The 104,161-nt window shown below is 35.6% G+C and overlaps 1 protein-coding gene and 1 long non-coding RNA gene across 8 annotated transcripts; one reads left to right on the top strand and one right to left on the bottom strand.

Annotated features, from left to right (window-relative positions):
- Positions 1-19,567: 19,567 nt before the first annotated feature.
- On the top strand, positions 19,568-51,797 carry ptprc (protein tyrosine phosphatase receptor type C). Of its 7 annotated transcripts, XM_066691781.1 has the most exons (38): positions 19,568-19,648; positions 19,744-19,856; positions 27,637-27,657; positions 28,318-28,389; positions 29,290-29,361; positions 30,544-30,675; positions 30,880-31,014; positions 31,415-31,597; positions 32,382-32,405; positions 32,909-32,968; positions 36,418-36,663; positions 37,017-37,133; positions 37,564-37,587; positions 38,233-38,367; positions 38,503-38,616; positions 39,960-39,989; positions 40,400-40,429; positions 40,676-40,792; positions 41,361-41,572; positions 42,197-42,257; positions 43,338-43,446; positions 44,004-44,038; positions 44,132-44,241; positions 44,579-44,669; positions 44,769-44,845; positions 45,138-45,174; positions 45,537-45,634; positions 46,105-46,230; positions 46,513-46,670; positions 47,082-47,217; positions 47,395-47,544; positions 47,867-47,957; positions 48,364-48,497; positions 48,626-48,760; positions 48,849-48,971; positions 49,477-49,643; positions 49,789-49,924; positions 50,520-51,797. In XM_066691781.1, the coding sequence occupies exons 2-38, from the start codon at positions 19,784-19,786 to the stop codon at positions 50,874-50,876; spliced, it is 4,128 nt and encodes a 1,375-aa protein (XP_066547878.1). In that variant the 5' UTR covers positions 19,568-19,648; positions 19,744-19,783; the 3' UTR covers positions 50,877-51,797. The 7 variants fall into 7 exon arrangements, with proteins under 7 accessions (XP_066547878.1, XP_066547879.1, XP_066547880.1 ...); XM_066691782.1 differs by lacking the exon at positions 28,318-28,389; XM_066691783.1 differs by lacking the exon at positions 30,544-30,675.
- A 5,567-nt stretch (positions 51,798-57,364) lies between these two features.
- LOC136714618 (uncharacterized) lies at positions 57,365-89,313 on the bottom strand. The gene is made up of 6 exons (XR_010805037.1): positions 89,140-89,313; positions 86,123-86,289; positions 76,314-76,455; positions 68,938-69,025; positions 65,600-65,732; positions 57,365-60,857 (listed from the first exon to the last, which is right to left on the bottom strand). It is a non-coding gene; the product is annotated as an uncharacterized LOC136714618 (long non-coding RNA).
- Positions 89,314-104,161: the final 14,848 nt, after the last annotated feature.

Below are 104,161 nucleotides of genomic sequence, written 5' to 3'. Positions count from 1 at the left end.
ATGCCAGAGCTACATCAATTCACCCTGTCTCAGATCTGCTTATGTGAGTTTACTGTTGGACTGAGAATAACCTCTTTTAGGTCAGGACTGATTTGAGAAGCAAGTGCGTCGACACTAGTGATGTAGGAGGTATGAATGTGAGGCATGTGAAAATAAAGATCTTTTTTGGGTTTGTTTGTTGCACAGTTTCCTGCTCGGGTATCACACATTATAGATGGACTCATGACTCTAACAAACTTAGCATGGAAATAATGATTCAACCACAGTAAAAGCAGATGCAGGTATGATATATCCTTTTCAAACAGAGTAAGTTCCAGACTGATGAACTCCAAATGATGAGAGACATGCCAAAACTATTAAATAAGTTACCAAAGACCAAATAACACTTCAACATTTAATAATTTTGACCAACAGGCTAGCAGGTGCAATGAAAGTGTTATAAATGTATCTGAACTGCCATTCACAGCTTCACGGTCAGATGTTTGTACTGTCTACATAACAGCCACACTTTTTGTTTTAAAACACTTTGAAACATGGAATTTATGTACATTTAATGATTTCTGACACCCTGTTGTATTATTATTGAAATTTCACTTTGTTATTAAAAGCAGCCTGTCTTTGAGCAGAGATGAGTGATGCACACGGCTTGCTAATAATAATAAGCAATCATAGGTGCAAATGAAGTGCAAATGATGTGAGTACTGCTTGCTAAAATAAACGGATGCATTTATAGATGATAAACAAACAAAACACCTGTTCTCTGTAAAACTACGTCTGTTTCTCCACTTTGGTCTGACTCGGAACAGTTTGATTTCAGACCAGACAGTGGGTCAAATGCGTTTAATTGCAAAATGACTTTCAATGAAAATGTGAATTTGCAAATGTATGTTATACCTTCATGAACAAAATAACATACAAATGCAAATTTGTGACTTATATCAAATATTTTTCTAAACCTCCATTTTAAATATATTAATTGATTTGATTGATCTACAGAAACATTAGCATATTTGATAGTGTTTGGATAGATTGGATTTTAAGCAATGTAACATACAAGGTGCATAGATTATACAGTAGCAGCGAAAACAAAGTAACCATGTAGTTGAAGGTTAACCATGAAGGTTAAGATCGTGAGCTACAGGGTTTAATTAAGTTGAACGCATTGCGATTGGCAGGGGTGTGATTTGCAGGTCGATGTATGGGGGCTACACAAAGGTATAAAATTTAGCAAATGATTGCCTTACTTATACTATCATTATAAATTCCCACTTCAGAGTGATAGAAATTAGATTAAATCCAGCTGTGTTTTCATTGTGGTATTTCCTGAATTAGAAACAGCAGACAAAACATGTTGGTTCAGGGATGTTGACAATATACTACACAAGACATTTCATATTGTACCTAAAGGAAGTCCAGGCATTAAAAATACTTTTTTCACCCTTTAATACTAATATTGAACTAACTTCATACTTAAAATGCTAAATGATGAAAGGAACAAATAATTAAAAAAATATATCTTTAAAATTATATATATATATATATAATAGCCATATAAAATGTGTTTGTTTTAATGAGATCAATTAAAGAAATACTTGCTTGCAGAAGTGTGTGTGTGTGTGTGTGTGTGTATATTTTATATTTATATACAGAAAGAGAGAGAGAGAGATTACATTTTATTTTTGTTTCAGTGTGTATAAAATTAATCTCCCTTCCCTGCGCTTGCTATTGAAACTTCCTCAATTGTGCTATGAAAAGCAGGGGGAAATTAAGATGCAATATTTCATTCCTGACATTTAATCCATAGAAATAAATGCCCTTGGAGACCTATTATTTCTTAAAAAAATATAATTTATGTACTATCCATCGCAAGAGGTCCATTGTACCTATGGTGAGTTTTATTTTTTAATCCTTTGCTATATTTCATACAAATACCATTCTTCCAGGAGTATTTCCTATAATGTCATGCTCCACGTGATTTATTCGACTAAAATATCTACTATGTAAGATGACCATAAATTTACTAATCAGCAGCCCCAAAATAACCACATCCATCACATTCAATTATACATCTATATACGATTCACTCTTTAAATTTAAGGCCCCTTTTAATATTGTGGGACTAGAAGTGCCCAATGAATATAGGTTCACAACAGTATTGCCAGTGACCAATCAGACAAAGTAAAATGCTTCTTATTTTTGCATTAATTCCATTACAGGGGCTGCTATAACTTTATTATATTCTCTAGAATAGCTGCCGAGTTCATAATTTGGACAATAAGAGTGTCTGTTCACTAAAAGCACTTTCTTGGAAAGAAATACTCTCAAAATGTACAACAGGGGGTCCCTGCTATATGCCACCTGCACTTGTGGTTAACTTCTGTAGATTTACTTTATTCTTGATTTAAAGGATACATATTTTAAACATAAGGACAGTAGTGAGTAATATGAAGCTCATTTGGAAATTGTGTAAAATAAATACAACACGACACGTAATCACTATACAGATATTATGACGCCAGTCTTAATGCAATTCAACATTTTTGATAATGTAGAAGAAAACAAAGCAGAATAAACTGACATTTAATGGATTTGATGGCAGGTGTCAAATGTATATATAGAAGGGAAAAAATAAACCCATCTGTTGTATGAAATCAAATAGACATTGGAAAATTAATCTCACAGTATTAATGATATAAATAATATAAAACAATTGCAGTATCTGTGAAATATATTGTGTAAAATATGAAAACATTGTGGTAATATTCAATTAAAAACATTGATTACATGTTTCCCAAGCACTAAATATATGTGACAAAGAACATATGGTCTATAAGATACTTTGCAAACTTTTCTGACAAAACCCTAGTCTTTTTGCAGAGAACCGCATATTGTTAATTATCTTATGGCAATTTGTCTGTATTAAGTTCAATAAAAACATCCAACCCCATGTATTCTGTATATTGTAAGCTTGCCATGTTTCCATTCTGCAAAGCCAAATTCTCCCAAAACCTACATGAGCATTTCTTCAGCCTGTCCAGATGAGTTTCACAATGCTCTTGTTTGGTATCAGACTCCTGCTGTCTGAGAGGCTGTAATGCTTTACAGGTTTCCTGCAAATCAAACTGTTACCAGATGTCAAATCGCCAAGATTTTACCTTCTTAACCACTGTATGAGATGCTTTCGGTATGAGATTGATTTTATGAAGAGCAAGAGACCGCAGAAATTCAATTTAAAATAAGTTCCCTTACAAAGCATGATAAACTAGTATACCCTTTACACAGCGTTCCCACAGTCTCCTCTGGAGTACACTCCAGCTGGAACTGCAGAATAACCACAGCTCGCCTTAGAAAAGAGAGCCAAGTAAAACAGAAAAGTGAGGGGATAACGGGGTCCTCGGTCAAACTTCACAGGAGAATTCGCTGCAAAAGCTGCAGCCCGACCTTTTTTCCTTCAAAACGGCACATGATTAAGGACTAAACGGACAAACTGAGGTGGCAATTCCAGGTCCTGACTGACAGAGACAACCCTCACATCCGCACAATAATGAAACCGCTCAAGGGGGCCCTTCTACAAAGATATAATCCATTAAACAATCAACCACATCCCTAAATATGAACCAATAAAATTTGTTTGTTTGTTGTTAATTACTTTTTCTAAGCAATGAAAGTACAGACCTTCATCTTGGTAGTTGTGTGGGGAAATGACAGGTTACATGAGGTGAAATTGTTGCTTGCTACTCCCTTCTTGTAGAGCCAACTACACATTTATTGGGACCACAGATGGATTTTCTAATGTGGAACGCTTGGATTACTGGATTTTTTTTTTATAAACGTCCATATGCTTATAAACCTCCACCTACTTATATATATATATATATATAATACATGTGTGTGCGCGTTTGTTTTCCGTAATTAAGGTTGTTGGTAGGTTATACAGATCGGTCTTGCAAACAGCTGTGAGACAGTCAAGGTAGCACAGCTCAAGCAGGTTCACAGCGGTGGATTCGGCACATTCTCGCAGGCATCTTGACGATAAGAGCTGAAATCTGTCCGTGACACATTGGCAACTGACAGGTTTTAATGCAAGAATGAAATCTTATTTAAAACGGCACAGCCTGGCAGGAGTGACACAACAAAGCAACGTGACCCCTTAATCTAACCGAAAATTTATTATTTACTCTTATAAATGACAAGTGCGATGGAGAATTCTGTGTCAGCAACATGGAGTGGTATCTGACCTCTTCGTAGATTGATTCTAGGATACAATACCGTCCTGTTTTTGGGAAAAAAGACACAGAATATTCTGAACAAAAACATCGACACTGTATTGGGGGAATTTACTTTCATTACTTTCTTTATATTTTCTAGGCTTAACTTTCATACAGTTGCTGGGAAAGACAAAATTCATATTTTACACTTTTCTGAATACCTACCAGGGCTAAAATTAAACCAGATCTGTTGTGATGTATTTGCACATTTACACTCTTCTCCTCTGCAGAAGCACACCTGTCGTATTTAACCTTACCTTCCAATTTACACCTTGATCACAACATTTTCCATGTCTCCGTCACCTCGCGTTTGTGTTCAGTTTCTAAAAAATGTTCTTTTAAATAAACACAGTGCTGGTATAGCAACCTATCCCGTACTCTTCACCTCCATTTAATTACTTTTGTGTTCAATAGCGTGTGTCACCATTTCAAATCATTCCTTTAAAAGTACCAAAAAGTTTAGAAATGTGTTGAAGTGTCATACGCTTGTTTAATTGCTCTATTATGTTTACAAGGTCTATTGTCTCATCACTTGGGGGGGTTACACATATTCTATCCTTATTATCATTTGCACTAATTGTGTTTAACTTTCCATGGTATATAATTTTACAAACAAGTTTATTAAATTAAGTATAAGGATTTAGTTTTTAATATGAAAATAAAAGCAATATTCTGCTCTTGAAGTGTATTTGATAGGCTATGACTGTATCAAATGCTTCACGTTTGTTTTATAAATCATTACAATAGCTATAAAGTACCACATTCATCTCTAAAGTCAAAGGGTTACTGATTTATTATTCTAAATGAATTTAATAGCAACTTAAATTCTACAGGGGGTTCCTGTGAACCTTTAAATATGGGACAAGGCTAGTTTTGGTACTCCTTGTGGTTTTAACCTCCCTTTCTGCCCATTAAACCTGGAACTAGGTTTATCTTGCATTTTTAGCAGCCTCAAAAGACAAATACACCGCGGCGTAAGATTTTCAGCACTAGAATTGTCAAAGTTTATTAAGTGAATAAAACATTTGCGAGAAATATTGTTGAATGTTCTGTGAAGAGGAGACCAACAACAGAAAAAATGAAGACATTTGTGCATTGCCTTTTTTTCTTCTTCCCATAGCTTCTCTCTCTCTATCATGTCTATATGTATTCTCCAGTGACTAGTGCTTGGCTTTAATGACATGGCACAGAAAACTCTTAAAGTATCTTTCAGTAAACATAAATTCAATTTTTATGTAATTTTTACCTCTTGGACTGTTGTTTTGATCAGCCTACAAAAAGCACGATTTAAACACGGTCACGATGTACCTTTACAACATGCATTTCCTTATATTTTGAACAGTTTACGATAAGCATCTACTTATTTTTCATGTTCTGACATTTATTTTTTTCTGGCAGACATTGATATTTGTATCATATCTTCTGTGTTAGTTGTAGGCTACTGGTATGCCTTTTCCAGTCGAAATGTTGTGCATTCAAATAATTCACTGGGCATCGCATTGGCTGTCTGTTGTTTATCTGCTTTCTTTCTCTTCCTTCGCTTTTTCCGTTATTTATGGAGCAACGGGGGAATTTTTCACTCTACCCCTTTTTGCTGGGTTTCTGTAGTTTACAGCTATTCTCCAAGGGCAACAAGCTACACGAAAACTGGCTAATGAAATGAACTCGCCCATCTTTTCTGTTTCATCCTTTAAGCCTCTCTATCAACCTCATTCGCTGTGAACAACACAGGCTTTGGACGAAAAGAGTAACATATTTAAAACATAAGCTGTTTATTTACTTAAAACCCCAGATATAGTTATTGCCATGATTGGCGTGACGCTGTTTCTTTAATTGAACTGATTAGCATACCAGAATGATGAAGACATTGCGAAGTAACAGCCCCTCGTTGTTTATCAACCTTAGTTTAGACACTGCAGGAGTACTGTGACCCCCAGGCACGAGTCACTTGATCTCTTTGTATCTCAACCCACACCTGTACAACTAGGTACAAACTGGATCCCACTGGAAATGAGCTGAGCTAGCTCCTCTAGGCTATCCTGAGGTGCATTTACCAATATAATATACAACAAGCACAGAGCACTGCATTATAATGAAGATTCAGGAGCCCAATAAAGATGACAAGCGCAACCAGGACTCGGAGAGACCCCGAGACACTGACCTGTCGTTAAGAAACCGTACCGGCCTCTGTGGGAATAGTCTCCCAGTCAACTGATCACAAATCGAGCCGAAGCGGGCGGTTCTCGAAGCAGGGTGAACGCGGTGTTATGAGAGGTTGCTCATTTGCACGTATAAAAATACATTATTTTGTGTTTCTTTCTGTCTTTTTCTTGTTTTGTTTCTTTGCCTTTGTATATCCGCCGAGACGAGGCATTTGATTTCTGTGAGGAGAAGTTGTTTCTAATTATCCGCAGTCTGCGAGGACTCGGATATGCAACTTGGAAATGTCCTTTCATGTGAAACTTGAAGAAATCTATCATTCACTTTCTTATTTCCTCCTAAAATGCTACTCTTCTCAATAAGTTACAATTCTCTGCTTCTTAGTTGAACCTGAACACATGAGAAAGCTTGCAATATATCACATACAAGAAAGGACACTATGAACGTTATATAAGGCCTTTGCAAAACCATTTTAAACAAAACCCCCAAAAATGTATTAAACCTGCCGATGAGGGGCCCATATTGATCAGCTAGGAAAAAAACTATTCTGATGAAGCATTAGTATGTATCTTTATTTAAACACTTTGATATCGAGGGGGAATTCTGCTTTTGGTCCTACTCACCGATACCTTCAGTATCATATTTTTTGTTTGTTTGTTGTGAAATGAAAAAAGGCTTCTTCAAGTAACTTCCCGAGAGTGATTTCTGATTCTCGCGGACCGGCAGCCCGGACATCTCAGTCTCATAAAGTCGGTGGACAGTTGTGTTTTATTAAACACAGAAGGAGGGGGTTTATTGTTCGCATTGGTGAGCAGTGGTGCAAAGCCAGAAGCTAAGCAATGGGTACACCAAAAGCACTGCTTGTAGCATCGAGGATCATCTCGCAGTCAGCCCGGCCCTATTAATATCCGAGTGTGGCATCGAGCTTCATTCATTATTCATCGCCACGCAGGCAGAGGCCACTTCGAGACCTGATAAATTCTCGCTTAAATGACAATGAGTGACAGAGCCTAGGGTTTTATAGTCTTCCCTTCTCTATAAGTGCAGTGCAGTGGGCAAAGGTCCGGACTGATCCTCCACTAATGACCAGCATGATGTATGTGCAGCTGCAGATCTTCTGACACGCGGTCTACATGGCATCGCTTCCAGCCTGCTAGCAGAAGCAGATCTGAGGCGAACGGAGGATGAATGCTTGACAGGCCTGTGCTGCTAGGGAAGAGGCCCGTGAAATTCATCATTAGCTGGGACACAGAGGGTTAACCCTGGAGGGGAGCTTTGGGGAGGGGAAGGAGGCCGGCGCCGGCCACTGCTTTACCTGCACTCCGCCGTTCAGAGTGAAATTAAAATAGAAGAAAGCAAACGCTGGGCTTGACAGCTCGCTTTGGCCTCTTTTGAGAAAAAAACTAAACAAGAAAACACCAGCTGTTTGTTCATCCTGTTCTTTTAAGATTAATCATTGGTGGGGGTTGCTGCATTTTATCCAGAACTCAGGTTAAAACCGTAAAATATGCTTTTACAAAGCCCTGGGTGTGTAACATGCAATATAAGACAAGTGTAAAATAAATATATTGTTATATTGATGTCAATACAGACGCATCTTCTTAAGAGACATTACAAATAAACAGCACAGTCTATATAATCTATTGTATATATATATGTATACATGTGTGTTTAATTCAATATTGTGCTGTAATCACAGTCTGTGAGTGCTTTAGCAGTTCTGCGACCTATAATCACACACCTCTGTATTTCTCGATCTCTGGTTCTGTGAGTCTAGGCGAGCCTGAGACTGATGGGTGTTTGGACCAAGACGGCTCACTGCAACGATACTGTTGACTCGCGTTCCTCGTGAATCAAGGCCTAGAGTAAGGTCATGCTAAAAATTACACAATGTACAGAGACAGTGCTAATGGACATCAAAGACCTCATGGGCATATTATGGAGACAGAAGCAGATTATATGGTAAGTATCTAAAATTAGGACTGCCTCAGACAATTTCTCTGTTCGGGAGTGAAGGCAGAGCGAAGGATGATGCAGGACAACACAGGGGATAAAGATCAGGCTCGGAAAGTCAACAAATCCCACACACACATACATAATATATATACACAAGGCTTTATGACAAGAGTTTACACAAAACAACAAGAGAGACAAACCCCACAACATGTCCAGGAAAAAACATACAAGCAACATGCAAACAACACAGATAAGAAGTAATTAATCACGCTAAATTCAGAACTCCAGTGAGACTGACATGAAATAACCTTGTTTAAAGTGCTCAGGAATCATTTGAAATTCCTTGTTCCCACCTATCATATTTTACAATTTGAGGTTTATTTGATATACATTTTTTATTTTAATAATTTGAAACGAGCTCAATTTCTCCAGTGATTTACAGTCATTCTTTATAGTGTGTCATATCTTTATAGATTCATCTGATCCTTTCCTGGCATTTCCACGTGTCCCTATTCCAGACAGCGCCTTCCAGTTAAGGAAATGTTTAGTTTCTCTTTGCTAGTGTTCAGCGTACTATACATTAACTCCGATTTAATGACATGTCACAAGCGCTTAATCAAGGGGGCTTTGGAAAACTGTAAAATGGTACCATCCTCATTAGGACATTACAGTTGGCCTCGAATTGTGCTATGGGACATCTACGCTCAAACAGTGCACTTTTATAAAATTTCACTGGACAGCCAGGAAAGGCAATATAGTCGCTTCAAATTACCTTTCTTATTAATCGCTCAATTTGTGTCCAGCCACCACTGGGCTCCTGGTGTCCCGTTCACATGTCCTTGTGCTTAATTGAAGGCAAAAATCCTTGGAATTGCCAACATGAACACTGCATATTGTGGTATTAAAAAAAGGCAACAGTTAAACACACAAACACATAAAGAAACACACATCTGATCTCCCACTCATTCTTTGTCAGGTTGCATTTTGTAGATGGTCAAGGCATTGATAGCAGTAGCAGCTCGAAAGAAAAGGAATAAAGACAAGCTTGCATAATGGTCAAGCTCAGTACGCAAATTAAGCAGCCAGCTAGTGACTGCAGGATATAAGGTATTGGTGGAATTCCCTGTTAGTAATAGGTCAGTGAACTGCCTTCCAGATTTTTAAATGGGCACTCAACTCACATTCGTATGATTTGAGCTATAATATTCGCTACTTCAATGTTATTTTTCATTTTTCAGTCCTTATACAGTTTATGAGTGGTTGTGTTTATCTTTCCAAATGATTGCCTTCAGTTCTCCAAAATACTTTTTCATTTAGATATATGTACACTTCCATTTAATGGTTCTGATTTAACACCGCTAGTATCAAATGTGTCTGTTAAAACACTTGTAAAGCAAAACAGAAAAGGTGAAGCAGTGAAGATACATCATCATTTCATAGCTAGGATGGATTCAAACTAATTGGCATAATGACGTTTGTATGGTATATTACCATTATAATGAAAATGGTTTCTCCATAGTTTTTTTGTATTATCATGTAATCGAATCAAATACAAAATTGTACAGGTTCTCTTTTTTTTGTTAAGAGACGCTGTAGCAGGAGTATATAATATTAACACACCAATTACACCACCATAAAGTGTGTGTGTGTGTTATATGTCTATAGTTACCGATGTCTGTATCCAATGGAATGGAATCTTAATTACAAATTACTATTGGGAGGGAATGAAGACTAGCCATTTTGTATTTGTTCAGCTACGGTGCCGCCTTATTGCATAGCCTCAGCATTAGACTTAACAAAAGCTCCAATGTGCGTCTACGATTCGTATGACCGCGACTTCAATACAAGACATCACAGGCCCTGCTCCCCGCGTTTCCCTTAATAGCCTGTTCCAAACGAGGAAATAATTAAAATTCTGCATTGCAAGATATGACATTCTGTCCTTTTCCCTGCGTGGAATGAAGATTTCTGCATCCTGGGGTGTGTGTCTTAGCAACACTTCTGCTGCAGAGCCTTTAACACCCTTTGAAGGGTCTGCACATCACATCTACCACATAACAGGCTACTGGCTTTTATAATAATAATAATAATAATAATAATAATAATAATAATAATAATAATAATAATAATAATAATAATAATAATAATACAAATACTGGGAATTTGGTCCAACCTGTTAAAGTTCAGACTCTAAAAGGACAGTTTTAATTCTGGTTAAATATATCATCATCATCATATATCATAATTCAAAGTTTATTACAAAGTTACCTCCATTACCATCTGTACAACAAATACCTTGCAATACATGAACAGTGCTTAATGTGGATCTAGATGAATATATAGAAGTTTATAATCTGCCCAAATAGTGTATAATTGGAAAACATACACTAAAGAGTCTGAGAAAATAACTATTAAGTTCAAATATATGGAAAAACATATTTGCAACAAAATGGTGACTAAAATGTTTTTTCCAGCGTTGCAAATCCCATTTGTTTCTCAGATCAGTTCTCAAAATCTATGAGGAAATGCTTCCAAAATATTGAGACATTAATACAATCCATGTTGATACTTCTCTAATCATAGCACACACACAATACACACGCCACATTGTATATCAATATAGCTCTACAGTTGTCTGCTTTTAACTGGGAGTGTGCTCTTAACACATTATTGAACATGCATGTTTCTAAATACTATATTATCAAGAACTGTATTGTTCTGCGCACCACACTCTTAGGGGCTGCATTCAAAAAGAAAACAGCAAGAGAATTCAGACCAACAATATTTTATTAGTTCTTAATAGAAAGGATTGTTACATTTCAGCTTTGATCAGAGATGGACTCCCCTTTTACGAATATAATACTAGAACAGCATTCAATTTTCAAGCCCATGTGATTGACTTTCTTCAGGTCACACAGACTTGGTCATGTGCTTCAGATCACCGTTCTTCTGCAAAGTCTGCTTCTTTTATGTTTCTGTTCATGTTTCCACTTTAGGAGACTCTTCTTCCATGGAGGTGTGCCATAGACGGCCTCCACACAGATAACCCTCATGGTGGGACTGGAATTGTTTCATCCACATCCCCAGTTGTTGCTCTTGGGGTTGGTAAAGCCACCTGAAACTTCCTAAGGATCGACGCCAGAGTCACAACTGGTATGCTCATCTTTTGATTGTTTTTCTAGATGTCACCCACTGGCTTCAGTTCCACACGTTTTAGGAAACTACCAGACCCGACCAACACATGTTGCAGGATTGCATTTATAGTCTTCATTTTCATCTGTATTTAGAAATATATGTATTTGATAGATGTCATATATTTATATCATCAAGGGTGCAGATAAAAACAGGGCAACTATAGGTATATACATATGTACACACACATACAGATAAACAGTGTGATTCATCATTAATAAACCATGAAACAGTGGGAGCATGATGAACACAGGTCAATAGCACGCGCCTAGCAGTTCACTCTGCTCTCTGCTCGGGATTTCATTATGGCTACATGCTATGATTATTACTTGTAGCTAGTTTCAGAAATGTATGCGTAATAACATTGTTGTGCTTTTTCTTTTATGAGACGTAGGGTAATAGTGCATTCCATTAAATGTATAAGTGTATAAAAATCATAATTTATTATTGAATAATACTTTTATTATAGAACCCAGATATGTTTATGTACTGCAGGTGGATCCCTATAATACTACTCCTCTATAATACAACCCAGATTATGCACGTCTGGCAGATAATTAAATAAAACATGAGCAAAGTGTCTTCAAACATTAAATTACAGTCGTGCTATTTTCTTTGTTACACCTACACACCATTTATATGTAATAGCACAGCCATCTCTCAGAAACTGCTGCTGTTTCATCTCACTCTGCAGACATAAACAAAGCCTGAAGAAACACACATACACACACACACACACACACACACACACACACACACACACAGACACACACACACACAGACGGACAGACACTCAAACCCCTGAAACAACAAAATCAATCACTGCAACGTCCAGCTGCTGTCAGAGGCATCCATTTTAGAATCTGAGTAGAAATATGCTGCCATCTTGTGGTCAAATACAGGATTTGCTTTAAGTAGAAAGAAAGAAAAGAAATATAGGTTATATTCATAAACTAAGCACAAGCAAATAAAAAATGTCAGGTATTTCACTGCAAACTCTCATGGTGTCCTGTATTAAATAAAATCCCTCACAGACTCAATTTCAAATTTCATTATTTCAAATGTTTTGTTTCCTGTTTGGTGTAGATTATGACATACTAATGTTACGAGAGGAGGAGAAACAGACGGTAGCCCTTGATACTGAGTAAACATGGTTTCAACACTCTTTAATTCTGCTTTTCTTCTACCAAAATGAATCACTTGTTTGGAGACAATGGCATTGACAGCACCATTTTATTTCAACAGAAATTATGGTTATTCTATTGAGTTACACTTACCTTGAACTCAAAGTCAAACCTCTGACCTGCAAATTGCAAACTACAAATTCTACGTCTATCCAATTTTCATTTATTTGTGCCTTTTACAACAGATTAATAGGGTAAAAGGGTTCTGTGACGAGCTTGTCAACTGCGATTTGTGGATAGTGCCACATTTTGATTGGTCTAAGCCCTTGCATCAGAAACACCAAACCTCAGTTGTCTCTTGATAGTGATCTCAGACGTGTACGTGTGTTCATGTGGAACCCCCAAGCATGTATGAACACACATGGAAATGGGCTGTATCAAAAGGGCCCCCTGGGGAAAAAAAATACATATGTGCATTACAAAAAGCCTTTTAAAAAGGAAACAGAAACTCATGACCTTCCTTTTTTTGTTAAGCTGTTACTACATTTATTTATACATTAATCCTTAAACTAGAATCATACAATCATACATTATATATATTTTTTACATAAAGCCATTGTATGGAACAAAGTAACACCAAATGCCGTAGATACCGATTCCCTATAGTTTTTTTAGGGTTAAGTGCTTGCCTCGATTAATTACAATTCGATGGGATGAATGGCCTTCTCCTCGGCTACCTTTTTCTTATTTTCTGTGACTTTGGAGTCATTAGAATTGTGCACAACGTCAAATGATTTCACAGACGTAAAGTGAAGGTCATATGCCACATCAAAGTCTAGTTTCAGCAAGGGCTTTCAGTTAACGGGTTGTGTGTTTTCTTCAGTAACTTCCTGTATTGGGAAGAGAAAAATAAATGCTCTACTTGCGACATTATCATGACCCTAACTGACGGGTGAGTCAGGTAGACTGGGCATCAGGACACTGGCATGGACAGAGTTTAAATATAGACCACTTCTAAGAGGAAGTATCACACATGTAGTTAAACAGTAGAGGGATGAGTTGCCTGTGAGCTTTAGGTCTGCAAGGTGTCATACCACCTCTTGCCACCTCCTTAAATGGTCCTTATGTTCGACTTCAAATGCTCAATTCCCCTCCGAAGATGTCGGCCGTTCTTAGACCAGGGATTTATGCAGCAGGATGAGCCAAACTAGCACAGTCTTAACTTGTGATGTCATACGGAAGTCATACATGCTTTTTTTTTCTATACCACTTCTCTGACGGTGATAAAATTAACACACCACTGCATCCATGCCTTGTCTGTGGCGAGATCTCTGCAGTTGGATCTAACATTGTGAGCATACAAATGTTGTCAGGATGTTGCAAATACATAAACAAATACATACATCAATAAATAAATAAAAATAAATAACAGCCTAAAACAGTTTAACAGGTCACCATGGGCCTCAATTTCTGATTTTCCTGTATGGACCAGACTTAATATTCGTATTTGAAGGAACAGCTACATATAAGAATTCAAGCCCTCCCTGTTATGATTTGCTGTTGGTTTAATTTGTCGTTAATAGTTTGAAAAAGTTTGCACGACCTTTTAACACATACGTGACTGAGAAAGAACAGTTTTATTCAATTTGATGCAGCTTTGAAAAGCAGGGATGCTGGAAACAATGTCTAATTTCTCTGTATTTCCATTCTAAATATTTTAGTCCTCAGCTCCCTTTACAAAAGTTCACAGCATTGCACGTTTGTAGAGGAAGGATCGTCTCAAGCTCACAGCTCCACCTTCTCCCATAGCAGGAAGTACAAAAAATATGATGACTTAAAAATAGATCATTTATATAAGATAGTGAGCAGAACTAAGAATGAAAAACAATATGCTAAACCAATTTAGTAATTAAAAATCCATTCTGAAATGTAATTTGCACGTGCAAAAACAAAATTAAAAAACAAAACAACACCTTGACAACAATACTGATGAATGCTTAAAAAATTATAATTTGTTGCAGTTGTATTTTGTTAATTATGCAGATGTTCAAGGATATGGTCTTAGCAAGTGCATTCCAAAAAGTCTCACTTACGTACTTACCAAATTTGGTTGAAATTCATGACTTTATACATAAACAAGATACTTTGTAATAAGTCAACAAAAAACAAACAACTCATGCTTGTACTTCACTGTTAAAACAATTTGTATTTTGCTGGACATACGAATTACGAGTGATTTTCATCTCAGCTTCTGTAAATGTTCAGCAAAATTTATTTCAGTCTGGTATTTTTAAGTTAGAGACAATTTGAAACTGATAATAGACGACAGCTGATCTTCACAAATCGTAACATTTGGATTTGGTAATAAATACGATAATTTACAAAAAACGAACAGCAGAAAACACAAACAAATCAACGTATACATGTACACACATTTTAAATGCAGATGTTTTTTATATGTTGAAAATACATTTATTTAAATCCTGAAATACTGTTTATAGATAGAATTGTTTTATTATTTAATCACAGCTGCTATCATATATGCCTGTCAATTGTTCTTTGTTGTCACAAATGTAAATTGAAACAAAGTGAAATACTCAAAGACAGGGACGGGAGTGTTGTGGGATTGTTTGATGAATATTTAATCTAAAACTATATTTTTGGTTACAAAAATGCTTCTTCTATGTTCTAAGGTCTGTGGCATTGATAGGCTTGACACTCTGAGCTGTAATGCTACTGTGTGTGCTGCTGTAACATGTAAAAACAGTATGATGGCCTTTTGCACCACAATACATTTCTCAGCATGTTTATTTTTATACATTGAACAAAAGGCCTTAACTCTAGATGAAGCCTGACTGTAAACCCCATCACAATCTGTGAGAGGAAGAGTACAATGTTCTCTCCAATATTACTGTTTCAACTGGTGTCTAACATTTCATTTTGTTAAGTGTGTTGAATTGTAAATTAGATTTATCCCGACTACGGTTATTAGTATGAACTGTCCACTTGCATGTATATTTTTACAAGCTTCTACAGAATTCTCGAAAGGATGGTGGTTCTTTTATATTCAGGCATGTTATATAAAGAACCAGTGCTGTTCTTTAGCATTTTGTTTTTCAGGAGTAAAAAACTTACAAATCCCAGTATATTAATACATTATTATATTACCACTGAACCATGTTTAGGTGATACAAAGACTGCAAAGGCTAAGACAATCAAGAAGTGCATGAACTTACAAAATCATATTAATGTTCTTCTCATTTCCTGTTCTTTCATCACAAGCTTTTTTTTGTTGTTGGTTTTCAGTAGAAAGTCATGTTAAATGCACCCAGTGGCCATGTACATAAATGTATACATATACCATTGTACTTTCCCAGCTAAACAAGGGAGATAACTTATTATCTTTAACTGTCACCAAATGTAGCAGAAAATTAGTGTAACATGTTTGTTTTGCACTTCTTTATAAAAAACAATCATTTTGCTGCACTTTGGTTTTCTGATGCTTGCAAATATCAGAGATGTTGAGTGTGGCTTTAAGTGTTAACCTTAGAGAGCTTTGGTTAGCATCTCGTACAGCTATACATGTACAATTTATTAAATAGATGGTCTTAATCAATGTGCAGGAAATGCACAAGCAGAATATGACTAAGGAGATGACCAACATCATCATAATATGAATGAACTTTGATTTTTTCCATGCCTTATCTTTCATGGGCGAGTGATTCTCGAAACTGCACATGATATAACAAGGCACTAGAGCTGCCTGGGCTTTAGTAAAAACACAGACCAACTTCCTCTGACAGGATGACGCCAATAACACAACTGGCAAGGAAGTGGTGATTCGCTGCAGTCTTAACACGAAGGCAGTGGCATACGAACAGGGAAAAACAGAAATGTCATCAGCCTGAAGACAGAGATACAAAAAGAGCTGTGGATGGCCTACACAGTTCTTGGGGGGGTTTGCATTCTGCTCTTGCAACATTTAACAGGTTTTAAACATGTAAATTACTGTTCTGAGTGAGGATTCAGTATTAGTCTCTTTGTTTACAACGTAGTGAAATAATTGTCCTGTACTCCTGATATCCTCCCAGCCCTCCTGGGTATTGACTGAATTTGGCAATACTAGGAGAAAGATGTGCTAAAGTAGTAATCCATTATATTTGGCAGACTCCACTCAGATAACTCAAACTGATCCATCTGAGATGCTCTCAATTTATAAACTTGAGCAGGTGCAAGCTCCTCCCCAATCTGCTGTCCATAGATTCGCTTCAGGTGGGCGTTAACTGAATAATAGGTGACAACAGTGTTTGTTGCAGGGCGGCCATCTTGAAATGAATGTGGGTGTGGAGTTTAGGAGGAGAAACAAAGAGAGTAACCCTAAATGTCAAAAGACACATGTTGTCTGCATACGATTGGCAGTAAATACAATTCCAGTTATGTTGAATGAGCCTACAGGTACAGCTGTGGTAATGGCCTCTGTTCTTGCTCCTACAACCTCACCTGTGAAAGGTTGAGTGTTGTGTTTGTATGATGTTTTTTATCCAGACTTACGTTACTCAGCTGAACCTGTCAACTTGATCAGGTTAACATGAGGATAAGCAAGTGCAAAAACACAAAAAACTAACAAAATACATTAGATTTAACTTACTAAAGTATGAATATGATAATATTATAGTAGTTTTTTACCAGTAAATAGTAGTGAAAATGCATTCTACTCAAGTGTATATGGGCTTAACAGTTTGTCAATAGTTTGGTGAACATGGAAACTACCACTTCACTGATTTATATCTTATCAAACCATGAAATATCAAGCCTCTCCACACAAAACAGTGTGCTTTGTAAGTTCTTCTGTATTCCAGAAATATAATAAGAGAAACTGTGTAACATGTATCTAATCCTTGGGACTGAAATTATATTGCATAGGTTTACACTGGAATAATTTATAATATAAAATTAGTATTAATGTAGTTATATTAACAGAACAAGTATTGAAACTCACAATTTAATTCAATTATGTTAATTTGTCCAAATACTTTTGAGCCCCTAAAACTGGGGGGACCGCATATAAAAATGGGTGTAATTCCTGCACCGTTCACCCAATTTGGATGTAACTACCCTCACATTAAAGATGAAAGTCTACACTTAAAGCACAACTTGATTGTTTCCTTTCAAATCCATTGTGGTGGTGTACAGAGCCAAAATGATGACAATTGTGTCACTGTCCAAATATTTATGGACCTAACTGTATAATAATAACAACAATCAGGAGATGACAACTCTAGTGCAGCCACATTGTTTTTCATAGGTTTTACAGTTACAAAAATACTTTTAGTCGTGAAAATGTAATTGGATTACACCTTTATTCTTCTGCACAATACAGCCATATTTGGAAAGACTGGACTCTCTATTGTTGCTGATAGTCTAATGTATCAACCATAAAAAGTTAAAATGCATCTTGAATCCTCTATGGTTTCAGCAGCAGAGAGGAATTTAGCTGCACACTGGGAATGCAGGAGCTCATATCGTAACCATGCTTGTATAACCAAACAAACACCTCTAGCCTTGATTGCTTTGATTTCAATCAACTGCATCGGCCCATTGTCTCGCATTGTTACACTTGCACAGGCTATGATTTTCTCGTGTATAACTAGGGGCACAGGATGTGGTTTCTTCAACCTATGAGTTATTTGATGGTCAATGCATCATGTCTTCAAAAACATTTATAACTTTATACAATTATAACTCAATGCAAAGTTAAATTAAATTACAATAATATACAGTTCATGTTGAGAAGCGGTGTGTTTAACGCATAAAACAATGCTTTTACTCATCACAGATTGTACAGTATGGTTTTAGCCAATAGAAGATGGTGTTGCAGACAACCACTTATGTTCTTATGAACTCTGTGATCTTCCTCACAGAGGTCGCGAGAGCTGACCAATGCTGCTGTAACTATTTCAGTAGCTATTTATGGTTGACTTTTTCTCCTCCAGTATTATGGTATAGTGTAAAGGTACCCAAATAATTATAATGATTAAGATCAAGATACTTCCCTTCTGAATTCTACTTAACCGACTTCAATCCTTTCATCTCCACAACCACACACTCACCCACCCCAGTCTTTTCTGAGAAGAGGGACCACAATTTTAGAGAGCTCCCTCAGTCAACACCATCTCAAATACTTTTTATGTTAAAATGGAGCTTAGAAAACGTACAACGGAAGAGTGAGATGCATGTTTACATGACAGGTCACATCATATAAGAACAAGACAGTAAATAACCTTTTATCGGGTACAGCAGTATCAGCTAAAACTGTTTCTCGTACATGAATTCAAAGCAAACGCACAAACTTTTCCTGCACAGTGTCCTGGTTTTTAATTGGCTCAGCAACACAAGAGTGAATCACGGTTGCTATAAATTAGTATAATTTGGCACTAAATTTAAATTGAAATACTGAAAATGCATGGTTTATGTAAATAACAAAAATATATAGTGGGTAAATTCAATCTTCATTCTTATCAGGGAATACCAAACCACATACTGTACTGAGGAAAACACATTGGGAGGCACCATGTGGGAATTTGGAGCTGGGTTTGTGCTTCAGAATGACAGTGAGGTCTCCAATAATGAACAGCCAGAACTTACATTTGTATACTTTAAAAAAGAGGAATAAAGAAAGATGCATGTTTTTGAAGTTTTGGGTTTATTCAAAACAGAATTAAACTGTTGACTATTACTGTTCTAAACTTCATGAGAAGGTCTCACTATGTTGCAGTAGAAAATGTATGCAAAACCAGACTTCCTGTAAAGAAATGTCCGAGGCATATTCAAAATGTAGGTAAGTCTCTCTGTCTGACATCATTCTCTCTAGCATGACAAGAAGCAAGTGGTTAGGGTTTGGGTAACACATAGAGGAAACTGCACGGACTGATAAGCAGGCAAGAAAACGTATGTGAAACTTTGCTACAGTTCATCCAATTCAAGAGAAGAAAATATATAAAAGAAACCTGTTTTTAATTGATTTTTATACCGGTTTTCAATAGGACGTATGGTGTTTCTGAAGGGCTTTCCAAATCTCTGGAAATGACAAGTCATATTGGACTAAAGCTCCTGGCAATATGTGCTGGGTTGCTGTTCTCCGTCATCTCATGTCAAGGTACGTGATCGATCAGGTTTCTGGCCGTTACGAGAAGTGAAAGATGAAAATGTCTTCGATTTATTTTCTGAACTTTCTTTGCATCAACTGTTTGTGATCAAAATAGGCCCACTTCAATTTGAATAGTCTTTTAACAGTAGTTCTTAGTAGTGATATCAATGATTTTGTTTTCTTTCATGTTCTGAAAATGGGTTGATGTGTCTTCCGCAAAACCTTCTTCAGATTTTTACACTAGTAAACTGGCAAAATCCAATTGTTATAGCACCTCAGCTTAGTTACTTGTAATGTTAAAATGATAAAGACTCATTAAGAAATTCTGGAGTAGAGAAATTATCAGCTGAAGTAGTTCACAAACGTTTCTATATATAATGTGATCATTTAGAAAACAATATTAGACATGCTTTTCGTGATAATTTTACTTATGTTCTGTGCTGTGTATATTACATTTTATTCTTTTGAATCAGTGACTTGTCTTACGTTTGCCACTCCCTACATATTTTGCTTGTAGTTCCTCTTCTGCTTTAACATGGTACTTTGCGTAGTTTAAGGGGTTACAGACGAGCAACATTCATCTTCATTAAATGTATTTATTTGTTAATTTATTTGCATGTGTTTTTGTATTTACTTATTTTGCTGTAGGGGAGATATATTCGACATTGTAGTTCAGTAAGGAAAACAAATACACTTTCCCATTAAGAAAAATGGAATACAAAACCCCAAAATGTACTGCATGATGTACGGCATTTTAAAAAGCATTTTCTAACACTGTTGCATATCTATACAGCTTTGTATTATATTATATACCAGTTGAGCAAAAATGTGGTTCATTCATGTGTGGCAAAATCAGGGTGTGTCCTTTCAGTAATACTTTCACTGCTTATAAACCTTCAGTCAAATATAAATTAGGTACTATAGAGCATTTATTACAGGTTCACTTTCCAAATAGATCCTTTTGTGAACAGGGATACAAATTTAGGTTTATTTTTGTTGTTGTCGTTACTTCCTAAAGCACTGCTTTATGTTAAGGAAGAGAACACTTTCTATTTTAAAACACAATCTGTTCTACATGTTGATTTTCATTGATTTGTCTGGAGGGGCTGTCAAACATATACACAACCCCTGTCTTAACTCTGTCCAATCAACAGGATTATGCTTTACGTTTGTATGTAGGCCGAATCTGTGTTCAAACCCTAAAATGATAGAATTGTTAAATAAACCTAGTGTGAAGGAAAATATGTATTACAGTAAATGAATCAACAAATAACGTGAATGCTTTCCACCATTACTGTACACCAATTCTTAAAATGTATCTTTGGTTTGCTTTTATAAAATGTCACATAATGTAAGGCTAGGAAAACAGTATTCACTTCTTTGTGCTTGTGTTAAATAAATGTGGTATTTAAACCAAGAGATCTCTGGTAGCATAAACTACAGAGAGTAGTTTAAACCAAAATAAACCATATAATAATTAATGCAAAGACAAAATATTATTTTCTTTAAATATAAGACATTTCCCCCCAAAAAATAACCACAACTTTTTAACATATACAGCTGTTAATAGAAAGCTGTGTTGGTGACTCATCCAGTGGCCTTTGCAACCATTTTAATTTCAAGATTAATGTATCTTGCCAGTGTAATATTATATTCCCAGTATATTTTAAGTTTGTTTAATGTTTTTATTATAAGAATTAAGAAAAAAGCCTTATCTGATTTCATTAATCTGGAAAAAAATACATTTGAGGATTTGTTAGGCTATCCAAGAACTGATCTTTCTAGTAATGCCATTTTTTATTTTGTTTAAATAAACATATCTTTAACAATAGGGTCTATCTGCATATTTTTTTTAATGTGTATTCATTGAACACATGATGGATCTTTTCATTGTATTGTTTTATTTATTTTTCCATAATTTTAATTTGCAAGTTGGTAAGTGTCACATTGGGCATCCCAGAATTTAGGGATAAAAATATATTATTATTATTATTAATTCCTTACCAGACACCCTTATCCAGGGTGACATACAAAATATCAGTGCAATAATACAGTACAGTTCAAAGCATAATGCAATTGACAAATTCCAATTTACACAAGTGTATAGGAAATATACAGTAAACAATATAAGTCCAACATCCTAGATTGTTTAAGCTAATATATAATATATGAAACTATAATATATTTTAAATACAAATTGCATGAACCACTACGCTATTTAAAAGTCAAAACATTATATACAGTTTTCCCTATAACCCCCAAAGCCCTCATATAAAGAGACATCTTCTGTGCTTCCATGCATAGTTGGTGAGTTCAATTTCTACAGGGAAGAAACTGCTGAAAACGATCTGTAAATACTGTGAATACAAGGTGATCGCATGTATTTGTGTTCAGGACGTTACAGTATGTGACTGGTTTCAGGCAGTATAATCTATTTCTGTTTCATTGTGACAAATAAAGACTACTAATTTCCTCTTACACATTTAATCACTGATAATTAATCTGCATGAAAAAAAAATGTTTATTTAAAAAAATATGTTCCGTATTTGTAAGTAATTTCCAGGAAATTACCAGTGTAATTCTTTGATGTAAAAAAGACACCTTAAAATAATTGCTCTTCACAACAAAATACTTAAAAAAAAACAAAAAACAAAAAAACAACATTACCATTTCCAGTAAGAAAATGTAATTACAATCTGTATACAAGAACTCCTGGCAGTAGCCGAGTAATTAATAGTTATATTTTCTGAGCTGCAAGTTGTTGTTTTTGAGATGTGCTGCAGTGTAGGCTTGCAGGGCCTTGACACACCACTTCCTCGTTCCATTTTGAGTTTGACTCATTTTGTTTCCAGTCAGTAGGCCTTACAGTCTTCAGAAACTGTCAACCAGCAAAGATGCAGAGAAAAAGGAAGCACCAAAATGAAGAAGTTAACCAAAATCATTTGACTACAAATTTTTTAACATTTCACATCCAGCGAAAGTATCAGTAATAGCTTCTGCTGATTATATGAGTATAAGCTTATTCCATTTTGAAATACATATTCTAATGATATACACCCATATATATATACACACATACACTATATATATATATATATACATATACATATACATACACACACAGAGACACTGCTGTGTACATGTATATCTCGTCCTTCCTTATAAGCATTTGTGATGCTCAGCACAACCTATTTTTGAGTGAACAGTGATGTGAGTTTGTTTGAGGGTTTGAATGAGGTTTAAAGCAAGTGTAAAGGATTTGTAGCTTTAAAATTAGATACAGTAACCAGTGCAGACATGTGACTTAATGCACTGAGCTATTGCCAAAGCGACACTACGGTATTAGTATGAGTTTCATTTCTCGACTGCATTGTTCTCAAGAGTTGTGGTACATTTTACATCCTGATGTATTAACAAAAGACATAAAACAAAACAAACAAATACGTAAAGAAATGAACACTGGCATGACTTTCCCCTTTCCTGGCCTGTGTAAAACCCTTGACAGATCCTGGGGCCTCCCCTCCTTACAGTGCTTCTCCCTATTCGTTTCTCATGCAAAGGGGAACCACACTTCTCTCATGAAAACCCTGTCACAGTAAGATGCCGGTGGTTAGTCTGCAGCAAATAGTTTTCCATCCACTGCACTGGATGTACAAAAACGATATCCGGAAAGCGTGGGCACTTTCTCACCTCGTGAGGCAGATTTGAACAATAGGTGATATTTTATAAGACTGCTTCGGCCGGTGAAGTAGTAGTATGGTTTAATTGTTGTGCATATGATTATTTTGTTAATTTAGCCAGTTTCTTTTCTCTGTCAACCAGGTTAACGTATTCTGTAGAGAGATAGAGGCTCTGATTAAATCAAAACTTCATCCCGCCCATTAGTTTGGAAATACTAAATCTGGGACTTTGTTTGATACAGGTGTCTTGCGTCTCTCAATGGAAAGCCACCATGCAGTACTGATTTTTTTAATTGGCAATTTTTCCATTGGTTTAATTGGTTATTAATTAATTTGGTTGTTTTGCTCATCCCTCCTTCACCACCTTTTCACTTTCACAATGGTTTTCTGATTTGGAGGCCTGTGAAATTGCCATCTTACAATCCCGCTTCTGCTCTTGAAAGACACTTTCTCTGGTGGACAGGGAGGCTAATGAAATGTTTATTTCAATGCAAAATATAGGGAGACACTTTATTGTTATGGGAAATTTGTAGATTTACAATATCATGACTGTCACTGTTTTGGACCCACAAAAAGCAAAAATACAATTGACAATTTACATTGTGTTATTTGTTCACAATATATACAATTTTTCACTAACCTCTAAAAGGAATGAAATTGGAGAACAAAAATTTAAGTTTTTACTTTTTTTTCTGACCTCAGTCATTCCCAGTTTGATGTATTCAGCATCCTGCACTTATACAAACATGCTGTGGTCATTTTTTGGGGTCTAGTGAGCATACAATAAGCTGCCATTGTGTAACAAATAGGACAAATGAAACAAATAAATCAATCATACATTTGTATATTAAAATGCTTTAATTTGTTTTTTTTGTTTTTTTATAATTCTTGGCTTTAATAATTTGGGTGGATCTCAAAGCACTGAAAAATGTAATTAATTAATCATTAAGTACAACATCATCCAGCCTAGTTCTTTCCTCATAACCACATCATATACAACTATGCATCACCCCACCCTAGTACTAAATAACTGCTACACAACTAGTGTGGTTCAGAGCTACATTGTTCCTCTACCCTCTGTTGTCAGATTCAGCAGGTCTAGTGCAGGTTTTACAGCAAAAAAAGTCAGGGGGTGGGTTCGCTTAATCATATAGTGCAATGAGCATATAGCTAGCAGCATCACAATATAGCACAGTCTAGATAAAAGACAAAGCCACATCCTGTGACTATTTATTGTTTTAGCAGACATTTTCACAGGAACAGCCAACTAAATTACTCTGGTACCCAATTAATGTCTGCATTACTGCAGTATATTACACAAACACACTCTCAATACTTATTTTTAAATTTCTATGTTTTATTATATATGTATACAACCATTATATATATATATATATATATATATATATATATATATATATATATATACTGATATGATCAGTGTTTTCTATTATTTATTTATTGACTTTAATACTAATAAAGTTATGTATTTTTTACTTTTTGTATTTCAATGTGAAAGTTTTAGATACCTGTAACAACATTACATAGATATCTGTACTGAGCGCCAAGTCATTAAGAGCAAATCTCCTTAGTTGAGTTATTTTAAGAAAGACACAAAACAACTCCACCAACAAGATCTGCTCTAAACAACTCTTTTTTTTTTCACTTCAAGAAGTATGTGACGACACATTACAGGTGCACCATCCTGTAACACCTGAGTGCAGATTGAAGAGTGTCTTTCTTATTGAAAGCCATTCTGAATAGCTGCACAACCCGAGGTGGTTTTGTGGTGAGGGATCACATGTAGTAAAGTGTAATACAGTAGAGCTTACATTAAAACTAATTTTGATTCTCAAGCACCCTCTTATGGCAAGATTAGAAATGACTTCACTATCATTGAGAAGCTTTTGTTTGGTAGAGAACTGCTGCCATTTAATCATGAAAATTTACATTTACAGGTGGAAGAATTAAAATAAAAAATCATAATATTATAATGTTTTTTCCACAGGTATTATGATACTGAACGAAATATTCCCATAGTGAGATATAAGCACGTAATGACTATTGACCAACTAGAAAATTGCAACATTATAAAGTTCCTCTTCAGTCTTCCTCCCAATATTACTCACCTCTGTAGGAACTCTGATTTAGTTTTTACATTCACAGGAATGGAGAAATAACTGCATAGACTCTCAGGTCAAACAAAATGGATTATATTGACAGAAGATCTCAAATAACATACAATCTGGATTCACTGTCCTGTTTTGATAGATTTCAGATTTTGTATTGTCGACAATAGAATTTTCTCTATTTTCAAATCTAACTATAAGATTTGCAAAATGACCAATATTCTGTGTCTAATAATATATAAACATCTTGATTATATCTGGACGGCCTTTGCATGTGTGAAAGTAGTGTGCAGCGTGTCTGTGGAACTGGTGCTGGTAGTAGCGCCGTGTGGATTGTAATAGAGAAGAAAGAGACACAAACAACTGTCGTTTACTGGCAGGACTGAGGTGTTGTCAAAGAATCAAATTAAACCATTAAGTTTACATAGTTTACACAGCCCAGCTTTCAGACTCTTTAATAGGATATATTTATTTTTAATTTGTTTTCTATTTTAGTTTATTAATTTATTAACTCAAAACACATTTTGACATACACAGGGTCAAATGTAATTTGCAACATGGGCTTAAATGTTACTTAAATGGCACTAGTAAGGCACAATAGTATTCTTCATTAATAGTACCTATTTCAATTATTGTCCATTAAATGTATATTTTATAATGAGTTTGCCTTTGAAAGTTTTCCCGCTTTATCGATACTTATTCCCTCTTAGTTTTTATAAATAGAAGCGACAATGAAAATATTGAGAGTTGTCTTTTAATCAGGTAAAGTCAATATCTATGAAGTTAGTGACTTTTGACAAAGGTGTAGTAAAGTCTTTAAAAAAGTTAAAATTGAATAGTGGAGACTGATTTATTATCTTAACGCCACAGTATATTACTTTAGGTTCAGGACAAACCTTTTTTCTTTGAATAACGGACCAGCATGCATATCATCTCATGCTAGTGGGATATTCATTAATTGCTCAAAGAACAACTGTAGTTGATACAATACAATGTGGTTTTCGGGGGAAAGTCATATTCATTTGAGGTTGTGGGGTTGGGGGTGAGGGCAAGATTTCGAAAAGAGGAATTTCTTCTGAAGCTTTGCCTAAGATTACATGACGGATAAGCAAAGTGGATGTCACACCCAGAGTACTACTTTATTTTATGTGAATTGAACCATATCTGAAGTGTTGAAGACGGACCACACCAGTTCGATATTTTGATCATTTGATTAGACACCATCAGCGCATCAAGGATTCATCCCTACGTGTGCCTGCCTTCGAAATAACATTTAAAAGATCGAAATAAACAGATGAACATCAGACGTAAAGCCTACAAAAGTGAAACTAAAGTCAAGTCTTGTTCTAAGTTGGAGCAGTTAGTTCACACTCAGGAAGCTGTGGTTTCGTGCTGAAATAGAACAGCTCGTCTGAGGAGTGAGTTGCCATAGCAGCCAGGTTACACCATTTAAAGACTGCGAGGTTGTAACCACTGTAACAACACCCCTTCCTTAGAGCTGCAGAACATGAAGAAATAAACAGAAGTAGGAGTAACCACAATGGAGCACACGCATGCTAAAAGCTTTTGCAGAATGTCTTTAGGTGCACAGGCCACACAGGAGTAGTTGCACTATATTATATTTGCACTGGAGCTGCTAGGATGGCACTAGTTCATTTGCTCACATTTCTTTCTTTATTTTAGCAAACAGTTGGTTATGCTGGAGTTATTTGAAAAGACCTCTTCCAAGCAGCCAGTGGCACAAGTGTTATAATCTCTGAATTGTTTGTCTTATTGTGTTACTGTTCACACTGCTGCCCAGGCTCCACTGAAGCAACTTATCTTCAGATCATTTAAGCTATGAATAACGTGGTATTGACAATGTTTATAGATACACACTGTAACATTATATCTATTATTATGTACAAATTATTAAATAATATTCAACATGAGACAGAAACTGTTGAATGCACTCTAATTTGTTCATTTTCTTTTTTTCAGAGGTTTTTTCAACCACCAACTGTAAGACTGACTTTTATATTATTATTATTATTATTATTATTATTATTATTATTATTATTATTATGAATACATGTTATTTAATATATTTATGTTTGATTTATTAATAAACATGCCTGTCCTCTTATTGTAAAATTGTGACTATTTCTAAACTACTAATTGTAAAGCTTCCATTGTTGGATTCGATCTTGTGGTTTTGATTTATAGTCACAACATCATCTATTACACTTACAGGTAACTTGTAAACAAAAAAACATTTAGGGAATTTGTGTATAAATGTGTGCATATTTTGTGACTAACCAAGGTAACATAATTTTTGCTTTCTGCAGGTAAGTGCATCATTAATTTTCATAATCACTTCTGATTAATTAAACATCTACATCCACTGACACTCAGTGGTTCTGCTTGTATTAAACCAATCATCTGCACTCGCCACTTCATCTACCTCCAAACCAGAAAGTTCAGATACCACAGGTCATCATTTTGATGATGTCTTACATATATCCCCAAAAGTCAACTATATCTTCCTAAAGGAAACCTGGAATTTTTGGAACTGGAACTGGCTTGAAGGTCTTTAAAGGTCTTAGCCCATGAGTATACTCACTGACATGCACTGGTCCTGTTGGCACAAATCAATTTTTTTTTCTGGTTTTACTTCCACAGCAACCACCCAGACAACCAAACTCCCACTCACCACTACACCTATCTCTGCAATAAATTATTCAAAATCTACAGGTAAACCTCAGAACCATTTAACACTCACTGTGATGATGTCTCACAAATATCCCCAAAAGTCAAACATTTCTCTTCCTCAAAAAGAAAGGAATGTGCTAGTGACTGAGGCACATTGACTGGCTTGAATGATTGAGTGATTAATGAGTCCTAATATAGTACATCTGGCTATAACAAAGTAGCTAAATATTTGCATTAACCAATTAATAAACTATACTTGAGACTAACTGAGAAACCTAGTAAACATACACTGTACATAAACAACATGTTCTGGAGAGAAAGGACAGAATTAAGTATCTTGCCCATCAGACCAGAGATTTAAGATTTATGGATGCCACCATAGCAGAGAACCGTGGAAAAATTCACGGGATAGCCATTCATATGTATCTTTCACTTATTTAGCTCCTATCTAATTACAGAGTCTCTAAATACATACAGCATTAATTTACACTGGGTACTTCAGGATGCCCTTTACACAACACTATTGCATTTCACAGCTGCTTAATGTAGAGATATTCTTATTAGAATTAATTTATGGGCAATGTGTCAGTATGTTGAAGAAAATAACAGTGGTGATAGCATCACATGCATCCAACATCTGGACACTATCAATGGTAGAATTGAATTATCCTGTACTGGCAAATATAATTATATAAAATATCAGTCAATTAACTATATATAACTAGCCCTTTGTGGTCAGGAAAAAAAGCTGATGAATCAGATTGTACTGGTTAACTATTTCAAGATTTGTTTGGTGACATCTGTCAGCTTACTATACAGCAGTGTACAAGGCACATTAGCTTACTTTTATTTCAAAGGTACTTCTTTCCCATCACTTGACTCACTGACATTCACTGGTCGTGCTGGAATAAAACACTCACTTTCCTGCTTTTACTTCCACAGCATCATCCCCCACAGTCAAACCTGCACCCACCACTTCATCTAACTCTGCACAGCCTAATTTGAATTTTACAGGTAAACTTGATGACTATTTAATTGTTCCTGTTCCGATGTTTGTTCTAGCTTTGATATTCAGAAGCCTTTATTTTAATAATGCTTAGTTCATAAAGGTTATCTAGTCTAAGTACAGTACTGAGTGAATATATATTTGCTTTATAGAAAAAACAACACAAAACTGTATACAACACTTGAGAGAACTTGTGCAACCTTGTAGATGTATTTTGTAAAAAACAGACCTTGCAGAGAGGGACTACAGAAAAGGCACTTTCAGGTATAAGATCTCATGGTCAACTATATATAATTTAGGAGCTAGTGCTATTTGTGCTCTGTGTAAAAAACTATTAATTCAGTTCCCAGAATTTAAATGAGGTAATTATAAACAAATGTCTTTGTGGCCTTTTAAAATTCCAGTGAATTCATATAATTTATCCAAGATGAGACAAAGGCCGGATTAAATCAAAACTTTGACCCACCCGCTAATAGAAAACTACAGAACTGTACTCTGTTGCAGCTTAATTTTTACTAAGAAGCCACTTTCTTCTTATCATAAATTAAACCACTGTGATGTACAGGTTTGTAGGTTTGCAGGTTTGTTTTCTATTAGCGGGTGGGTCAAAGTTTTGATTTAATCTGACCCAAAAGTGAGATATGTACCATATAGGCCAGATTTGTATATTGTTGCACATGCACACTTTGACCAGTCTTGGCCATAAATGTTCTTGCAAAGTTGACATTGGCCTCTTAGTAGCCTCTCTGATCAGTCGCTCCCTTGCTTAGCCATCCACTTTGGAGAGACATCCTGATCTAGGCACCTTCCACTTAATCATCTTGACTGTGCTCCAAGGGATAATCAAGGCCTTTGATATTTTTTTTTATACCCATCCCCTCCCTGATCTGTGCTTTTTAACAGCTTTATCCCAGAGTTTTTAAGAAACCTCCTGGGTGCTCATGGTTGAGTCTTTGCTTTGAAATACACTATCCAGCAGAGGGAACCTACAGGAACAGCTGAATTTAACCTGAAATCATGTGAATCCCTACAATTGTTGGTGTGTGATCCGTTACACCTGAGCTAATTGGGATTGCTACTACAAGGGGTGTGGACACTTATCCAACCAAACTATTTCAGTTTTAATTTTAAATACATTTTCTAAACATTTACAAGTGTAAAGTTTACTAATAAATCTGGAATATTTACAGGAGTAAACAGCACCACCCGCAAACCCACAATCACCTTCCCAGGAAGTTCTTACCTCCCAAGCACAGCCTCACCTTCTTCACCGCTCACCTCGACAAAACTAACTCTTACTTCCACAACACAAACCACTGCAGGTTTGGTTATATATGTATCTCTGTATGTATGTATGTATGTATGTATGTATAATTTCCAATTGTACTGATAAGCAGTATTAATGTCACATCCAAAAAGCTTTTATAAGCTTTTACGAACAAACAGTTTCTGTAATGTAAATTTAAACTTGTAAAATAGGTTATTTACGTATTTCAAGTGAACTGATGATTGTGGGATATTTACAGGAGGAAGTACCACCACACCCGCAAGCACCTTCACTGGAGGTTCTGACAACACAAGCACAATCTCACCCTCACCTGTCCCCGCACCAGCAGATAAAACTACTCAGAAAACTACTAACCAAACCCAACCCCCTACAGGTTGGATCACTACTTGAATCATTTTCAGAAGTTTATCAATAACGTTCAAGAATTTCAGAAGATTAAACTTCCTGATACATACTTTATTTACTTAGTCACATCTGATCATTTATCAATATTGTTTAGGCCATAATATGAGTGTGGTTTAATACTAATTAAAAATCTTATATTCAGTATTTTTAATTTACAATGTATTTTGTATTTGAACATGATATAAAACATCAAATCAGGAAATCAATTTAGTGATGCATATATATTCGTTCATGTACTGATGTCCATATATTTGTGCTGAATAATATTTGGCAACTTCAATTAATTAGACCTCAAGCAGTGGATACTGTTTCAGTGATGTAATACAGTACCTGTCTGTGAATTACTGATTTAAAAATATTCCTTTTAGGAAAAACATTTACAAGTGTAAAGTTTACTAATAAATCTGGAATATTTACTGGAGTAAACAGCACCACCCGCAAACCCACAATCACCTTCCCAGGAAGTTCTTACCTCCCAAGCACAGCCTCACCTTCTTCACCGCTCACCTCGACAAAACTAACTCTTACTTCCACAACACAAACCACTGCAGGTTTGGTTATATATGTATCTCTGTATGTATGTATATATGTATGTATGTATGTATGTATTTATTTACTGAATTTTCTACTTTTACCTGTTTACCTGTTTAATTATGACATCATTAAGCACATCATTGCATGCTCCTCTGAAAGGAAGATTCTTAAACCTCTTGGTCAAACAGTAGTTCACACAAGTGACACAGAAACGGAACTGTAAATATTCCAGCAGTCCACTGACCAGAATCATGTGCATGTTCATGTTTTATTGACTGATGTTTAAATACAAGGACATGACAGCAGAGAATAATGAATCTGATGAGTCCAAATAAACCTAGACCCATACCGATATTGTCAATGGTATGGGTCTAGGTTTACTTGGACTCATCAGATTCATTCTTCTCTGCTGTCATGTCCTTGTATTTAAATTAAAAAAACATCAGTAAATAGAACATGAACACATACATGATTCTGATCAGTAAACCACTGGATATTGATGATTGCCTTTTCTGTGTGTGTCACTTGTGTGGGCTGCAGCACCACTCACTGTTTGACTTTTAGCTAGAGGTACAATGAAGGTCTTTCAGATGAACATGCCAAAAAACTGCATCAACAACTCACAACTGAAACAAATTAAAATACATTTTTATTTGTATGTATTACTCAGTGTGTAGAAATGTGTAGATTTAAAATCATGTAGAAAATTACTTTTAAACTATTAAAACCATGCATTTAACCAGGACATGCATTATAAATTACTAATGTCTTTATTTTCATATATCTTTTTTTTTTTTTTAGCATCAACTACTTTACCCCCATGTGGTAAGTCATAATCTTGAGATACAGATTATTAATGGGGTATTTTTAACCTTTATATGCAGTCATAGCTATTAATTATGACACTAATTTCCAGATGGGTCCAGACTGAATACAATTGTACACTTTCCAATTAAAACAATTCTAAACACACTACTTACTGGATGGTTATCTGTATGTTATATGTGCTGCCAACTGTAAGGATTGTTCTATAGAATCATAATAAAACATACTTAATTCATGCATTCATGCATAATTCTCCACACCCCTGAAATCCTACACATTTTCAATTGTTTTAATTTTCAGTGCTTCCTCTATATAAGTAGTCTCCCACTCTGTTACTGGAGAACCCCAGTCCATCATGATTTAGTGAAGATCTCAGATTTTAAACAGAAATATTTGTATAGTGCAGAATATAATGAAAACCAAGTTACTGACTGGTTATTTACAAAACACGAACACGATCAGTAAAAGCTCCCCAATTGTAATATTTGCTTTTATCTACACAGATCCCTTTCAAGGTGTGGTTCTTAGGCTGTATGACAAAAATGGAAAAATTTCTGAAAACAGTAAGTCCAGTATTTTAATATGTTTTTATGTGATTATTTACTATACTATTTATAACAAGAAAGGAACAAAAGGAATGTTTGTAATAAGCATTTAACTCTAAGCCACAACAAAATCAGCAGTCAGGCAAAATAATTCACAAGATTGTCATGATATAACATGAGACTTCCTCCACTCCCCCATGTTGTTGTCCTCCTCTTGCAGCGTAACTATATATATATATATATATATATATATTAATGACTTGGAGAGGATCTGCAAAGAGGAGTGGGACAAAATCCCTCCTGAGATGTGTGCAAAACTACAAGAAACGTCTGACCTCTGTGATTGCCAACAAGGGTTTTGCCACCAAGTACTAAGTTGAAGGGGTCAAATACTTATTTCACTCATTAACATGCAAATCAATGTATAACTTTTTTGAAATGCATTTTTCTGGATTTTTTGTTGTTATTCTGTCTCTCACTGCTAAAATACACCTACCATTAAAATTATAGACTGATCATTTCTTTGTCAGTGGGCAAACGTACAAAATCAGCAGGGGATCAAATACTTTTTTCCCTCACTGTATATATATATTGTATAGACAAATATTGATTTTATTAAAACCATCTGTGCATTTTTTACAATTTCACACTAGCATAATTGACTTGTAGATATATGTGGTTTGTGTGATTATTTTATGTATTGCAACAAACTACCTGTGTTCAGAACAAGCACATCATGGGTTATTTCTTAAATGTTTGTCATAAGAAATGATACATCAATTCATATTTGTGATTGAATGCATTACACACATAATCCTGTTGTTTAGCTCATTAAAACAGGCTATAATTGACCAATATATGACTTTGTGAATGGAAAGTGGTTTCATTACTCAGTTCAAAATAACTGATGTGAAGAACATGCTTTGAAGTAATGTTTTGTTTTTAATTGTAACCCAGATAGCACAGTAGCGTAGGGCTCTTACCCTGTATCCAGCATTGCTATTTCCTTTGCTGTCCTCGTCCTGTAACCCTCAGTGTTTTTACAACCCATTCTTTATCTTGTAGAAATGTATTGCAGAAGAGCACTAACTTAAAACAATCACACGTTTTCAATGCTTTTGCTTCGTTTTCACTCTTCCTGGTGAGGTGGGAATGCGGGAAGCTTGAGAGAGTATTTCTGAAATTAGTACTTTCCAATACACTCAGTTATTTAAAAGGTGACGTCTTATATATTCTCAACAGAACCAAGCCTAATTTGATTTTAATTTGTTTATAAATATTGCATTTAATATTAAATAAGAACATGTGCAGTAGCCTGTGATCCTCACTTGGAAAATAGATATCTCCCAGACCAGTAAATATTACCTGTCCCACACCTGTAAGACAACAGTTAAGATCGTATATTCAAAACACTCAGCCGATGCATTATTAAGAAATAACAAGTACCACTTTTATTCACAATTAGATTAAACATTTAAAAGAATAAACCACAAACATCTGATCTTGCTTCTCAGTGACTGAATTCCTGAAATGCACAGAATACTCTGTACAGCCTTGCTCATAGTTATGAGAAAGTTGCCTTCTGTCCTGTTGCCATTAAGTTGCATTTGTGGCTTCAGTGTCGTCTTAAAAAACAAACAATAGTTTCTGTGGCATCTTCACATACTATGTCTATATGAATTAAACAGCCCCATTGAAGAAAAATACAATGTGAAGAAAATGTGAACACTATTCTGTTTTTCCACTTCTGACAAATTAGTTTGAAATGTACATATATTCGCTACATAATTAATTAACCCATTAGCTATATATTGTAATTTAAATAAATCTTTAACCATTCCTAATTACAGAAAATAAAAATCCTAAAATTGATATTTTAAAAATGTTATTTTGAAAACAACCACAGTCAATGTGTCATACTACATACAACCTAGGTACTGCAGACAATTAAATACCATACCTTTCAGTAAAATTAAACATTTAAACAATAGTACATTTCAATATATTAAAAATAGTAGTGAAAGTAAACTTACTTTCAAGCGGGCTCTTCGGTCTGAAATCTGAAGAGACAACTTTTCTCAATATGGTCTGGCGGTTTCAAATTGGGTTTCAAGCTGGGACAAATTTTGATAATATGAAATATATTTATGATTATTTAAAAATCTGTATAGATTAATTTATTAAAACAAAGTGTACAGATTCCACATCTGTCGGCATTTAGTTGGACATGATCCATCTCAGAACTGCTGCCCAACCATTACCAACGATATGCCAATGTTGGTTATCCTCCACCTCCTGCTGTCCAATTATTATTATACGTCGTCCTTTATTTAAATAACTTTTTGAAATGGTGTAATTTAAGACTATATTAATCACAAATCTTTGCATTGAACCTTTTGCACTTTTTGTTTTTTGTACTCAGGAACAAAAGTGAATGCTTTAGGTGTACAGCCAATCAGATTTTATTGTTGCTTGCTTTATCATATAGTGATTCAGACATGTGGTGTGAATGCACAGCCTAATTCTGAAGTTTTATCAAGTACCTTCCCTCTCTGCTCTATTAACCGTCAGTAGCTACAGTACTTACAGTGTATGAAAAGCAATAATGGGAATTGCTGTGCTGTTGGCTTTTTAACACATATTAGTTATACAGTTATTAGAACAACTAATACTAATAACTAACAATAGTAGTAATAACATCATTAATAATATATATTTATAATTATTACTATATTCTTCTGAATGAATAGTTTTAACTGCAAGCCCTCTGCATCCCAAACAGATGGGGCAACCTACTCTTTCATCATCTCAGTCCAGTATAATACCCCATATAAGTCCCTGTTCATTATTTGAACGATATCCTTTATAACATCTATTTTCAGCAAACAAATGAACAAACCTCTGATTATTAATGAGGTTGTTTGCATTTGGAAGACTATATTATTGATCTTAAAATAAACTCACATCTCAATGGGGAATGGTAACTGTTAAATGCACGAGTGATGTGTCACGTTTTTTCAGTTGTTGTATGTAATTTTCATATTGTTCATAAAGCCTCATAACACTTTATAATTCCTTATAATACTTAAGTACATGTTACATTTGCCATGTTTCCCCCAACCTGTGACATCATTCCCACTATAAGTTGAATGAATATATTATTACATTAACAGTTAGAAGGGTTTTGTATTATCAGGCCGGCATTCCAAATTCTTAGGTATTAGGCAATTAAATATTTATTATTATAAATGTTATAAATTGATTTAATGGACTGATTACATGATTGTGTTTTTATTACAATGATATCTGCTACAAAACATGTACAATTGGTGTTCAGAAGTGTAGCCCTTGCAACTTGTTGCTGTGAAGCTCAGGCATGCCATTAGTACATCTATGAGTTTACATCTTTTGTATGTAATAGCTGTATACTCCTGTCAGAAACTAATTGATTTTGTTTTTTGTTTCAGATATCACGGACAGATTAAAAACATATGTTACAAAAGGAAAAGGAAAGTTATGTCTGTGCCATGCAGATAACAACAGTTCACACAACTTAACAGAATTAAATTGTAATGGTACAAAAGCACCAAGTACTTTTGAAGATAATTGCTCTTGCATATCTGAATGGAATGTGGAAGAATGCAGAAATTATGTTTGTAACATTTCTACAATAAAATGCAACGGCCATCAGATATTTGTGCATGTCAATCCAGGTATGTTATTTGCTCCAATCATTAATATTTATTTTATTTTCCTGACCCATTTATCTAAACCTCATATATAAACTTACTGAATTAAAAAAGTTGCATTTGATAATAGAAAGTAAAGTGTTTTATATATCAAGCCAAACAATTAATAAAAAACAGCTAAGAAATACAAAAATAACAAAAACACTTTGATTCCTCATAACATTGTCTTTATTTTGAACTAGTTTTTGTTTTACAAAGAATGTGTTGTCATTTCCTCAGTGTTCCTATAAATGCCTACATAATACAAGATCAATATGTATCACAGTAGAGCTATTTAAAATGTTTGTTAATGTGTATGTTTTCTTAATTTATTTCAGATCTTACAGAGCTTAAATTTGATCAGATTTCCACAGCTACTTCAATCACTTTTTTGAAGGCAGGTGTAGATGATATATGTAAAGATATGAAAATTAAATACAGCTGTAATGAAGAAGGTAAAAATACTTCATGGCTTTCTTTATAATTCTCTATGCATAAATTATATTTTGTTGATCCCCCCCAATACATTTAGATTTTGTTGATCATATTTATATAATACATAACACATCTTATATGCATTTGGGACATTTTTAGTTTGTATATTTACGAGAACTGTTGTGTACATAGTGGTTAAAATATGCTTATATGGCTTTTCAAGCTATTTAGTGCTGCCCTTATGTCCATATGAAGAAAAATATGTCAATAAGGCTAAAACCAAACTAACTTACTGAATATGTATGACAGAAGCAGAGGCTGCTATTATTTAAAGCAACATACTACAATCCAATCCATAGAGAAAAGGACTAAAGAATAAATAGCGTTATTATTATTATTATTATTATTATTATTATTATTATTATTATTATTATTATTTATGTTTTCCAGGAAACAACACAACAATACCTTGTGGTAAGTATTTAAAATTACAAACTTTGAAGATGTATATGCAGTAACAATCAAATTATGAAAAAATTTAGCTAGAGGTCACATTTATTTTACAATCCTTCTGCTTTATAATATTCTCCAAGGAACAGCTGAAAATACACTATTGCATACTATCATTGCTTCTACTGACAGTAGATCCTTAATTTTGGTTACAATTTTCTGCAGACAACTGGGTCAGAGTTTTTGCCTCTACTCACTATTTATGTAATTCCAAAATCTTTAATAAACTGGACCTTTTAAAATTAAAGTCAACCATATTTTTTGTTTAGTTTTCTGAAGCTTATACTTTGAACATTCCATATACATATTACATAGACTTTATTTTGTACAGTTTGTATGGTTCTATTTGAAGTGCTTTAAAAATCAAGATCTTATTGTATTTTATATAATAGTAATTTTATTCTACTAGTGAAACAGTACTCAATTTGCAGTAATAGATTATTTAAAAACTTCAACCCACATTTCTTTTTGTGTGTAAAAAAAAAAAAAAAAAAAAAAAAAAAATATATATATATATATATATATAGCAGTAATGAAACTAATGAACCTAATTATTTTATTTACATTAACAGATATGTTCACCATACATTTCTATTCCTATTTTGTTAGATACATTGAATAATTCAGTCTCATCTTGCAAACTTTCGAACCTGGACTATTTCACTCGTTATGAGTGTAATGCAGAAGCAACTTACTTCAATGAAACTCAAAATTTTACATTGAAAGGAAACACCACCTGTGGAGGTAAGTGCCTTGACTGAAGTCAAATTCTCTTCAGAGACCTTTTGTACTTTCAACCTCTCACAACTGTGGAAGCTGTATTAAAAAAACTATATGTATAAGTTTTAAATAATGCTGTGCTTTGTTTGTGTTTTTTAGAGGTTAACATAACAGTCAAACCAAAGGATTGCAAGAATGACAGCATTGAACTTGAATGGCAAAGACATGTGAGAAATGAGTGTGCAAAAGTACCCTTTGACTATACATTTATTTGTAAGTATATTGTAGAGTTTTAGCCCTTTTGTTACATGGATTCACCAGCACAAAATGAATAATGAGAGTCAGGTTTCCTGCAACAGGTTTATTTAAGCTTTTTGATGGAGTACATGTAACTGAACACAGCCTCTCTAAATTACTTCTCTACTACTCTGCCCAGCGGGATCCAGAGCCCCCTATCAATCTGCCTGCTTCCTGTGACCATCTCCCCCAATCATGACACCCCCCATGTTCCCGCGTGGGGTTAACATATGTCCCCAGAAACCACAACAATAACTGGCCTTAATAACACATGCAACAATGAACGGGTCCATGAAAATTCATCCCCGAAATTTCCCCCCGGCAACAACTGGTCCCCGCGACAGGTCGTCCCTGTGTCAATTCACCCCTATAACAATTCGTCCAGATGTCAGTTCGCCCCATCATTATATGTTCTCCATTTGAGCCTTTGTAACAATGAGTGCATTCACTTATTGAAGAGCCATAGAACACACATATGTGTATATATTATATAGTAGGCAGGCTATATATATATATATATATATATATATATATATATACAGGCTATACCCCCCCTAAAATTGGCCTAGGCCCTGTATATATATAAATACACAGACACACACAACTATTTTGTATTATTTATTATAATGTATGTTTTTAATTGATACATTAATTTGAGACTATATCCCCAATAATTAAGTTTTATACAATTAGTCATGACAACTGGCTACTTAAAATAGGTTTCATGTTAAATTTGTATATCAGTTTGTGCAGTGGTTAGGGAACAGTGGTGTGAACCCACAATCTGGGTTCAATTCCTGAGCAGTACTTGTTATTTTCTTATGTGTACATTATTATTATTTTTTAAATATATAATTTCCTGAAGTTAAATGGTATCAGAGTAGAACAAACAATTAGAAGACTTTTGAAAATACTGCACTTACATATGGGGTCAGTCCTTCTGACAAATCTGATTTATACATTTGTTATTTTTTCACTGCATATGTGGATGCATCATTATTATAATTATTATTATTATTATTATTATTATTATTGATTTCATGCATTAAGTTTGGCTGAATTCGAATAATGATCCACTCTAACTGGATATTAATGAGTGGATTTGCCTTGCTGTCTGATTTGCTACTAGTTCATGTTCCCTGAACTGTGTTATTGAAACACAATTCTAATTAGGAGAATCTAAAATCCTTATTAATTGCCTTCTAATTGTTATTACTAATCTGATACACTGACATTAATTTTACACTCTCCTATTATAATTTGTCTGAACTCAAAATTAATACAGAAAATAATACACTTTTATTGTATGTCCTTTACAGGTAATAACACAGAAGACAAATCCAAATCTGGTGAATTACTGTACTGTTTAAAAATATATAATAATGTTTTAACAGTAAATGCTATATGCTATATGCTATAAATTGTATCTTATAATAATATTATTATTAGTTGTATATTGTTATTATTTGTTATTGTTATTAACTAATATTTGTGTGTCCACTGCTATGGACTGTATATACCTACACATAACAGCTATTTCAGTAGATTAAATATTTATTAAGTTCTCTATGTTTTTCAAGCAACCTTTAACAGTTTAAAATCTCAACACCAACATATAGATGATACATTAATTGAATTACACAAATGTCAAGAAAAATATAAATGGGTAGTAATAGTAAGTAATAAGCAGTTGTCAGGAACTAGTTGTTTCGAAAGTCTGTTTTTACAAAATTAATAATTTAATTTGTCTTTTGTACAGTTAACATAGCAGGACATATTCCAGAAAAAGGTAGGTTATATTCATTACATTGCACATTTACACAAACTCCCCCATGAACATAAATCAAGGATTAGCTACCCATCAGTTAAATATACAAAATCAGTATTATGGGCTTTTTATATTAATTTATTTTGACATAAAAACAGATCAAGAATGGCCTGGTTAGGTTTACTGCTACTCACTTAATATATGATAAATGGAACATTTAACTTAATATGATTTATATCTATATGATGCATATATGTATATTTCTAGGTGTCATAATGATGTCGACCCTTTCAGCATTTAAAAATTACTCTTGTTATGTGACTGCCTTCTACAAAAAAGTGAATATAAATAATTCGATAACTACGGCACAAACTAAAGCAGGGGGTAAGTATTATACCAACAAATATATATTTAAACCCTGCAATACTGTTTACAAAATAATATGACCGACAGCATCCAATGAGTAACAGAGCTGAAGTGCTGGATGATGGATCAGCAGACTCCTGGGGGGGGGTGAAAAAAGTATCTTGGCAAGTTCAATCCTATTAAGAAAAATATATATTTTTACCATTTAGTGAACGAAGCCCACAGAGTACTCACCTTTCCTGATGAGTAAGCAAAATGACAAAATGAGCCGATTGGAGGGTGGGTCCTTTTGTGACCGCCAAGAGGCCTTGCTGCAGCTTTGTAATACCATTCTCAGTACCTATATACCTGCAGGTTGTAGTGTTAATGACAACCAAATGCTAATTCCTAATCCCACAAATACTAAGAAAGAAAATTCACCATTATAGATTATTCTGTTGTAATTAATTGGGCCTGTTAATATTGGCTAAGATTAATTGTTTGTGAAATGTATTCATGTTATTATTCATTATTTTTCTGATAATGTGATCACTGATTTTAATTAATTAATTAATGTATATTTTTTATATTCTCCTTCTTTTTACAGAGCCCGATAAAGTAAAAGGTCTGACTACAAAAGTAGAGTCCCAAAACACGGTTATTATAGACTGCACAAAACTGTCTCAATCGGCGTGGAGGGGCCCATACATTACCTATCATGCAACAGCAGTATTGTATGATCAGAAGCAGACTATGACATCAAATGATTGTAAATTTAAATTCAAGGATCTCAAGTATTTGACAACTTATACTTTTAAGGTAATTTATATTACATAATATTATATAATATTTATCTTAATTTATCTTTAGTTTTGCTATTTTATTTATTTTGCAAATGTAGACCCCATTTTCACAGACATATCAGAGCCAGGCCAGTACTGAGATCTGGCAGAATGGCTCTTAATACCTTGCCTGCTTTGCTGAGCTGAGCATTAAACAAAGTGTAAAACTGCACCCTCACTAAATATCTGATTTAAGATTTAAGATGTTTTGCATTAATTTGCTTCAGTCACGAAAAAAATAAATATGATCAGTTCAGTACTTTACATTCTTTACCACATAACTGCCAGTTGGCTATTTGAAGAACACACATAATTGTCTGACTTTGCAACATCAGTGTCCAAAATACCGTACTTTTACCTTTCAATTGTGTTACTGGTGCAATTGATCCTTTGGCAGTTTTGCTGAGAATTCAACCTAAAAACATTGCAAATACTTTTTAATATAATATAGTATACAATATATAAAATATCTATAAAAATGATTATTACTAGATCAAAGTGAAGATAACTGAAGTATTTCTTTAAATTGATGCTTAGGATTTAGAAGTCTATAACAACACATATAAATTATATTCAAATAACATTCAGATTTTCCATTCAGGTTACAGCTAAAAATGGTTTCTATGAAAGTAAGATTGAATCAAAGGATGAAACAACTGGATGTAAGTGTTTTAAACTCATGACAATCTTGATTTTTATGTATTCCAAATTATACATACATATGATTAAAAACAAAAACATTTCTGAATTAATTAATTAATTAATTGTAAACCTGTATTTTGTAATGTGTATAAGTCCCTGATTATATATATGTATCAGGTATATATATATATATATATATATATATATATATCAAATCAAAACATTGACCCATACAATAGTCTTAAATAAGTCCAATACTTCTTGGGCAAAGTTTTCATTTAGACTATGTTTGGGACATAATACATCTGAGATACCTAATCCCAGCTCAGCAACTGAAAATATATTGATATATTTTTAGATTAAATCTAAGATAATTCACAATTTAATCTAATGAAATACAGTACTGTGCAAAAGTTTTAGCCAGGTGTGAAAAAATGCTGTAAAGTCAGAATGCTTTCAAAAATAGACATGCTAATAGATTATATTTATCAATTAACTAAATGCAAAGTGAGTGAACAGAAGAAACATCTAAATCAAATCCATATTTGGTGTGACCACCCTTTGCCTTCAAAACAGCATCAATTCTTCTAGGTTCACTTGCACAGTCAGGGATTTTGTAGGCATATAGTCAGGTGTCTGATTAGACAATTATAGGTGTTAATGATCATCAATTCAATATGTAGGTTGAAACACAATCATTAACTGAAAGAGAAACAGCTGTGTAGGAGGAATAAAACTGGGAGAGGAACAGCCAAACTCAGCTAACAAGGTGAGGCTGCTGAATAATTGATGCTGTTTTGAAGGCAAAGGGTGGTCACACCAATCATGGATTTGATGTAGATTTTTCTTCTGTTCACTCACTTTACATTTAGTTAATTGATACATATAATCTATTAACGTGTATTTTTGAAAGCAATCTTACTTTACAGCATTTTTTCACACCTGCCTAAAACTTTTGCACAGTACTGTATGTATTGGTCAAAATAAATTGCAATTACATAATTATTTAATATTTAATATATAATTAAACTCATTGAAATTATGTTGAATATTACTGAATATCTTCTCATGCCTTTTCAAATGTGGTTGATGTTTTTCAGATAATGACAAAGCTCTCATTGGGTTCTTGGCATTTCTCATTGTTGTTACATCTGTGGCCCTTCTTTTTGTTTTGTATAAAATATACATACTTCAGAAGAAAAAATCAGAGTAAGTTAAAATTTTCTTGATTTAAGTATGATGTTTTTGAAGCTTGATTCAAAGATAATAAAGTTGTAGTTAAAAGTAATCACATTCTTCTCTTCAAACAATATTATGTAGTAATTAGTTTAAAAAAAATATTGTGAATTTGACTCAATTGTCAATTATATATTTTCAGAGTTTGTTAAACACTGATTCAACCTGTAGAAAACTGTAATGATTCCAGTTGATTGAACTAAGATGGGAAATATCTATTTCTCCATTAGTTGTCTAAAGCTTACATAACTCATAAGAAACAAAGCAGGTGAGTCACAGCTCTATCAGTTTGCAGCTCTATCAAAATATCAGGAGGAGCATTTTCAACTTCCCTTCTACTATACCTGCAGAGAACAACTTTGTCTATGTTTATCGCACTAAAAACTCCAAGGGGATTTTCTTTTGTATTCTGCTGTTTTATCTATCATTTATTGTGTCTGCATTAAACTTAAAATTAAAATTATAGTCTTATAAGCTAATTTTGGATTTACAATGCCAGTTTTAAAGTTCTTATGCTGCCTGTTTTACAGCAATAATGAAGAAAACGTAGAACTTATCAGGAATGGTGAGTGTTTATATTATGTGTTAGTTTGTTTGTCTGTCTCTTTGTTTGGCTGTTGCCATTCTGTCTCATGTGTTGCTTTTCTAACCTCTACAGAAGACGACGCACAGCTCCTCAATGTTGAGCCAATATTTGCAGAACAGTTGTTGGACACCTACAAAAGAAAGGTTGCAGATGAGGGAAGACTTTTCCTGGCAGAATTTCAGGTGAAATCATGAAAAGCTTTGTTGTTGTTGTAAAATTGTTTAAATACGTATATTCTGTTCCTGTGGCTGAGGGGTATCCCTTTATTGCATGGAATATAACTTACGATAAAGTAATATAACTAAATACATGTCAGCGTGATTAAAGAATAGTATAATTGCCCACTACTTTACCTTTGAAAAGCACAACTCACCATTATCTAGCATGAGTAGGGTACTCTGATACTTTAGAAAACAGTAACTCCACACATCTTTTTAAATGTGAATATTGTAGAACAGCACCGTGTAATATTACATATATAGGTGCCTTTGTTGAAGGATGAAAATGTTTTTCTCGTAGAGCATTCCAAGGGTTTTCAGTAAATTCACTGTCAAAGAAGCCAGGAAATCGTGCAACCAGCAGAAGAACCGCTATGTCGATATCCTGCCCTGTAAGTACAATGTCATTAGACTACCATCAAGACAGCAGTGAATATGTACTCTACTAATAATAATAAAAAAGAGAAGGCTAAGATTTACTTCTTCATCAGATGATTACAATCGTGTCCAGCTGTCCCAGATGAATGGAGAAGCTGGATCTGACTATATCAATTCAAGCTTCATTGATGTAAGTTTAGCCTTTAGTTTATTACATTTTATTTCCATATAAGTCTTACAGGCAAAGTCTCTTACTTGCTATGAAAAATGATGAATGGACTCTTAGATTTGGATTGATATTATATTAATCTTTTCTTTCCCAATTGAGAACACCATGATGGACTTATTTATAATGTAGTATAGACATAAGTGTAAAAGTTTAAAGCTAATTTTATAATGAAAACATTTGCAGTTTGTGTTTTTTTGAGACTAAATGATAGGTGATGATTTTGACATTCACTGACAAGAGCTACTTTTGACAGGGTTTTAAAGAACCAAGGAAATACATCGCTGCTCAAGGTTTGCTTAACCAACACCGACACACCCAACCACCTGTCTTTAATACCTTTGTACAATTGCTTAAGACCCATGTACAGTTTGGCAAAATAAAAAACATTGATATTCATAAGCAGAAATGTGAAATTAAATGTAACTATTTTCTACATCTTCGTTTCTAACAAAACTTTTAAAGCTTAAACATGAAATTGATATATATGTATAGTAATATGTAAATAATCTATACACACACATACACACACACATACACATTTATGACGTTAAACTAATTTATCACTTAATAAAAAATACATTATTTAAAGGTCATATGGATCTTGATTTGCATAGTTTTTTTTTTATTTGTTATTGTCATATTGTCCTTTTAGGTCCAAAGGAAGAGACAGTCCATGACTTCTGGAGAATGATCTGGGAGCAGAAATCCTCTATTATCGTGATGGTGACCCGCTGTGAGGAAGGAAATCGGGTAAACAGAGGAAGTCAATGACTTGTTCCTGTGTACTGTAAACCAGTACGAGTCCTGTCTGTGGATTAGATCAGACCTCAGCCATTTCGCTTGCCTGCTGTGCTATATTTGTGTTGTGTTTGGGTGTAATAAATAATTATATCTTTATTTATCTTTTCAAGCTCAGGACAGCTCAAAATACTTACAAAGAATATAAAGATTTACAACAAAATGCAATATAATAATGATAATAATAATAGTAATAAAATCAGTAAATTTAGCTCAAGAAAATGAAAATAAAAATTATTTAAATTAAGAACTCAGACTGGCATATCAACAAAATTGCCATACACGAATATTTTAACTTAAAGTGTAATGGCTCCAAAACAACATACAAAATGCTCATAAAATTAAGATTACATAATAACAATTAAATGTCATAAACTAAATTGTGAAAATTAACTGATTGAATGTAATGTGCTTCCTTTCAGAACAAGTGTGCTCAGTATTGGCCAACAATGGACAGGGAAGCGGAAATCTTTGAAGAATTTGTTGTGAAAATCAATGATGAAAACCAGTGCCCGCATTACATTATCCGAAACCTCAGAGTTTCTAATGTGAGTTTCATTTATTAACAAACAGTGTGAAACAGCAATACATTTAATTAATTTAATAACAGTGCCACTGTTCTTGAATGTCATATCAGCTCATCCCCCCTTTCAAATTTCCAAGAACATCTTTTGAAAACCAAACTCCAGCTGCTTTAGCTACGGTGTTAAATCTGTAACAGTTTCACACGCAAGTGGTTCGTGGTTTTGGTGTAGCGTGAAAATCCGTAAAAACTAGAAGTCGTTATTTCCTGGGTGAAAATAAATGTGTGCCTTCTGGTCTATTTACAGAGAAGGGAGAAGTCCTCAGAGAGGGATGTGACTCACATACAGTTCACCAGCTGGCCCGACCATGGAGTCCCTGGCGACCCGCACCTCCTGCTGAAGCTGCGCAGTCGAGTCAACGCATTCAACAACTTCTTCAGTGGCCCCATAGTGGTGCACTGCAGGTACAGTGTTAATGTGCATATGCTAGAGCAGTGGTTTTCAAACCGGTCCAACTGAGGTCTTAATTGCTTAATTGAATCCTTAATTGACCTGAGAAAGCAAAATACCATTAAATTAACGTTGGAACAAAAACCAGCAGGGCAGGAGGTACTCCAGGACCGGTTTGAAAACCCCTGCGCTAGAGCAACTTAGACAAAAATAGCCATCGCGTATGTTTTTGGACACAGCGGTACAAGCAACAAACCATCTATGCACAAAAACATAGGCCAGCCCTGAGGGTGTCTTGCTAACCGTTTCGTTATACAACAAGCCCTGTTATGAAAAGTTATGAAACAGGGCAAAACGTGTCTATCTATAGAATGACAGTATTGTGCAATGGTTTTCATGCTTAAATTATTCCTTTTTCTCTGCAGTGCTGGGGTTGGCCGGACTGGCACGTATATAGGCATCGACGCCATGATGGAGTGCCTAGAGGCAGAGGGCCGAGTGGATATTTATGGCTACGTGGTTAAGCTCCGGCGTCAGCGGTGCCTCATGGTGCAAGTGGAGGTAAGCATTTCAACGCGCAAATGACTTTTCAAATGTTCTTTTGTTATTAACTATGACTTTTACAGAGAGCAGTGTCCGTTAGACACCAAAATGGAGGAAATGCTGTCGAATGGAACTATAGTTATCTGTTCTTATTGTTTCTGGCGTTTCAAATGTCTCCTGTATTTGTTTTCATAGGCCCAGTATATACTGATCCACCAGGCCCTGATCGAACATAATCAGTTTGGAGACACGGAGATCTCTCTCTCTGAGCTGCACTCCACTCTCAATACCTTGAAGAAAAAGGACCCTCCATCGGACCCGACACTGCTAGAGGCAGAATTTCAGGTACTTTTTAATTTCAAATCCCAGCCATTATGTATTACAAGTTGTTGTAAAAGCTTTCAAAACCAACATTTGTTCATCACTTCATAAATTAATCTGAAAATTGACTCTATAGATTAGTTAAAAAGAGGGCAGATTCAGAGGTTTGGTTCATACATAACTGTTACCCTCTGTGGCATGATCAGTTGAGTCCATTGCAGTGATCCATGTTTATACTGTCAAAATGCAGATTTTGAATTGACTGAATTGCAATGTCGAGAAACATACAAATGAAAGATAAGCCATTACGTAACACACATATATTGTATGTTATATATCTTTTCAGAGGCTTCCAAAGTACAAAAACTGGAGAACACAAAACATGGGAACAAATGAGGAGAACAAGAAGAAAAATCGATACTCCACTTTTATACCATGTAAGCATCTCCAGAATTCAGTAGCTGAGTGTCTTTTCTTTTTCTCTATTTCTTTTAAACACACTAGGTCTACCACGCAAAAAGTCCCATAAATCGGAGAGCAGGTTTAGTAAGTAGCTGAGGCCCAGTAGATCTGTGGCACACTTCAAAGCATCGCCTGTAACAATGTTCTTGCCATGTTCAGAATTGAAAGTTGAAAGATGGGGTAATATCACATTGATCATTTTTCACAACTAGAAAAAGTGAAGTAAATGAAGTATAAAAATACAAAAGAGAAATCAACTGCAGTCAAACTGTATAGGGTATAATAAGGGGTATAATTATTGTATAGAAACATTTTGCAGATACAGTATGACTGTACAGATTACAGATTGTAGTTGGGTGACATCTGCCCGTTTTGTTACAGACGATTACAACAGAGTGCTCATCAGGCTGGAGGATGAGGCGAGTCACGACAGTGAGCACGAAGAGGATACCGAGGACTCGTCTGATGATGACGACGAGGACTCAACCAAATACATCAATGCTTCTTACATAGAGGTATGTGTTCCTGTCTCCATCATCCACATGTCATTAACAGGAGTCTATTCATTTATAGGTTAGCGGCAGAAACATGGATACATATTTTATGTATTGAAGGGGAAGCCATTGTTGTTGTCTCATTTCAGGGCTACTGGGGCCAGAGATGTCTGATTGCTGCCCAGGGGCCTCTTTCAGATACCATCGCAGACTTCTGGCAGATGATCTTTCAGAAGAAAGTCAAGTTCATTGTGATGCTTACAGCATGCAAGGAGGGAGACCAGGTCAGTAATTTCCAGTGAAAATACATTAAACATCATTTTGTAATTGTTTTTTAAACAGTCTTTCTTATATATATATTTTTTTTTCTAGGAGTTTTGTTCACAGTACTGGCATGATGAAAAGACGTTATATGACGAAATTGAAGTCACAGTGGTGGATACCGAAGTCTGTCCGGGATACATTGTCCGAGGCATTGAAATAAAGCACACCAAGGTACATGTTTTCAGTGTCTAGCTTATTCTTAACAATTGTGTATACAAGAGTATGTTTTGCTTTTGGTATTAATCTTATACATATGTGTGTGTATATATATATATATATATATGTATCAGTTGAAGTTTTTTGTCAATCTTTTTATTCTTAAAACTCAGGAGATGCATGCAAATTATTTTCCTGGATTAACACCCATTTTAATATATATGTTTTATTTATTTTAATTGTGGGTCTCAATCTAATGTCTGAACAAACTGCAAACTTTAACACTTTGCAAAATGCAAAGTGCTTGACGTCTGGTTTGCAGTAGGAGGCATCTTGTGTTTTGATCTGGTCTTGGCTTTGGTCAAGAAGATTTTAATTGATCATAAATTAGCTTTACAGTAAATTCTTTAACATGAATAAGATAGGTATTGTTGATCTTACACCCTTTGCGAGATACCCTACTGTGAAGAGGGTGACATGACCGATGCGTGATTCGGCACTACCTGTTCTGCCATTTCAGAGGAAAGAGAGCCGCAAGATCTACCAGTATCATTTCCAGAAGTGGAGTGAGAGCAGCCTGCCTGAGGATTCCCAGGATTTGATAGCAATGATCAGAGCCATCAAGAAGAAGTTTAAACGGGACATCTCCAGGCCTGAGAGGAATATGCCGGTTGTGGTTCATTGCAAGTGAGTGACAGAAAATGATCGTAGAAAACTGACAGTGTAGTTTACATCTGGGGACCTTGATACTGTTAGGCCTGAATATTGAAAAGGTCAACAATTTGCATCGGTGCCGTTACATGTTTCTTTTCACTCTTTCCCTTCCTTTTAGTGACGGAACTACACGGACAGGGATGTTTTGTGCCCTGTGGAATATCCTCGACAGCGCAGACACAGAAAAGCTGGTTAACATCTTCCAGATGGTAAAAACTCTGCGCAAGGAACGGCAAGGAGTGTTGTCAAGCTTTGTAAGTACAAATAAATGTAATAAGGTTCCTACAATCCATTTGCAAGTTGCTTGTCTGTGTGTTCGCCCTCGTTAATAATCTTCCAGTAGTACCTGATCTTATCTACACAAACATTTCATTCCTGACACAGGGAGGTTAGCAATTAACATTATCACGGAACAGTATAATGTGTGATATATCTAATGGGCTTTACTTCACATTTTTCATCGCACTACGTTCAAAAAATGACATCATACGAAATGTATTTGACATCTTAAGTTTCTACATTTAAGAACATAAGAACATAAGAAAGTGTCCAATCGAGAGGAGACCATTCACCCCATCATGCTCGTTTGGTGTCCATTAATAACTGGATCCTATCCAGTCTGTTTTTGAATGTTCCCAAATTGTCTCTTCAGCCACATCGCTGGGGAGTTTGTTCAGATTGTGACGCCTCTCTGTGTGAAGAAGTGTCTCCTGTTTTCTGTCTTGAATGCCTTGAAGCCCAATTTCTGTTAGTGTCCCCGGGTCCTTGTGTCCCTGCAGATCTGGAAAAGCTCCTCTGGTTTGATGTGGTCAATACATGAACCATAATGCTTATGTTTTTTGAACACAGGAGCATTACCAGTTCTTGTATGATGCCATCGCAGCTACGTTCCCTGCCCAGAACGGGGAGGTGACATCAAACTCCGCCAGAGAAGTGGACTCAGTGGAAATTGTCAGTGAAGACAAAGAGGCCAGAAAGCAGCAGGAGAAGACAGAGAACAGCACGGCCTGCCAAAATGCACAGGAGCCTCCCAGCGCCGCTGCTCAGACCCCTGACGCTGACAGTAAAGCTGCAGAAACTAATGCCACCAGCACAGCAGACAAGAAAGAGTCATTGGAAACGGCCAAGGAATCGACGGGCTCGCCTGAGAAGACTACAGAAGAAAGTGCTTCTAATGGTCCAACTCCCACTGTTGAAAGCCAGTGAATATTCTTTTTACACACTTTTTTTTACGTATTTACATATTTTTCTAAGTAATTGTGGAAAAAGATACATATACAAAGAGATGTGTGTGTTTGTTCGTACATTGTTAATAAGAATTGCCATATGAATGTAACCTTGTGTAAATTTGATGTAGTGCATGAACTGAATATGTTCCAGAGTATTTTTCAAACTAAATCTTTATATGCATCTAGTTTGTTACAGAGTAATATTTTCACAATCATCTGAAAGAAGAGGGGATGCATATTCATGTTTTATTGGGTTTAAATTATTTTCATATTTAGGAAATTTGCAGAACACAGTTAGCACTACTCTTCTTCGTACAACATGATCTCAAACTATCGATTGCTTTGTTTAGTTTTATGCTTGATTTGTGTATTGAGATTTGTTATCATCTAATTTTTAGTTTTAGTGTTATAATTTTTTTTATAATAATATAATACTTAGCCCTTTATTCAAGAATTGAGTCCAGAACATCTTACAAAGGCTAAGCGGTGAGTTATCTACAACAGGAAGTCTGAATGGTGGGATGAGGCGGGGTAGTGATGTACAGTACATTTTATTTTTAATCTTCATTTTCATTTCTGTAAGTCTCAATGAGGTGAAACTAAGAACATGACGACGAGCGAATGAAACGAAAATGAGAGTTAACGATTAATGCGATTACTGTCTTTGAGATCATTGTGAAAAGTGAAACACTTGCGTCACTTGAAATAACGGCAGCAATGAACATAATCACCTCAGTCTCCATAATGGCTTTTTACCCTGTAAATACAAATAAATTAAGAAATAAATGTAACTAATAACATCCTGCTAGGTTGTAAAGGCCACAATGTTTTGTACTTGGATGAAATTCAAAGTCAACTTTTTTTTTTAACTTTTTTTCAATAAACTGCTTTAAACTAATATTCATAGTTTTTATATTTTTTTGAATTGATGGAACTGTCTTTGACTTTAAGTTCACTGAAGTTAGTATCTGGGTGATGTGTCAGTTGGTGTTTAAAGTCCATACAATTCCAGATTTCAATCAAATGGGAAGTATGTCGATTTATAGAGACATCGGGAAGATAGAAATTTGGAACCATGTGCCAGTAATGGAATTAAGTCAGACAATATGGCTGACTTATTCATATTGATGTCATGGAGCTTAAAAATGAAGACGAACAAAGACATTAAATATGGGTTAAGGTGCTAAATGAAGTATTAAAATGCACAGCAGTGTAAGGAATCCACAGGATGATGAATCAATACTCAACAAGAATTGGAAACAAACAACAAACAGGAAGTACGTGGAAATGGCATATTCACTGCAGTTTCTCTATGATATGGTTTTATTCATCTGTATGTAGGTTTTGCTATTTTTTGAAGTTCTTTTTTTTAATTGTACCATGTTTCTACTTCTTCTTTCTGGCACACAATACAAATACTAAATGTAATGCAAAACCTACAGACATTTCCTTTTTTTCTGTTCTGAAGGATAACCAACATCTTATGTATAATCTCTTTAGAAAAGTAAAGCTGTGTAACCTGTTTCTCTGCGTTAAAGGTGATGCATCTTAAAGTCAAGGCTAGAATCCCACAATATTGATTAATTTACCTTAATCATCAGTTTAACACTGAGACACTTTAAACACTGTTTTTTTAAGTTTAAACTTCTGTAGAATTAACCAAAAAGAAGAAATGTAGCTTTGTTCTTCATTTAGGTTGTGGACATTGGTTGATTTGATTACATCTTGTAAATTTGGAAGTTTGCATAACGACTATTAAAGGGGAATAAAGCAAGTTCAATATAATAATAATAATAATAATAATAATAATAATAATAATAATAATAATATTTGGGAAATACTCAGACAGTCAGTCAACAATTGTCCTTCCCTTCTTTCTTTGCATCCCATTTCAACTTAATATTCACTGTGAAGAGTTATGTTTGAGAGCTGCATTGAGGTTCAACATTCGACAGAGAGAAAACTTCAAAAAAGCGTTTTTGTTTTGTTTTGTTGTCTATGATTTCCTTTCCCCTCTAGGAATCTGTATCTGAAAATGTTATTTGCTCGAGAAGAATTGCCTGCTCACGTTCATAAACAATGAGATTTTCAAACTCAAATAACACATGAAAGTTGGCATTTGGCTTCTCTTTCTACACACTGCAATGCATACACCCATTGTAACACGCTCCACCTGTACAGCTTTTTCAGTGAGTGTGCTTCCTGTTCTAACCTAGTAATTCATTATTCTTCTTTGCAATAATTCATTTGAAAACAAACAAACAAACAGAAGCATGTTCGTACCCAAGACCCAAGACCTCAGACCTACAACCAGCACATTGTCTTCATGACCTATTTTTCAAAGCAGAAGGGGCCAACAGAATCGCTTTGATGATGCTTCACATTCGCACACATTAAGGCCTCCCTGCTGCACACCTGTCTTCTCTTTATCTGATCGAGCCACCCCGAACGTGTCTGATACTTAGAGAAACGCCAGCCTCGGCTAAGCTGGGTAATAACTCTTTCCTGTGCACCTGCTGGGCCACAACCACAGAAGGGTTTGTACACAAGGATCTGTCAGACGAGCAACATTCGCTGTGCAGCGCCTAGATATGAATGAACGAGCCGTGAATTGTTAATGAATGAGTCAGGCTCCCACTGCGCCTCACACAGCCCAAAATGGCTCAATAGTCAAAGTCTTGGCAAGCGAGCAGGTTCATGACAGGGGCTGTATAGCAAATTTGAGGTGCTGAAGAAGCATATGATCTTATTAAGTCTAATTAAAAGAGAATCCCTCCTCTTCAATACAGCCAGAATTTAGAATTTAAAATCTCTGCTAAAATGATATAATGGGAATATGAATTACAATTTACATTTTCTGTTTAACTCGGTTTCCTTTTAATTATGTATTGTTAACACTTATATCATTTTACTGTAACTTCTCCCATGCCCACCCCACCGTTTAGCTCACACCGGGGACTTGACTGTATTATGGCTGCACTTGTGCTAGGGTGTATTTATTGTATTTTGTATTTTGCACTGGTTGAATTTAGTGCACAATAATGTATTTAATACTTTTAAGTTTGTTCTTGAGAAACCCTTTGGTCACCCTGGGTAAGGGTGTCTGTTAATAAATACATACATACATACATACATACATACAAACAATTAAGTATTTTAAATGTAGTAGTAATTTGAACAATTACAGAATGATAAATATCTCAATACAGTGATCTTCTAATCTAAGTGAGGCATTTACATGGTTTTTCAAGAAAGAGGAAGAACATTCACACTTCCTGGTGGTGAGAAGGATATAAGGTGTCTTACAGCAGGATGACAATGACAGTTTGTTTTATAAGGAACTTGAATAATTTACAACCAATGTATTGACTTAATATAAGAACATATAAGAACATAAGAAAGTGTCCAATGGAGAGGAGGCCATTCGCCCCATCGTGCTCGTTTGGTGTCCATTAATAACTGAGTGATCAAGGATCCTATCCAGTCTGTTTTTGAATGTTCCCAAATTGTCTCTTCAGCCACATCGCTGGGGAGTTTGTTCAGATTGTGACGCCTCTCTGTGTGAAGAAGTGTCTCCTGTTTTCTGTCTTGAATGCCTTGAAGCCCAATTTCCATTTGTGTCCCCGGGTGCGTGTGTCCCTGCTGATCTGGAAAAGCTCCTCTGGTTTCAGGTGGTCGATGCCTTTCATGATTTTGAAGACTTGGATCAAGTCTCCACGTAGTCTCCTCTGTTCCAGGGTGCAAAGGTTCAGTTCCCTCAGTCTCTTATTAACAATAAGGTTAACAATAAAACACAAAGTAACACAAATACATTTAATAAATAAAACAATTCTGCTCTAAACTGGAGACACATCCTTTAAATAGCCAATAGGTAACTGCTTTATTTAAAAGGGTTGAGATCAAACTTCCTTCATGAAAGGCTTTTATTAAATACAAATAAAATACCACTAGATGGCGCTGTATAATCATTTATCTTGAAATGCTATAATTACTCTGCAAAGTCTAAAAATGAAATGTATTTAATTCTAAACTAAGATATGTCAGATTTAAGTGGCATTAAAATATACATAATGCAACTCTGCAGAACATGTACTATAACTATAGTTAACTATAATTAAAACAAATAATGACAGGAACTCTTTTGTTTAGACAAATGTACAATTACATGTGTTACAGAAATGTGTGCATGTTGATATATTGATTTACTTAATTGTATATCCAATGCATAGAATTAGTGTATGAAATGAAAAGAAACACCTACATCCAGTTACAAATACTGTGAAGGAACAGAACATTTACTCTGAACTGTAATTCTTCAGTTCATCTATTTTACAAATGGTCCTCAGGGAAACGAAATGTTATAAACAGAGTCACATTGTAGCCCATCAGCATCTTCCAACTGTCTATATCTTGAAATCTGCTTTCAGCTGCAAATAAACATGCTTATAATGCAACTCTGCACACCTTGAATCCCTGACATATATTGTATTTATTTATTTTCAATCATGTACTTGGCAACTAATAGTTACAATACAGTGTTTTTTCCTTGTTCACATATTGCCTAATCATATACATTAATTGATCACATTTCTATTTACCATGCACTATGGAAAGCAAATGTGTTGCTATGTGGACCACAATAATGAGAGTGAATGTTAAAATCCTTCAGTGACATTCAGTCGTAGTCTCAATCTCATATTTTAACCTGAGCACGAATTGAAATGTTATAGTTGCACTTTCCACCTACCAATTTTTTGGGCAATGTGACTATACTGTGACTGATGTCAGATAAATCAATTTTATGCTGACGTACTCTTGAAATGAATCATGGGATCCATACAATCATAGCTGTCATTGTGTATGTCTGTAAACTGAACATATACATGAGGCAAAAAAATGTTTTATCTTAGTAGTTGGTACAAAACATCAAGGAAACAGAGCTAGGGTACAGTAGCATTATTTATATAACAGAGAAGCGGGGAAAGCAGTAAAATCACACAAAGAGCATCACACAAACAAGATAGACAGAAAAATATGACTGTTGCCAGAATCTATACTATTATCTGGCATAATTTATTGTATTATTTTGTAGAGCACTGCGTGATATTTCGGAGCCTCGAGATTGATGGTTTTCGGTGTGAACTGTTATGATAAAATGAAGACATATTTTATTCATGAAACAGGTTTTCCTTTTAAGCCGTAATTAGGGTGGCTACCTTTTGAAGGGGTAAAGCCTAGCCAGACGAGGGCTGGAAGTTCAAAGCTAATTTTAGCAGCTGGGAATTGTGCGCTGTCCAAGTCCTCCCAAGCGTTTGTATGTTCAGGCGCTCTGATGAATTTTATTCCTGCATTAAAATTATTGGCAAATGCATTGGTCATTAAACATCTATTTCAGACAAAATAAACCCCAGGCAGTACCACTGTAGTTACAGTAGTATATGTATCATGTAATATGTAATTAATTGGTACTGAACTTGTAGAACAAAGGTGCAACATAAAGCGTGTCAACAGCTTTCATAAAGTAATTGGAGAAATTATTCTGAAACAGCTTCCAGGGGAGGGAATAATACTGTTCAACTGGCAGGGAAGATGCAGATTTTAACCTAAATTACAACTCCAAACACTATTATTATTATTATTATTATTATTAGGGTGACACATTTATCAGAGGTGACTCACATGTCATTAGACAATTGAATTAAACTTATAGAGAAATATTTAAAGCTCCTTAGTGGGGAAGGAAGTTGGTTTCTGATTAAAGGAAAAAGTAGTAATGGTCCTTTTTAATGCACCATACTTCATATAAACCAATGAGACAAATGTATAGTTTAATGTTGCGCTCTTCTAGAAATACATATCACACACAGAAATATTACATTTTACTCAGACCCCATCCGAGATCTGTTAACTTGTATTTTTTTCTGTATTTCAGTGGGAATTGAAGGTCAAACTCCAGGCCGGCCCAGTAATGCAGAAGCAGCATGTGAACAATTGACATGGCAGGGCAATGGAGAGAAACATCTGAGCGAAGGTATTCAGAGCAGCTCTCATGTACAGCATGTAGCTACTGCCGGCCTAAATGATTAACAATAGCAAAGAGAAGTGAATAATTAAGGCTTAAGTTCATATTGTAAAGGAAAGGAGCCTTGCTTTGAAAAACCAAAGTCATATGAGTGGCAGGCAAAAGCGGGGACTGAAATGGGGTTTCAATACATCTCAGCGCAGATGCTGACAGGCAAGACACGCAGTTGTGCAAAAAGCAGAAGAGCAGTCGGGGAATCTCTTAATCATCGCTGTAGATCAACACCGTGTCATATGCACAGTAACAGCAGTGCGTCACTGCGCAGGACAAAGCTCTTTACACAAACACGGCAGTGAAAGACCAAAACCAAGAGAGCATCCTGTTCTATTGATTCCGGACAGAGTTGGTCATGTGCACCATTTAATAATCACAAGAGACACAAACAGGCTTTATCAGTTTTTATTGTGAATAAATCCATTCTTCATACAAAATGGTTATTACCAAGTTGTATACATTACACATACATAAATCCTACTATATGAACAGAACTGTATTGCTGTTGAATATCATTTATTATAGTCAATCATTGTTTCTACACTTCTTATGTATATAGCATCGTACTAGTACATTTCCCTGGCCATTCCACTCTAGGTTGTATTTGTTATAGTTATTCAGCATACTAAAAGATCAAAGTGGTTGAATTAATTATAATATACCATAATATACACAAAAAAGTGATTCACAAAGTCTAAATGTATATCTGTAATGTCCCCTTATAACTGCATATACATTTCATGCAGTAAATTAACAATTTGGTCAGATAACAAACCATAGCTTATGTAAGGTGTCTCAGTTTTGAAATTCAAGATGTCACTGCAAACCATTCAGAGCAGTTTAATAATTCACCTGTAAGTTCCTTAAGGGAGTCGGAGAGTTTTCTGCATAATGAAACCTGTTAGCCGGAAGGTGGGGGGGGCACCTGCATTTTCAAGATAAGAATTGTGTGCAGATGTTTTTTTTTTACAATTAATTTCAGTTCGCATTAGACTGTTTATTTGGTATAAAGGTTTGAAAAGATAACATCAAGGAATACATTATTATAATGCATTTCCACCCACTATTAATTTAGCTTCATGTTTTTATGTGTGAACCCAGTACGGGCCGAGCTATAAATGTTCTGTCTGCATCAGCTGTGCGTAATTAAAATTAAATTTAAAAAAAAAAATTCAATTCTCGTGTACTTTTCTGTAGAGGTCACTGTTTTTGAAAGGTGCTAATACATTGATTTCATCGATGTTGTGGCATCTTATCAAAACCATCACAAGTTAACCAGTTGACTTTTCACAGCTGTGCTTTGGACAAAATGGATGATCGAGCAACAATGGATAATGTCAAAGCTCTAAATATAACAGATCTTAAACTAATTAATTCCAGAAACACCTACTGGTTTTAGATTACAAAATATATTTTCTAAATCTCAGATGTATTTATAGACGGTGCAGTATGAATTGTGATTCTTTAAAAATAAGTCTAAGTAGGAGGTATGGTGGGAGTTCTCTTCACTTACATATAATTTTGTCTTTTATTTTTATAGAATCTCTTGGTTTACAAGAACGCAAACTCCAAAACTAGTGAAACGAGGCATTTAAATGGATACAAAAGGCATATTATCACGCAGTCTTTCCACCAGCAGCTGATGTGGCGCAATGTACTGTGCAACACTGTGCCATTATTCTGCAGACGCCTAGCTTTCCAAATTGTCTTAAGACATATATGTGACAGCACTTCCATTCGATCAGATCGTGGAGATCACTTGGAGTAAAAAAATGTAGAATTAGTCATTACTAACAACTCATTACGTGTTAATGATAGTCATATTAATAAAATGACTAACTAAATACATAAAATAATTGTAATAATAATAAAACATGAATCAATCTGGTCTAACCAGCTGAACTTAAGAAAGGTTAAAACTACAAGATGTGTTTGATCTGAAGATGTTCTTGAGTTAGATTAGGCTAAAGCTTAACTATCACACAGTAAAGCACCATACTTTTTTAACCAAGGAAGTCTGTATGTGGGACAGGGGTAGTTTGCTCTCACTGACCTGACAAGTTTCATCCCTCTTCACCTTTTACATGAACTTCACGTTGAAAATAAAAACATAATTGAAAGACTGCAGCACCTACCTGTTATCCTGAAAAACACTCTGGATCTGTAAACAGTATTTGTACAGCTATTCATTTTCCATATCGGTCATAAATATTTTACACATTTAAATATCAAGAGGAAATATCTGCATAATTCTTATCAGATTTCAAATCAATCGCCATTTAAAAACATGTTTACTGACATCTTGAAAGAAATTACAGTATTGTTTTTCTTTTTCAAAGCAAGATATTTTTGTTATTCATTAAAACTATTTGAAAAACGTATAATAATGACACTTTGTTTCCTATTAGGGACATTCATCAGAAATTGAACTAATGCAGGCATACACTTCAAACTTGAAAGTGTTACATACAATTAATCCGAGCCCAAAAGCACACACATCTTATATGTGACACGGAATCCAGTGAGGGATTCTAGAACACATTAGTAGCCACAGTACAATTATGTTGCACTTATCCTCCGAGGAAAAACTAGTTTAAAGCAGACGATGTTACGTTCGTTTCGTGCAAATTTAAGATCATTTTGACCTCAAGTAAGAGAGACACGTAATTAAACAAACAGAAAAAAAAGAAAAGAAACGGGATGATTACACATATGGCTTATGTTCTTCGGCCGCACACGGAACCCCCAATTACGATGATGAAGACGAAGCCTGAACTGCAGAGTCTATTTGCATCTTCCTTGCAGAGATGCAGATCAGAGGAAATTAAAAAATCAGCACATCCACTGGTAGCATTTATTACGACATGAGCTGCTGAAATCTGGGACACAGTTGCATTCATTGTTCAGTGAGCTTTTCCACACAGTTAAACCCACCGACAGCAATGAATGTTGATTGTGACCTTTGCTGTAACTTGTTCAGGGGAAAAAAACAAACAAAACCATAACCAAAAGAAAAAAAAAAAAAAATAACCTCCACGCTCTTGTTAGTAGCTGTCCACTCTCATAGGCTCCAGAGCTTAAAGTCACTGCCTGTGTATTTGCCACTAGGCGCATGAGGGCTGGCTGCAGGGTACAATCAACGGTCGATGGTTTTTTCAATTTATCTCAAACTCACCGACAGCGTTGAATGTTCACTGAAGCAAACATCACATAAATGTAAACACATCTGACATCTGCTTAAAGATCCAGAAGAGACAAGGAGCACAATTGGTATAATGAATTCAATCTTTTGAGCTGGATGGACAAACAAGGACACTCCATTCATGTGAAACAACTCGCTCAGTGCTATACGAGAAATAAACTGTTCATCTTTCCAAGTTGTTGTCGTTTGATGGAAAAAAGGAGTTGAAACAAGTCAAAGAAACTATTGATTATTTGCAGAATGACTTTCAACTAAGTGGGTTCCTGGAAACCCCTGAGCTATTACAGTCCAAACTAAGCAAATTGTGTTTCCTAAAACAAACCAAAACATATTTTAAATGCAAAGGGTTGTGGAACAGATTTTAAAAGGAATGTAACTTGAGAAAATGGTGAGGGAGGATATTGTCTTTCTTGAAAGGACACCATTAATTGTAGGATGTTTTGTGACTAAGCTATAATCTGATCTAGTGCTGGAGATAAATGCTGTGATTGAGGGGCTATAAACTGACCTTAGAGTTGCTACAACAATGCAGCTGTGAAGAAAAGTGCTCTGACACCATTTAGCTAAAGATAAATAGTTACACTTGCGGGTGTTTGGCAAAGTGCAACAGAGAGATTTCATAGAAGGAGTGACATTCCTAACGACGACGACTTCTTCCAGAAACAGGTCAACTCAAACATCTGCAAAATAAGAAAAGACAAAACAGGAACATGACATTATTATAACTCCATCTATGGAACAAGTTGAAGGAAATATATATATATATTTATGGACAGTCCAGTGTACTGATTTGAAATAGAAAGTACTAAATGGACAAATGGTTGGGAACCAACAGTACAATGTGATAGAGAGTGAATTTTATTTTGTGCGTTGGCCTGGGTAAATATTTTCTTATCACTACCCAAACAGCATATGTAACATTTTAAAAACCTTGTATAAAGCAATTTCTTCTTAAAATACACACACACACACACACACACACACACACCTTATACATATATAAATATGAACAAGGTTTGAGGTTACAAATAAAGGGATCATTCATCCTATTTGTCAGATCTCTAAAACAAATGTGTTTTAATTATAATAAACTGTCACTACTTTTTCTCAGCAGAAAATGTTCTGCCAGTGAAATGTGACATTCCAGTCTTCAGGATTTAATTCATAAAAGTATTTGCAATTTAAACAGAACAAAAAAAACACACCAAAAAATACTAGGCCACAAATCCAGTTTTGAGAACAACTAAAGGTAATCAATATTGAGGTTGTGTGCTGTATGTTTTGTGATTATGGAGCACTATAATACTTGTTGACTCCGAGGTATCCATACAACAAAAACACATGAATTGTCGAGAGCAACAATAAAATACATATTTGTTTTTCTGCTGTCCGTTGAGTCAACTTGAAACTCCTGACTCACAAAATTGCCATAAACACCTAGCCATACCCATATCAGAGGATCGTCAATGTGGTATTTGTGGTGTATTAATATACACCCCTTGTTTTGAATCACATAAATACAGGCGCCATAAAGATGCTTGTATTTGCAAAAAGGCTAGCCATGCACCCCATCAGTACATCAGTCTACGAACAGGCCACATCATTTCCAAAAACTGCTGAATCACAGCCCTATGTGTTGATTGTTTTGTTCATCCAATTTCTTTTCAATGGTAAAGAGTGAGATGTCAATGAATCATTCACTGTTTTCTGTGAAGAGTTCTGATGTTTCGATTTTATTCCACTATAAATGTACATATCTGGAAAATATGTCATTTTATTTTGAATATATTAAAAATAAAATTGTAACAGTTCACTAGCAATATTTCTACCTACAGAACACTGAGAACACGTGTAATACATGTACACTGTTCTATAAGATTGTATGAGATATATAGATATATATATATATATATATATAAATATAAATATATATATACACACACACACACAATCTCTATCATATCAATGCACTGCTGGATAAAGGCCCCCCTAAGATGTTTCCATTTCTTTCGATCTATAGCTTCCCTTTTCCACATCATGCTTATGTGGGGACATCTTCCCATCTTTTTTGTGGTTGTCTTTTATGTGTAGGTATATATAAATATAAATATACTAGCAACAAACCACTACAAAATTAAACTACAAATCTTTAATATGTTCTAAATCAAATTAGGAACAGATGGTTCACCTATTGGTTTCCATTTTGTCCAAGTGTCTGCAGCTATGCACGATGGTTTTAAAGATGGTGGAAACTAAAAGAAGGATTTCAAGCCTGTCTTTCTGCCTCTAGTTAGTGGATCATAAATAATCGAGAGCACTCTCCTCGCTCTCAGCAATAATGCAACATCATACATGGAAAGCTGATTTCCAGAAAGCTAAAACCTAACGAGAAGTGACAGAAGTGGATTAGGAAGTCGTTTATTGCGTCACTGGGAAAGGCCACAGGGACTCGGTCTGCACAAGTCATCCATCCCGAGACCAGACCGCGGCTCCTGGCTGACGACCTGCCCTTAATTTAAGCGACGGCGTTCGCCAGTCCTTCTAGAGGGCAAGTGTGTGAAATAGAGCATTTCATCCGAACCCAGAGCTCTTCCTCTTCTAGACGATCTGACCTAAATCGCATGCGCAGGTCTGGTGATCCACAATGAGGAATGTTACTCTTTTAACCCGACTGCACCACGGCTATCTTCCCAGAATGCCTCGCAGGTCCCTCTTGTAAGGGGTTGTAAATTAACCCTGTGCTGCAGTTTCACATTTTCATTTCTAGATGTATTTTTCAAATAGTCCTCTTCAAAAAGCAGTAGATGAAGTGCATCGGCTCCATTAATGAAGCAATACTTTGCCAACTCTAATTAGATCTCATGCTCTTGATATACATCAATAACAGTCTATGTTTCACTATTTTTAAGCAAGCCACAATACAGCTGGAAATCTGAAAAGTCATTGTAGTCTGATAAAAACAGCTTTTGGTTATTAAACATTTATGTGGGAACCAATCCCATGAGACTTTGAATGAATCCATATTAGATCCTGACAATGCCCCATCAGTAACTGGCATTTTTAAAATGTTTCTATGGTTACAGACTGAACAGAAATCCTCCGTATCGTTCATAGTGTGAGTTATAACGAGGGCCCAGCCTTTAATGTGACGTGCTTTCTGACGCTGCACTTCATTCCTCCCCACACAAGGTGGCCACATAGTTTGATTAATTAAACCACTTATTGATTAATAATCTCAATTTATTTCATCAGCTCAATTAGTCTTTCTATTAAGGTGTATTTACATGTTGATTAAGCAGCTATGGATACTCATTTAAAGCGGCATGAAAAAAAAAAAAGGGAGAAATCAAAACATTGACCCACCCACCAATAGAAAACTACAAACCTTAACTGTAATTTTTTTGCAAGATCCTACTTTCTTCTACTCATCAATGTAACCGCTTTGATATACAGGCATTTAATTTGCTATTAACGGGTCGAAGTTTTGTTTTCATCTGGTTCTGGGAACCGAGGGATCGATAATAAGGGGACATGCACTTATTTATAACATCCTGGAGAAATGAGATTGAAGCTTCATTTCGGGAGTCTTTTAAAGGCGTTTCCTTTCAATTGACATTTTGTAATCATTTACCAAGGGATAAATATATGTAGGCGCGGCAAATCTCAAACGCATTTCTTGCCATGCTAAGTTCAAAGCACTTTTGGGGTAAAATGTAAAACCAAAAACATGTTCCCAAACAGAATCATTTAAACTGCTTGCTGAGGCTCTTAAATCAGATTCACACAATATTTACATGCCACTTCACAGTTTCATTGTGTCGTTTTCATATGAGGAAAAACACACGTAATCTTAGAGCAAAATAGTGCCCAGAGACTCCACAATGGCCATGGTTTAGGTTTTGTTTTCAAAGCATTTTGAATCTAAATAATATTTAGTATAGTAGTGTCCTTTTGGTTGAACTGTGAAAACCTGTAAAATACAACACGTGATTTGTAGTACAGTATTTTGCAGGCCACATGTATTCATCAGCAGTGAGGGCACTGATAGTAACACATACAGTACACGGATGTATAGTGTAGCCTTAAGAAAGATTTCCAGATCATAATGAGGGGATTTCTCACAGTAATACTGTACTTTCTCATTATTACTGATTGTTGAGTGACAAATTACTAAAAATCCCCACAAGAAATAAAATGGTATCATAGTTCCCACAGTGTTACAAAAAGGGGCTTAAATGAAAACAAAGAAACAAACTACACAAATCTTTAACCACCTCAAAGCACCTGGAATATTACAATGTTCAAAATATCCATAAACAAATAATTGAAAACTTGCTCAAAGTAATTTTGATGCACTTAGAAGAAGAAACTCTCTTGTACCATTAGTCATATATATCTTTGCATTAGTAATAGTTACTATTAAACTCCCATTTTGATGTGTTATTTATATATGTCTGGCTCCCATTTAATCATTTTACCTATAATTAGAACATATAAACATAACTTAATATGAAGTGCAGTTAGAATAGCTTGATTTATATTTGTTTCACTATTCCATATAATCCTCTCAGCAATGCATGTGTGTAAAGTCTCAGAGTGCCTTAACAATACATAAATAATAAGCACAATTATCACAGTAGCAAATGATTATTTGTAAGCAGTAGAAGACTATGTATCTGTGCCTAGGTTCCTCAAGTTCCAGCTGAATTTTTGTCAGGATCCATGTGACGGCTTTCACTGAAGGTTTACGATCCCGGTACGCCACCATTTATCAGCAATGCTTTGCTTTAGGATTAACATTTGGTGAAGAATTGGACACTAAAGCACTTGCCTGGGAGAAGCTGGAGAACTTGAAATTCATATTCCCCAGATGTTTCTTTTCGCTACTGCTATTGTTACTGTTAAAAATACACATCATCATATTGAGAAAAAAATATTTACTTAACCGCCAAGCACGGATAACAATTACAATGCTTGATCAAGGCCTGTTGTTTGACAGAGAATTCGTAATGCGCATCCATCACCAAATATTATTAGTATTTTTTAATGTGCTTCAGTGTGCTTTTCCATAACGTAACAGCTTCAAATGTGAGCTCATCTGCCTTGTTTGAAGACTATAGTTGTACCATTGTATATGGGCTGGGATTAAATCAAAACAAATAGGAAACAACAATACTGTACTCAGTGGCAGCTTCCACCTTTGTTAAGATGCTTCTTTCTTCCGCTTATAAATGCAGGATTATAGTTCGCCATTAGGGGCTTGGTCAACTTTTTAATTGAATCCTCTGTGTAAACTAAGTAATGATAATATTAATGATAATGATAACATGCAAAGGTTAATGACATATACTGCATCCAAACATTGCATTCAGGCAAAGCACGGACACAAATTCAGAGTCTACCAAAAGGTATTTAATCTCACCTGACCCCTCTGCCTTCTCGGCTCTGCTCTTCCCATCTCTTCCTCACAGCTCGTTCTTTGCCTTTGGTCTTAAGGTCTCTGCATGCTGTGCCGTTATTAAGCAGCTGCAAACAGGCTCCAGCAGATGCATCCACTGGGGAAAAAAGTATATTCAAATGTTAAGTTAAAGTATTGCATTCTGAATTATATGTATGTATAAAATGTTCTATACATTTCCTCTTTTTGGAAACATTTTCCAAATATCAGACAGGTAATGTATATTTAAGTTTTTAAGTTCAATGCTTTAATTCTCACAAATTCAGGAAAATAAAATGTGTATTACAGTAATTTGACCCCCTCTACATTAAAACAGAAGTTACTGCTGGCTGAGGAGTAGGAGGGTGGGATTTTTGAAAAGTTTATTTTTTTAGGTGGATGTATTGCTTGACTTTAACTATAATCTTGGTTTCCTCTCTGTCAAGCCGGATCCTGCTTTGATCTGGGAGATTACTATAATTACAACTGCGATGCATTTCGGTGCAAACTCCTCTCGAACACTTAGCGCGGTGGTCAAATTAATTCTGTCAACCGGTATTACACGGCTGCAGCGTGCCGGAGTGGTCTGATACTGATTAAAGGCACCTAATTGAACGCAAGAGAACTGCAAATAAGCAATCGTTCCAATCAGAATATTAAGTGGTGACATTAATCATTAATGATGCTCATACGGACTGGCTGTTGAGACACGCAGGCGGTTGTTTTGATTGTATAATAAGGCTGAATCGTGTCACCGACCAGGCATGGCAGTTTAAAGAGAGCATGTATATTTATCAGCCCATTGACGGCTCATCTGACATGTAAGGTCAAGAGTGACTAGATGCACAAGCTTATAGCGTATAAACATCACCCTGGACTGGGGAAAGGCCACGCAACCTTAAACAGTTTAAAACGCAACAAAGGGAGAGTGCGATTAGAGTTATCTGAATATTTATATTTATCTCGTGTATTAACCACACAACCATTATAATATTTACATTGCCGTTTTGAACGTTGCGGTAGATGAATGTGTTTTGACTGCAGTTGCGTTTCATTCTCGGTGTAGGTTTTCAGCTCATGCCATTGTCATCATTGTGAACTTCACAGGAAGACCAGTATCCAGTATTCATTTTGACCACATCAGTCAAGCAACATGGCACAAGATAACATTTTACTATTGAATATTAAAAATATGTCCTTTCGGGTCATCTTTCCTCTACAACAAAACACTTTTCACTAAGTTATGAAAAGGGTTAATTAAGGAATCAGAAAACAGTTACAAATCTTTACAGAACCATTGGGCAACAACACTGGCTGACATCTTTTATTGATGCTGATAACTAATGTCTTTGAACATTGAACATAAAAAAGCGAAGTATAGGTTTCTGTCAAGTGATTGAAAAGCAATTTTTGAAGGATTGTGTTTTTTGTATTCATTTCATTTGTTTTTATGAAGCACACTCAGTTAAGATTATCTTCAAGTACCCATCCAATATACATGGACTCACTTCAGTATAAATTAACCTAAACTAAAGTGAAACTATAACAATGTAATGGGCCACAATCGATTAAATGAGGTAGAGAGAGAGAACAGAAATATGTATTGAAAAAAGGCAATTCTACATCTACCACAGAAAATATTACATATTGTATTGGAGACGAACATCTTTCAAAGCACTCCAATACTGCATGCAAGATACAAGGATTTACATTTTATTTAAAACTTAATTGTGCTCCCTTTAACCCCATTATTATAATTGTATCCTAAGTGTCATACATGTTGCAGCCTGTGGAAAAGTGTATCTTACCTGCTACTACTGCTAAAAAGATTGGCAAAGAAATAATACAACAAAGCGAGTGCCAGTTATTCTCCTTGTATATACATGTAAATTAAAAAAAGTACTATACTTAATACAGTGGCCTCAGTGTATAGAATAGCAATGGAGTGAAGACCCATTTTAAGGCCAGAATCATCCTTAAACCTGTCATTTAATTAATGTATATATCAACATGAAATTTGGTCGATGTATATTTGCATGAATACTTTTGATATTTACAGCGCAGGGTATGTGTGTGATGTGGTCTACCAACAGTTCAAAATGAGAAACAGACACAAAATCACAGTATAAAAGGTTTTCCCATGGCAACTCGAGCCTCACACAGGCATTTCCTAATCCCACGAGTCCAGCGTTGCTCTTGTGGGAAACATACTGGAGGACTTCGGCCTAGACTGAACATTTCCATTGGGGAGGGAGATCATAACCATTTCTCCTAAATGAAACTGGCCACATGCCACCAAGTTTCGGCATTAAACAACAGACTCCACTGAACAAAGCTGGCGCTCTGTGGGAGACACCAATAGCAGTCGCAATATATATACATTTGTTTGTTTGTTAATTAATCTCATGTACTTTGGATATATCTATTACAATGGTCTAAAAATGTCCTTGGTTCACATTTATAATCAATGTTACATTCTCCATTGTTCAGTCTCTAATTAAGGGTTTGGTTTAAAACAGTATTCCTTAAAGTCTCTAACCATATAAGGCACCTTGATCTCAGTAACATTGCTAATGGGCTTTCCTTTCAATCATTTTTCTTTAACATTTCAGGGGGAATGTTGTTAATTTTCTTTTTGCGAAAAACAAATCACATCTCGAACCACTTTCATTTTTACATGTGGACAAAGTGCTAATAGATATGTATAGCTTTTACGACTTCAACAAATCAGGTACAAAGTGGATCACCAATAAATACATAATTCATATTTATCTTAAATGGAATAACATTTTACAAATAATCCCCAAGCAAAGCAGGACTGATTAGCTCAATGACTCAAAAGTTAAGCTTGCAGAAGAAAAGGTGCATCACCAAGACCTACATAAATAATACCCATAATTGCATAAATGGTCAAAATAATATTTATAATATATCCTCTGGAGCACAGTACACATTGACATTACATAAAAGAAAAAAATATTCAAATGTTGTAATTCTGATAAAGTAAGATAAGCACAAATTAATATTACACAAACTTCTAGTGCAAACACACCAAAAAATGTAATGTTTGTAGTTTAGAAAGGCACACAGATTATGGAGTGTGATATGTGAGGAATTTGAATAGAATTTGACAAATGAACAATATGATTCAAGAAGTCCCCCCAGTTTAAAAATAAACTTCTCTCCAAAATGCTTCCTTCATTATTGTTAATTAATTAACTATTCTTTCCCTTCAAAGACATCTGGACTCTTTTTCATATTTACCAATGTAGACCAATAGTCACAACAGCATGCATGAAGCACTCACACATAACAGATCTTACCTTAACACAAGAGGTGGGGGGGGAATCCTTGGGAAGGACACTTGATAACATTCAAACTGTAGCTTTCCTTTTCGAACTGAATCTGAAACTAGAAAAGAAAGCACAAAATTAATATTGACAGTAGAAATGCAGTTATGTCTAGAAATATCTGTATAGATATACTGCAAATCTGCACAACGACAAATACAAAACATCATTAAAATTCCACAGACGAAACGCATGTTCACCAGTTTCTCACACCCTCAGCACTGATTTTCAAAGCTTTGATATACACAATTTTTAAAATGTCTTTCTAAAAAGAACTAAAAAAAAGCGATGCACCATTCACATCTTAAAACTCTGGCACTGCTATTTATATTTCTAATTAATAAGAAACAAACAGAGAATTAAGAAAATAAAAGAAAAAAATGTATATTTTATTACAAGTAAAGAAAAGGAATCCGGTAAAGGAAGTTCTACTGTCTTGGTTTTAACATCAGTATCAACAGATATTCACATTCATGTAAACATCCAGGGTGGTCCACTGGAGAACGAACTAAAAATATGTAGCATATATACATTCTAAATTAGTTTCAGATTTATATATATATTTATAGTACTGTAATAATGCTAGGTTGTATAAAATACCACGTTCACATCTTGACAAAGTCTTTTTGCATACACAGCCCCTTGTCAAGGCACATCTTGTCCTCGTTAAAATTGCCGTCAAGCAGTTATGCACCGTACTTTCAGAAAGTCTTACTTCGTTAAAACTGTATATTTTTACCTACCAGATGAATTTGAAATGAAAAAAATAGTCTTAAACTAGGCTCTGTATTAGTTAAAATATAAATTGAGCAATACTCAGGTATTTGGCAATGTTATATAGAACGGATACCTTCATGAATACAAAAATAAATTGGAAACTAGTGGGAGACCTGCAGCAGTTTTAGATTGATTGCATACTTCAAATACCGTCCAGCAATATACCTCTCACCATGAACATCCATTACAAAGACAGGAACTACCTTTCCATACGTATAACATTGCACAGATTAAATACTGCTAATTAGCTTCTCAAAGAACTTTTGATACATTATAATTTAATAATCTTGATGAGAGAAGATTCTTCTGGACCTTTGCTGCCAGCTAGGAAACTCTTACAGCTTAGAGAATCAGCCATTTCCCGTTTTGTAAAAGAAAGCCTGCTGGTTTTGCAAAACAATCCCATCTACTTTGGAGTTGCTTCAATGGGTGCTTCATGGGAGAAGGAGGAGAATGGGGACGACCGCATGGTAAGAGCAAAGAACTTCAGCAGTCTCTTATTTCCCACAAGGAAAGAAATACACACTGGGCTTGTGCCAGAGCAAGGGAATTAAATGGTGACTGAAAGAAATGCAATAAAAACTGAAAAAATGTGCTGCCTTCACACACCACTGTAAAGATGTTTTCATTTACTATAGATTCTTTGTATACTTGTATATTTTAGTGATCAGCTTGAACTACCATAAAGGTCAAAGCCAACACTATGAAGATAACATTCCTTACAGTTGTGTTTCTAAGAGATAATATAAAGCCATGGAAAACCTTGATGGGAACAGGACTTCCAGCTTAAGTCTTTAGTTTGCAATAGGTCTTTAATGTATGGAAAACAAACCCCTTCTAATTGCGCTGAGACCTCTGAATGAAATGCTAAGAAATCACTGCACTGTAAAAATATAAATTGAAGTCGGGTCCGGGGCAGTGAGAAGGGTCCGCTGGGTTTGCCGCACTCATCTTTGTGAACCCGGGCGAAAGACGCCACTGCTGCCGGGGAGGCGAGTGTGCGAGTGGGAGGCTGAAGCAGCTGCGCTGGGTTGTGTTCATGTGGAAAAGCTTCTCCCCCTCTGGACTGATAGGCCACGCAGCCTCCCCTCTGGAGCCGCGACAGCTCTCAGTTGACGGGGCAGCGTTCCAGGCTGCGTCGTGTCACCCCAGGGGGCGAGCCAGCTCCAAACGGGCCGCTCTCCAGAGGTTCAGTACCAAAATCCCAGACACAGCGTCGGCCCTGATAAGGCCCTCAGCTGCTCCTGCAACTGCTGATAGCATCGCAGATCAACGGTCTATGGTTCACAGCCAGACTCCGGGCCCTCGTTTGGAAATCTTAAGCGCCTCGTGGCCCAGTTGAGCTGGATGAGTTTAATTACAGCACTGCAATGCCTTCCTTTCCCAATTTGTTTTATTTTGGTTGGAGTCATAATTTCGGATGTTGACGGTTTCGGTTTCTAACCATTCACTTCCTGACAAAATGCCTGACAATTACCAATATCCTAATAGATTGCTACAAACTTCAGGGATTCATAACTAATTCACATTTCTCAGAAGTGTACATACTTTCCAAGTGTGCAAATGTTGCTTTATCTAAAGTAGAAAGGTTTCCGTAAGCAAAGAATCCCTGGGTTTGACATTCACCTACACTTACGGTATTTAATACTTTTCAGTATACATTTCACTAAATAGCTTAGTATACAAAACATAATATAAGTACAAATATAATGGCATTGACTTCTCTTAGACTAGATATAATGTGAATAATAGTAAAGGGAACTGAATGAATGAATGAATGAATTAGACACTGAGACATGGAACAAAATGGTGGCCTGATTATTTTTCAATAGGAAAAGTAAAGCACTACACAAAGTACCCATTCTGCGATGTCAACACAAAAAAACTTATTTTCCAAGGTCACTGAAGCAAAGAATTTATCCATGACCAGATCAAACATAAAATGACTAAAAATGTAATGCTCAAATATGACTAATTTATAACAATGTTCATTAATCCATGTAAGATTTTGTCATTGCAAAACTAACTTGAATGTTCTGAGACTTACATTTGATTATACATATGGCTAGTATATTTCCAACGTCTTAATCTGTGTTGACCAATCATGCATGTTACTGTGATTTTATTTCTGTTAAGAATAAATACATTGCCTTATTTAACCATATTATCTGTATTTGACAGAACCAGAAATTTCAGGCCTGAAGCGAGATTCAATCTGCATCCAAAATGGATTACTCTGAACTGTATTTCAATAAATATAAATTAATTCTTATGTTAAACATATACAGAACTGAGTACACTATTCATAAAGGCAAAATCCTCAGCAGAATTATTGACCTTGATCCTTAAAACCACCAAAATAAATACATAAAAATGGTATTCCCTGTTTGTGCTCAAAACTGACACATTTTAGCAGATTAGCAACTGTAGAACAAATTATCCATTGTAAGATGCTCCAGTCAATTTCTAAAAACTAAAATACTAAAAATAGGTGATCAAATGATTTTACTTCAAAGAACTGACTTGAAATACTTGTTAAATCAAATAGAGCACAGAGGTAGGCAACAGGATGAAAGGGTGGTTACAATAAAGACACAGACATTGCAATAAAGGAACGTCTGTTGAAATTAGGTGTTGTTTTGACTGCATGGCTTCTCAAAGTCTGTAATTTAAATGGTGATAATGGGACAGCCAAGTAAAAAGACACCGACAAGGAGCGTGACAGGTCCTTGTGGTCTGTACTTATAGGATTCATCTACTAAATTGCAACCTTTGATCCGTCGCCAAATGAATTAGACATTTTGTCTGAAGGAGAAGAAAAAAAAAAAAGAAAAAGTATAAAATGCTTCATAAAAGCACAATGTTGTACACAAAAGGAAACTGCTGCCTTTTAACTAAGGCACATTTGTGCAAATTGTATCTGTTTTCCTCCCAAATCAGAAACCGGTATTTCAATTTACTGTATACAGAATATAATTATATTTTTCAATCTGGTTTAAACCATTTCACACAAACAGCTTGTAACAAAATGACTGTTTGTTTAGAAAGCAAATTAGGTGCGCATTGCCCAGCTGTATAAATGGGTAAATGTAAAAAATAATGTGATATCTTGTAACAATTGTAAGTCACTAAGTGTCTGCTAAGAAATAAAAGTAACTAATTCCACTAATTCGGCGTGGAGTCGACCATCAAAGGAAAATGTGAGGCCTCCATTTTACACACAACAATACAGCTGAAATGGTGAAGAGAAAGGTTTGTTTCTTTTCTGAGGACTCCCAGCCTCTCTGTGCAAGAAACACCTCGCCAAAATGCCAAGATATTGATATGTCTTGCCAAGTAAAGGGCCTGAATTTAAAGGCGTTTGTTCTAAAATATTATGTCTACTTCTTCTGGTTCGTAACAGTGTTCCATGCAATGGTTCAGCCAAAGAGATTAATCCATTTCCATTGTAGCTTAGCACAGATGTTATCAGAACCCATTTATTAGAGGCAATGCAGGTAATGACCCTGAACTGATATAAACGGTTTCTGGCAGGGGTACAAGAAAGGGTCACTAATCTAATGTATGCTATATGTATAACACTGATGAGTATAAACAGGCAGCACTGTAAATACACGATGGTGCCATGTTGAGCAGCAATTTAATCTATATTCTAGAGGAAAGCAAAGAAATGTACTAGCATTTCAATGTGGTTTCCCTCTTAATTTTCTATATTCATATCTACATATTCCAGACTTCCTCTTGTTAAAACCAAACAGTGAGTAAGAAAGAGCTTCTGTCCTTCAGATAATAAAGATATCTCATGAGGGGGGGAAAAAAATTAAGAAGTTCTAAAACCGCAGACATTTCTCATAAAGAAAGATTATAAAATTGAGATTAACTGGGCCGTTAACACTAAAATGAGAATGTATCTCACAAACTAATCTGATTACAAAATAATGAGCTAAGAGTTTTTTAAAGGAATTACAGTTCACATGATAGACAGAAAGAAATCACCCTGTTAATCCCCTTTAAAGACCATCACCTGCTGATGGTACTAGGACCATAAAACTGAGCCTGAGGCACTTTCGAATCCAGGATTTTAAAGATGACATCTACAGAGCAGGTATGTTATACAATCAAATTAGTACAGGGCCAGGAAATAGAAGTTTTTATGGTCTTATAAAAGGTTTGATGAAAACTTGCCAAACAGGTTTTTTCTGATACCCTGGTGCTGGTCATAAAATTGTAAAACACATACGCCCTGGGCTATCCATAAATATTAAACAAACTGTAACTCAACAAAAATGTGACAGGAATGTAAGATTCACTACGGATTAATTAGCTATATAGAGAATAAAATATTTGTAAAAACAGTAATGTTGTCCTTGTGTGCCTATCTGAAAATAAATGCACTTCTAATATAGCTGAGAAGATTGGTTATGTGTATTTCTTAATTATCGCAAATCCTTTAAGATTTAGAAAAAGACACCATTAGTATATTTTTCTCCTGTTTTGTTATGAGAAGATTGTTCTCAATGTTTTGGATATCACGCATGGGGAAACTGTACCATCTGAATATCAGAAAGAAAAATATGAATGTTCCAGATATCGAGAAAGTCTGAGGAAAAACAAAATCAAATATTCATTATTTTCCATAAGGATTACATCATCCACCGCTGGCACTACTCAGATGTACAGTGTTCATCAGCTTGCCTTTTCACGCCATCACTGACTTAAATAACTCAATGAAACAATACAAGGATAATTAGCCTGTTAATTTAAATATTCTACTGTTCATGAGGTACCAATGCTAAAGGTTAGTGTTGGTCACAGATGCCATATTCCTTTTACAGACCCTTTCATGGTAAATGCATGAAACAGGTTTCCTGTTAAATAATTTCTAAAAACACATCTTGTATGCATGTGCTGCAATCCAGTGCAAGTTATTTCACTTGGCCAAAGCAATGGCATAATTCACGGGATGAAATTTAATTCGCAAAGTCGCTAAACAGGGCAGTGGGTGTCCATTGATTTCCAATGAGGAGAGGCCATTTACATAGAACTTAGTCACGTTGATCTAACAAGTTCTATAAACACCTGTTTTTGCACCCAGCAGGAGTAGCCCGATTCAAATGAGCTCCAGTGGAGTGTGAGGCGAGGTCTCCCGTCTCAGTTTGAATCCTGTGACCCATGGCGGAGGATTAATTTAAGCAGCAGTCGAACACGCTGCAGTGCAGATTGCTGAACTGAGTTAAAGAATGGAAGAGCTGGACCTTGGGTTCAGGCAGGATGCAGGACTATGTTAAATGCTCAGCTGACACACACAAAAAACCTTGTTAGAAAGAGGAAAAAAAGTTATTTGTTCAACATGCTTGCTAAGGAGGTTTCCCATTGTAAAAGGGGTGCCTCTACACCCTAATTCCTTTCATGATCCTCCCTTAAAACAGACTCCTTTGTCTGCCTGGGATTGGAATCATCCAGCACGGAACAGTAGTCAAAGGCCGGAGAATTACTGTTAACACAGAGGGACAAAAAAGGAAGAGGGGAGAGACAGAGTCGAATCCCTGTGTGAAAGAGGGACAGGAAGCAATAGCAGCTGGAGAGTTTAAAGCTTGTAAAATAAAAGTGGCTTCAGAGCAGTTATTAAATTGGGCAAAAAAAAAAAAAAAAGGGAAAAAAAGGGGGACGTGCAATTTGTTTCAGGGACCAGCACAAGGGCCTATCACCAGAATAGCAGGCCTCTAAGCGGCAAAGTCTTTAATTTACCCCTATGTGACAGCTGCTCAGGCAGTTCCCACAGAACACAGAGACATGGAAAAGAAGAAATTATAGTGTTGCAGCCTCTACTTTTATAACCATGTTACCTATAATCCTTCAGTTCCAGGCTGTCTGACCACTTGACAGACTCAACATTATTTACTACCGCTTTTAGTGAGGATAAAATATGCAACAAGCCTAAGTGGATGTGGACTCATCTTGGGAATACAAAATGGCAGCCGAAACCACAGAGCACAAATTTTCTTTTTTTTTGCCTCCTGTACTATAAATTAGTCCCTTTTTGTTAAAAATTTCCTAAACCATCTGCTTAATGTATCCCAACTATAGGACAAAAAAGAACTGTTCTGGGCATTAGAGGTGGATGGGGATAAACCCCATAAAATGTATTTTTATTTTTGAATTATTAAAAGATACATCATAAATTAAAATGTTCTGCAGGGAAATATTTGCAAATACACTTTCCTTCCTCACCATCAAGCATTATAATGTCAGCAAATACCTCTGCTTTGATTTGATTTTGAAATGGTTGATGGTTACCATTCCAAAATGGTAGATGAATATATAAGTGTAAAGACTGATTTGCGTGATGCAGAAGAATTAGTGCTCTGGGAAAAGCAGGTGGAAATTAACTCATGTGCCAGACATGTCTCGCCTCCGCAAAGACCCTCTCGTGTGTTCTCACCTGGTCCGCATTGCATGCCATACGAACACGCAAGTCACGGGCGCAGATGCACGCTAATGAGCAGCCTGCGATGTTTGAGTCTCCCCCGAGTAGGAAGGGATTGCGAACTGGGTCAGGTGAAATAGCTTACCTTCATCATTTCTAAATTTTATGGCACAACTGCTTAATCTTGTGGCTCAGCCTGAGGCCTGTTCCCTCTTCCGCTCCATAAAGCTTCGACACGGGCAGCTGTAGCCTTCTGGTCGCATTCGGGCTTTTTTCTTTCATATAACCTATTAAATGCAAAGAAAAAGAAAGACTCAGATTCTGGATAATGTGTGAAGCAGTCTTGCTTTGTAAAGACAAAAGGTAAGATAAAAGTCATAGCTTCATAAAATAAGTTTAACAAGTAGATCAACTGATTTTTTTTTTTTTTAACATCAGTGGTTCAGGAATGAAACTTAATTTGCCAACATATGGAGAAAGGCGGAAGAGACGTATCAATTCTGCCCGTCTTCAAAAGATGTTTGTAATATGCTGTACAAATGTAAAATATTATCTTGACCCACATTTCAAATTAATGAAATGAAAAGGATTACACCATAGAAAATTACGTTATGCAAATCCCCCCCTTCAAAAAAAAGGGAAAGAAAAATCTAATTTCACAATTTGGCGTACAGTGCTATAGCCTTGGCAAGTGTGTTTTTTGTCACATGGCAGGGGACTTCCCTCAAGATATGGTAATATTTTAATTTCAGCGTTAGCAGGTAATTATAGATTACAACTTGACAAATACGGGAAAGCTAATCCGACTTCAAGTCCGATTTTAAAGTTAAGTGTTACGACGACGTACGCAGGCACAGCAACATCAGCAGCTCAGCCCTTATATATATATATATATATCGCTGTGTGCGGAAAGGTATCTTTAAAAACCGGAGAATGAATCTGGTGTGGCCATTTGTATTCGTGAAATTGCAAACAGCTGTATTTCCATTCAAATCAGATCTTTTCTAGGTACAGCTGCACAGATAAAGGAATAGGGTTAAGCAAACACTGCACAATGAACAGTAATCCCAAAGCTTCCTGCCATTCAATTTAGAAAGTCATGAATAAGGGTAACTATGTGCAACTGCTCACAGGTTGTCCTTTTTATCACTCTCAATAGACCATTCCATATTTAATCTACATTCTCGGCACAAAAAAAAACAAAATAGACGCCGTGACAGTGAGCCTTTGTTTCCCCGTCTCTCTCTCCCTCTCGCTCTCTCTCGGTTAGTTATGAGGCATGTCTCGACAGCCGCTCAGACTGAGGAGGCATGGGGAGGAGGAGGGGTCTCGCAGTCATTTTTCAACTTCTCCCATTTCTGCAGTTTTCTGTCAACTCAGCAGTACCAGAGGGGCTTAGAAAGGGGAGCAGCGAAAACTCCTACCACAGGGACGATGGCCAGAGTCACTGCAATCCTTGCTGGACTGATTTAGAGTATCGATTCTCATATTAAAAACGAACCCAGAACAATCAAACAAAAAGAAAGAATGAAGTTCCAGATCTATAACAATATAAATATAATAAAGCAATCCACTTACAGCATCCAAACATCCCACACAAACATTTCTATGAAGTAAATATTTTTAAGGATTAGCAGTTTCAAAATAATAATTTCTTATATTTGAAATGGTTGGCCAAATTTGACATTTCATTTGTGGTTTTATTTTATTCACGCTTATTTACAGATCTATTCCTGACACCAAATTTAATTGGAAAGAATAATTAATAAATGGAAATTTCTGCATCTTTTTAATGCCACATTAGTTTTAGATTTTAGATTAATAAAGGAAGCTGTGAATCTTAAATCAGAGTCCCTTCAAGCTTATTTGACTACTACTTCACAGTTCTGACCAAAATCTCACATGTCTAGTACCAACTTCTCAGGAACATTTGGAAAATATCCATGTACTCTAACGCAGATTGGATTTTCTGGAGAATTTCAACTAGGTTGTCTAGTTCACCGCTCCAGAATGGGCTTGAAATCCAAGAATGACAAGAATATTTAGAATTAAAGAAAAAAGTTTGGTCTAGCACTTCAGCTGTCAGATCAGTAAACTAATTTATGAACATTACATTTTCATGCATGCTTCCGTTAAGCCTAAGAACCTCATTAATATGTTTTTCGGTGTCTAATTTACACTGGCACTGAAACTCTCTTAAGCCCTGATCACATTGCCCTGGCATTTTGCGAGAGCTGTGCTCAAACTGTGATCTGTTAATTAATCAACGAGACAGACGAAGAAAGTGTCCCGCTATGAAGGAACATGTTACCCTGACGGACTGAGACCGTGGGGGGATGGGTGAAAGCTATCCCACTACTTCACATACACAAAAGCAGAAGACAATGTCTTATTTAGCCCAGGCTGATGCATTTCTCGACACTCAATGAACTAGACAGGTTATTGTCTGTTATAATATAATGACTCCCTTTCAAAAGAAGCTGCCAAGATGAATCAACACTCCTTTTTACAGCGATTCTTACGTAAGGCTTTGCTATGAAGACCCTAATTATTTGTAACAAAGACATTCTACTTGCTTTGATAAGATTCTTATGAATAATTCCGAAACTAAATAAAAAGGCGGGCTTAACTTGAAAAATGAGTTTCCTTTTGGTGATGCTTGAAGCTTGTGACAGCTTTTTATTTTCAACTCATGGCACTATACAATGTCAAATTAATATGAACCAACTAACCAGGTCAAGCACTATAACTATTTACATAACCAGTGGTATCTCTGTGTATACAACACCTATTACACCATGGAGAAATCAAGTGAAGCCCATGCATTTAGGGCACTTTTAATAATACATTCCTCCGAGTCATTTCCAAAGGTATAAAAAGCTATTAAACAACATTATTGACCCAATTCTCACAATCAGCTCAATTCAAGGCTTTTAGCTTTACTTCACTGCACCTTATCTACGCCACAAAAAATTCCACAATATTGGGCAATAAAAAAAAGAAAAGGTCAGGAGGTTGTAATTGTTTTTGATGGCAAAAATTAAGTTACACACTCTGAAACTATGTGCAACTCCAGCAGGAAGTGTGGATTTGAGTTTATTTTTGAATTTGCCAGAAAGAATGCGTGTCATTTCCTGGTTTCCCTGCTTCCATATGAACCCAAGATGCCGCGCTAGGAGTGCAATTTCCAGATAATAATCTTCACAAAGGAGAATTTGCACTCCGATTCCAGGAATATAATTTGAGGTAATTGTATGTATTTTTTAATTGTTCTTAGAACTTCCTGTACGTGTCTACTTTGTGTTACCTCACTGAAGATTGATTATCAGTAGAACTTGGTAAGAATTAATAGAGGGGGAGAAATGTGCCTTTAGTGATTCCATCAGTTTGTTATAACAGCTTAGAAAGCGCCATTACTTAGGAATTGTTAACTGATGTATGGGTTGTATTTGTTCCTTTTGAGTTGGCATTTTATATAATTAAGTAAGGTAAGTAAGCACAAGGACAGGTAACTATAAAAGATGCAATCCGTCTGCAGAGAAAAGGTAGCATCCCTTTCACAGAGAAAATAAAGGTTATAGTACCCACTTTTTGTGGAAATGCCGGAGAACAGAGTCATGCTTGTTCTGGTTCTTTTCAATATCTCGCACATAATCCTACACTGACATGTTATTCGAATATAATGATACAACATACCTATATTATGTCAACTGAATATGTACATGCTATTACTGCCTGACTAATGTGATGATAAAAAAAAATGATTATAGAGAAATAAACAATGACCAAAACCTTCCCTGTTTTTCACAGCTTTATTGCTTAGAATGACAGAAGAGTGTAGATGAAAATGTTATGACTTGCATATCAGCATTTAGTTAATATTCTGTAGGTTTGGGTTTAAGAAACTATATTAAGTGGAATAACGTAAAGCAAAATTAAGCATATATAGCTTATTAACTTATACACACTAAAGAGAAGGCAAAACTGATGCAAGAAACACTGTCTCTGAATGGCAAAAAATGATTCAGGTCTTTATAATAAAGTATGTTAACATGGCACAAATATAAGAAGTTGGAATATATGTTAAGAATGTTCTATTTACATGCACAGGAATTCTTGATATTCCTCATATACATGGCGAGGGGAAAATTCCCTTTATGCTATTAAGTATGTCCAGTTCACCTCCCACTGCAAACCTCAGAGCAGGGAATGTTACATTTCACAATTTTGTAGATATATTTAGTGTTCTTGTAGGCTAATATTTAATAATAGCCTTTTTTATCTTCTGTGTATTCTTTCACACATGGAATGTAATATTGTGAGACTGTATTGGTATATAGCGGCTTTGTAATTTCTAATTATCTTCAAATTCTTAACAGAACCAAAGTTTCATCATCCAACCAAAAATAGCTGTTCTTCTCTGAACCTGACCTCATGTCTGACATCACAGTGTCTCTTTACACGCATGCGTATTTGCGATGTAGTTTACACGCCTCAGAATTCCTTAGTATTCTGAATAGTAGTGGCATATCCCAGCCTCAATATTCAGGGCTGGAATATTGTGTTTCATATTCCCAATAAGCGGTTTACATTGAGGGGTATTTATTCTGAATATTCACTATTCCGAATACTAGTGGAGTATCAGAGGCCATGTAAACGCAGTGATAAACTACTGTTATACATGTCAGTTGTCAGTGCCAACAAATGTCAAGTCCTGTATCATAATTGAGATATGACCTTTTGAAAGTATACTGTTTTGCTTTGTAAACAGATTAAATCTAAATCTATAACATTATACTTCATTAAAACATAAACAAATGACTTGTGGAAAAATATAATAAATATACAATAAAAATAATACTTTTCTGGGATTGAATACACCGATATTTTACATAAATACCAATAGCTTTAGAGTATAAAGTAAGCTACACGGTTAAGGTGAAACGTTAATCCCTGTAGGACGCACCTGCATGGCTGAAGTCACTGAGTCGGTGTGGTGTGTTAGCCTGTAGACTAAGGTCAAGCACTCGTTCAAGAAGACAGTCTCTCAGGGTTAAAAGCACTGCCCTCCAGCGAGTCAATAGGAAAGCATCCATTAATTTACATTTGTCCAACGTAGTGGGTGTGGAGGGGTTTTGTTTAAAGCATTTATTTTTCCTAGTCTATCCCAGGCATGTCTGTATGATATTTGTGCCCCCCAAAAAAAAAGGTTTACCAGAGATGCTTTTGCAATCGGTTTATCTATCAGAATTAAATCATCAGAGGTGAAATTTAGTAGCTGATAGAAAACCTCCCATTTTCCCTAGCCCTGGCATGTGACTGTGCACAAATAACGATGTGTCGCTATATGTGTTGTTCACATTGTTATTTCCCATGAACTATTAATACGTGGGAAATGGTACTGTCTATTATTTTCAGGAGATAACATTCAAATAGTAATATAAATATCCTTATTTAAATTTAGAATTGAAAAACAAAGCCCACTAAACTGCTTGCACTGTTAAGGGCTAAATTGTTCATATGCTGGGTGTTTTTTACGCCTGACATACTGTTAATTCAGAGAATAATGTCACCCTTAAAGGTTTTTGCACCCCCACCCTACTTCTTCATAGCTATATGCAATATGTCTCAGGCAAGATGGGGCAACATCTAATTCTGGCATTGCAGAAATATACTGTATTTTATGATAAGCACTACAGGAAATACTAATGTTTAAATATTACACTCAATTAAAAAACAATTCATGTATCTAAATATATTCAGTAAATATGGTTTTGTTCCATTTTATGTCAATCATATATACGTTACACATATTTTTCCCCAACAAAGTAAATCACTGAACTTGTTACAATGGAAACTGACCTGCTGTCTGACTCCTGAGTAAATTATAGTACCATCTACATTACTTGCAATTTCCTGTATGATTTATTATTGGCTTCAGCTGCTAGCCTCTGATCAATATATACAGGACAGGGTGAAGATTGCTGACTTTTATTGTCCAAACATTACCTGATTAGAGTTTTGTGGAGCATAATTAATTTACATTTGCACCATGACTATGCTCAAGTATGCAGGATAACATTCAATTCCAAAGGTCTGATGTTTTTAGGATGGAAAATGCAGTGAATAAACACTACACTATGACATAACCTGGACTTTGTATATCCTGTATAAATTGCACTAGTGAAAATGTCTTTCATAGTTTTTGTGTTGTCGTTACTGTATGTTCAGGGAAGTATTTTGTCAATTGCTGTAGAACCTGAGATCTTTAACCATGTTTTCAACAGGTAATGATGCATTATTCTGAAGTCTGCTGTGGTTGGCACAGAATAGACAATAGTAAACAACAAAACTTGTGTTTCTGAAATGGCAAAAGCACTCATTTTGATTTGGTCCAGCCCTAGGTCACATTAGCAACTAGTCAAAGATAAAATAAATCAGTTAAGAGTTAAAATGTATTAAGTGCCCTCTTTAGAAGGCTATAACTTGCCCCATTCAACTACACTAAAGTGTGCAGAAGAACAACTATAGGCACATCTGTCAAATCACAGATAATGATGTTTGAATAACAGTTGTGAGTGACGTCAACCAGAGAGCAACCTGGAGGACCTTTCTTGCATCAATACATCATCTTACAATGACTGACTCAGACATCTCTCGGAGTTTAAAAATCACCAGGATGTGAATGATGAAAACAACAACTATAGGCTTGTTACTGAAGCAGCTGAAGTAAAGTGGTGAGGTTAGCAGCAGTATACTGTATTTATCAGAATCCTGCCATTTTATCTTTCACATATCTTTGGTATATCAGTGGAAACAACAAACACTGAGCTCTGTGTGAAGGATGAATTCACATCCTTTCTGAAGAGTATGCCAGTTCAATAACAGCAATCCTTACATTAAGAGATCTAAAACACATATAGACTATATATAATGCAAGGTCTTCACAATCAGTGCAATACGATTGAAAGAAAAGTTAACAAAAGGAATTGAACATCACTGGCATTATTTACACCTTGAACTGTAAACTTTATGCATTAATAATCATCATACACTACTAGACACAATGTTAATGTAGACAACATTTTCAAAGCATTATTTGTATTTCAGAATTACACAAACATAGGATCACATATTGACACATATTTCTAAATGACGAGGGAACAGGAAACAGGAATTTACTGAAATATAAAAGATATCAGTTTTTGTATTATCTAGAAGTCCCAATTTGAGCTTTTAGGGGCACAAAGTGTGTGTCAAGCTTTTTAATCATCTAGCCCCTGGCCTTTTGAGGAGCAGCCCTGAAAAAATAATATGATGAATTTATAAATCTTATTAGGATTTTCTATTAAATCTGTTTTGATGATCATGTTTACTTCCACTTCCACTTCAAATAGTCCACCCAGTCACTGCTCTGCCTCGATAGCACCCCTGTAATGAACCAACATTATATTCTGCCTCCGATTTCTGCCATCTCTGTGCCGCGCTGCATCTTTTTTTTTCATTCCTACAAAGAGCTAATCTGAGACAAACACTCATCCTGCCTCTGACATGCTGTCAAATTTAAATGGGATAATTTTTTTAATCACTTAAACTCCAACTGAATTAGAATTCCCATCCCGACCCGAGATGACAGGGCATTAATCCCCGGCATCCCTCTGTCAATACACTTAGTCTAGTTTAGTCGCCCTCTACTAAATCATTGCCTTTCGCTGTCTGGTAGGCTTGCTAAATCTGCCCCGTTCGAATGAGCCTTGATGATGTTTTGGTTTTCCCATCCAGCGATTAAATCTGTTATTACTACAAGCCAGTAGGAAGGATATACTTCAGATAGTGCTATTCAGTAATGAGAGAGGAAGATAAAATGACAGCGCTTTTCACCACAGACTGGGCCTTATCTGTGTAGATCCCAGCAGACAGAAGGGACCCCGAGCATGTCTGGGCCTTTGATTTTTAAATGCATCTCTTTGCAGAATTCAATAGCCCTATGCTCCATTATTGATTGTCAGAAGGGCTCACTTTGTCTTTCCTGGACACAGAGTGCTAAAATTAATTGTTTGTAACAGAGCCGAGATGAGAAAAGACATTAGTAGACTTGCTGGTAATCCTGTCTGTGGTAAATTTCATTGACTTAAACCATCTGATTTACAAATGGCCGGGGTAAAATTACTCTGGTGAAATGATTGCAGTGCTAAAACTTAAATGCGCCAATTACAAAATGTACGCCTAAGTAACCATTAATCACATTTCAACCCTTTGCAAGTCAAATATTAGGCAAATAAATTCTGAATACCTTCCATCTAATCATCTACAACATACAAATGGATTTAATAATTTCATAGTAATTAAATAATGCAACAGACTCACATTCCATAACAAATTAAATGTAACACACCCAGACAAAAATAATTCAATTTTCTCCTACATACCTATATGTCAGTCTGTAGCAGTTCAATCCAGATGGTAGGAAAATGTATGCAAATTACCTAATTAACCTTAAATCGCTTAACTAATAGGCACACTGAAGGTTTAGGCCACAAACGTCTTACATCTCGATGTTTAAATAAGGCACATAACTAGCATCAGACAGCAATCAGTCGTGCGTGAGCTGAGCTGCAGTCTCGCCATTAGATTCAATCTTTCAGTTGTTTTAAGCTTTAATTTCTCATTTATATCGTTCTAAAGGAAACACCTCATGTCTGATATTATCTGATAGGACTTTAAGATCAAATAATGTTCAATCGACAGCATAGTTACGTGAAAATCCCTAAATGGCTCCCTGAGAATTAAACAGACTTTAGGTGTGAAAGCCGCACATTAATGTTGCCAGTTGAGGGGCTGCACCTGGAGCAGGGAGGAGCATAAGGGGGCAAAGGTCGTCCCTAGCAGAGGCATTGACTAAACAAGACTTTACACTCTCTGAAAAGTCCAGACAACCCCTGCGGCGTCATCTCACAACATGTGCTTTCTTCTATTCTAGACACAGTAATCCATAAATACACTCAAATCACCAGCAGCTCAATTATCCTGCAGTTTTCCATTTTCTACCCTTACATAAAGATTTGGAAACAATTAACCTCTTCACTGCCACGGCATTTATCAAAAAAAGAAAGACGGAGCCATAGTTAAACATGTCCCAACTAATTTTACACCTCAGCATAGAAATTTTACGGAGATTATATTACCGTGTCTAGTTCCAAAATGTTGCATGTATGTCCAAATTTCCATTTTGTTTACGGTGGAAACTTTTTTTTATTAATGCTTTTATTTGTATATATTTTTATTTTGAATAGATTTGCCGTTTTTTCTTTATTAGCAGTATAGATAGGTTTTCAAAGCACTATAGATTCTAAGATTTACAATTACCCACTTATGACTAATAAATCAATGGAGCATTTTCTGCATATTTACATTAACCTTAAATCTGTATCCAGGTGGTATAAAATACACATTTCTGTATTTAAGATTACAAAAGATATCAATCAGACCTTGTTCAATCAAACATAAAAACATCCCTACTACAACCACACAGGAAACCATAATCTGAGGAAATACTATTACTTTTTTCAGTGATACTAAAAAAATACTAACTATGTTTATCCCTGCAATTCATTCTCTTAAATTAATTAATTTTTTGGCATTCCAGTGTAGAATAACATACATATCAAAGAAAATAATCGGTTACCAGTGAACAGAGAAAGCTTATCTTTAAATAAAATTTACAACATATTTAGGATGACTTTAAATCTCCAAACACAATATCACTATCCTCTATTAAAAGACATTCCTTTAGATTGAAAAAATGCAAAACCATTTATTTTGTATTAGTATACACTGGAAAATCCAAATTCTAAATATAAGTATAAGCATTGCAACTGTACTATAAATACTCACACAAGGTATATCAGAGCATTGATTTATAACTCGCTGCAGTTAAAGTGTTACAATCTGTACCTTTGTCTGTGTGAAATGTGCTGGCGCTGGCAGTGATCAAGCTGCTTGCACCTTTCTCCTGTGCCGTTTGCCCCTTTGACTATTCAGCTTTTTTTTTCCCTTAGTCTCAATCAACGGTCCCTTCTGGAAAGCACTTGTGGGCCTCCTATTCAGCTTCAGGTAGAGTGCTTCGAAGTATAAGAGAGGGAAGGAGAGAAAAAAAAGGCTGTGTCTTAGATTGTGCGGTTAGCATTTGAAAACATCATGGCAGACCAAGGAAGAGAAATCTGGTGTATTGCCTTTACACCTTTCGTTTTCAAACCAAGATACATGTTAAGAAAAAGAAAACGCTGTTTTGTGCTCTTAAAGAACAGATATTGTATAACCACTTATACTAGGTCTCATTTTTTTAAACTTTTGCTATGATTAACTTAACCATGTCACACCAAATAGCCTTCACCAAATAACAACATTACACCCTCCAATGTCGGATATCATACATTTAAAATAGTAACATCATGATATGCATTTACAGTGCTTTTCTATTTTTAAGAAAATGACAAAAACCTTTTCTTGCAATTGCATTGGACCCACAATGTGTTTAAATATGCACATGAACTTCGTAAAATACTCTAGTGTTTTTGTTTTTCCTGTAACGCATCAAAGGTTATTTAGAAAGGTCAAATTGGAACCTGTATGGTAACAGTCTACATCCTAAGAAAAAAGAAAAAAACGTAGCCTAAGTATCATCTGGTTTTGATCAACACACAATCAGATACATTTCTTATGGTTTCTCTGAGCATTGCTCTGCTAGAATATAAACGCGTTGTCCAAAAGCAGTCAGTTTCCAAATAAAGCATGTCAGCACTGAGAAAATGTTTAAATATTTCCCCATTTTTCATTTCACAGCGTTGCAATCGGCACAAAGACGAGATTGATGCATGGGGGGGACTTACAAAGGCTCTACTGATTTCTGCCCCAGCCCTTCCTCTACACATGGTAAATTAGAATTGAAAATCCTCTGAAGATTTCATTTGCCGGAATTTTTAAGCAGGCCAGGAAGAAAGATGTTATTGAAAGGAAAAGTCTCATCTAAATAAGAAAAGGGCACGTGGCCATCTGGTTGTCCTTCATCGTGTACAACTTTGCATGAGAGTCGATATTTTAAGTACAGATATCACATTTGCACCAAGACGCCTTGTAAAGACCAGCATTCATTTTCACATTCAAGTTGCGAGGCCCTCTGCAGAGGCAGGAGAAAAAGAATTCTCACTGCACAAAGATGTTTTATAGTCATTAACACTTGTTGTGTATATATATTTAATACGCTTTATAAATAAATCGGATTCACCCCCAGTGAAAAAATGTTTCAGTGGTTGCATCTGGAGTGGAGTGGAGTGCAGATCCTCATATTTTGATGTCCACAGGGACAGATCTCACAGACCGAAAAGAAGGAAAATCAATTTTACAATGTGATAGGAGAGGACTGCTGCGATATTATGCCAGATGTCGAATACAATCTAACCGTCTCGGTCAATAAAAAATCCCAAACTGTATGGTAAATGGGTTGCACGTTTGCTCCAAGTCCTACAACTTTTGGCCGCATAGTGTGTGGAAAACGTATAGTTTAATCCTACCACACCCATATCAAACTGATATTCTGCAGAAGGCCAGCAGAGTATCTGGCACTGAAAAAGGGGACACTGCTGTCTTAAATATTTCCGCAGTATGTGAAAGACTTCCATCCCTGATCCATACATAGCAGCGGAACAGGCCTGGCGTGCATTGCGTGCTGGCTCCTTGATTGTAGAGAGAGAGAGAGAGAGAGAGAGAGAGAGAGAGAGGAAAAAAAAACTGGCTGCAGTCCAGACAGACTCGAGCTCTGTTGATCATTATGTCTAGCCTTCAGGTGTCTCAGCTCGCAGTGGGCGGCGGTTGGGGGAGGTGTACATAACAGAACAGCCAGACAAAGAAGGAATAGACCCAGCATTACCAAAAAAAAAAAAAAAAGAAAAAAAAAGATACAGATATAAAATTTTAATCATGAGATCCTCCACTGAAGTGACTTTCTGTGTTCTTCGGCTGTATGCGGAGCACCAACAGGGAATGGGCTCCACATTTCCCTAAGTCATAATTAAACACATCTGGAGCTTCTCAAACATCAAACACCCTGCCTCTTAATTCAGATTAAATTAAAAATCTGAAGCATAAGCAAATACACTGGAAACATCTAGGTTTTTTTTTTAATATATAGTGTCCATAAAATATAGTGTGCAATTAGCATCACACATTTACAGATGGGTCTTAGTTAAAATATAAATATACAGTTAAAAGAAAAATGATACTGACTTTAATCTTAAATGAGGACCATGTGGGTGTAGCAAAGTTTAAAATGCACAACAGGAATGTGATTATAATCTGTTTTTTTATTATTAGCTTTTAATACAATCAATGCCTATATACATGTACATTCTTTATGCAAAAGTGGCCTTATCCATATACTCCCATAATCTATACATTTACTTATATACACATAAACACATGCAAAATCTACGTAAAATAGCTTCTATTACCGTTTCCAGACAAGGCAGACAAGATCCACCGTGCATTTGCTTAGCAATTGCAGAGCTATTTGCCCTGAAGTGCCCCTGCCTCCTTGTGCAGCTAATTATAATAACTCAACCGTGTCCACCGGCTGGCCAGTTCAGCACCCCGGCGAGAGGGGTCAGCGAGTTTATCCTCGGTTTTAATGGGTATACGAGCAAGACTACCAATACTAATCCCACCAAGCAGTGTCTGCTACAAAAATAAAATATATCTGCTCATGTCAGTCTGAACAAAGACTCACATCGCATGCATGGGGTGGGGGGGGGGAAGACGCACTGATTATTACACTGCCTGCATGCTTTTACATGCACAGCAGCTTTTATGTCCTTAACCAGCTCTGTCCTGATGCTCAATTGCACGCTGTTTCCTCTCTCGCACCAGACAGATCGCAGAAAAGTGCCTGCAAGTACAGGGATACAATGCATACTTACAATCGCAGTCTCTCCACGGTCTCCTCGTCGGCGCAACAAGGCGGTTAAAGTCCACTGTCAGACAAGACAAAGTAACACGGAGCGGCGCGTCCTCCGCAACTGTAACTCTTGAAAGGCGGCCGCTTCTGCGCAAGACACGCCACGGCCGCGGCGGGCGCTGCTCTGCGGCTCTGCGATTGAAGTCAGCCGGTCCAGGCCAGCGGCGCCGGGGCACACGGGCTCATGTGACCCAGCCGGCGTCACGCCATTGGTCGGTGTCAGGGTTTGATCGGGCTGCTCCGCTGCCTATTGGCCAAGGAGGGCCGTGGAGAAGTGCGCTGCCTCCCCTGACTGATCTGGTGTGCAAGAATGTGGGAGTGATTGGAGATCTGCACTCACTCACTCACACACACACACACACACACACACACGACAGAGAGACAAAAGTAGAAGGTGCACTGAAGTCATTTTAGTGATCGGGGTCAGAAAAAGGCAGGGAGGAGAATCACTCCTGCTTACAAACAATGATGGTGTCTTCTGCTAGTGTGTAAATAGAATGTGGAATGTAAATAGAAATGGCTGTTTTTGTGAATTGGGATGGCTTTCCCTAGCAAGGTTAGTTCATCCCACCAGCAGTGTTGTTCATTGATACACAAGCCTGAGCAATTCTTCCACCCACCTGCCAATTACACATTTATAACATAGTATTTGATGTTTGCATTAGATAGAAGGAAGGGTCTTTTGTCCATTAAAGAGCTGCCATGGGGCAGTTAGTGGGTGACACAATATTTGCATCTGGCTAAAGTCATGGACATGGAAAAACGATGGATTAACCTGGACTGTACAGTATATCTAAATAAAGGCTTGCAAAAGTAGTGTATATTTGGCCTAAGTCTTATGCTTATCTTATATGCCAAAGCATGTTTAACTAAAAAGTGAAAAATAACTCTATAGTTTATTGGTGGAGGCCCATTTGATATATAGTGAGTGAGCATACCTAATTTTTATATACAAAATAAATTAAGACATTGTTATTAGAAATGTGATGCTTTGTGTTCTGAGACTATAGCACCTTTTTAAATATGTTTTTATTGGATGCTACTATGAAAGTTTAATATGCACACAATTATTTAATAGAAGGATGTTTGTCATCAAAATAGTTAAATACTGCATCAAAATCTAATTTTGAAATGGTTATGTAAAGCTGTCTGTAAAGTAAGTGTACACTTGAGTTGAAGATTCAGAGAATTTACAGGTTCACAGCTTGACAAAATTACTATGTTTTTATTGTCACATCAAGCCTTCTGTAAGAACTGGAAAAGGATGGGAAAATGTAAAAGAAAGAAGTGAAAGAAAAAGAACCACACAAGACGTAACAACATGTCCAAGATTAAATACATGTTTACATCACTGCATTAGTTCTGTAATTGGTAGAAACAAAACCAAAACTCTATTGTGGGAAATTCCTGAGTTTACAGTCAAGCAGTAAATTATTACTTTGAATATACCATTCCTAATCTGTGGAAGTGTTGTTAGTAGAATAAAATCCAGATTCATATTCAAAGTCACTTGTTTGGCAAGAACCTTAGATGGAAGTAGTAGAGACATGCACTGCTCATAATATATTTAGAGGAATGGTCTTTACCACCACCATAAATAAGTAGTATTTATTTTTAGCTTTGATTAACTCTTGAATTGGACACATGGGTTTATTCTGCTTGTCCAGGATGTGATATCTTGCATTTTCCCACTACAAATTGTTCCAAAGTTTAGAAGCAACTGGCAAATTAGGTATTTAATATTTATGTTTTAAATATCTGGATATTTTTAAAAGAGAATTGACACCTATGCAGTGTAGGCCAGGCAGATTCATTCTCTCTGTATGTTTCATGGAAAAAAATGCTTGCTGAAATAATAAAAAAAAGGATTTTGTATACAAAAGTCTATTCTCAGTTATAAGAAGCACCATCAGTGCCAGAAGATCAAAACCTGACCATTCTCCCTCAAAGGACATTTGCTACCACAACATCCAAAGGACCAGACTGCTGTCAAAGTGGTTATCACCTGCCACACATGTCCATCTGATTGGACCAGAAGACATGCATGTTAAATGGTTAAATTAAACTGTTTGTGGTTTAAAAGTGAGGTTTTTCCATCTCTCTCTCTCTCTCTCTCTCTCTCTCTCTCTCTCTCTCTCTCTCTCTCTCTCTCTCAATATATATATATAATAAAAATATTCAATGTATAATTTTAGTCAAATTTTCTTCATATATATATTCATAAATATTTCAGCTTTCAATCATGAACACAATTAAAAATAATTCTACTTTATGGAGATAACTTTAAAGTGTATTTGGCAGTACATGTATTTTTTTTTACTTTATCAAAGAAGATACGAAACATCCATCTATGCCGAGTATCTTTGTTTCCTGCTCTTGTTCCTTCGAGAAGTGAAGGAGAGTCATGTCCGAGGTATTGGGAAATAGAGCATGGATAATTTAGATTCCACATATTCCACTGCTTGAGTGGTGCATTAAATCAATATTCTGCAAAGCTTTCTCTTGTTACGTTATTCACTTGGCTGCTGCCATGCCATGCCATGCAGGTCATATAGTTGTTTTCTGATTTTTATGACACTTTTTATTTGAAGTGGCCTAATTTAGGTTGCTTTAAAGGGGTTATGCTGATTTCATATCTTTGCCTTGATGCTCAAAGAATCTACCGGAACACAAAAATTAAAAATATGACCAATAATGCATAGCTCAACTAGAACTGCATCTTCTATTTGAAACCCACTGTACAAAATAGTATAATAACCATAAAATATACAATTTATTAAATGAAAAAGACATACAACATTGATGAATTAGAGCTCTTTTGATATAATCACACACATAGTGATGCAGTGAAATTCAGACCTGTGTTATATTTCAGTGTTGGCTTTTTAATTTTGGGTTTGAACCATATTCCACCTGAGTTAATATTCCTTAAATTGCTATTGGTCCATTCACACACGCTAACCACACAGAAAAAATAAATGACTGTGATACAGCATTTAGCAGAAGCTTGCTCTCGATTTCCATTCATGACTTAATTCTTTCAGACTACATCATTCCTGGACTTGTTACCCGTAAGCAGATATAGCCCGCAAAGAGATAATCCTAATAAAAGCAGAGCTGCATTTCTGTTGAAAGCACTTTTCAATAGTTCCCATGGCAATTTAAGATATTTTCCCAAGGAGAAAAAAGTAATGTACTAGCTACATTTCCTTTTTAAGCAAGCATGGGTATGGTTAGTTTAAAAAATGTGGTATTAGTATTTCAGCATATATTAGATAAAAAATATAATTTTCCTGGTGTCATCCACAAATTTTAGAATTCAAGACAAGGCTGTGGCTGTAATGTAAGAAGTCAAATATACCATTCTGTGATTCTCATGTATTGCATCATGGTCATGGTTTATTGCATCTGGCAGCCCTAGTGAGGGCACATGCCGTATTTAATTGCATTAATTAAACAGATATTTGATTGCCTGACAGAAAAAAAATAACTTAGATAGTGCTACATCCTGTACACAAACAGACAGAGGTTTTTGGGGTGCGCAATAACATCCTTCCAACTGCTATTTTCTCCCTGTGTTTTCCTGTTATTTAATTGATGTATTTTCTATCATTAACAATCTCCAACAGTCTTCGCGAGCAGGTGTGCTGAGCAAAACATAAATCCTACACCAAGGGGAGGGGGGACTTCTAAATAGTATTTTTGATGTATAATAACTAGTATTAATCTGTAGTTACTCGTGTTTTGTGTGAAGTTTTGAAGATGATTTGAGTAATAACATTTAATTTACACTGGAACAAAAAACACCAGAGAGATACAGAGAAGGGTTATATGTATAATATTTATATGATAATAAATATAAATCTCTGTACAATTTATTAGTAAGGGCCAGTATTGGAGCAGAACATATTAACAGTGACATATTAAGCATATTCTGAATTTAATTGATCCTTTGTCTGAATTTAATCTTAGCAGTGCATTTATAAAGCTGCCAACATCAGAAAAGTAAGTTTTACTGATTTATTGACAGTATGTACCACAAATCTTTGTCTGATGTGTGAAAATGTATGTGTAATAATTTATTAAATTGAACGTCATATTGAATCCAACAGTATGTCATGTCTTCTGAAAATTGTCAAAAACAATTATTATTATTATTATTATTATTATTATTATTATTATTATTATTATTATTATTCATGCCAATAAAAATAATTATGAATCAAAGAAAACATAATAATTGACCCATTATGCTTATGTTGTGGCTGGTTAATTAACCTATAACCAACCAATAAGAAGATAATAACTACTGACTAAGAGAATTCCTGATGATAGTTTGATTTTAAAATCTACAGTCGTTAACATACAGTGATACGTCTGATTTGCTACTGTAGATTACCATGGCAACATATTGAAGTACAGGATTTCACCACTTCTATGACATTTCAATAAAAATAAAATCAGGCTCCCACTGTCGAGGTTATTAAATGCTTAGACAGTCTTGAAGCCACATTGACACCACATATTTTGGCTAATGCTAAGCTGATTTCTTTTGATTCTGTCGGTGATGGGAGTATTTATAGAGCGGGCTGTTTTTCTTTGCCATGCTTGTTGTAGATGATTTATATACTGTGCGTACCAAACTATAATACAGTATCAGGGGGTTCTTTAGAAATCATTTGGAAGGTTATAAAAAGTGATTGAATAGCATATTTGGGAACAGATTCAAAATGACCAGATTTCTGTGAACAGTGAACCAGAAAAACTGAAGAAAATAAATTCATTATTATTATTCATTATTATCAGCTAGGCATTAAATATGACGGGTACTGATTATGTATAGTTTCTGAAATTGTTCTTTTTCAAATAGTAGTTATGTTGAAGTAATATGTTGAACACGTCTGATATGTTGCTTTAAGACAGAATTCAGTTTATTACATGTGTATTTTGAGCTATCGGATTAATGTCATGAATCCAATAACCATAAAGTGAAAAACAGAAAAGAAATGTATACAATTGATCTTAAATGATCTTATTGAATTTCTGTGCTTTTCTTTGATGCAAAACAACATTGCATGAATTAGCTGATCATGAAAGAGAACACAAATGGATATTTTCAAGGGGGTGCTAATATGGAAAACAAACTGCTGCTATAACTTACTAAGTCTTCAGAATTCACAAATAATAAAACCTATTTCTTGAACACTGAGAATTTTCTGTTGGGAACAGAATTCAGACCAAACTTGCTCACTGTGAACATGCACAAAAAAACAAACTGCTTAGATCTGACTGCTATGGGTTTGATCCAAAGATCATATGGTTAGATGTGTGGCATTTGCCAAACCTCAGTGCCAAAATGCATGACTTATGGTTATGGAACTGCTACTGATAAATGCAGCGTACGTCTAAAAACATACACAAGCTCTAATGATTTCAAATTCAGCTGAGGGCCTTTGATAATATTCACATGGGCATGTATATGCCTTCAATGAACACTTTACATAACCACACAGAATGTTAGCATTCAATGGAACTCCAAATTCTATGTCAAAAGGGTACCGTAGGGTGTTTTCTGAAGTTTGGGTTGTGTGCAGAAAATTGTAGAGAAGTAATCAATTTCTATATTTAATCTGCTGTAAGCACCATTATTTTCCATGATGTTATTCAGCAAAACATAATATAAACTTCATTTAGTGTGCATGTGCCTCTGTATGTGTGTGTGTCTGTGAGACTTCTCTCTTTGTCTGTGAATTTTGCATGGCTGGCAAGATTATGTTTTTTCCTGTGACTCTTTTACAGAAAAGAAACTTCCTCATCTGTCCTCAAAAAATATGTGTATAATATATATTATCCAATTTTAGGATAGACAAATAAATGTAAATATTTAAAAAAATCTAAGAAACTGCAAAATCCATATTGACATTTTACAAACTGATTATAATATATATATATATATATATATATATATATATATATATATATATATATATATAATTCCTCCTCTACACATTAGTAATAGAAATAATCATAATTTATATAATCTTTATTTAAAAAAAATATAATTAAAAAATCAGGTGATACAGATATAGCACGCATGGTATATGAATAACCAAACCCAAATATTTTACACATAAGAATTGTATAAAGTGATGTTATGATGTCAGTTTAGTTATTTAGTTTAAAATATACAGTTTTAACTGTGCTTTATTTAAATTGTCAATAGTTATATAATCATTTCTTAGAAAATAAACATTCTTATTTATATTTGGGTTTATCGGTGAGTTATTTTTTTGCTTGGATGATTTAAAACTCTGAACAATAACTCAAGAGCTATCTTACTCTCTGAGATTTAATTCATTGTTTATTTCAAGATTTAAAATGGTATTTAATTTGGCCTATTAACTGAGGAGAATCGTCCTCCTCATTTTTGAAAGCTGTTCATTTGATGAACTACTGCAGGGGAATGATTGTGATACGATTTGTGGCACTGTATCAGCATGATGAAGTCACTTTCTGTCTGTGGAAATGTGCGAATGTTTCAATGAAATTAATCACCGGGCTGAATCAAATGAATTCTTGGTAACAAGGCATACTTTAGGGAGTGTTAGATAATAATAATGGGTAATTACATGCATCCAATGGCATAGCTATATTAACAGCAGATGTTTTGTAATTACTGTTATTACATTGAAAAGACTGCAGCAGAATAATAGCCCGTCTCTGAAGCTTGCTGAAGCCTTGTCAAATCCTGGTTCTGTTCGGGTTCTTGGTCTAAGGACACAAATTCAACAATATAGTCCTTAGAGTTTCCTGATTTGTATCTTTCAAGAGAGGAGAAAAAAGCTAAAATGTTAAATCATGTACAATGCCTCTGTGATTTAAAAAAACATATTGCATTATTGTATGTATGTCAGTCATATTAAATTATATGTTATCATTAAACAGGTAGAGATTACACAGCACTTTTATTTTTCCTTGGTACATTAAAGAAATAAAACGAATACCTTAAAAGATAACGCTGTTCCCGGTTTTTGATTGTGAAAGTGAAAGAAAATTGAGCTTCATACAGTTTTCACATTTGTGATGCTAAAGAACACCTTAGATATGCATTTGTAAATCTCCATTTGTTCAAAGGATTTGTTAGCAATGTTATGATTTGAGGAACAAAGCAGTCTAGAATACTGTAACTTGCCTGTTTGAATTTGAAGCTAAATGAGGTTTTTCCAGCCACCTGTGCACGTGGTTAATCTTTTTTCTACATTCATTACTCTTTAATAAAATAGTGGACTTATACGGTAAAGATGTTTAGTTATGATCTGCATGGCCAACATTTTAATATCAACCATTATTGCAGAGGGAGAAGATATATTACATTTTAATATTTGTATCATTACATAACAGTCACAAGGAGAACAAAACATACATCTGAGATAGAAAAAAACATCACTCAAATAATTATGTTTGTCATGGTTCTTGAAAAACAAGACATTGTATTGAAACATAACAGATATTCCCCACATTGACTAATACACATATAAAGAAAAAACATATATTTTCTTAATTTGAAAGTGTAAAATGAATCATGTGATTTCATTCATCCTAATATATTTTGGTTGATACTTTTAATGGTGAGATATATACTGTTCAGTCAGGGTAAATCCCTGTAGAAGAATGGCATTGAGTATATAGCTTAAGGTGACATATGCACCCTTAAATTGATACTAAATAAGTTGAATCAGAAGATAAACAAAGCCTAAATATGAAATGATAACTCTGGCACAGGCAGGCCAAGGAGGACAAATCCAGTCTGGCTTTACGCTCCCTGAGTCCCAGCTGTAGAGGACGTGTAAACTGCCAACAGTATGAACCCATTCCAGTTCAGCATGCTAAAGCCCTTCAACCACTAAGTGATAAGGGAATAAATGAATGCATACAATTCTACCATGCATGGACTGCTATGTGAATTCATTGTGACAGAGTTTGCTCAGTATAACCTTTTTCTTTTTTCTTTTTTTGTAATGCAGATACAAAATTAAGAACTGAAATAAAATATAGAAATAGTATAACAATGGAAACATATTTTTGATATACCTGTTTCTTTTATTTAATGGCCTTTTATGAATTCATACAGTGTCAGTTTGTGTGTGGACATTCATCAACTACCATACAGAAAAAGGCGAAGGGAAGTAGAATGCATCTCGTTGTTGGAGCCATTCTACCTTGAACAGTGTTTCAATGATAATACTAAAGCCAGTCCATTAGTGCCTTTGAATAATTCATTTAGTTTTGCTGTTTGTACCTTTGAAGCAACTGTATCCCCTTTTGGGGCCTTCTGTTCTATATTTAATTCATATACCTTATGATAGTACATTTGATATCAATTTGTAATGGTTTTTTCTCTGTTGTTTTTTCGATGACATCCCCTCGCACCGAATCTAATTGCATTAAATAAAATGAAAGCAAACAAACGAGGACTGGTCAGTGAAACACGGTATCGATTCTTGATGGTGGGAACCGGACACATTCATTCTCCAGAATGCGATGAGAAGTAATTGACTATTCTCTATGTGGACTGTATACTACGTATGAGAAAAATAAAATGTGAGATGCCTTGAGTGTTTATATTTATATTTTGATATACAATGTTATAGGGTGGGAACAGAAATTAATTAAAGAAGATAAAGAGCAGGTAATAGTGGTCAACAGGACAGTGAACTTGCAAAAAACACAAATGTGAAGTTCGCACTTTGGTAACTTTATGTAGTGTTTGCGGTCAGAGGTTTCCAACTTGTGATCAATATTATTGGGCTTTCTTGCATTACTGTTCTAAATTTGCATGTTGCTTTTCAGCTGAGCACTGGGAAACACTAGATTAGGGTGTTTCCCTGCCCCATTATCCAGGCTATTCTACACCTGCATCCCCTCCCCTGTTGATTGTGCGACAGCTGCTTAAAGAGGTAGCAGAGCAAGAGCATACAGGAGAGAAGCAACTGTTGCAGTTTAGAGTTGCCAGAAGCGGCAGCAGAAGTGGGGACCATAGACCACGACAGGAGCGGACAGACGAAGGCTAGCAGTGAAAACTGGGAGGTGTTTCGTGCTGTGCAGGGAGCAGGAACCCCAGAAAGCTGCATTATTGGATTACTGTGTTTTCTTCTGTGACTAGAAAATATAAAGAATCGAGGAAGAAAAGACAGGAAACGTTTTTATCGGAAAGTTTATCTAGCTCCCTGTTGAGTCCTGCTGCTTTGGGGTCTGCTCTGCTGTGTAACGAAGGAAGAAAATAAAAGAGACAGTAAAATAATTAATTCTGTGTTTATTTTTTGGGACTCATTTTGTGTCTTTGACTTGTGAGACTCCTCTAGTGGTGACAAAGGTCCCTGTGGTTCAAAGTCCAGAGCCAGCCGTCTACTCAGAACGCCCGCACTCTCTCTCCTAGATTGCACTCCATATCCCATCAAAAAACTGATCACCCTTGACACCTGAGGAGTAGCGGACATATATACGAATTGACAGAACCACCTGGAGACAGATACTTATGCTGGGTTTGAGGATTGACATGTGCAGGTCTGACTGAGCTTCAGAAATGAGACAATGTTAAGCATTAGAACTTCATACTGTTTGTATTCTTGACATTTCTGTATTTCTTTGGGTTCTGGCAAAAAAGAGTCACTGGATAAAGCAACCGCGGAGGGTTGCTTGAGTGACAGCATTCAGTTCCCTATAGGCAGCTTTATTAGACAACTTCTGGTCACACAACCCATGGTATCAACACAGGCCCCTCACCCTATGGGAAGTACTCTCGACTCGAAAGATAACTTGTTTTTTCTGGTTTTAGTTTAGCTTCCCCCTCTGATTTGCGATTATTATGGCAGACTTTGTGCCCTTGCGCCATATTGTCTTAAACCCCGTGTACTAGGAGACATAAAATCAATCATGTGTACTTACCCGAGTCCTCCAGTGGGTGTTCTGAGATCTTGAGAAGAATTTGTGTGAGGAACAGTAAAAAGATTATTAGTGACGTTCCCTATCCTCTTTAAACATTGGGGTGGCGTAGTCATATTTCAAGATTGTAAGTCACCCGAAACAGAGACACAACTGCGAGTTAAAGATTTCAATGCATATACTTTGGTTATTAATTATTCTTACTTACACATAAAAGTTGGATGTATGTAGAGAATTCAGTTTCACAAGAGGTCTCTAACACACTCTGACCGGAAATCAGTTTGAAACCCATAAGGAAAAGTTGTAATCTTACGGGTTCTGAAAACACAGATGTTATGGACGTAACATAACAAGTTTTTACAAACGAAAATTCTGAACTCTGAAGTGCCGTCTTCCTGGAAAACATAATACAAATATACAGTAATTTAATAACATATCAGTGTTTTTACTGTAGAGATCCCCAGGGATTGATGAGCTGAATATCAGTCAGCCCAGATTCATATTGGTGTATAAGTCATATTGTGTATATGTGTCCATAAGAAGATATATGTTTTCCCCCCTCAGATTGACCTTAGTTATGGGAGTGCAAAGAGAGTACATAAATGATAGCAAGAGCATACTACTAGAAAGGTGACATTTCGTTGTAGCAGTGGGCAGTATTTTCAAGTCAGACAAATTATTGTTTGACTACACAAGTGAAAGTACATTTCATGTGTAGGCGATTAGTTAATAACAAATCTGAGCTAAAGTTAAAACAAAACACCCTTTTTAATGGTTCAATTCGACTATGAGAAAACAGAACCAAGTTGAAAGCTAGCATGTTCATTCACAATGAGATTGATCTTTGTTTTTTTGTGAGCCACTGGAAATATACTGCTGTTTTAATAAAACACTACTAAAAAGCATTCCTGGTCATTTCTTATTGTATTATAATTTTATATGCAGCAGATACCTCCATATATGCCCATAAAGTATGAATGTGGTGATCCAAGCACTTAACTTCCTGAAAAATAATACTACCTTAATGTTAACTCAGAGTACTTGTATCTGTAACAGATGCCCGTCCTGACTCTCATCCAAAGATCACAGCTTGACTCTTGATGAAAATATCACATTTTGAATTGAAATCATTTACAAGCTTGCTAATTCGAAAAGCCCTGACTTTGGACATTTCTCTGCTAAATCTTTAACACATGGTCTAAAAGCTCATAAAACAGGCAGATCTTAACATCTGCCCAATGTGAATTCTAATATCTCCACTTTGCAGGCAGCTACAGAGCTGGCTTAGTGCCTGATGCTTTATTGTACTCTGACTGTGAAGTTAAGTCGGAGGAGTCATTTTTAAAAGTTTGAGTACTGAAGGTGTGATCGTGCTACAAGTAAAGGACTGTAAAAGACAGATAAGCCCCCGAATATAGATGCATCCAAAAAGGCATACAAACACCTGAGGATGGCATAAACTACGTCCTATGGATTGATCTCAGAAAAAGAGCATTAACATAATATATATTTCTAAATAAATTAAGAAACAAATATTCTAACCACGTCCCACAGACACTCTGCACCACAGTTTCACCACGTAGAGTAGAGTGATAAACAAACTACACCAAAAAACAGGTGTCCTGCGGGCGGGATGTTTATACACTTTAATGATTTCACCACTACAAAATGAGATTTGCTACACATGCATTTTAACATCAAATACATGTAACACCCTTTTTGTATCGCCATGTATCCCCTGCTTCTGTAGATATCATTAAAACAAAGATCGATTAAAATAAAAGCTCATGTATTCTGATCAACCTCTGAGAAAAGGCTTGTGACATTAGCACTATATCAAGGATCAGACCTACAAAATGTCAAGAGAAAGAGAGACAGAGGGGAATGGGGAGTGGAGGATAGTTAATAATTGATTCTAGAATGAGGAATTTGGTTGCTATTCTGGAAAAATGTAAGGGTCATCCGAGTATAAGTGAACAGAAAACATCTAAGCTGCAGAGTCAGCAAACACTTTTCTCGATATCCACGCTGGTGTAGCTTTGAGACCAACAAAAGGTCGCCTGGTTAACAGTGTACCTTGATGTAGCTGACTTCTGATCATTTGCTTCCAAACCGCACATCCACAAGGGTCCCTCAAAAGTTTTAAAACCCCACAAAGCCCATAATCTGATCATCTACTGCTGCTGCTGCCGAAGGGAAGTCTCCCGGCTCTTAGAAATCCTCCTGAAGTCACTGCATCTACTTTTGGCAGAAAGTGAGTCCATTGACGAAGGCCTGCCTCCCTCATTCCAAGAATTCCTGTCAACATTGCGCAAATAAGCACATTTTTTTATGTCAAATTCTTAATGTAGATTTACTATCAGATGTTCCCTATACATTACAGTTTTTAAACGAGAATATGCAAATGAGGAATCGGAGGACAATGAAAGTGGCGCAGTGCATTAGACACACTTCAGACATATTCTGTTCATAAGTACTGGTGATTGGCACGACTTCAAATACTCTGTTGCTAATCCTTCGAAAAATGTGAACTTTCTAATTAAAATATATATAAAATGATAAAGACTTACATATTCCTTACGAAATCACTTTTCAATCATGATTTATTTTAATCTGAATTCGCCAACTGCTGCTATGACAACTGCAGAAAATCGTAAATCAGGCACAAAAAAGAGATGTCTCTTTTACATTACACAGATTTACAATTTCTTCAGAAGGTTGCGCTGTCCGAGGAGAGGAATACACTCTCTATGGCTGCAATAGTAAAGAAATCAAATAAAATAAAAATCAGAGTGGTAAATGAGCATTCATAATGTAATCTTAAAGTTATGTACTGTGGCAGATACTTCATATACAATATTTTAAGTGATTCAGTAGCAAATCAGATACAAATATTCTGATCAAACGCCAATGTTTATTGGGGACTCTAACGCAAACCCTAGACCAGACCAAAATATAACCCCAATTTCTACATTTTTCTCAAAATAATGCTTTCTAAACAACCCTATTGTGACCACAACACCACTGCAACCTTCATCTGTATCCTGAATATAAGTATAGCTTGGTGAAATCTTTTACCCATTTCATTTATAAACCTCCACTTTCTCACTTAATACAGATATGTTATAATTAGGCAAACACCTAAATAAATCGAATCCTTATGCTGAACTGTAAACAATGCAATGTATTTGCTTTTAAAAGATTGCATTGACTTTTTAATACATTTAAATCTAAATGTGAAGTTAATTAAAACATGCTCATTTGTTCAACGCCAGTGAATTAATTCCCACTGGATTTAATTTGCCTTTAAAAGCATATTGACACCATGGAAGATAATTAAATACAATCTGTTTTAGGTCATCGAATAAATAAGCCACTTTTACAAATACAAATTGAAGCAGAACTCAAAATTAGGCATAACCTGTTATGTTGTAAGTCGCCCTGGATAAGGGCGTCTGCCAAGAAATAATAATAATAATAATAATAATAATAATAATAATAATAAAGGACAGAGTAATAGGTGACATTCTGTGAAGATATATTCTATGAAAAACTCACTGACTGGAATATGTCAAGGTAGCAACATTACTGTGGATCAGCCAAGACGTTCAGAGAGATTTCTGATTTCTTGCAGGATCACAAACAAAAACGGGCCTTCGGGCAAAGTGCCTGGAATGTCCTGTCTCCACTTTATTTCTTGTTTTAAAGGACGTACTTAAAAAATCCCAATGATTTCCACCCAAAGCCAGACTGGGACATCAAACATTTGTCTCATTTATAAATGACGTACGCTGTCTCTCTCATGATCAGCTTAAAATGGTGTTATCAAGTTCAAATGTTTCAACAACAAATAAATACATAACTACGATGGTCCTGGTTTTCTACAAGGGCGTGTTTTTGGAATCTCTCCAGAGAAGTGGGTAATTTACAAGACCAATTTAATGTACAATATCCTGTGGCAGGAAATGACAGGCTGGCTTCACCAGGGTACAGGGCATGCGGGGGGGTTGGCTCTCACCCCACGTGCAGCCTCCGAGCAGACACACTGGATGGAGAAAGGAGCCACTGTGTTGCCGGCGCAAGCCACCAGACAGAGTGGGATCTGGGAGGAGGCAGGGAGGGGTCTGGGCACACTTTTATAACAGATTAAAGTAAACAAGAAGGCAAAAATAGATTCTGTGGGCGCTGGGAGGAGGAGGGGGGGCATTACAAAGAAACAGCAAGACAAGCTACAAATTAAAACATATTTTACGCTCAACATAAATATAATACAACATATATAAGACCCAGATTTGTTTAGTTCCACTGGTAGCCCAGTCATATTAAAATAAGCAGCACCCAAAATAGTGGAGTTGTCCAATTTGTCCAGCGTATTATTTTTCTTTTGGTATAAGTATCAGCTCCCTGCCAGACCAATCATGTAAGGCTCTGCATGATCCATCAGGACAATCTACCAGATATGGGTGTGTTTGTGGCTGCTCCATTTTGTGACTGGTGTTTCTCAGTTACATGTAGCTCAAGGGTGCTCATTTTGCAATGACGCAAGGCACAGCATGAAGAGACAATGTTTTTCCACCTCTATACAGCAACAGTTATTAACACATAAGTAATGATGTTGTCTTACAGCACGTATATCACCGATATATCACAGATAAAGCCCTTCTGTGTGTCTCTGTTTATTTATTTGAATTACATTTTTGGATTTTACTTTGAAGACAGTGAACGTGATGTCAAATATTGGCTTTTGTGACCGTGAAATGACTTCATGCTGTTACTGTGTACCTGTGGTTATAAACCGGTCAGGACCCGACCATATGCACAAGATGCTAAATTCATACTATTTTCTCTTTCCTATGGGATAAAAATGGAATTAAACTAAATCCAGTGGTTGTTGGTACCGTTTATACAACCAAAATTAACCTACGTTTATAGCAGTATATATAGCATACAAGTGAAGGACTGAGTTAATTATGTACAGACAGGACTGATATACTGCGATTGGTTCACATATACTGCAGGCATGTGCCCTAAATAGAGTACAC

The sequence above is a fragment of the Amia ocellicauda genome, chromosome 19 (assembly GCF_036373705.1).
Source record: "Amia ocellicauda isolate fAmiCal2 chromosome 19, fAmiCal2.hap1, whole genome shotgun sequence".
Taxonomy (NCBI): Eukaryota; Metazoa; Chordata; class Actinopteri; order Amiiformes; family Amiidae; genus Amia; species Amia ocellicauda.
Note: the sequence above shows the minus strand (reverse complement) of the source record. Positions and strands in the feature narration are given on the sequence as shown.

Coding starts and splice junctions, on each gene's coding strand:
- ptprc (XM_066691781.1), top strand. CDS start 19,784: ATGACAAGTCATATTGGACTAAAGCTCCTGGCAATATGTGCTGGGTTG. Junction 28,390..29,289: donor AAATTATTCAAAATCTACAG/GTAAACCTCAGA, acceptor TTACTTCCACAG/CATCATCCCCCACAGTCAAA. Junction 46,671..47,081: donor CCCATAGTGGTGCACTGCAG/GTACAGTGTTAA, acceptor TTTTCTCTGCAG/TGCTGGGGTTGGCCGGACTG.